Source organism: Mesoplodon densirostris, chromosome 4 (assembly GCF_025265405.1).
Source record: "Mesoplodon densirostris isolate mMesDen1 chromosome 4, mMesDen1 primary haplotype, whole genome shotgun sequence".
In the NCBI taxonomy this organism is placed as follows: Eukaryota; Metazoa; Chordata; class Mammalia; order Artiodactyla; family Ziphiidae; genus Mesoplodon; species Mesoplodon densirostris.
Window position 1 is genome coordinate 119,051,522 of NC_082664.1, and position 144,179 is coordinate 119,195,700.

The following is a 144,179-nucleotide window of genomic DNA, read 5'->3' on the forward strand; positions in this document are numbered from 1 at the left end:
AGCAATTAAGTATCCAAGGTAACCAAACCTGTTTGGTACTCTTTGGCAAGAATTGTACCTTGTTTGCTGGAAAAGGATGGGTGCATTCTTTCAGCAAACATTGATTGAGCACCAGCTACTCTGAACTATATATTGTGCTAGGTTCTGAAGACAGAGCGATGAATAAGACATGGCCTCTGCCCTCAAGGAACTCATGGTCTAGTGGGAGAGACAGACAAATAAGCAAATAATTACAATTCAGAGTGTTAGGTAAACTCTAGACAACAGGAATCAAGTATTGAAGTAACACAGAATAGTGACTGATTAACCTGTGATCTGGGAGTAGTAAGTAGGGGTGTCAGATGAGAAAATTGTTTGTGTGAGGAAGAAGCCAGATCATATTTTAGTTTAGAGAAAAAGAAAAGAATAGAAAAAGCAGAGAATAGCAGTAGGTAAATACCAGGCCCTAAAGTATTGGGTAATGGGGGAAATGTTATCTACAAGGGACAAGATTTTTCACCTTCCTTACATAGCTTACTTCAGCCATCCTAGTGATTATAGCTTTGGCCTATGAGTAAACAAGAAAAAATTTTCACCCTAGACATCGGTTAGTACTATGACCTTACTTATTCTGTATCTGTCTTTTAGACATGTCTTTTTCATAGGCAGTAGGTATTTTGGAGCAATTTCTGAGAGAAGCTTTAGATTTCAGAAGTAAAGGTGTTTTGGGGGAAAGTTTACAAAATTCTAATCACAGCTTTGGAAGTATCTCTATTCCTAGATCCAAACAAATATAAAAAAAGGCAGGAGAGGGACTTCCCTGCTAGCGCAGTTGTTGAGAATCTGCCTGCCAATGCAGGGGAAATGGGTTTGATCCCTGGTCCAGGAAGATCCCACATGCCCCAGAGCAACTAAGCCTGTGTGCCAGGCTGTGTGCCACAACTACTGAGCCTGCGCTCTAGAGCCCACGAGCCACAACTACTGAAGCCTGCGCGCCTAGAGTCCGTGCTCTGCAACGAGAAGCCAACGTGATGAGAAGCCCTCGCGCCTCAATGAAGAGTAGCCCCTGCTTGCTGCAACTAGAGAAAGCCCGCTCCCAGGAACGAAGACCCAATGCAGCCAAAAAGAAAAAAAAAGGCAGACGACAATGGTAAGACAGAGGACTCAGAGTTAAGGTGGCTGTCTTTTTTTTTGTGTGTGTGTAATATTTATTTATTTATTTATTTATTTATTTATTTGGCTGCACTGGGTTGGGGATGAAACCCAGGCCCCCTGCGTTGGGAGCGGGGAGTCTTAACCACTGGACCACCAGGGAAGTCCCAAGGTGGTTGTCTTTTTTTTTTAAGAGAATTTTTAAAAAATTAATTTATTTTTATTTATTTTATTTTTGGCTGTGTTGAGTCTTTGTTGCTGCCCGTGGGCTTTCTCTAGTTGCGGCGAGCGGGGGCTACTCTTCGTTGTAGTGTGCCGGCTTCTCATTGCGGTAGCTTCTCTTGTTGTGGAGCGCGGGCTCTAGGCGTGCAGGCTTCAGTAGTTGTGGCATGCAGGCTTCGTTGCTCTGTGGCATGTGGGATCTTCCTTGACCAGGGCTCGAACCCATGTCCCCTGCATTGGCAGGCGGATTCTTAACCTCTGCGCCGCCAGGAAAGTCTGGTTATCTTCTTAATTCAGTCATTCAGTACATATTTATGAAGGACCTGTGTACTAGGTTCTAGGCTCTAGGCACTGAGGGTACAGGGGCCTACAGATGTGGTTCCCGCCTTCCTGGCTAAGCAGGCAGACACTAGGCCAATGACATGGAAACACATACACAATTACAAATTGTGATCAACTCTCTTTTAAAAAAACAAGATGGTGCCAGGAGAGAGAGTAACAAGGAGCAGTTCAGGGAGTAGTCAAGGAAGATCTTGCTGAGGAAGTGACTTTTGAGCTGAGACCTTAAGGATGAGTCAGATTTGTCTGTTGAAGGAGGTGGGAGGAAGGGGAGGATAAGCTTTCTAGACAGAGACCTGAAACCTATGCTTTAAAAGCAAAAAACGAAAGTACAACCCATAACACCCCTCCCCCAAAGGGTCCCTCTTTGTAACTTATTTTCCACTTTCAGATTTCAGTTCATGTTAATTTAATAAAAATGTGATTGTCTGTCACCTATACTCCCCCAACCCTACCCTAGCCTTCCTTCTGAGGTCCTGCAGCCAAGCACTCAAAAGTCCAGGGCTATGTCAATACATATGGATCTACCTTATATATATGTTTTGAAGATCAAAACTTCAGCTAGCTCATACTGTGATGGAGAGATTAGATGAGTGAAACTCATTTAGAATGGTGTCTGGCACCTGGTAAGGATACAATAAGTGGAACTTATTAGTTCAGTGTATGTGTGTACCATGATTTATTTACTGAGTTTCTTAATGATGGGCCATTATACTGTTTCCAATCTTTTGTATTACAGATTGTTTTACAGTCTCTAAGATCTGATTGAGCAGGATGACAGTATCATTCTTGATTTTGTTAGTTCAAGCCTGCAGTTAAAGGCAAGACTTTGTACTCTGATTCTCCTAAGTTTTGCCACTCAGAGCAAATCCAGGCAGCCGCCTTGGACTTGGTTTTGTTCCCCACGCCTCTGCTCAAAAACTTCCAAACATTGTCCTGTTTGGACTGTGATAGGCAACAGTTCCAGAAAACTGTTCCCTTACACACCCACACGCCCACACACACAGCTGTGCCTCTGAAAACTCCACTGAGTTCTCTCTCCTAGCTAGACAGCATCCCAGATAGCTCTGAGAAACTGCTTCAAAGAGGCAGGGGGGAAGGTCAGTATATATGTGATTTTGGTGAAGGGGGTGTACATGCAATCAAGCACATATTTTTTACAGAAGATTTCTGCTAGTCTCGTACAGGTTACTGCTAGTCACAAGGAGCAGACGTCACCATGAAGGATTTTAGTGCTTTTCTAGATATGAGGAGATACAAGAATTGGGCTCATAAAATTGGCTCTTGAAAATATCTAACTATCTGAAGACCTGTTCTGCCAGTTTTTCCCAGAGCACAGAGTGCCTCATTTCTGCTCTCCACCTGAACTCCTTTCGGGGGTGTTGAAAGTCAGCAGCTGCAGCAGCACATGATTTAATCCTTGTAGAGGTAGATGGCAAGTGCCAATGGAAAATGCCAATTTGTAGTTGACAATGTCAATAAAAAGTTTAAAAAAAACCTTAAAGGGACTTTCCTAGTGGCGCAGTGGTTAAGAATACCCCTGCCAATGCAGGGGACACAGGTTCGATCCCTGGTCCAGGAAGGTCCCACATGCCCCGGAGCAACTAAGCCCATGTGCCACAACAACTGAGCCTATGCTCTAGTGCCCGCGAGCCACAACTGCTAAGTCCACACACCACAACTACTGAAGCCCCCGCACCTAGAGCCCATGCTCCACAACAAGAGAGGCCACCGCAATGAGAAGCCCGCGAACCGCAATGAAGACCCAACGCAGCCAAAAATAAATAAATAAACAAACAGAAATAAAACCCTTAAAATGTATAATTGCCCATATAGGGAAAAGTCTCCCTCTTCCCTTCTGTTCCCTAGAATCCCAGTTCCCCTCCTGGGAGACAACCACTGCTATCTTTCTTGTGTATCCTTTCAAAGCTTTTCTATGTATAAATAAATTTACAAATACACATTCATTTTTTTCTTTATACAAATGACAGCATATTATACACACTATTTGGGTCTTGCTTTTTTTCCCTTAATAACGTAGCTCAGGGATCATTCCATTCCTTACATGTGGAAGAGACCACTGTCTTGTTCATTGTTGTAAACTTAGGGCAGACCCCAGTGCCTGGCATATAAACATACTTGCTAAATAGTCTTCCAGAGGAGCATCTGGTTACAATACTGAAACTGTAACTCCTGTATGGAGTAATGAACTCAACCTAGAGTCAGCCTTATTGGTGCAAAGGATAAAGTAACCCACCTGAGACAGAAACAGTACCAACCACCAGGGGTTTCTTCTCTAACCAAGTGCAGCCTGAAGTTTTTATTGCAATGATGCAGAAATGAGGTGAGGTCAGAGGTTGCTTTTAAAGTCCTAGAAGGAGCATCAGAACTCAGGACATCTTCCTCCGTTGTCTGAAGACCTCTCCTGTGGGCCTAGCTCTGTGCGCTCTCCAGGTTTCAGCCTTTGGCACTAGCTGTGGCACTCACTTGTTAGTTGGGTCCCTTTTAGAGTATTTATTTTTGGTCTGGAATGATGCAAAAACATGCCAGACCCAGCCCTGCCTTCCCAGTGCCCCCTCTACTCCCAAACTGACTCCCAAGACCATACTCCGTAAGACCCCCAAGCTCTTTGCCGCGCTCGCCTTAGTGAAAATCAAAGGCTTGCAAATGCTGCATGATTCCTGAAAGAGGTTCGAAATCTGATGCTGTTTTTCTGAGAGACTAAAATTAGCCATAGGTGATGGATTACAGGATACCTCGGGCAAGGAGAGAGCGAGCTAGGGCCGCGAACAGCTAGCTGACAGGGTCTGCTCCTTCCACCTGCGCATCCTGGACTTAGTAAGCACACTTTTCAGGGTCTTTCAGTCAAGAAGTGACGTGGAAATAGATGAGGATTGCGGGTTCCTCACAAGTTAAGTGGTAGTAGCAAGTAACCCCAGGCCAGGTGCCCGTGAGCAGCTAGTTTTCAAACATATGCATTTTTTCCCTCCTCCAAGGAGCTTAACCTCTTCAAACTCTTCCTTCCTTTTTTTCGCTCCCCGCTCCTCCAGTCGCCGAAGCCCCTGCCCCACCCTGGTCCCTCTGGGTCTCCCCTCCCCCCGCCGGCCTCCCCCGCCCCCTCCTCTTGGCGTCCCCCTCCTCTAGCTCCGCTGCCCCCGCCCCCGGGCTCCTCTCTGTCTCCCCCTCCCGGACGGCGTCCGCGCTCCGCCGGGCCCTCCTCGTCGCCTGTTTGTGAATGAGACGCTCAGTTTCTCAATGGAGCCGCGGGGGGCTCGGGCGGCCGCAGTGCGGCCGCAGCGCTGGCCTTGAGCCGGGAGGGGGGCGCGTTTCCCTCGCTCCCTCCCTCCCTCCCGTCACCGCGGCTTTTGAGGAACGGGGCTGAGAGGCTGCAGCGCAGGTCGCAGGGCCCCGCATCCCCGAGGACTCCTGCAGGAGCCGGAACGCCGCCGAGGAAGCTGGACGCCGAGGAGGCCGGCGGCCTTCCGAAAATTTCCCCCGCGGCCCTTCGTTCTGGGCTTAGAAAGTTCTCGATTTCACGTTTCCTTTTTTTAATCCCGATTAGCTCCTCGCCTGCACTATTTTTTTTTTCCGGGAGAGGTGGGGGAGTGTGAGGAACGGAACGAAGAAAATAAAAAAGGATTTCCGCCCAGAAGAGAGCGACAGTTCTGAGAGCTTTTTCTTAAGGAAACAGAAGCGGCGTTTGCGGCCGCTGCGGGCGCCGGGCCCCGCCGGCCTAGCTATGCGCGAGCCGGCCCCGGGCTGCTGAGGCGCGGGCACGCGGAAGCGGAGGCCCACCGCACCGGGCTCCCCGCGCTCCCGGGCGACTTCTGTCCGCCGGGCGGGAGCGGCGACGGCGACGGCGGTGGCGGGATGGAGCCCACGACCGCGCCCCAGCCCGACATGGCGCCGGAGCTGACCCCGGAGGAGGAGCAGGTAAGCGGGGCTGCGGCCGCGGCGGTGGGTGTGTCCGGACACCTCAGGCCTAGCCCGGCTGTGATCTTCGCGGCCGGGGGTCCGCGGTGGCCTCCAACCCCCCGCCCCCGGCGGCCGCGCCCCAGGTCGTCATCCCCCGAAGCCGGGGGGCGCTGCTGGTCGCTGCTCTCGCTCCCGGCCTCTTCTGTCTGCTGCTTACCGGTCGCATATTGCCCCCTCCCCCTAATCCGGTGATGATTAAAGTTTCTTGAATTGGGGGCCTCCCTTTACCTCTGCCAATATCTCCCCGTCCCCGACGTTTGCAGAACACCTACTTTGCCTCCGGCCCTGCCATCCCTGTACGTGTTTTGCTTCATTCCGTGAGGGTTTGTGGTTTTTTAAGGGCAGGAAAAGCCCCACTTTGGGGGCCGGATTCCTGCGGGGACTGTCTCCCCTCCCCAGGACAGTGATAGGCACTGAGTCCATAGATGCCCTAGATTTTCAGACGAGCCCCTCGGGCTTCTTAGAGGGCTGTGGCCTACTTGGACAGATTCTGGAAGATCCAGGCCTTCTCAGGCTCCCGAAGTCCCTAGCCTTGACCGCCCTATTTAGGTCTCTGCCGCTGGGCGCATCCCTTCACCCCCACTTCCCTGCCCGCGTCTCATCTCACTGTCTCCATCTTTCTGAAGCCTGCATTGAGCTTCATTGTCCCTTAAAGCTTAAGACTTTCAGTTCCCAGAAGGAAGTGGTTTGTCGTGTCATTTGGGGGGCTTGGGTAAGGGAAGAGCTCAGGGCCTTTATAACTTTCCCTCGCCCACATTCCTGTTGGGGAGACATGGACCACTCCTTCTGAGGATGGTAGGAAAGTCTTGTTAGCTGAGATTGGAACCCTAAAGTCTTTTCGCTGTCTCTTCTTGGCACTGCCCACACCCATGCTCAAGTAAATATAGCCATGGTCTGATTTGTTTAAAAACAAAACAAACAAACAAAAAAACCCTAAAATAAGAAAAAGGTGAACTATGCTGGTAACCCATTTCAAGCTTGTCAGCCCTTGCTCCCAAAGGACCACATTTGGTAGTACAGTCTCTAGTGTGGAGACAGTCTGGTTTTACAAACTAATATTGGTTAATGGGCTTAAGACCTGACTTTTAAAGAGCCCTTGACTTTTCTCCTCATTTGTGGAGATGACATTTTTCATATTTGGCTTCAGACCACAGTCTTTTCTTTTGACGCCTAGAGATAAAATCAGCATGGGGAAAAAAAATCTGCTGCTCTGTATAAGCAGTAGTAATATCCTGGTAACTGAAATTAATGTTAATAAAATGCTAGTCAGGGCCTAATGCAAGCAGATGGCCAAGGAGCTCACCTTGCCAAAATTAGGGAAATACTATCAGTACTTCAGCACTAAGGTGTGATGGTGTTCCGTTGATTTTAAAGTGGCAAAACTCTTTCACTTCTTTTCCTAAGGCTAGTCAGATTTGAAGTTTTTATGTTTCTAAGACTTGAGGGCATCAGTATTCCACTATGAAAATGCCATTTGGGTGTGAATTAAAAAATTAAAACTGAGAAAAGTAAATATTAAAGCATTCATAGTGTTGATAAAGTATTAGCTTTACTCTGTATATGTGTATACATATATGCAACTGTGTTTAGTAAAAATCTTTTACATCGAATGAATGTGATGGGAATTAACAAGGACTGGATGGAAGTAGTAAAATATATATATATTAAGATCAAGAAGTTATGTGGGTTTTTTTTAACCGTATGTTTTCCTACAAAATACCAAGTTTTTTACAGACACTTCAAAATGTTGAAACACAAACATAAAAGCATAATTCCAATTGTGGTAATGCCAGATAAAATTTCATATTTTAGTTTAATATCACATGAGAGTACTCTTAACTGTTAAGATTTCTTTAAAATACCTAAATTAAACAGCAGCAAATGCATGTTAGTCTTATCAAAGTAGTTGTCATGGGAAATGACATATTCATTCCATAATGCTGCCTCATTGTTCAAACCAGTTTTAGAACTCATTTGGAGTTGATTTCAAAGCTTGTGGCAGAATCTTTGAAATATCTTCAGTGTTGGAAAAATCTTGTACATTTGAGAGTCAGTTTGATTTTTGGAAATAGAAAAAAAATCTTTTGGAATCCTATTTCATGGGTAAAGTAGGGGATCAAACTGGATAACACAGTTTCAGACCCTTTGTGGGGTGTGTAAATTGCTTTAAAGATGTTTCTGGAGCAGATCCCTCTCAAATGGTACCTCATTCTATACAGTCATGCAAATCATAAACCCAAAAGTTTTCTTGGATACTTTGTTCTCCCTCAGCCTGTGTGTTATACATCATCAGGTTTTCCTGAATATCTCCTGAATTCTTTGACTTCTTCCACCACCACCACCATTATCATCATCCTAGTCCAAGCTACTGTCATATCATGACAGAATTTTTATTTTCTACTTGATCCATCTGCATTCCTTAGCTCTTATTTGAGAAACCAAAGGCAAACTGCAAATCTGATTGCATCTTCCCTTTGGCCTACCTGCCACCAAAATAAGCATTCATAAAACCCTCAGTGGCTTTTCATCGCTCTTGGGATTGACAGCTCTTGAATGATTGTTACAGCTCTTGAATATGGTCTACAATGCCTCAGCCCTTGTGCGGTTTAGATCCCTATCTAATTCTCACACTTCATCTTTGCTCCAGGCACACTGGCCTTTTGGTCCTGCATTATTGCCTGTTTCCTTCTGTTACAGGGTCTTTGCACAAGTTGCTTTCCTCTGTCTGGAAATACCCTCCACTGGTAATTCCCTCTTCATCCTTCAGCTCTCAGCTTTCACTTCCTCGGGAAGGCGTTCCTTGATCTCCCCAGTTAGGTTAGATCTGCTGCTGGCTCTCAGAGTACCATGTACTGTCCTTTATATCACTTATCACAAGTTTACACTATTTGTATGATTGTATGACTGGAAGCTCCGTGGGGCTTGGAACTGTGTCTGCATTTGCTCACCATCATACACACATTGCTAATCATAATGACTGGCACTCAATGGACGTTCAGGAAATACTTGTGGGATGAAAAGTAGTTCTATATGTGATTTGTACATAGCGTCGTCTCCTTTCAGAGTGGCTTATAAAAATAAGGACGGGGGCTTCCCTGGTGGTGCAGTGGTTAAGAATCCGCCTGCCAATGCAGGGGACACGGGTTTGAGCCCTGGCCCGGGAAGATCCCACATGCCGCGGAGCAACTAAGCCCGTGTGCCACAATTACTGAGTCTGCACTCTAGAGCCCATGAGCCTGTGTGCTACAACTACTGAAGCCCGCGCGCCTAGAGCCTGTGCTCCACAAGAGAAGCCACTGCAATGAGAAGCCCGCGCACCGCAACAAAGACTAGCCCCCACTCGCCGCAACTAGAGAAAGCCTGCGCGCAGCAATGAAGACCCAATGCAGCCAAAAATAAATAAATAAAATAATTAATTAAAAAAAATAAGGATGTTTATTTTTATATATGTTTTGAAGGTCATCATTATTACTTCATAGTTTCATTTCCTATCTAGGCATGTGCTGAACTGATATTATACCAAGTCCTTTGTAACTTATGATGTTCCTTGCCTTTAGTTTTTCAGTTCTCAATATTATAAAGCCTACAGTTGAGTTACAAGAAAAAAGTATGCTTTGCCTTTAAGAAGTTTACATGAATAACAACAGAGTAATAATAGTAGTTGTTTCCTGTGCTCCTGCTTTGAGTCAGGCTCTGTGCTGGGCATTTCACATACAGTTAATCCTCATAAGATTGGAATAATTATCTCATTTTGCAAACGAGAAAACTCAGACTGAGAGGAGGAAATTGCCCAAGTTCGCATAGCTAGCAAGTGATGGAGCCAAGATTTCCACCCAGCTCTAGGTTATTCTGCCTCCACTGCAAATGTTCCCTCTATTATACTAACTACCTTACATCTCATGAAGCAATTAACCAGTTTAATAAGATGCCTACATGGGTGTATGATAGCTAATTTTGTGGGTTTTGGTATTGAAATGTGTGTTTGATTTTGATGATGCTTTTTTTAAAAATTTATTTATTTATTTATTTATTTATGGCTGTGTTGGGTCTTCGTTGCTGTGTGCAGCTTTCTCTAGTTGCGGCGAGCAGGGGCTACTCTTCGTTGCAGTGTGCGGGTTTCTTATTGCAGTGGCTTCTCTCGTTGCAGAGCATGGGCTCTAGAGCGCAGGCTCAGTAGTTGTGGCGCACGTGCTTAGTTGCTCCGCGGCATGTGGGATCTACCCAGACCTGGGCTCGAACCTGTGTCCCTTGCATTGGCAGGCAGATTCTTAACCACTGCGCAACCAGGGAAGCCCTGATGATGCTTCTTAAAATATAATTTTAAAAATGCAGACAGGAAAAAATTTGGAAAACCTTTACTCAGACCTGTTTATTGCTAGCAGAAATATATTGTACAGCCTGTGCAAGAAATTATGATGGAAATTACTCTTGGAAAAAATTGGTTCCTTAAGATAGAGTTGGCAACTCTCTGTTTTGAGGTGTGGTCACAATAAAAATTTATTTTTTAAAATGTGCCCTTTTTCTTTTGTATAAGAGAAATAACTATTCTTAGAGCCAAATATGAAGAATATTATTTCTCCAAACTGTAAAAGCCAAGGTGTTTTTGTGTCAGGAATGCATTCTCTTTTTGATATTTTTATGTGTGAATATAAAAGCCTTAATAGGTTGGCAAAATTGTAAGTTTGCCAGTGTGAAGGGTAATTTCTACATTTCAGTACTAATCTTCATTCTTATTATGTTATTGTCTTAATTTTATTTTTCCAAAGCATATACTCACATTTGTAACTTGACCTGAAGTTGGTAATTTTATCAAATTTGCTAAATTATAATTAACTTGACCACCAGGGATAGTTAAGGGTGTCTTATTCATCTGTTCTATGTCCATGTAACCTACAGAAAGTGGGGCACCTTGGGTTACGTCTATTTGGGGTAAGTTGTGAGGAGAACACCCTCTTTGCAATAAACCATAACAGGAAGACTTTTAGCTAGGATTATAAGGCTATTTGATGGAATATCTAAGGAACTACAGCCTTTTAGCGTCTTTTGGGTTTTCATGGATTTCCCAGTAATGACCGATAGGACAGAATAGTAGAGTAGTTTTCTAAAGTAGTTATGCTTTTATTCATATCTTCATTTTAGATGGTTTTAATATCTTACATAGTATTTCTATCACATTAAAAATAATTCATGGGTTTTTAAAAGTTGTTGCAACAAGTAATCTACTAGTATTGATTTTCAAAGCCTCCAAAGAAAATTTTTATTTTAGAGTTCATGTTGTGTAGAGCTTATAGCATTGTTGTAAAGTTTAATAAGCTAGTGCACATAGATAGTAATGCATTACATAGTAAGCACTCAGTTAAGTTAGCCATTATCATGATATTCTCCGTCTTTGAATAGTGAAAGATTTTAGAGCCAAGTTAGCTTAAACCAATCCCAAGGGAGGAAAATGTTCATTCATGCTGGGGACCATCACTTAGCATGGATTTTTATGAATGCCAGAAAACAGTTATCTTGCAACTTCATTGTATAGTTTTCAAAAAACTATTTTAATTCTGTGCCATGGTTTGTGTTCTTATAATGGGATTTTCTAAAGTTAAAAATTTAACTGCCTTGCAGTGGATTTCAGAGATTTTTGGAATTTTTCCCAAGGGCAGGGGTTTTGTCCTGGTTCTTGTGGCCAAGAACTTCCCTTTTCCCACAGCCTCACATGTCCTGTGCTAAATGTCATCTGTCCCCGTGGAAGTAACCATACGTCAAGGACCAAATGATTCATAATGTTGAGGCCTTCCACAGAGGGGAAGGAGAGGAGGGATAGATGAAGAAAACTCATTCTTTTCGTTATTGCCAGTAACTAAAGATATTGTAATTAGCAATTAGGTGAAATCTCATTTGGATGTGAGAATTTTTTTTTTTTTTTTTTTTTTTTTTTTTTTTTTTTTTGCAGTATGCGGGCCTCTCACTGTTGTGGCCTCCCCCGTTGCGGAGCACAGGCTCCGGACGCGCAGGCTCCGGACGCGCAGGCTCAGCGGCCATGGCTCACGGGCCCAGCCGCTCCGCGGCATATGGGATCCTCCCAGACCGGGGCACGAACCCGTATCCCCTGCATCGGCAGGCGGACTCTCAACCACTTGCGCCACCAGGGAGGCCCTGGATGTGAGAATTTTATTCTCTTAAAACTTCTGAGCGTATCAAGGGTCTTGGGCTTTAGGTTTGAATGTTAAAGAGACCTGGAGGTTTTCCCCAAGGAACCTGACCTCTAATACTTACTAATGAATTGAAAAGTAAGACAGACACTCTAAAAAGGAGCTGAACTGTTTTACAGAGGTAAGAGTTAAAACTCATTGTAGATCAGTACATCTGAGTCTCATTTTATGACTTGTATACCTTTTTTGTGTTGGAAAAGATATAGTAATGTTGGAATACTCCAACTTTGATTTCTACATATTAAGACCCATTTTATAGTAGAATGGCTGGTCCACTGCAGTGTCAAGATTAAATGTCATAACCCCTAACTCTGGTTATTTGTTCAGATGCTTGGATGTTCAGTGCAATTTCAGGCATTTCACACCAGTTTTATCATTCTGCCTTGATGTCTCAGACAATTAGGGGTACTTCCTTTTTCCAAATCAATCACTATCCTCCCCCACCACCCCACCCTATGCCTCCACACAAGAGATCCTTGGTTGGCCTTTCTGGACACTGGAATAGTCACTGTTTTTTTTTTTTTTTTATGAAATTAAAAAAAATTTTTTTTGAGTTTATTTTTCGCTGCGTTGGGTCTTTATTGCTGCACGTGGGCTTTCTCTAGTTGCAGCGAGCAGGGGCTACTCTTCGTTGCGGTGTGTGGGCTTCTCATTGCGGTGGCTTCTCTTGTTGAAGAGCACGGGCTCTAGGCACGCGGGCTTCAGTAGTTGCAGCACGCGGGCTCAGTAGTTGTGGCTTGCGGGCTCTGGAGCGCAGGCTCAGTAGTTGTGGCGAACAGGCCTAGTTGCTCCACAGAATGTGGGATCTTCCCGGACGTGGGATCTTCCCGGACCAGGGATCGAATCCACGTCCCCTGCATTGTCAGGTAGATTCTTTTTTTTTTTTTTTTTTTGCGGTACGCGGGCCTCTGTCCTGGCCTCTCCCGTTGCGGAGCACAGGCTCCGGACGCGCAAGCTCAGCAGCCATGGCTCACGGGCCCCGCCGCTCCGTGGCATGTGGGATCTTCCCGGACCGGGGCACGAACCCGTGTCCCCTGCATCGGCAGGCGGACTCTCAACCACTGCGCCACCAGGGAAGCCCTGTCAGGTAGATTCTTAACCACTGCACCACCAGGGAAGTCCCCTAATCACTGTTTTCTATTCCTCTTCCTCTGGAGTAGGGGCAGATATTCCTAGAACAGGTAGTTTAGCCTGCACTGTTTAGTGCTGAAGGGCCTGTACTTACTGGAATGAGCCCTTTCATATATGATTTTGAAAAGGCTCATTAGAACCTAACTGAGATGGCCTGGGGATGCGGGCTGGGAGTGGGAGGCTGGGAAGCTTCAGAGCGCATGGGAAGAGTTGTTTGTTTATTAAGGATTGGTTATCTCTTAGGTCCAGACTATAAAGTGATGAAACGAAAACGGTAGATTAGAGGTGACTTTTTCTTTAATTTTTGCTTCTGAGGAAAGTATTCCATTTTTTCTCTGGGAAAGACAGTTTCTGTTATATGTACTGGTTTCCTCTGGAATAATCCATTCAAAACGCACACGCACACTTCTTGTCTTTTTATCCAGCATGGGTGGCACAGATCTGACTAGCCTGATAGAATTATTATGAAACCAGAGTTTATTCTTAGAATTGATGGGTAGATTCTAAAGAGAGCCATCCATGACTTTATTACTGAAGTGTTTGGGGACATTAATCCATTAATTACTTTTTCATTGCTTGAACAACTGGCTAATCTTTACCTTTGCATTTGCTTTTCTATACCTCATTATTACACAATAGACATCATTACTGAAATCAGTCTTTTTTAAAATAAGTTTTTTATATCCTCTACAATGACCATATGTTTCTTTTATAATTATAAAACGAGTAACTTTTTGTGAAAAGTGCTGCATGCTCTATACAGGTTTGGTATTATACTATTAACTGGTGAGATCACAGTATTTAAGATTAATGCAAATCTGGCTTCTTTCTAAACAGAGCTATTTACAAGTGAAATCTGGGCCTTTGGGGAGATGATGGCAATAAGTCTTAGGTAAACTTCAGGAATCCCCGGCTTGCTTTGTGGCTCCAGGCATTTTAATTAATATTTTTGAGTCTGCTTTGTGTTCTTTCCTTAAGGAGCTTTTAGGAGACCTGCTGAATTTAAGTAAAATCTCTTATGGTTACGAAATGCTCAGTAGATATCTGCGATAATAGTATTCTTGCCCTCTATGCTACAGGAGACAATTTTTTTCAGATAAGAATAGGAGGAAAGGGCTTCCCTGGTGGCGCAGTGGTTGAGAGTCCGCCTGCCGATGCAGGGGACACGGGTTCGTGCCCCGGTCCGGGAAGATCCCACATGCCGCGGAGCGGCTGGGCCCGTGAGCCATGGCCGCGGAGCCTGTGCGTCCGGAGCCTGTGCTCCGCAACGGGGGAGGCCACAGCAGTCAGAGGCCCGCGTACCACAAAAAAAAAAAAAAAAAAAAAAAGAATAGGAGGAAAAATTAAGAATCCTACTTTGTAGCAGTGAAATAGAAGATTTCTAGGTAGTCTAAGACTTCTGACAGTTGCCATGCACGAATACTGTATCTAGAAGGTGGTAGTGAGGCTACCTGTGCTCATTTTTTTGTTTGTTTTTAATTTATTTTATTTATTTATTTTTGGCTGTGTTGGGTCCTCGTTGTGGTACACGGGCTTCTCATTGCAGTGGCTTCTCTTGTTGCAGAGCACGGGCTCTAGGCGCGTGGGCTTCAGTAGTTGTGGCACGCAGGCTCAGTAGTTGTGGTGCACCGGCTTAGTTGCTCCGTGGCATGTGGGATCTTCCTGGACTAGGGCTCGAACCCGTGTCCCCTGCATTGGTAGGCGGATTCTTAACCACTGCGCCACCAGGGAAGTCCCTACCTGTGCTCATTTTATGCTGTTAACACTTAATGAACTATCCATTGGTTCATTTGTTTATTTATTCTTCTAGGTTATAGATTTCTTCTTTAGGTCCACTGATTATCATCTTTTTTTTTTTCAGATAAAACTTCAAATAGTCATCTGATGATCTAAAAATGACTCATATTTAGAGTGCAAAGAGTGACAGTTTATATCCTCTTCCATATCTTATTTGAACAGCCTTTGTGAAAAAAATTCTCACTCCACTGTTTATCTCAGTGGTTCTCAACCAGGGTGATTTTAAAACACACCCCCACCCAACATTTGTCAATGACTAGAGATACATTTGATTGTCACAGTTGGGGGGTGCTACTGGGATCTAGTGGGTAGAGGCCAATAATGCTGCCACACATCTTATAATGGTGGGCATACAGCCTACCACAACCAAAAGTTAACTGGCCCAAAATGTCAATAGTGCCAAGATTGAAAAACCCTAGTTTATAACTGAAGAGTTTTTTTGTAGTTCTTAGGGACAGAGTTACAAATTCTTACTTTTTTTTTTTTTTTTTTTTTTTTTTGTGGTACGCGGGCCTCTCACTGTTATGGCCTCTCCCGTTATGGAGCACAGGCTCCAGACGCACAGGCTCAGCGACCATGGCTCATGGGCCCAGCCACTCCGTGGCATGTGGGATCTTCCCAGACTGGGGCTTGAACCCGTGTCCCCTCCATCCGCAGGCGGACTCTCAACCACTGCGCCACCAGGGAAGCCCAAATTCTTACTTTTTAATTCAAGATAAGTCTTTGGTTCACACATTAACTATTCAAATTCTGTGTCCCCAAATACTGGTTTCTGCAATTGACTTCACATACTGAAAAACTCCAGTCTAAAACATAATTATTTTGCAGCATAACCATCACAGAAGATAAAATGAGACATTTCCACAGCCTTTGCAGGGGTTTTCAGAGATGGGGAGATTTTGTATGACAAGCAGAACACTACTGAGTTCTGCCATGGAATGATGATAATGGGAACTGTAATTTTTGCTTTCCCTTCCAAATATTTCTGTGTTGCTACCAAGTGTCTCTGTTCCTCCAAGTGAGTGAGGTGATTATTATGTATCAATCTCTTTTCCTTTTCATATTAACGTCTACTAAGAGGAAGGTTTAACAGATCATAAACAGAAATACAATTTGTTCCTTCAGCAGTCATTTATTGTCTGTTGCTGTGTGCTAGGTTCTTGTTCAGCACGGATTGAGGGCTCTCTGTCCTTAAGGAATTGCCCTCCAGTTCTCTGTAGGCAGTTCTTGAATTGTGGGGTACCCACCAAGGAGGAGGACCTCTTATCTACAGTGAGGGCAGGGACTCAATCTTATACATCCTTAGTGTACATTGTGAGAGTTCAAAATATTTTTGCTGAAGAATGAGTGAAACTGTATACACTGAAATTATTTATTCCTCACACACCCATGAAGTATTATTTTGTTTAGGCTGATTATCTTCCTGACATAGGAATGATGTTCAGAGGCTTTCAGTAATCCACCGAGGAGGCAACACTGGAACTCAAACTCTTCTGATTAAAGGTAGTGCTCTCTCTAGTAAACTTCATCTCTCTTAACTACGTGTTTCTATGTATGACACGCCTATACACATATACACCAGAAACGGCTCTTTCTTGGCGTTTGTGGGTTAAAAGTTCCTGGTTTCAGCCATTCACAAGTTTCTCTACAGAGATGTGCCTAAATTGTTCCTAGCTGCTTATTGTACATTTATGAAAAATTATATGCTTTAATGGGGTCAGTGAACTCGAAGTTTCATATAGGTCTCTGGTTGTACCTCTCAGAATGTTGTAGGTCTGCTCTTTGCCTTTATAAAACCAGTCTTTAGTTTTCTATAGGTAGAGTTTAATCTTTCAGATATTATTATCAGCATAATGGGGAAGTATATATGGTATATTTGCCTACTGGTAGTTAGGATTAGACTACAGCTCTTTAAATTGTTTTGTCCATGACACCTTCAGTTTACCCATGTTTTTGTCTGTACTTAAGCTACTACTAGATTTCCCTTCTTAACTCTCGCCAAGTATAAAAGTTGAGGATGAAAATTTTTCCAAAAAAATGATTTTTTTCTCCTTTTTACTTTCTATACTTACAAATTTTCTCTTTCTTAGATTTGTAAAGGAAGAAAAAGAGTTACTAAGAGAGAGACCTGAAACCTTGAACATGAACATGAGCAAAAGAAAACAGATTTATTTGGGAATGGCCGTTTGTCTCATTGACTTTAGCTCTCTGTCCCAGGAAACTCCAGAAGTGAAGAGAAAATGATATTTCTGGCTAGGTCAGGGATATAGCTAGTAAGATTAAAATATACAGAATTTTCCATCATACTTTTGTTTTCAAAAATAAATCTTTTTAGATTAGGATTCTAAATGTTTTAGAGAAACCATCTGACATTTCTCGTACTGAATGCTGGTATACCATTTTGTTTATAGGAAAAACTCAGCATTGTTATGGAATTAAGTTAACAGAAACATTTTTAAAAAATTGAAAACCATCCATCTTTTTTTTTTTCCTTTAAGCACCCAAAGCATCATTTTCTTTCGTAGTTGGTATCAAGCTAGGGAAATGTTAGCTTTGGAGGTGATTTTGTGAGAAAATTAGAAGCAACTAGAAACTTGTGTTTTGAATGAAATTGCTAAGACCATTTGAACATGGAAACTAGTCAGAACCTCTGATTGTTGTCATGCTGTCCTTACAGTGCTACAAGTAATTGTAAAAGCCCACTTCAAACTTGTGATAATAATAGTGGCTAAGCACTAACTAGGATGGCTATAATTTAAAAAAAGAGAGAGAGAGAGAAAGAAAGAAAATAACAAATGTTGGCATTGCTGGTGGGAATGTAAAGTGGTACAGCCACAGTGGAAAACAGTCTGATGGTTTCTCAAAAGATGAAACATAGAACTACCATATGACGCAGCAATTTCGTTTGTAGGTATATATCCAAAAGAATTAAAAGCAGGGAATTCCCTGGCAGTCCAGTGGTTAGGACTCCACACTTCCACTGTAGGGGGTGCAGGTTCGATCCCTGGTCGGGGAGCTAAGATCCTGCATGCCATGCAGCGCGGCCAAAAACGAACAAAAAACAAAGTTAGAAAAGAATTAAAAGCAGGCACTCAAATAGATACATGTACATGCATGTCATAGCAACCCGAGTGGCCAATGATAGATGAATAGCTAAGCAAAATGTAGTATATACATACAATGGAATATTATTCGGCTTTAAAAAGGAATGAAATTTTGATATATGATACAATATGGATAGACCTCGAAAACATTATGATTACTGAAGTAAGCCAGACACAGAAGACAAATGTATGAGGTACCTAGATAACCAAATTCATGGAGACAGAGAGTAGAATACCAGGGGCTGGGAGGAGATGGAAAGGAGGAGTTATTGTTTGATGGGTACACAGTTTTTGTTGAGGGTGATGGAAGAGTTTTGGATATAGATAGTGGTGATGGTTACCCAACTTTGTGAATGCATTTAATGCCACTGCACTGTATACTTATTAATGGTAAAAATTATAAGTATTTTATATATTTTACCACAGTAAAAAAATAATGGCTAAGCACTATTCAAAGTGCTTTACGGGTTTTAGTTCATTTAGTGAATCATGCGGCTGGTGAGTCAAAGGAAAGAGAATAGGTGTTACTTCCACTTCTCCTTTGGCTGCTGATCTTGAGCCTAGAATCTCTTACATAAGTACCATTTATTGGTTACAGGATGTATCTATGTTAATGATTTGTTAGAATGTGAATTGTCATCTGTTTGAACTCCTGAATATTTCACCTGTGAGATCCAGTTGAGGTTTACTCTGTAGGAGAAAAAGGAGTTTTCTGTGTAGGACAAAGCACTGAGTGTTATGATGCAAACGAACCCATATATGTATAGTGTCCTCATCTCCCCCCGCCACCGCCCCCATTCCCAGTATAGTTCTGGGAATGACTTGAAATATTGTTGATCTAGAGCAGTGGTTCTCAGTGTGTAGTCTCCAGACCAGCAACATGGGCATGTCCTCGGAGCTTGTTAAAAGTGCACGTATTCAAGTGCATCCCAGATCTACTGAATCAGAATCTCTAGGGGTGAGGTCCAACAATATGCATTTTAACAAGTCTCCAAATGCACATTCAAGTTTGAGAACTAGTAGTCCGGAGAATAACTAGGGTGCTGTTGTGCTTGTCGGGAAACGATCCAGAAGTGAGTTTAGACACTTAGGCTCACTTCAGAAAGGGAAGGCCTGGATTTACTGATTGGCTCTGGAACTCTGGGTGTTAGAGCTAGTCTGAACTGGATGAAACCTGCAGGAATCATCTGATTCTGTACTAGAACTGTGCTGTTCCAAGGGAGAGGAACAGTAAGGCAAGGTTCTCAAAGACCAGCATTTACCGTGATTCCTCTGATCCAAAGAAAGAGCAGAGGGCTTCCCTGGTGGTGCAGTGGTTAAGAATCCGCCTGCCAATGTAGGGGACACGGGTGTGAGCCCTGGTCCGGGAAAATCCCACATGCTGTGGAGCAACTAAGCCCGTGCACCACAACTACTGAGCCTGCACTCTAGAGCCTGCGAGTCACAACTACTGAGCTCACGCGCCACAACTACTGAAGCCCGCATGCCTAGAGCCCGTGCTCCGCAACAAGAGAAGCTGCCTCAATGAGAAGCCCGTGCACCGCAATGAAGAGTAGCCCCCACTCACTGCAACTAGAGAAAGCCTGTGCGCAGCAACGAAGACCCAACACAGCCAAAAATAAATAGAATAAATAAGTAAATAAATAAATAAAAACAAAGAGCAGAGCCCTTATCTACTTGAGAAATAGAAATGGAACCAGGATGTCTGCAAAACAAGGCACTGAGACACTTGATGTCCACTGCAGATGGCATTACCTAGAGAGATGCTTGGCTTCCAAGGGAGTATTGAATGAAAGAAGACACAGGCTGTTCTGACTCAGCCAAGAAAACCTGCCAGCTTTGACAAGGCCAGTCCATAGGAAAGCTCGTGTTACTCCAATGTCATTTGCTCTTAGAATCTGGACCTAGGAGTTACCAGATTTTACTGTCTGAGTCCTGCCTGGGAGCTGAGCCCAGTTCTGTTCAGAGTTGAAAATGGGGCACGGCAGTGAGGACAGCCAGATTGTAGGCAGCTTTTCCAGGCTTCATTCTTTGTAGGTTTGCAAATGGCCTCTGAGGTACAGTAAGCTGATCTACTTGTACTATTTTATGAGCATGAATAGGTTTGTCCTTTAGTTTATCTGAGAGGCCTCCTTGGATTTGGAAGTATTGATGCAGTGAGTTTGAGATGGCTGAGGTCTGAAATGACTGACGTTGCCTAATTACAATCTCCCAGCCACCTGTATGCCTTTGAGGGAGTAATGAAGCTCTAGGTCATGGTCCCAGTTTCCTGAATGTGTGGCACTCAGGATTCGGTCACCTGAGGCATAAGTTGGGCTTGGCCTCAGGAAGAAAACAGGAGGGCCAGTTAAATTTGGGGTCAATTAGCAACAGCAGGTCTAATCTGCAGGCCAGGGCCAGATTAGCCTCAGGTCTGACGTGCTGAATCCTAAAGTGTTGGACTAGAAGTCCTCAAGTCACTCCTGTTGGATCCGTTTGACATTGGCAAAATTGAGCTTGATGTGTGGGAGAGGGAGAGGAGAGGGGGAGGGAGGGAAAGAGGGAGATGAAGATGGAGGGGAGGAGGTATGGGGGGTGGTGTGTTATTTATTAGGGAGCGAAGCAGGTGAGAGATAGCTTCATTGTGTGGAGTGGGAGGGAATATAGAACCAGGAAAGAAGGAACTAGCTACCATGTTTTCAAAGCATCTCACCATTCTCATCTTTTCCTGGACTGATTCTGATTTGCCAGTGACCTTCTTAAAGTTTAGCATCAGAACGGAAGACAGTATTACAAATGAAGTCTGATAGGCCCCTTGTTTTGGGCACCATGCTTCTTTAATGTGCTCCAAATTCAAAATAATTTTTGGCAGTTTTAGCAAACTGTTGACGCATAGATTCAAGTCAGCTAAGATTTCTAAGTCTTTTCTTTTCTTTTCTTTCTTTTTTTTTTTTTTTGCGGTACGCGGGCCTCTCACTGTTGTGGCCTCTCCCGTTGCGGAGCACAGGCTCCGGATGCGCAGGCTCAGCGGCCATGGCTCACGGGCCCAGCCCCTCCACGGCATGTGGGATCTTCCCGGACCGGGGCACGAACCTGTGTCCCCTGCATCGGCAGGCGGACTCTCAACCACTGCACCACCAGGGAAGCCCCCTAAGTCTTTTCTTATGTGCTTCTGTTAAATTTCATCTGGTGCCTCTAAAATTAATTTTCTTGCACTTATTCTTAAATATCATTTTGTTAGATTTAATGTTCATTACCATTTGTTGAGCTTTATGAGCCAAAAACTTTACAAATATTACATTTTCTCCCCTCTTACACCAATTCTGTGGCGTTATTACTCCCATTTTAAAGGTGTAGAAATTAAGGCCCAAAGAAGTAACTTGCTTGCATTCTAAACAATAAGTGGTAGAACCTGGTATTCAAACCCTTATCTGTCTGACTCCAAAGCCTCACCTTTGAGTACCATTCTAGCCCATTGTTCTGTCCTGTTTTGATCTTTTAGATCTGTCTTCTCTTTTACAATATATTTGTTCTCTTAGTTTATCTCTCCTCTTACATCGTCATCGTGACCCAGTACCCTTATCTAAGTCATTTATAGCAATGGGACCAGGCCAGGGATGGATGCAGAGCAAATCAAGGGAAAGAGTGTGAGCTTCAGACTTGGTTTTGGAATCTTAGTTGTATCATCACGAGTAGTGTGAGTTGGCAAGGTCCTTAACTTGTCTCGGCCTCCATTTCCTCATATATAAAATGTCTTAATACCTGCTGTTGGAAAGATTGAATAAAACATGGATGCAAAGTGCTTGACTCATGGCCTGGCAAGCATACTGTAGGCTCTCAATAAACATTAGTCTATTTGTCTCCCTCCTTTCAGGGAATTCCTTTAAAATCTTTTTTTTTTTTTTAAATATTCTTTGGGTACGTTTGTTTATTGTTTCCCGCAGGGTATCGTCTGCCCCACTGTGGCAGCACACTTGGCCATAGAAAGGAGTGGTTAAGAACTGTACCATAAATTTCTCTGGGATTATGAGTAAGTAGCTTAATCTCTTTCTGCCTTAGTTTCATCATATATAAAATGTACGTAATACTAGTACCTACCATAAAGAATTGTTATGAGGATTAAATAACAATATATGTGAAATCCTTGGAACAGTGCCTGGCAGATAGTGCTGTTTAATCTTTGCTACTGTGAATATCTGCAAATTACAGATAATAATGCCTACTTTGTAGGGTTATTATGAGAATTAAATGAGGTAAGTAGTCAACTGCTTGACATTTTGACTGGCAAATATACATAAATTAATAGAAGGAAATCTTATTGTCCACAAAGATGCCATGAAATGCTCATCAAATGCCTTGCTGAAAGTAGGTCTGTTCTGTGTTTCAGTGATTTTCAAACTTTAATATGCACAAGAATCATCTGGGATCTTGTTAACATGCAGATTCTGATTAAACAGGTTTGTGATGGGGCCTGTGGTCTGCATTTCTGACTTCCTAGGTTGATGCCACTGCTACTGTAAAGTAAGACTGCTGAAGTAAGACTTCGCTTTGAGTAGCACTGCTGTATAGTACATTCCTTTACTTTTCAGTCTAATGTATCCTTTCTTGAAAGACTTGTTTTCAGTAAATCACTTCTGGTGATCAGTATTCCCCTTCCTAAAAGCTCAAAGCCCATTTTTTTGTTTGTTTGTTTGGTTTTGGGTTTTTTTGGCCGCGCCACTCAGTTTGTGGGACCTTAGTTCCCCGACCAGGGATCGAACCTGGGCCCCAGCAGTGAAAGCACTGAGCCCTAACCACTGGATTGCCAGGGAATTCGCTCAAACTCACCTTTTAAAAAAAAGAATCTATTGGCCAGGGCTAGGTGTATATGTATGTGAAAGAAAGATCAGTTGTGCAGTTTGCCAAGAATTGATGTCAAAATTGTCAGGGACTGGGAACTTTTGTAGCTCTCAGTAGATGCCCCCTCTTGAAGTTAGGACTATGTTTGCTCATCCTCAGGCTTTGACACCTTTCTTGTCTTTTAAGTTCTATAGCAAATGTTCATCAGGCTCCCATGGAGTTCCCAGGATTGTTAGGTTTTGTAGGTCTGGAGGCTTGAACTGATTTGGAATAATTAGGGGCTCTATTATTTTGAGCTTCAGCTCTTGCTTTCCACAAGGCTTGTTCTTCCCCTCTTCAGGTTGAAGGTTGTATCTTTTTTTGTGTGTGTGGTATGCAGGCCTCTCACTGTTGTGGCCTCTCCCGTTGTGGGGCACAGGCTCCGGACGCGCAGGCCCAGCAGCCATGGCTCAAGGGCCTAGCTGCTCTGCGGCATGTGGGATCTTCCCGGACCGGGGCACGAACCCATGTCCCCTGCATCAGCAGGCGGACTCTCAACCACTGCGCCAGCAGGGAAGCCCGAAGGTTGTACTTTTCGATAGAGAAATGAAAGAAGCAGGAGTTGAACTAGTCAGTTCTCACAAAGCTCTTTTTGTTATCTTTAGTTTACGGGCCTTGGCTCATTCTAGGCTGTGACTTTCCCAGCACTTTTCCTTTAGGTCAGAACCACCACTCTATTATTATTATTATTTTTTTTGCTGTGCCCTCTTCCTTTGTACATGTGTGTATGTGTGGGAGTGCTTTTAACATCTGTACTCCTTGGAGAATGCTGTGCAACCATACTACTGGTTTCTTTAGCTTGTTCTCATTTTAAATTTGAATTGGCAGGAGGGGGGTGGGATGAACTGGGAGATTGGGATTGACATATATACACTAATATGTATAAAATAGAGAACTAATGAGGACCTGCTGTCTAGCACAGGGAACCCTACTCCACTTCGGTGTACAGTAGAAAATGACACAACGTTGTAAAACAACTATACCCCAATTTTAACAAAAGCAATAGGTTATATCATATCCAATTTAAGTGTAAGCCAGATTGCTCCCACCCCCCAAAAAGAAAAAATAAATTTGAATTGGTATAATTCATATTTAATTGCACAATTTATTGTCAGAATCTTGCTTTTGAGGATTTCTTTAAAAAAATACCAACAACTGCCTTCTCTTTTAGAGTTTTAGATTATGAGATTTACTTTTGTGAAATCTACATTTTGAAAGCAATATAAAGCACAATGGATAAAAATGTGAGCTTTCTAGAGTCAGAAAACCTGGATTCTGAGTCAGGTTCCACCAATTTTTTTGTTTGGGGGCCTTGGGCATGTTACCTAACAGTTGGAAATCTTAGTTTCCTCAACTGTCATATGGGGATAATGAGAGTATCCACCTCCTAGGGCCACTGAGAGGACTTGACAATCCCTGTAAAACTAAGTATCTGACTGGTGGTTAGAGCTCAATACCCAATAAATATTTTCTGTTGTTAATAGCTAATTTTGTTAATGGTCTGGTGTTATTTACTGATGTGTAGTAAGGTTCACATAATGCCTTCCCAGATAGCCAGTTATTGGATCCTGTGAAGTAGGCGGGTATTATCCTTTTTTGGATGAGGAAATTATGGTGTGAAAAGTTTTGACTGACTTGAGGGCACATAGCTGTGGCAGAACTAGGTCTTTAATACAGGATTACTGGTGCCACATCTAGGACTTGCTCTCTTTACTGCATCCTTCTGACAGCACTCAGCTGTTGGCTATCAACCTTTTCTCTCTCTTTTTTTTCTTTTTCCTTTTTATTGAAGTATAATTGATATACAATATTATATTATTTTCAGGGGTACAGCACAGTGATTTGACATTTATATACATTACAAAAACTGAGGAACAGCCAGATGGAAGAGATGCATAGGGCAAGGTATGTGGGAAGAGGTGCAGAACTTCCATGTCCTCTCCGGGCACTCTCCCCAAATCTCTGTGTGTTCACCAACCCAGAAGCTCCTTGGTTATCACACTTTCAAAGATTACATGGTTACTTTCCCTTTGAGACCCTTTCAGTTTTTCAACTAGTTTATGTTCTTGGTCTGGATTAAGCCCAGTATAGTAGTTCCCCCATCCTTTAATTTTTTTAGATTTATTATTTATTTATTTATTTATTTACTTATTTAATTTATTTTTGACTGCATCAGGTCTTAGTTGGGGCATGCAGGATCTTCGTTGAGGCATGCAGGATTTTTCGTTGTGGTGCGTGGGCTTCTCTCTAGTTGTGGCGTGCAGGTTTTCTCTTCTCTAAGTTGTGGTGTGCAAGCTCCAGGGCATGTGGGCTCTGTAGTTGCGGCGCGGGTTCCAGAGCGCATGGGCTCTGTAGTTTGCGGCATGTGGGCTCTAGTTGAGGTGTGCGAGCTCAGTAGTTGTGGTGCGCAGGCTTTAGTTGCCCTGCGGCATGTGGGATCTTAGTTCCCTGACCAGGGATCGAACCTGCATCCCCCGCATTGTAAGATGGATTCTTTACCACTGGACCACCAGGGAAGTCCCCCCTCATCCTTTTAGAATGAAACTGTCAGCAAGACTTTATCAGATTTTCAATCCCTACCCAATTTTAAGATAAATTTGATATCCAACTAATGATGAGGTACCTGAAGTTTCCTATCTCTAACATCATCATTACCAGTCCAATTTGGGGATCTGAACCAAGAAACTAATCTATATTCTCCATTATTGAGCAGGCTGAAGTGTACTCCAGCAGCTGTATCATGTCCATTACTCTCTTTTATCCTCATTCAGAAATTCTTTAGTGTGGTTTATGGATTTCTACTGGGAATATCATTTTGAGACACACTGCCATCCCACTTCCCCCTTTAAGATTTGAATGAGATTTGCCCATCATTGGCATACTGCATTCACAAATTCATTAAACTCAGATTTTCGTGAATAGGGACCATGTCTTATTTATTTCATAAAATTCATAAACTTTAACTGATTTTGGATATCTCTATTATAGATCTTTTTTTAAAAAATAATAAACTTCCTTTATTCCTTTGCCTTTTCTCTTTCCTTCAGTCCTTTTTATTTTATCTTACTTATTTATTTTTTGGCTGCGCTGTGTGGCTTGCAGGATCTTAGTTCCCCAACCAGGGATCGAACCCGTGTGTGCCCACCTGCAATGGAAGTGCAGAGACCTAACCACTGGACCACCAGGGAATTCCCTAGATGTCTTCAGTTAAGATATTGGCAACTTAATTTTCAGATATTTTCTTTTGTGGCTTAATAGTTACCTCTCCCATTGCTTTTCTTATGTTGTTCCCGATGTTCTTTCCCAGTTTTATCCGGGAATTTTTCTCTCTTTATTTTCAGTTTTAAGCTCTCATAATCAGATTGGCAAGTATTCAGACAAACATGTTCTTCCTACTCCCTGTCAACAACACTTTTTTAGCAGGCTGAGAGCCCATCATCATTCATGTATTTACTCAGCAGAATGGCACCATATGCTATGCTTGGTGCTGAGTATGCGTTTGTGAGCATGGAAGACTTGGCCCTTGCACCTCCCTAAACTTATAGACTAATGGGAACAGGTAGACAGTAACATAAGCTTTTATAACACTGTGTGCCTGGGTGGAAGACAGTAAAAACTTCCAGATGAAGAAGTGGGATTTAGACTGACATCTAAAGGGTGAATAGGAGTAAGCCAGGGTTGGGAGGAAGGGAAGGAGAAGAATGTTCCAGCAGGATCTGGAAGGTCAACTCCAATTTATTGACAGTCATAAACATTCCTCCTTTCTTTCTGAAGTCTCAGCCATCAATTGGAAGAAGAGAGAAAAATTGTTACTAAAGGCCTCCCCTACCCCAGGTTCTCCAAATCCTTTAGATTTTTTTTTCCCTAGAAAGACTTTTCAGGGTTCTTCTGGTTGTGTGGTTCACCCCCTTATTAACCAGCTGGAATGGGTAGCAGCTGGCAAGCTGCCTTTGGGTTCTTCCTTATAGGGAGTGACCAATTAGGCACCCTCCCCCCCACCACTCCCTCCAACCCCTGTCTCCTTCTGGGAAGCTGGATGACTTTGCACTTGCTGATGGTGAGGAGCTTCCTGTTTATTCTCCAGATTTCTGTTTTTTTCTATGTTTCTATTCTGTGTTATATTCTTCTGCCCCTCAACCTCTTGACATGAATTTTCTCCTGTGACAATTTAGAAATGTTTACTTCCTTATTTTCTTGTTGAATTATTTCTTCCATTGTCTCTGGGAGTTCTTCATCCTCTTTGATAACCTTTGTCTGGAGAGTGGTGTTTAAGCCTGAGAATAGAGATGCCAGCTTATGTTTAGTAAATATGCTGTTGGCAAAAAACCTCCAGCAGGAAAGCGAGTGTGGCACAATTCCTGCAATGCCTTGGAGCATCCCCTGTTTAGTGCTAAAGCTCCTAAAAGCAGCTATAATCCTTTACCCCTTTGTAGAGCTCCCTAACTCATTATCTTTGGCCTTGATAGGAAGACTATAGAGTATCAACAAACTCATCATTTGGTGGCATAGTTTAAAGTACCCCGCCACCCCCGCCACGTGGCTTGTGGGATCTTAGTTCCCCGATCAGGGATTGAACCTGGGCCCCAGCAGTGAAAACACTGAGTCCTAACCACTGGACTGCCAGGGAATTCCCTAAAGTACTTTTTTAAACATTATGTTCAGATATCCTTATTATGTATATATTTTAGTTAAAGACTATATAAAATTGATACATTTTATTTTGGGGGTGGATAATATAGTCACATGATTTAAACTTAAAAAGGTACAGAGGAGAATTTGGTAAATATTCTCCTTCTTGCCATGTCTCTCAGCCACCTAGTTCTCTGAGACAACCAACGTTACCAGTTTCTTTTATATCCTTCCAGAGTAATTTTGTGCATAGACAAAGACATGACTTAGTATATATGTCATAATATATATGTCAGATAACATATCTGCTGGTGAGATGAATGATGTGTATCCTGTATTTCTCAAGGCCACTTAGTGAGTGGAAAGACTGGAATTTGAAAAGTTTTGAATTCAAACCTCAAAACCTCAGCTATGCCATTTATTAGTTGAGTGACCTTGGGCAGTTTGCTTAGGCTCTGTATTCTTTGATTTCTTTATGTGGTTAATAATACTCAGTGTGCCAAGGCTGTTGAGTATGATGTATGTACAGTTCCTCCTCTGGTGCATGTTAAAATGCTTCACAAATGGTTGCTACCTTTGCTGTTTCTTGCTGGACCACACTCTTTGGCCTATGTGAACTGGGAGGGGCAAAGTCTTGCTCTAAAAAATGAATGGATTGAATTGCCTTTACTGTAATATGTGATCAGTGCTCTCTACTTATGAAGGGAACCATGAGCCAAGGGAGATAGAAATAGCACTTTGAAAAGAATAGAACATTTTTTGTTCCTCAGGTATTGGAGAACAGCTGTTCCTGGTCTGGGGCCTTCACACTTGGCTGGTGGAGTGCTGATAAGCCCTAGGACTTCACTTCCCCTGGTAGGAAGTTATTAACACTGAGGAGCTTTTCATGTTTAATAGCTCAATTAGCTCCGGCCCTTCAGTATTGCTTGAAGCTTTGGACTCTTATGGGAAGCTTCACTTGGTCAGCCCTATTTTGGGTTTCCTGCTATTCAGCTCCCATTGTGATGTTAATCCTTTAATAGCAGTTAGCTATCATTCTTTTTGGTTCTTGCACAATGCTTGATGTAATAGATGGAAGAGTCTCGAATTTCAGAACCAGTCCCATGTGGTTTCATCAGGAGGATGGTGTTAAGCCTTCCTTCATGGTTATCTGGACTCAGCATTCTTTTAAAAATTATTATTTATGCTTTTTTATTTTTGGCTGCGTTGGGTTTTCCTTGCTGTGCGCGGGCTATTCTCTAGTTGCAGCCAGCAGACGCAACTCTTCCTTGAGGTGCAACTCTTCCTTGAGGGCTTCTCATTGCTGTGGCTTCTCTTGTTGTGGAGCACAGGCTCTAGGTGCGCGGGCTTCAGTAGTTGTGGCACGTGGGCTCAGTAGTTGTGGTTTGTAGGCTCTAGAGCACAGGCTCAGTAGTTGTGGTGCATGGGCCCAGTTGTTCCACAGCACGTGGGATCTTCCCGGACCAGGGATTGAACCCGTGTCCCCTGCATTGGCAGGCAGATTCTTAAACACTGCACCACCAGGGAAGGTCCCTAGTTTGCTCATTTTTAAACAAAATCATAATGGGTGTTGAATTTTATTCAGTGCATTTTCAGCATCTGTTGAGAAGGTTATTATATACGTTTTCTCCTTTAGTATCTGGTAACATAGAAAATTGTGTTGGTAGATGTCCCTAGGTTAAACTGTCTTTTCATTCCTGGGATAAGCCCTCTTTGGTTATGATGTATTTGTCCTCTGTTATACTACTCTTTCTACAACATCAGAGTTATCTGGACCATGAAGGTTTAATAGAATATGGCATAAAAACCATCTGAACCTGTAGGTATTTTTTGTATGTGTGTGTAGGGGATATTTGACAACTCTTGTTTTTTCATTCACATTTCTTTGATGCTCAGTGGTCACTAGTACTTCTAAAAGTGAATCTTAAAAGTTCCTTGGGGGCTTCCCTGGTGGCGCAGTGGTTGAGAGTCCGCCTGCCGATGCAGGGGACACGGCTTCATGCCCCAGTCTGGGAAGATCCCACATGCCGCAGAGCGGCTAGGCCCGTGAGCCATGGCCGCTGAGCCTGTGCGTCCAGAGCCTGTGCTCCGCAACGGGAGAGACCACAACAGTGAGAGGCCCGCGTACCGCAAAAAAAAAAAAAAAACTTCCTTGATTTTTCCTCCTCTGCCCTCTAAATGGTAATGTTCTTTAGAGTTCTGTTGTTCATTATTCATTCATACATATTTATTAGATATTATTAGAGATATTTATTTATGCCAGGCACAGTGCTAGGAACTTATCTCCCTGCTGCTAGATTTTTTCCTTCTGGTCTGACTTCCCCACTGCTGGCAGAGTCATTTTTAGCTGGGAGAGGAAGACTAAATGTATTTCATACCTTCTCTTAAAAATCTCTGTTAAGGGACTTCCCTGGTGGCGCAGTGGTTAAGAATCTGCCTGCCAGTGCAGGGGACATGGGTTTGAGCCCTGGTCTGGGAAGATCCCACATGCTGCGGAGCATCTAAACCTGTGTGCCACAACTGCTGAGCCCATGCACCTAGAGCCTGTGCTCCGCGACAAAGGGATGCCACTGCAATGAGAAGACCCTGTACCGCAACGAAGAGTAGCCCCTGCTCGTTGCAACTAGAGAAAGCCTGCGTGCAGAAAAGAAGACCCAACACAGCCAGAAAAAAAAAAAAAGTCTCTGTTGAGTCCTTCATGTGTATAGGATCATGGGCTTTTCCTGTGTGGCTCAGCCTCCGTGTCAGCTCATCTCCTGCCATTCTCTGTCATATACACTGGACACACTGGCTACACTGTATCCCCCAGTAATCCCTGTTCTTTCATGACTCTGCCTTTACACATTTTGTTTTCTCTAAAGAGAATACTTGTCTCTTCCTGGCAAATTTCTATTCATCCTTCAAGGCACTCTTTTAAAAAGATTTGTCGTTGGCCAGAACATGCTGAGCAGAGTGTGCGGCTGGCTCGCCTCAGCGCTGTGGGGGACACGTATACAGCCGTCCGCAGTCACCCAGAGGTATCTGCACATGTTGGTGTCGTGGCCGTCCATAGACAAGAACGAGAGGATGAGGAAACGTCCCCGCGCCTTCGACCCAGCGCTGCTGGAGTTCCTGGTGTGCCTGCTCTCCAAGAAGCTGCTCAGATATGAAGCATCGACAAATGAATTGATTAACGAAGAGTTAGGAATAGCCTATCCAATTATTGATGGGATTCCTAATATGATACCACAGGCAGCTAGGATGACACATCAAAATAAGAAGCAAGAAGAAATGGAGCAGCATTAGATCATACTTAAAAATAACAACAGGGCTTCCCTGGTGGCGCAGTGGTTGAGAGTCTGCCTGCTAATGCAGGGGACACGGGTTCGAGCCCTGGTCTGGGAAGATCCCACATGCCACGGAGCAACTAGGCCCGTGAGCCACAACTACTGAGCCTGCGCGTCTGGAGCCTGTGCTCCACAAGACAGGCCGCAATAGTGAGAGGCCCGCTCACCGTGATGAAGAGTGGCCGCCGCTTGCCACAACTAGAGAAAGCCCTTGCACAGAAACGAAGACCCAACACAGCAAAAATAAATAAATTAATTAAAAAAAAATAACAACAGACACAACTAAATTTTCTAAATACCATCCACCTTTTAAAAAGTCAGAGTGACAGGTAATAAGTGGAGGAAAAGAACGTTTCTGTCTCTTCCTACGTTGACTGTCCTTATTCCATTGGTCTCTTTAGCAGGGCTGTCATACTCGTCCTCTGTGGAAGAAGACTTCCCACAGGGCTGCACTAGCACAACCAGCCTGTGCTTTTAGTCTGCTCTTGCCGATTACCATACCCGTTTATGTATTCTTCCACCTTTGGACTTGGATGGGTATTAAACTCTTCAGGCATAATTAATACAACCAGAGCCAGGATGGTATATCCTAATGATATGCTGAGTGTCTGTCTCTGAAAGCTCAGCTACATGGAAATACTGGAAACCCACTTAATTTTCAAGAAAGATGCTTTGCCTAGCTTCTGTCAGAGGTTTAGGACTATAGGAGGCTTAAGCCGCAGAGGCTTCTTTATTGTACTTTGGGCCTCCCTTGTTTTTGTTTTGTTTTGTTTTGTTTTGTTTTTTGGTACGCAGGCCTCTCACTGCTGTGGCCTCTCCCGCCGCGGAGCACAGGCTCCGGACGCGCAGGCTCAGTGGCCATGGCTCACGGGCCCAGCCGCTCCGGGGCATGTGGGATCCTCCCAGACCGGGGCACGAACCCGCGTCCCCTGCATCGGCAGGCGGACTCTCAACCACTGCGCCACCAGGGAAGCCCCCTTCCCTTGTTTTTTGAAGGTTCTCATTTATACCTGGGGTATCAGAAGAAACATTTCAACAAAGTGTCTTGTTGGAAGTTAATAGCCCCAGACATCATCTGATGGCTTTATTTCTTATCCCATTCATAATTAAAATTTACTAATTTGAAATTTTATATGTTTATTTTACATTCAAAGTCTGGTAAAGTCACATGTTAAGGATGACTGAAGTAATTCCAGAGGAGCTCTGTTGGAGTAGTTGTAGAGAAATGCATTTGAACTAATGTGGTATAAAACTGTAATAAAATGGAAATTTCATGTATTTGCCAAAAAAAAGACTTTTTTTTTTTTTTTTTTTTTTTTGCGGTATGCGGGCCTCTCACTGTTGTGGCCTCCCCCGTTGCGGAGCACAGGCTCCGGACGCGCAGGCTCAGCGGCCATGGCTCACGGGCCCAGCCGCTCCGCGGCATATGGGATCCTCCCAGACCGGGGCACGAACCCGTATCCCCTGCATCGGCAGGCGGACTCTCAACCACTTGCGCCACCAGGGAGGCCCAAAAAGACTTGTTTTTAATTCTCTTAGAGAGTTTGAATCCCATAGTACTCTGTTCATAGATCTGTCTTAGAACTTATCAAATTATATGATGCTGATCCATTTATACATGTCTCCATGTTTAAATGACTGTAACCTGCTCAGAATGGGTCTTTATCTCTCTAAATTATGTCTCCTCGACAGCTACTGTACTGCTTAGCATAGAGTAGGCCCTCAGCAAATACTTGTGAATGCTTGACTGACTACAGGAGTGGATGCCTGAAAGAGCTCTGCTGTGCTCTTGCCTTGAAGGGGGATACTACTGCTACTAGTCATGGAAGGTTGCCAGAGAGGAAACAAGTCTCTGCACTAAAACAATGTATACTTGAATAGTCCCTCTTTCTTCTTCCCTTCCCCCAAGATGTGTGTGTGTGTGTGTGTGTGGTGGTGGTGGTGGTTGTGGGGACATAAACTTAGAAAAGTATATATCTATTAGTATTTTTCTGTTGACTTTAACTTTTAAATTATTAATATTTAAAAATTTTTATTTATTTATTTTTGGCTGTGTTGGGTCTTCGTTGCTGCGCGTGGGCTTTCTGTAGTTGGGGCGAGCGGGGGCTACTCTTCATTGCGGTGCATGGGCTTCTCATTGCAGTGGCTTCTCCTGTTGTGGAGCACGGGCTCTAGGTGCGCCGGCTTCAGTAGTTGTGGCTCGTGGGCTCTAGAGCGCAGGCTTAGTAGTTGTGGCGCGTTGGCTTAGGTGCTCTGAGACATGTGGGATCTTTCCAGATCAGGGCTTGAACCTGTGTCCCCTGCATTGGCAGGAGGATTCTTAACTACTGCGCCACCAGGGAAGTCCACTTTTAAATGATTAAAACATGAAAATAGCTGTAGGGTGATGGGATTTTGATTGACCTTTTCCTTTTTCTTTTTTAATTAAACAAACATTTTAAAATATAGTAATAAGTCAGTAAGGGAACTGAACCAGATTCAGGATTGAAATAACGCAGTCTTTTTTTAAAAACATTTATTTATTTATTTATTTATTTATTTATTTGGCTGCGTCAGGTCTTAGTTGCAGCACGTGGGATCTTCATTGCGGCATACAGGATGTTTCGTTGTGGCATGTGGGCTTCTCTCTAGTTGTGGCACGTGGGCTTAGTACTTGCAGTGTGTTGGATTAGTTGCCCCAAGGCATGTGGGATCTTAGTTCCCCAACCAGGGATCGAACCCACATCCCCTGTATGGGAAGGCGGATTCTTAATCACTGGACCACCAGGGAAGTCCCGAAATAATGCAGTCTTCCATGAAGATACCAAAGCCATATTTTTCACCTCAACCTCCAACATTTCACATAGGTTAAGGATGTCCCTCAAGCATCTCTAAGCCCTCCGTCCCCCAGCTTCTAACTCATGGCGTTCTGCATGGCGCCCTGTGCAGGACCACCAATGCTTATACACAGTGGACCACCTTAGACTCTTAGGAGGCCTGACCCGGCCTGCAGAGACTGACGGCAGCCCACCCTCAGCCATTCAGTCCTAGAGGCACCTGCTGGCTGACCTCTTCCTTTTTTTTTTTTTTACCGATTTTCTTAAATTATTTCATAACATGATAAAATCAGAAGTTTTTCTTAAAACTTTTTCCTTCTAAGATGCAGTAAAACCCAATTTAAGAAAGCACTGGGGACTTCCCTGGTGGCGCAGTGGTTAAGAATCCACCTGCCAATGCAGGGGACGTGAGTTCGAGCCCCGGTCCGGAAAGATCCCACATGTCGCAGAGCAACTAAGTCTGTGTGTCATGACTACTGAGCCTGCGCTCTAGAGCCTGCAAGCCACAACTGCTGAAGCCCACACGCCTAGAGCCTGTGCGCCATGACTACTGAGCCTGTGCTCTAGAGCCTGCAAGCCACAACTACTGAAACCCACATGCCTAGAGCCCGTGCTCTGCAACAAGAGAAGCCACCGCAATGAGAAGCCTGCACACCTCAACGAAGAGTAGCCCCTGCTCGCTGCAACTAGAGAAAGTCCACACGCAGCAACGAAGACCCAACACGGCCATAAATAAATAAATTAATTAATTAAAAAAAAAAAAAAGAAAGCACTGGCTCTTACATGTAAGGCTGACGTATGTTGGGTTCTATTATAAATGAAACATTAATTCAACGTTCCTATGAGCAGGGTACTCATCACTTTTAACAGATAAGGAAACAGCACAGAGCTAGTAAGTTGTAGAGCTGAGATCGAGCAGAGTGGTTACTCCAGCAGTTAGAAGTGCTGAATTTAATATTCCTCCACCTCTAGCTTCATTTAAAGTTTGGGTGCCCAAACAGCACCACTGTTATAGTGATTTGAATTAGTAGCAGAGTTACTAAGGTTACTAAGTTACTAAGGTTTAAGGGTGGCAGTCTTGGGGGAGAATACTTTGCTAGGGACTCAGTACTTCAAAATTGATTTGTCAAATTTACTCCCAAACCTTACCCTCCCCTTTTTTCTGACTACAAAGGTAACGCATGTTTATTGTAAGGAAAGACTGGGGAAATACAGGAAAATACAGGAAAACACCAAGATTTCAGAGTGTTCATCTTAACACTTAGTGGTGGTAATAACTACTGCAAACATTTTCATATTTTTATGTATTCAGACTTGAAGAAATGAAAATGAGATTCTATTGTTACCTATTTGTTAATGATCTGTGTTAATGTTTAATGAGCATTTTTTCATCTTAATGTTACATTCTGTGTACTACCACTGTTTCACCAATTTATATTTGAGGTGATTAGTACTGTTTTGTTATTGTTAATTATCCTTATTGATGAAAATGTTCACAGATCTAGGTTTTTTTTCTGGGAGTGGAATTGCGGGGTCAAAGAATATGCTGTTTTTTATGGTCTTTTAGTGACTGCTTGAGTGCCTTTGCTGAACCCTCACCAACACTAGGTAGTAGCGTTGAGCGGGGTGGGGGGGAACCTTGGCTGGTTTTGGTTACATTTCCATGATTACTAATGAGGTTGAATATTTTCTGTAACTTTATTGGCCAGTTGAGTTTGAAGAATTGCTTATCCATCCTTTACTTGTTATTAATTATTCATTCAAGTATTTTTGCTGAGTGCCAAGCACTGTTGTAAGCCTCAGATATAAGGCAATAAAATAATAATAATAATAAAAGAAAAAGAAAGCATGCACTGGCTCATTTATTTTATTTATTTGCTTTTAAAGATTTATTTATTATTTATTTTAGGCTGCATCAAGTCTTAGTTGTGGCATGCGGGATCTTCTTTGAGGCACCCGTGTGCCGTTTTTCGTTGCGGTGCTTGGGCTCTTCGTTGTGGTGCGTGGGCTTCTCTCTAGTTGTGGCCTATGGGTTTTCTTTTCTCTAGTTGTGGCCCACAGGTTCCAGAGCACGAGGGCTCTGTAGTTTGCAGCACGTGGGCTCTAGTTGAGGCGCGCGAGTTCCGTAGTTGTGGTATGTGGGCTTTCGTTGTCCCCCTGGTGTGTGGGATCTTAGTTCCCTAACCAGGGATTGAACCCGTGTCCCCTGCATTGGAAGGTGGATTCTTTACCACTGGACCACCAGGAAAGTCCCAGCACTGGCTTTTTTTTTTTTTTGGCTGCGTTGGATCCTTGTTGCTGTGTATGGGCTTTCTCCAGTTGCGGCGAGCGGGGGCTACTCTTCGTTGCGGTGTGCGGGCTTCTCATTGTGGTGGCTTCTCTTGTTGTGGAGCACGGGCTCTAGGCACGCAGGCTCAGTAGTTGTGGCGCACGGGCTTAGTTGCTCTGCGGCATGTGGGATCTTCCCAGACCAGGGCTTGAACCCGTGTCCCCTGCATTGGCAGGCAGATTCTTAACCACTGCGCCACCAGGGAAGCCCCTGGCTCTTTTTAAAATTAATTAATTTAAAAATAATATTTATTTATTTATTTTTGGCTGTGTTGGGTCTTCATTGCTGCGTGCGGGCTTTCTCTAGTTGTGGGGAGCGGGGTCTACTCTTCATGGCAGTGCGCGGGCTTCTCATTGTGGTGGCTTCTCTTGTTGCAGAGCATGGGCTCTAGGCACGCAGGCTTCAGTGGTTGCAGCACTGGGGCTCAGTAGTTGTGGCTCACGGGCTCTAGAGCACAGGCTCAGTAGTTGTGGTGCACGGGCTTAGTTGCTCCGAGGCATGTGGGATCTTCCCGGACCAGGGCTCGGACCCCTGTCCCCTGCATTGGCAGGTGGATTCTTAGCCACTGCGCCTCCAGGGAAGCCCAGCACTGGCTCTTTTAAAATCACATTTTAAGAAAAGGCAAAATTTTCCTGATAAAATGAAATTATTTGAGATTAACCAGTAAATATTAATTCAAAGAGACTAGTTTTATTTCTGTGTTTGGCACAATAACAGAGGGCCAAAGGAAAGGGTGTAGTGTTTTTTTTTAATTAATTAATTTTGGGGCTGCATTGGGTCTTCGTTGCTGTGTGTGGGCTTTCTCTAGTTCTGGAGGGCGGGGGCTACTCTTCATTGCGGTGCGTGGGCTTCTCATTTCTCATTGTGGTGGCTTCTCTTGTTGCAGAGCATGGGCTCTAGGCACGCAGGCTTCAGTAGTTGCGGCACACGCGGGCTCAGTAGTTGTGGCTCGCGGGCTCTAGAGCGCAGGCTCAGTAGTTGTGGCACACGGGCTTAGTTGCTCCGCAGCATGTGAGATTCTCCCGGACCAGGGATCGAACCTGTGTCCCCTGCATTGGCAGCCAGATTCTTAACCACTGCAACCACCAGGGAAGTCCCAAGAGCGTAGTTTTTAGGTTGAAAATTAAGCAAACTTCACCTTGCTGCATTATAGCAAGCTAGTGTATTTTAGCTCAGATTCTGTTTCCTGGCAGATTAATGTGGACTAAAGGAATTACTAGACATTACAAGAAAATTCACAATGAAGGAAAGGTGGGAAAACAGGCATAAGAGGAAGGTAATTTACTAATGTATCTGTCACTGAAATTAATGGGGAAATGGCTTATTTGCTGAAATACGGAGGTAACCTCACATTTGGTAAAAGGCAGACACTGAGTCTTATATTGAATCACTTTCCTTATTTAGGTATTCAGTGCAGGGTGACTGATTGCATTTTTTGCATGGTGTTTGTCCTGCACAAAATTGTTCCTGTATTATGATGAGAAATACTCTCAAGTCAGTTTGATGCTGTTAAAAAGGATTAGTGCTCAGGATGGCAGTGTTAATCTCCAGAGCTGCCAGTGTAGGGACAAAAGCATTGAGAGATGGGAGCAGGGGTATAAATACTTCTGGACCTAGCTTTTCCTATGTTGCCACAGAGCAGCCCTGAATGAGGATAAGTTGCTCCTTTAGAGACTTTTGTATTACAGTTGAACACATATTGGAGGTTTCTAATTTAAATTTATGCTTTTGGATAAAATGGATTAGAGAGATTGAATTGCTACAAGCTAAAGAGAAACAACAAAGGTCACTTGATTTTGAGGAACTCTCTGTTGAAAGAAGTTTTAGTGTGAAATGACTGGAGTTAAGAAAAAAAGAGAGTGGGCTTCCCTGGTGGCACAGTGGTTAAGAATCCACCTGCCAATGCAGGGGACATGGGTTCGAGCCCTGGCCCAGGAAGATCCCACATGCTGTGGAGCAACAAAGCCTGTGCGCCACACTGAGCCTGCACTCTGGAGCCCGTGAGCCACAACTACTGAAGCCCATGCGCCTAGAGCCCGTGCTCTGCAACAAGAGAAGCCACTGCAATGAGAAGCCCGCACACCTCAACAAAGAGTAGCCGCCTCTCGCTGCAGCTAGAGAAAGCCCGCGAACAGCAACGAAGACCCAACGCAGCCAAAAATAAATAAATAAAATAAATTTTAAAAAAAAAAGAAGAAAGAATGAACATCCCTTCAGAGACTGCCTACCAAGTGCCAGGTAGTGTGGTGAATGCTTCTTATCTGTTGTCTTGTTCAAGCCTTATCTTTTCCTGAAGAAATAGAGGCTCAGAGAGATTAAGTGACTTGCCCAAATCATACAGGAGTGAGTGAGAGAATGGGTTCTTTCTGACTCCCAAACCCACTAGACTACTAGACTTGTTTCTTGGTGGCTAGATGGCTGACATCCCAGGACTTTATTTCAAGAGTAGGTTTCACTCTTTCCCACATTGTCTTGGAATACAGGATTTTAGGTACTAACTGTGGAACCAAGGGTGCCAGCCCATTTTTCTGGACCTTTTGGGTTGCTAGCCCCTTGCCTAGAGCTCATCTGAAAATTATAGCTGATCTTGGGAGCTTAATATAACATGAAGACTATGTTGTTGGTTTTATTCTCTCCTATACCATACAACACCAGTAGATAGTGTCCAGGGTGTAATCACTTAACTGAGATTTCTCAGCCATTTTATAGTGGTTCTCTGGTTTCTTAGTCAAGAAACTTGTTTTTATCAATTTAAACATGATTGTGGGAGAAGTATGTAATTACAGTAAGCTTTGACTATGCTGTAACAAATCTTACCCATACCTAACAAGCTGGTTGAGGAGGGTTGTAAGTGATAATGTTAGTTTTTCTGTACGTCAGTTCAGACCTTTTCCCAAAGGAAGACCAAAGCTGTTTGAACTGTGACCACTCCTTTGTTGCCAGGTGTGAACAACTTGTGATTACTCATAAGCCTAGATAGCTTCAAATCATTCACCTTGATCTGAAGTATTTTGTAAGCTGTGACTTAACCTTTTGGCTCATTCTTTCTTTCACCAGGAAATACACTGAATATTAATTTCAGGAATTTCAGTGATCCCTTCTGAAGAGTGTATTGCTCATTAAAATATCTGGAGCTTGTTTTTCTGGTAACAAACAGAACCACAAATTGGTCTGTACTTCGTGGCTGTGCCAAACCCTTGTGTAGACAGAGGGAGGGACCTGATGAACTGTTTAGAGAGGGGCTGTGGAAGATGAGACCATCTTTCTAGCTTGTCTAAGAGGTTCATCTCTTTGACCAGAGGAATGGACATGCAGGAGAGAGAGAATGAGGCTGAACATAGGCGGTGTATGAGTGTATTTGTATCCGTAAATATCACATCACTGTTTATAGTACACTGGGCTCTCTTCATGCAAGGCCTAGTCCTGCCAAATCTGGAAGAATTGTTCCCATGCTTAAAGCCAAGAACAACATCCTGACCAGCGGGGGACAGAGGTCAGCTCAAGGCAGCAGCTCTTGGGAGCTACAGGACATTAAGAACCTTGAAGGAACTGAGTTTAATAAGAAGGAAGCCAATATGTACCTGGAAGGAAGTGTGTGAAACCTGTGTGTCTCTTATTGGGGTGTGGCTTATTTATGAGAAATGAAAAATCATCTTAATAGTTGGATTTCAAATCACCTCCTGGTCATTTAACTATATTTCCCCCTCCCACCTGCATATTGTTTTGTCTTTTGATTGTTTTTATTAGAAAAAGGGGAAAAAGATATTCTGTTATTCTGGTGTTTTACTCTACAGGCAGCTTCAGAGATGACCAGGAGAGAGCTGGCTTGAGAAGATGATATGTTAATTAAACAAATAGCCTTTACAAAATCTCCTGGGACCTTCCGGACTTGCCACAGTTTTGTTTCTGGGATCTTTCTGTGCCGGCTTCTTTTCCCTTCCGTCTTTCCTCATTCTGATGCTGGCCACTCACCCCACAGAGGCAACTCCAACAGTTTTCTGGTGGAGCATTCTAAGTTTGTCCTGTTGTCTTCTCTGGGACTCATTTCTCTGGTCTGACTGTAACTGGTTCTGGGCCAAAGTGATCGTCTGAAAGCTTTTCTTCATAGCCTTTATTTCTTGGCTCCCTTTATGCACTTTGCCTGATTAGTTTTGCTGGTTCTCTCCTTTTCCAGTTGATGTGAGGTATATTGCCTCAGTTGGAGGGTTCTAATGCTCAGGTGCAGCCCCAGGCCTCTTAGATTTTACCCTAGTTTGTAAAGTGCCTTTATCCTTTCCTAGAAATTGGGGGAATGAATCAGGTCCTCTGTTATATGAGGTATTGCTGACTCTCCTGGGACTCTAGTTTGCTAGTTATTTAAACACGTATGTAGCAATTTGGATTGTATTTGCAAGGTAGGACTTGTTGCCAAGACTCTGAAGTAGGTCATTCCTGTTACCCTTTCTCTCCTGTTTTTTTTTTTTTTTTTTGGCCACACCGTGTGGCATGTGGAACTTCCCCGACCAGGGATCAAACCCGTGCCCCCTGCAGTGGAAGCGTGGAGTCTTAACCAGTGGACCACCAGGGAAGTCCTCTCCCCTGTTTTTGAATTGAAAAATTAGAGACCGGGACTTCCCTGGTGGTTCAGTGGGTAAGACTCCCCGCTCCCAATGCAGGGGGCCTGGGTTCAATCCCTGGTCAGGGAACTAGATCCCGCATGCATGCCGCAACTAAGAGTTCGCATACCACAACTAAGAGTTTGCATGCTGCAACTAAGAAGCCCGCATGCCACAACTAAGAAGATCCCACATACCGCAATGAGAAAAGATCCCGCGTACAGCAACTAAGACCCGGTGCAGCAAAAATAAATAAATAAACAAATATTTTTAAAAAGTAAAGAAAAATTAGAGACCACGGTCACATAGTAGGTTGGTCTTACACCTCTTGAAACAAACCTCATTTTTGAATTCTTTATATGTAGCACAGATATTAACAAATAGTTAAATACACAATAGTTTATTTTTTAAAAATATTTATTTATTTATTTTGGCTGCGCCATATCTTCATTGTGACAGGCGGGATCTTCATTGCAGCACGTGGACTCTTAGTTGTGGCATGCACGTGGGATCTAGTTCTCTGACCAGGGATCGAACCCAGGCCCTCTGCATTGGGAACACAGAGTCTTACTGACTGGACCACCAGAGAAGTCCCTGCAATAGTTGAATAAATACATCTTAACTGAGGGGTTGGTTGGTTGATCAATTAAATTTCAGAATTCTCATCAAGTTGATCACATTTTGGACCAATATGTGAGAAACGTTTCTGATTGGAAGGGAAAAAATAGCCATGCAGAAAACGTTTAGCAATTTAGAAAATGCATGCAAAAAAAAAATCCTAATGTATGGGGCTGCCCTGGTGGCACAGTGGTTGAGAGTCCGCCTGCCGATGCAGGGGACACGGGTTCGTGCCCCGGTCCGGGAAGATCCCACATGCCGCGGAGCGGCTGGGCCCGTGAGCCATGGCCGCTGAATCTGCGCGTCTGGAGCCTGTGCTCCACAACGGGAGAGGCCACAACAGTGAGAGGCCCGCATACCACAAAAAAGGAAAAAAAAAAAAAAGAATAGGATTTACATTAGGATTTTTTTTTCCGGAAAAAAAAAAAAAAGAATAGGATTTACATTAGGATTTTTTTTTCCGGAAAAAAAAAAAAAAAGAATAGGATTTACATTAGGATTTTTTTTTCCGGAAAAAAAAAAAAAAAGAATAGGATTTACATTAGGATTTTTTTTTCCGGAAAAAAAAAAAAAAGAATAGGATTTACATTAGGATTTTTTTTTCCTTTTTTGTGGTATGCGGGCCTCTCACTGTTGTGGCCTCTCCCGTTGTGGAGCACAGGCTCCAGACGCGCAGGCTCAGCGGCCATGGCTCACGGGCCCAGCCGCTCCGCGGCATGTGGGATCTTCCCGGACCGGGGCACGAACCCGTGTCCCCTGCATCGGCAGGCGGACTCTCAACCACTGCGCCACTAGGGAAGCCCGTAAATCCTGTTCTAAAATGAAGAAACAGAAGGGTGGTTTGCCTAGAGCGGAGACTGGTTAAAATGTAAGGAGAAATAGGGTGAGAGAGGATAAAAGAGCATGGATTAATCAAGAGATAGGAATAATTATGGAAATAGGCATCTTGTCAGTTTGGGATTAAACAGTGAAAATGAAAATTCCCACTCCTTCCCCAATAGTAGGTTCTCTACCCTCACACCCCTCTCCCAAACCACTATCCAGAGGAGCTGTTAAAGACCCTCTGGGCACTAGTGTCCAGTTTTGGGGGCTGCCATATGAAGCACAAAGAGGTCCTGTGGGGTCAGTCAGTGCAAAGAGCAGTTGGCCTTTACATTTGTTAAATTATTCTAATCATTTTGCTGCTCTCAACAGCATTGCTAATTCCAAAACTAAAACCATTTTCTGATTGTTTTACTTTGTGTGACTGGCTTACGGGACCAAAACAGCAGCTGAGACTGCTATACTACACTGTGCGTTATGCAATAACTCTTCAGAGGGCCCATCCACTTTTTTTTTTAGCCTTAAAAAAAAGCAACAACAAAAAACAAACTCTGCTGGGTTTTTGTTTTTGTTTTTTTTTTGCTTTGGGGCCAGTAATTTGCATCATATTTGGGAGCCTTGATCTTCCCCTCATTATTTCTTCATACATTCCTGTGCTAAGCCCTGCTCTCTGGACCTGACTCTGGCTTCTGCCCTCATTGAGTTGTATGAAATTTAACAATTTCTGGTTTCAGATCTGTTTCCAACTTTTGTTTTCCCTTCTCCCTCTAGTAAACTTTGGGTTCAAACTTGCTTGGGGAAAGTTTATTTTTTATTTTTTGCTTATTTTTTTGTTTCTGTAAATATATTCTCTAATAACTATCTTTACTTTCTTTGTCAAACAGGCCACCAAGCAGTTTCTTGAAGAGATTAACAAGTGGACAGTTCAGTACAACGTTTCCCCCCTCTCTTGGAATGTGGCCGTCAAGTTCCTCATGGCCCGGAAGTTTGATGTGCTCCGTGCCATAGAGTTGTTTCACTCCTACAGAGTATGTACCTCAGGGATGGACCTGCCATGTGGCACCTGGGTTCTTTATGTTGCTGTTGTCCCTGCCACAGTCTACACAAATAGTGGTTCTCCCCACTCCCATTAAAAAAAAGTGGATTGGCATCTAAGAGCCCTACCTTGGAGTGAGAAAATCCTTCTGAAGATATTCAGAAGCTCTCTAAATAAATTAAAAAAAAAAAAAAAGAGTGAGATAAGAGGCACTAGGATTAGTTTAAGAGTTTAAAACTAAAGCTCACTTACACCCATTTGGTGGGTCATCTTGTTCAATATTCATTCATTTATTCAACAGATATTTATTGTATATATACTATGTTCCCGGTGCAGAGATTACTATTTAGAAAGAGAGTAAATAAACAATTATAGAAATGTTATGATAGGACAGTACTGGGTTCTGTGGAAAGCACATTTCATTAAGAGGGTCAAGGAAGCTTTCCTGAAGGAAATGACTTCTAAATTAAGAGTAGAAGAATGAGTAGGAATCAGACAGTAGGGGAGTATGGCGGAGAGAACAGCAAGTTCAGATACCTAGTGGCAAGAGACAAATTGAGCTGAGCAGAAATGCTGAGTGCGAGAGGGGGCATGGCAAGAGATTGAGCAGCAGGTAAACAAGGCCAGATCAGAGAGTATCTGCTTTTTCTTAAGGGCAGAGAAATTCATTGAAGGTATAAACAACAGAATGCCTTGATCAGATTTGCTTTCTGAAAGATTATTTTCACTGTGATTTAGAGGATGGACCAGAAGGGCTATACTGGAGACAGACCAATTAGAAGGCTGTTGTACTTACTAGGAGAGAGATGATTGTGGTGTCATGAAACATAGTGTCAGGAGAGATAGAGAAAAAGTGGGCAGATTCTAGAAGTAAAATTGATAGGACGGAGTTGCTTATTAAACTAGTGTGAGGAAAGGGAAGTGGAGAATTCCAGGTCTCTGACTTGGGTGGCAGGGTGGTAGATGGTGGTGGCATTCACTAATTAAGAGACACTGAATGGGTACAGGTACATGGAGAGAGTAGGTCATGAGTTCAGTTTGGCCATGTTAAGGTTGAAGTGCCAATGGGATATCCAAATAGACATGTCCTCTAAGCAGCTGGCATGTGAGTCTAGGGTTTGGAAAAGAAGGCTGGACTGGAAGTAGTGATTTCAGAGTGACCAAGTAGAATATTGGAGGTAAATATTGGAGCCATGAGAATGAGTGAGGTCATCCTGGGAGAGTGTGAGGAATAGGGAGATGTGTAGGGCAGAACCTCATTTCAGACTTTTTGCTTTCTTTGGTCCAGTGTTGTTTTTTAAAGTTAAGTTTGAATGCTTTATGTAAGGCATGCACTCTCCTGTGATTCCAGCACTCATACTGTCTTCACTTGCTGCCTTGCCTTTGAAGGCGTTTGAATTTGATTTTAGGGATGAATTGGGGAAGAATATAAACAAAGACCTGGTTTGTTTTATTCACCAGAGTGTTCTTAGCACTTAGCTGAGTGCCTGGCACATAGTAGTTGCTCAACAAATACTGACAGAATGAATGAATGAGTCAGTGAGTGAAATGAGTGAACAAATGAATGAAAAAAGGCCCACAAGAGAATTAGAAGGAGTAGCTGAAGAAATAGAAAAACCAAGAGAGTATTTTTTTTTTTTTTTAGTCAAAAATAAAGAATGTCTCAGGAAAAAGAGAATGTGAGTAGTCAACCTTGTCATGTCGAGGGATGACTGAAAATGCCCATTGGATTGAGCAGGAGCTCTGGATGGTATAGTTAGATTGGGAGGAAACGAGAGTGCAGTGGAATGAGTGTGAGGGAACTGAGGATGAGTTTAAAGAATCTGGCTGTGAAGATGAATTAAAATGAGGTCATGGTAGCTGTTGTTGGAGAGTATATTGAGGGGAGGGATGGCTCCTATTTAAGACAGGAGAGGCCTAAGCCTGGAGGATGTGTTAGGATATCTGTTTCCAGACAGTTTTGGGTGCATATTTTAATATCAGTGCTGCTGCATGTTTAAGAACTTTGACCTTGCACTGTAATGATTGATATATAGTGGTTGGTCTTCAGGGTTAGGATTCTCACTGATTCAAAGAAAAAATCCTAAGCCCGAAGTGGCTGATAAGCTGGCATTGGACAAGAATTCTGACAACACTCAGTTGGCCTAGAGGGGGGTTAGAAAGGAATTCATGATTCAGTAAGCTGATTTCTAAAATCCCTTATCTCTGAGATTTGGTGGTTACATAAAGCTGTCATGGGTGTACAGTATTTTTATATTAATTCATCTTGCTTTTTTTATTTTCAGGAAACACGAAGGAAGGAGGGCATTGTGAAGCTGAAACCTCATGAGGAACCTCTCCGTTCTGAGATCCTTAGTGGAAAATTCACCATCTTAGTGAGTATTAATGAACCCCTCTTGTAGTATCTTGTTATTTCCTTCTGTAGCTGTTCTCTTTGGACTTTGTTCCTAGATATCTTATCCTGAATCAGAGTCTCAACAGTGGAGAGCAGATGTGAAATTTGGCATAAAATTATTCTAGTAATAATTGAAATAATTGAAAATCAATTGTACAGTACATTTAGAAAAGTTTCTTCACTGGTCCATTAAGGTTAGTCAAGGCCTTTGGGATGGGTATACAATGTGTCAGAGGCCCATCCTTCCTTATTTAATGCAAGCCCTCTCAACTTAGAGACCACAGCCTTTCCAGTAAGTATCCAGCAGTACTTTTAAGGCAGAGTATAGAAACCATGGTGGTATTCTGTGGATTTCTCCTGTTGCTTATTTCTTTGCTATCCTGCCTGGGAAAATTAGCTAGGCAGCCAGTGTAGACCATTGTTTAATTTCTCTGTAATTGAAGAGTTAAGAGAATGTGGTTTTTTCCTATCACAGGAATATGATCCAGGGGGTGCTGAGAATCAGACATGGGATGATAAAAAGCTTTCTTCCTTTTCTGGAGCAATTGATGCAAGTCAGAGAAGTATTATCAGCATCTGTTCTCTTCATAACAAACCTTTGTGCAGGATATAAGAGGACTTCGTGATTTCTGTGATTTTCTATTTGATTTCTAAATATTTCTTGTTTTGTTTGCTCTAGAATGTTCGGGACCCAACAGGAGCCTCCATTGCCCTCTTCACTGCCAGATTACATCATCCCCACAAGTCAGTCCAACATGTGGTACTTCAGGCTCTGTTTTACTTGCTAGACAGAGCTGTGGATAGGTGAGCATGGAAATTATCTTTTGGGTGTTCTACATCCAGATGGGAAAGTGACACTGTTTGATTTGATTAAACTCAGCAGTGCATTCACTATGCTCCTAGGATGTGCCCTGGGCAGTTCTATGAATGGAAAACATTCCATGTCTTTAGGGCTTGGCATGTTTCCAGGTACTATGCAGATGATGGGTATTCTGCATCTTGACCTGCTTGGCTGTATTACAGGGTAACAGAAGCTAAGAAAGCTAGTTAACTAGCAATTCTTAGTGTATTGAGAATGACATTATTGAAAGGGAGTGAAGGTGAGATGACCTGTGCTGGTTCTTTCTGATCATTCTCCCCTGATGTTGAAGACCCTGTGGGGCCTCAGTTTCTTTGTCTGTAAAATAGGAATAATGCAGAGGATTTTGAGACTCAACATTCAGGAGATAGGAGTCCAAGAGTATAAGTTAAGCAAAATCATTTTTATAAATAGGTGCATAAGCCAAAAGAACCAGCTCAGGTCATGTCTCCCTCCCTGCTCTTAGGTAAGTAGTATTATCACTGTTCTATAGACAAAGAAACTGAAGCCCCAAGAAGTTTTATGGCTCTTTTATAGTCATCACATATTGATCCAGCTAGGTCTAAGATCTTGGTTTCTTCACTCTTGGTCAGAGCTATTTGTACCCTACTATGTTGTCTTTCTCTTTTACTTTCTTTTTTCCCTGGTGCTTGCCATTTACAGTTTGTTATTGCTCTGAATGTCATTGGCTGGTCCTCTGGGTTAGATGTGATATATCGAGGGCTAAGACCAGAGATAATGAGAGACAACTGTGCACTTCAGTCATACTTCTGGACTTAGAGGATGGGAATAGCCAAAGGATTGTCTGAAGCGGGGCTCTCTGTCTAGTTCACTTGTTGCTGCCTTGTTAATGTTAATACTTTCATATTCTTAGCTTCTGCTGGTGGTGTTCAGTGAGAGATACATCCAGACCACACACACAGCATTATTCTAAAAAAGAGAAGTTACTAAGGAGAGAGGACCAGGGGTCAGCAGCCAGTCAGAAATGTGGAATTTCTCAGTTCTTCTTTCTTATGCTTGGTCTTCAGGCATAATTTCTAGAGTATGGTTCCCTTTGAAATGTTTCTTTAGCTCAGAGGAATGAATGGAAGGCTCTTTTACCAGAAAATTTAGCATTGGCTTCCTCTTTGAGCAGCTTAGAGAGTCGGAGCTCTCGTGTAGGCATGACAGTGGCCAAAGCTTGCTTTTTCCAGTGTGAGTATTGAATCCCGTAGGAATACCACACAGGTAAATGTAATTAAAACTTTGTTCTTGTGATGTCCATCCTTTCTTAAAAACCCTCAGTGACTTCTCATTATTCAGAGGGTGCATGTAAGGTAAGTAAATGTGAACCCTTTTTTTTTTTTTTTTTGCAATACGCGGGCCTCTCACTGTTGTGGTCTCTCCTGTTGCGGAGCACAGGCTCCGGACACGCAGGCTCAGCGGCCATGGCTCACGGGCCCAGCCGCTCTGCGGCATGTGGGATCTTCCTGGACTGGGACACGAACCCATGTCCCCTGCATCGGCAGGCGGACTCTCAACCACTGCGCCACCAGGGAAGCCCAGTGTGAACCCTTTTTTTTCCAAATGAAATATTCTCACTAGTGAGTAGAAATTCTTGTTTTCCTTTGTTACCGTGAACCAGAATGGAAGAGGAGGAAACCCTTCCTCTTCACTAAATCTTCCCCTTTCTTTAAGGCCCAACTTCTGTGACTGGTTCCCTCACCACTCCAACTTGTCATAAAATTCTTTTTACTCTGACTTTAATCGCAGTTATTATTAATACCAATCATTTTGTATTTAATTATACATGGCCTTATGATGTCATTTGTCTTATACTGATGTTTTTTTCATCTACCGCTAGATGGTAAGCTCCAGGAGGGCAGGGAACCTTTTTTTCAACATGATATAATGGGAAATTCCCAAATCTCCGTGGTGGAGAGGAAGTGGTGTCATCAACTTTCACATGCCTTTCATTCATCTTCTTCAAAGTGATCTGTAACCAATCTTGTTTTATTTAAAGCCCCTCACCCACCCCTTTACCCTAGATTATTTTAAAACAAACGTCAGGGACTGTGGTAATCTTGGTGTTCCCAGTAACATCCTAGCTTGGGAATCAAACTCAATAGGGTAGGGAAGCAATTATTCTTAGTAGGGAACTAGCGCTATTATTGTAAACCTCATCTTCTGTACCCAGAAAAGTGAAAATGCTATTGCATTTGTATTTATTTCATGTGCCTTCAAAGGATGAGCAATTTCAGGTCTAGGAATATAGAACCTGCATCATTATGCACCATAGCTTCTTTTTATTAAATTCTATTTCCCCTGGCACTGACTTCTCTTTGTTTTAGTGTCCTGCCGCAGGTTGGAGCTGTGAGGGGAAAACCTGTAATTCTTTGAGTTTGGCCCCTGTTGAGCTTGTGGAGAAAAGGGAAGTCTCTAGATCTGGATAGTGTACTCAATGACTGTGCCACTCATTGAACAGAATATTTGATCTTGGTGAATCAGTCTCTCTGGGGTCATGAAAAAAGGAGACAAGATTTAGCACTCACTTTATCATGTTAAGGGCCATTTGAAATTAAGTCTGCTGGAGAAACTTGGGTCTATCTACTTCAGAGATTTTTTAAATTAATTAATTAATTAATTAAATTTATTTTTGGCTGCGTTGGGTCTTCCTTGCTGCGTGCGTGCTTTCTCTAGTTGCGGAGAGCAGTGGCTACTCTTCGTTGCGGTGTGTGGGCTTCTCATTGCGTGGGCTTCTCTTGTTGCGGAGCACAGACTCTAGGCACGCGGGCGTCCGTAGTTGTGACTCGCAGGCTCTAGAGCGCAGACTCAGTAGTTGTGGTGCACGGGCTTCATTGCTCCGCGGCATGTGGGAACTTCCCGGACCAGGGCTTGAACCCTTGTCCCCTGCATTGACAGGCAGATTCTTAACCACTGCGCCACCAGGGAAGCCCTACTTAAGAGATTTTTGAAATGGTGCTTCATGGGTAGGTGCTTCTGCCTTGTATTCTGTTGAAAGGATCAAGATACAGAGGCTTCCAGGAGGTGATGCAAAAAAAAATATGGATACAAAATAACATTGAGACTTCCGATTTCAAGAATGTGTTTTGTGTCAAAAAGTTTTCTCAATTGTAAATAAATGTGAAAACTGTTGGTATCATCAGTAAGTAGTCCAATCAGATAATTTATTCTGAACAACCATTTAGGTGTGCAGATCAGAAGCAGGTAAGGATCGGGCTTGGTGGAAGAGTGCAGCTTTGAGAAATCTTTAGGAATTAAGGAGATGGGACTGAGTAATACTTTTTGGATCTTCACATGTTCCTAACCTCAATGTGGGAATAGGCTTACCACCTCTTAATCTACTTTTTAACATGCCTTCCAAAGGCCATTTGTGGGTTTATTCTCTTCCTCCATTAAAGTCATAAGAGACAAATACACCATCATTGAGCTTAGAATTTTGCTTTACAGTTCTCTATGGGCCTAAAGTATTTTTTTAGTGATGGACTTCTAGCCCACTGAATTACAAATCTGTGACCATTTATTATGTATCTGTTTGCAAGGACTGTGCTGCGGACTGTTGAGGGTTATGAGGTAAACTTTTGTTTTGGCTCTCTAGGAGAGACTCAGATGGCTACACAAAGTGGGAGTACATTAAGAGCCACAAGAAAAATCCACAGAAAGATTTATGGGGCTTCAAGGGGGTGAAGGATGGTAGTACATTTGGTGACAATTATCAGGGACACCTTCATGGAAGAGGAAACTTTTGAGTTGAACATAGAATGGTATAGAATTTGGATAGGCAGATTCAGAGATATAGGAGGAAACAGTTCAAATTTTGATAACCTAGATGCTCTGGAACATTCTCAGCCTGTGAGTTTGGTACTTGATGAATCTGGATAAATATGCATCAATAGGTATAATTCCAATTCCAACATGTGGGGTATTCCCTCCATACCACCAAGCAATTCACCCCCATGAACTGGGTGTTCTGCAGTTTATTTCAACTCTGACACTATGTACCTGGAGATAGCCTCAGATCACACAGGTTAAGCGTTCAGTCCTAAAAGACTGTCCACTGCCCCTTTTAGATGCCAGTGGCAAGTCCATGTTGTCACCTCTGCTTCTGACCATAGATCAGAGGTTCCAACGTCCCCTCCTTGGGTTCGATTAATTTGCTAGAACGGTTCACAGACTCAAATGTTATACTTAATAGATTACCAATTTATTATAAGAGGGTATAACTCAGGAACAGCCAGATGGAAGAGATGCATAGAGGGCAAGGTGTGAGGAAAGGGGCATGGAGCTCCCATTCCCTCTCTGAGAGAGCTACACTCCCTGCACCTGCATGTGTTCATCAACTTGGAAATTCTCCAAATCTCATCCTTTTGGCATTTTGTGGAGGCTTCATTCATTACAAGGCATGATTGATTAAATCATTGGCCATTGGTGACTGAGCTCAATCTCTAGCCCCACAACCCTTCCTGAGTGTGTGTGGGGGGATGGGACTGGAAGTCCCAACCCTTTCTAGTCACATGGTTGGTTCCTCTGGCAACCAGCCCCCATCCTTAGATGATCTAAGGGCATTCTAAAAGTCACCTCATTAATATAGCAATGGATGCCTTCCTCGCTGTCCTGGAAATTCTAAGTTTTAGGAAGTTTGCCAGGAAACAGGGTCAAAGACCAAATATATATTTCTTATTATAAATTCTTTTTGTAAGGCCAGTTACAAAAGTTCAGGCCAGTTCAGGAAGGCAATTATTTCAGTCCCAGATGTGTCCCACACTCTCTGTGTCTTTGTTTTTGACCCAGGTTTTCAATTTGCCTCTTCCATCTTATTACTTATAAATGTTTTCATTCAATGGTTGCTTTACAGCTTTGAAACTCAGAGGAATGGACTGGTGTTTATCTATGACATGTGCGGTTCTAATTATGCCAACTTTGAGCTGGATCTTGGCAAGAAAGTCCTAAACTTGCTGAAGGTAAGGCTGTGAAATGGCCCTTTCAACCCCCCTTCAATGGTTAGGGTGATTTTTTTCTATTCTTTATGAAATTTAGGAATGATATAAACTTCAGACATTATGTTCAGTTTAAAGGTCACCTGTAAATGATGACTAATACCTGCTTCCTCAGAATAAGAAACAATCTTAAAAGTAAAGTGGGAGGAATTAAAATAAAATACACAGGAACACTGAGTCATGAAGGTGGGATGTCTCTTTCCGGGAGTTTTCATTCTGTTTTGTTTTGTTTTTTTTTGTGGTATGCGGGCCTCTCACTGTTGTGGCCTCTCCCGTTGTGGAGCACAGGCTCCGGATGCACAGGCTCAGTGGCCGTGGCTCATGGGCCTAGCCGCTCCGTGGCATGTGGGATCCTCCCGGACTGGGACACGAACCTGTGTCCCCTGCATTGGCAGGCGGACTTTCAACCACTGCGCCACCAGGGAAGCTCTCTTTCCGGGAGTTTTGTAGAATAAGAATTAATGAAGCCTAGGTATGGCCATTGTCTATGAAAAAATGTCACCTAACCAGTAACTTGCAAATTTTTTGTCTCAACCTAGTCAGAAATAAGTTTTACATTGCAACTTAGTATACAATAGTATCAATATATGTACACTAACAATACATATACATGTAAAGTTATATACATAGATAGGTTCTTAATCTCTTACCTCAAACTCTTAGGTCCAGAGATGTTATTTAATATTTTGAACTTTAAAAGATAATATGGTCTGTATGTCACTTTAATATCAAATATTTCTGCAATGAAATGTATTATTCATATCATAACCTTTGGAGAAGAACAAAGGTTATAAATAGCTTATGGGATTTCAGGTCAGATTTTGCTGTCCCATGAATTTTTGCACCAAACTTACAAAAGAAACTAGTGGCTTTCAGAGCTGTTTAGATTTCAGAATTTGAGCATACAGGTGTATGTATGTGTGTGTACATATTTATAAAACAAAAAGTTTCACAAAACAAGCTTTACTTTTACTCTGTACAATCATTTTTTTTTCTTTTCTTTTTTTTTTTTTGCGGTACGCGGGCCTCTCACTGCTGTGGCCACTCCCGTTGTGGAGCACAGGCTCCGGATGCACAGGCTCAGTGGCCATGGCTCACGGGCCCAGCCGCTCCATGGCATGTGGGATCTTCCTGGACCGGGGCACGAAGCCGTGTCCCCTGCATCGGCAGGCGGACTCTCAACCACTGCGCCACCAGGGAAGCCCTGGTGTACTGAATGTATTAATGTATATATCTTGATGTACTGAATGTATATCTATGCTTTATGCACAAAAAGAGTGTGTATGTTTGGGTTGTTTTTCCCATTCCCCACTCTCCTCAGAACTAATTTCACCCCCTTGGGCGTGATATCACCTCTATTGAAAATGCATGCTCTAGGGGAATTCCCTGGTGGTCCAGTGGTTAGGACTCCGCACTTCCACTGCTGGGGGCCCGAGTTTGATCCCTGGTTGGGGAACTAGATCCTGCATACATACCGCAACTAAGAGTGCACATGCTGCAACTAAGAAGCCCGCATGCCACAACTATGAACCCACATGCCGCAACAAAGGATCCTGCATGCCAAAACGAAGACCTGGTGCAGCCAAAATAAATAAATAAATATTAAGAAAAGAAAAGAAAAGAAAAAACAATGCATGCTCTAGAGTATACATCTAGGAGTAGAATTACTGGGTCATAAGGTCTGGGAAGATTCAGTTTTAAAAGATAGTGTTTAATTGTTTTCCTAAGTGGTTGTACCCACCTGCCATGTGTAAAATTTCCGCATCCTCTCCAATACATGATAATGTCACACTTCTTAATTTTTCCCAATCGAGTGGGTATAAAATGGTATCTTGTGGTATAACTTACCTCTCTCTTATTAGTGACATTAAGTATCTCTTCATATATTTATTGGCCATATATATTTTCTTCTGCTGCAAAATGCCTGTTTATGGCTTTTACCCATTTTCCTATCATCCATTTATGTAGTTTTTTTTTTTTTTTTTGCGGTACGCGGGCCTCTCACTGTTGTGGCCTCTCCTGTTGCGGAGCACAGGCTCCGGCCGTGCAGGCTCAGCGGCCACGGCTCACGGGCCCAGCCGCTCCCCGGCATGTGGGACCCTCCCGGACCGGGGCACGAACCCGTGTCCCCTGCATCAGCAGGCGGACTCTCAACCACTGCGCCACCAGGGAAGCCCCATTTATGTAGTTTTGTACTAATCTATTTCTCCGTGTGTGTGTATATATACATACATATACTGTCTCAGTTTATAGCTTGTTTTTTCACTTTTTATACAGTCCTTTTGACTAACAGAAGTTCTTAGTTTTAGTATGGTAAATGAGTCTATATTTTATCTTCTGCTTAATATGTTTTGCATTGTAAATCCTTCCCTATTCCAAAGTCAGAAAAAATATATTAGCTATTTTATTTTATTTTACTGCTGTACCACTGATTCCACCATGTGTATTAATGTTTTTAGTGATTTTTTTTATTGTGGTAAAATATACATAACAAAATTTACCATTTTAACCATTTTAAGTGTACAATTCAGTAGCATTAAGTACATTCACAATGCAACCCATCACCACTATCCATTTTCAAAACTATTCATCATCCCAAACAGAAACTCTGTGCCCATTAATCTATATATCCCCACCCTGCCCCACAGCCCCTGGTAACCTTTATTCTACTTTCTGTCACTATGAATTTGCCTATTCTAGGTCCTCATATAAGTGGAATCATGCAGCATTTGTCCTTTGTGTCTGATCACTTAGCATAATATTTTTAAGATGCATCCATATTGTAGCATGTATCAGAATTTCATTCCTTTTTAAGGCTGAATAATATTTTATTGTATGTATATACCATGTGTTGTTAATCCATTCATCTGTCAAACAGTTGGGTTGTTTCCACTTTTTGGCTATTGTGAATAATGGTGCTATGAACATTGGTGTTACAGCATCTGTTTCAGTCCTTGCTTTCAGTTCTTTTGTGTATATGCCTAGAAGTGGAATTGTTGGATCACGTGGTAGTTCTACGTTAAACTTTTTGAGATGCTATTTTCTTTTAAAAATTTTAAATTTTGTTTTTGTCATTTAAGACCTTAATCCATCTGGAGTTGATTTTTGAGTATGGTATGAGATGTAGGAATCTGACATTTTTTTTTCATATGGATAGCTATTTTTTTCCCAGTTTTGCATACTAAATAGTCCCTCCTTTCCACAACATAGGCTTTCTACTTGTCAGTTTTAATAGAGACAGAATAACCTGGTAAGTTAATATATCATAGACAGTTTAATCATCTAACCATCTTTCTGTATAATTCAGATTGTTTTCAGGTTTAAATAATACTATTATGATCATTTAAGCTTTTTCTTTTAAATTATTTTAAGAAGGTATTTCTAAGACATGGATTATTTGGCTAAAGATTATGAATATTCTTAATCTCTCTTATACATTACTAGATTACCCTCCATAAAAGTGGAAAAAATTTACATTGTCACCAGGAAATACAAGTATCTATTTCCTTCAGCCATCCCAGTACTGCATTCCATACATTTTCTCTTTTTTTCTTTTTTTAACATCTTTATCGGAGTATAACTGCTTTACAATAGTGTGTTAGTTTCTGCTTTATAGCAAAGTGAATCAGCTATACACATACATATATCCTCATATCTCCTCCCTCTTGCATCTCCCTCCCACCCTCACTATCCCACCCCTCTAGGTGGTCACAAGGCACGAGCTGATCTCCCTGTGCTATGCAGCTGCTCTCACTAGCTATCTATTTTACATTTGTTAGTGTATATATGTCCATGCCACTCTCTCACTTTGTCCCTGCTTACCCTTCCCCCTCCCCATGTCCTCAAGTCCATTCTTTATGTCTGCATCTTTATTCCTATCCTGCCCTTAGGTTTTTCAGAACCATTTTTTGGGGGGGGTGGTTCCATATATATATGTGTTAGCATACGGTATTTATTTTTCTTTTTCTGACTTACTTCACTCTGTATGACAGACTCTAGGTCCATCCACCTCACTACAAATAACTCAATTTTGTTTCTTTTTATGGCTGAGTAATATTCCATTGTATATATGTGCCACATCTTCTTTATCCATTCATCTGTCGATGGACACTTAGGTTGCTTCCATGTTCTGGCTATTGTAACTAGAGCTGCAATGAACATTGTGCTACGTGACTCTTTGAATTATGGTTTTCTCAGGATATATGCCCAGTAATGGGATTGCTGGGTCGTATGGTAGTTCTATTTTTAGTTTCTTAGGGAACCTCCATACTGTTCTCCATAGTGGCTGTACCAAGTTACATTCCCACCAACAGTGCAAGAGGGTTCCCTTTTCTCCATACCCTCTCCAGCATTTATTGTTTGTAGATTTTTTGATGGCCATTCTGACTGGTGTGAGGTGATACCTCATTGTAGTTTTGATTTGCATTTCTCTAAAGATAAGTGATGTTGAACATCCTTTCATGTGTTTGTTGGCAATCTGTATATCTTCTTTGGAGAAATGTCGATTTAGGTCTTCTGCCCATTTTTGGATTGGGTTGTTTGTTTTTTTGATAACTGAGCTACATGAGCTGCTTATAAATTTTGGAGATTAATCCTTTGTCAGTTGCTTCCTTTGCAAATATTTTCTCCCACTCTGAGGGTTGTCTTTTCGTTTTGTTTATGTTTTCCTTTGCTATGCAAAAGCTTTGAAGTTTCATTAGGTCCCATTTGTTTATTTTTGTTTTTATTTCCATTTCTCTAGAGGTGGGTCAAAAAGGATCTTGCTGTGATTTATGTCATAGAGTGTTCTGCTTATGTTTTCCTCTAAGAGTTTTATAGTGTTTGGTCTTACATTTAGGTCTTTACTCCATTTGGAGTTTATTTTTGTGTATGGTGTTAGAGAGTGTTCTAATTTCACTCTTTTACATGCAGCTGTCCAGTTTTCCCAGCACCACTTATTGAAGAGGCTGGCTTTTCTCTATTGTATATTCTTGCCTCCTTTATCAAAAATAAGGTGACTATATGTGCATGGGTTTATCTCTGGGCTTTCTATCCTGTTCCATTGATCTGTATTTCTTGTTTTTGTGCCAGTACCATATTGTCTTGATTACTGTAGCTTTGTAGTATAGTCTGAAGTCAGGGAGCCTGATTCCTCTAGCTCTATTTTTCTTTCTCCAGATTGCATTGGCTATTCTGGGTCTTTTGTGTTTCCATACAAATTGTGAAATTTTATGTTCTACTTCTGTGAAAAATGCCATTGGTAGTTTGACAGGGATTGCATTGAATCTGTAGATTGATTTGGGTAGTATAGTTATTTTCACAATGTTGATTCTTCCAATCCAAGAACATGGTACATCTCTCCATCTGTTTGTATCATTTTAAAGTTCTTTCATCAGTGTCTTATAGTTTTCTGCATACAGGTCTTTTGTCTCCTTAGGTAGGTTTATTCCTCGGCATTTTATTCTTTTTGTTGCAGTGGTAAATGGGAGTGTTTCCTTAATTTCTGTTTCTGATCTTTCATTCTTAGTGTATAGGAATGCAAGAGATTTCTGTGCATTAATTTTGTATCCTGCTACTTTACCAAATTCATTGATTAGCTCCAGTAGTTTTCTGGTATCATGTTTAGGATTCTCTATGTACAGTATCATGTCATCTGCAAACAGTGACAGCTTTACTTCTTCTTTTCCCATTTGGATTCTTTTTATCTCTTTTTCTTCTCTGATTGCTGTGGCTAAAACTTCCAAGACTATGTTGAATAATAGTGGTGAGAGTGGACAACCTTGTCTTATTCCTGATCTTAGAGGAAGTGGTTTCAGTTTTTCACCATTGAGAACAATGTTGGCTGTGGGTTTGTCATATATAGCCTTTATTATGTTGAGGTAAGTTCCCTCTGTGCCTACTTTCTGCAGGGTTTTTATCATAAATGGGTGTTGAATTTTGTTGAAAGCTTTTTCTGCATCTGTTGAGACGATCATATGGTTTTTCTTCAATTTGTTGATATGGTTTATCACACTGATTGATTTGCGTATATTGAAGAATCCTTGCATTCCTGGGGTAAAACCCACTTGATCATGGTGTATGATCCTTTTACTGTGCTGTTGGATTCTGTTTGCTAGTATTTTGTTGAGGATTTTTGCCTCTGTGTTCATCAGTGATATTGGCCTGTAGTTTTCTTTCTTTGTGACATCTTTGTCTGGTTTTGGTATCAGGGTAATGGTGGTCTCGTAGAATGAGTTTGGGAGTGTTTCTCCCCCCACTATTTGGAAGAGTTTGAGAAGGATAGGTGTTAGCTCTTCTCTAAGTGTTTGATAGAATTCGCCTGTGAAGCCATCTGGTCTTGGGCTTTTGTTTGTTGGAAGTTTTTTTGTGTGTGTGTGTGGTATGTGGGCCTCTCACTGTTGTGGCCTCTCCCGTTGCAGAGCACAGGCTCCGGACATGCAGGCCCAGTGGCCATGGCTCACGGGCCCAGCCGCTCTGCAGCATGTGGGATCTTCCCGGACCTGGGCACGAACCCGTGTCCCCTGCATCGGCAGGCAGACTCTCAACCACTGCGCCACCAGGAAAGCCCTGTTGGAAGATTTTTAATCACAGTTTCAGTTTCAGTGCTTGTGATTGGTCTGTTTATATTTTCTACTTCTTCCTCATTCAGTCTCAGAAGGTTGTGCATTTCTAAGAATTTGTCCATTTCTTCCAGGTTCTCCATTTTATTGGTATATAGTTGCTTGTAGTAATCTCTCATGATCCTTTGTATGTCTGCAGTGTCGGTGGTTACTTCTCCTTTTTCATTGCTAATTCTATTGATTTGAGTCTTCTCCCTTTTTTCTTGATGAGTCTGGCTAATGGTTTATCAATTTTGTTTATCTTCTCAAAGAACCAGCTTTTAGTTATTTTGATCTTTGCTATTGTTTCCTTCATGTCTTTTTCATTTATTTCTTCTCTGATCTTTATGATTTCTTTCCTTTGGCTAACTGTGGGGTTTTTTTTGTTGTTGTTCTTCTTTCTTTAATTGCTTTAGGTGTAAGGTTAGTTTATTTGAGATGTTTCTTGTTTCTTGTATTGCTATAAACTTCCCTCTTAGATCTGCTTTTTCTACATCCAGTAGGTTTTGGGTCGTCGTGTTTTTACTGTCATTTGTTTCTAGGTATTTTTTAATTTCTTCTTTGATTTCTTCAGTGATCTCCTGGTTATTTTGTAGTGTACTGTGTAGCCTCCATGTGTCTGTATTTTTTACAGATTTTTTTCCTGTAATTGATATCCAGTCTCATAGAGTTGTGGTTGGAAAAGATACTTGATACGATTTCAGTTTTCTTAAAATTTGTGACCCAAAATATGATCTATCCTGGAGAATGTTCCATGAGCACTTGAGAAGAAAGTGTATTGTGTTGTTTTTGGATGGAATGTCCTATATATATCAATTAAGTCCATCCTGTTTAATGTATCATTTAAAGCTTGTTTTTCCTTATTTATTTTCATTTTGGATGATCTGTCCATTGGTGAAAGTGGGGTCTTAAAGTCCCCTACTATGATTGTGTTACTGTTGATTTCCCCTTTTATGACTGTTAGCATTTGCCTTACGTATTGAGGTGCTTCTATGTTGGGTGTATAAATATTTACAATTGTTATGTCTTCTTGGATTGATCCCTTGATCATTATGTAGTGTCCTTCTTTGTCTCTTGTAATAGTCTTTATTTTAAAGTCTCTTTTGTATGATATGAGAATTGCTACTCCAGCTTTCTTTTGATTTCCATTTGCATGGAATATCTTTTTCCATCCCCTCACTTTTAGTCTGTATGTGTCCCTAGGTCTGAAGTGGGTCTCTTGTTGACAGCATATATATGGGTCTTGTTTTTGTATCCATTTAGCCAGTCTGTGTGTTTTTTTTTTTTTTTTTTTTTTTTTGCATTACGCGGGCCTCTCACTGTTGTGGCCTCTCCCGTTGCGGAGCACAGGCTCCGGATGCGCAGGCGCAGCAGCCATGGCTCACGGGCCCAGTCGCTCCGCAGCATATGGGATCTTCCCAGACCGGGGCACAAACCCGTGTCCCCTGCATCGGCAGGCCACTGCGCCACCAGGGAGGCCCAGTCTGTGTCTTTTGGTTGGAGAATTTAATCCATTTACATTTAAGGTAGTTATCAATATGTATGTTCCTATTACCATTTTCTTAATTGTTTTGGGTTTGTTATTGTAGGTCTTGTGTTTCCTGCCTTTTGAAGTTCCTTTAGCATTTATTGTAAAGCTGGTTTGGTGGTGCTGAATTCTCTTAGCTTTTGCTTGTCTGTAAAGGTTTTAATTTCTCTGTCGAATCTGAATGAGATCCTTGCTGGGTAGAGTAATCTTGGTTGTAGTTTTTTCCTTTCATCACTTTAAATATGTCCTGCCACTCCCTTCTGGCTTGCAGAGTTCCTGCTGAAAGAGCAGCTGTTAACCTAATGGGGATTCTTGTGTGTTATTTGTTGTTTTTCCCTTGCTGCTTTTAATATTTTTTCTTTGTATTTAATTTTTGATAGTTTGATTAATATGTGTCTTGGCGTGTTTCTCCTTGGATTTATCCTGTATGGGACTCTCTGTGCTTCCTGGGCTTGATTAACTATTTCCTTTCCCATATTAGGGAAGTTTTCAACTATAATCTCTTCAAATATTTTCTCAGTCCCTTTCTTTTTCTCCTCTTCTGGGATCCCTATAATTCGAACGTTGGTCCGTTTAATGTTGTCCCAGAGGTCTCTGAGACTGTCCTCAATTCTTTTCATTCTTTTTTCTTTATTCTGCTCTGCAGTAGTTATTTCCACTATTTTATCTTCCAGGTCACTTATCCGTTCTTCTGCCTCTGTTATTCTGCTATTGATTCCTTCTAGAGAGTTTTTAATTTCATTTATTGTGTTGTTCATCATTGTTTGTTTGCTCTTTAGTTCTTTTAGGTCCTTGTTAAACATTTCTTGTATATTCTCCATTCTGTTTCCAGGATTTTGGATTATCTTTACTATCATTACTGTGAATTCTTTTTCACGTAGACTGCCTATTTCCTCTTCATTTGTTTGGTCTGTTGGGTTTTTAACTTGCTCCTTCCTCTGCTGTGTGTTTCTCTGTCTTCTCATTTTGCTTAACTTACTATGTTTGGGATCTCCTTTTAGCAGCCTGCAGGTTCATAGTTCCCATTGTTTTTGGTGTCTGTCCCCAGTGGCTAAGGTTGGTTCAGTGAGTTGTGTAGGCTTCCTGGTGGAGGGGACTGGTACCTGTGTTCTGGTGGGTGAGGCTGGATCTTGTCTTTCTGTTTGCAGGACTGCATCCAGTGGTGTGTTTTGCGGTGTCTATGACCTTATTATGATTTTAGGCAGCCTCTCTGCTAATGGGTTGGGTTGTGTTCCTGTCTTGTTAGTTGTTTCGCATAGGGGTCCAGCACTGTAGCTTGCTGGTCGTTGAGTGGAGCTGGGCCTTAGCGTTTAGGTGGAGATCTCTGGGAGAGCTTTGGCCATTCGATATTAGGTGGAGCCAGGAGGTCTCTGGTGGACCAGTTTCCTGAACTTGGCTCTCCTACCTCAGAGGCACAGGCCTGATACCGGGCCCCAGAGCACCAGGACCTGGTCAGGGCGCATGGGACGGCCTCATCCAGGGGCACCTGCGGGCAGGTAGGACACACCCGATTGGTGCAGTCACCGAGAGGGCGAGCCCGCCTGCCCGCCGGTCCCGTCCCCTTCCCTCTGACTGCCTGAGCGGGTGCAGTCTCGCTTCCTCTAGCTGGAGTCTGGGAATCCCACCTCCCTTTGCTCTTTTTTTGAATTTAGAAGTTCTAAAATAATAACATCCTTTTTTTTTGTTGTTTGAACTCCTTTAAATAATAACATTGTAGTATCTTTTTTTTCAAATGTTCTTTTGCTGTTTATGTGTCCTCCTTTATCTGGTTCAAAATAATGAAAGTACTACAGATGTTTTGTTGTTGTTTTGCTATATAAATTCAAAGAGAATGAAATAAAAGTTTGGTTGCCTTAAAATCTATATCATATTTTCCTTAGTGACTTATTGCTCTGTCATTGGGAGCAGATAAAATTTTAAATATAGTCCCCTACCATCCTCATTCTCATGAAAGTTGTAAGTAGAAGTTTAATGCACAGTCTCACACTTCAGATTTTTAAAAATTAATTAATTAATTAATTAATTAATTAAATTAAAATTTGTTTTTAATTTTAAACTTTTTGGCCACCCTGTGGGATCATAGTTCCCAGACCAAGGATAGAACCTGTGCCCCCTGCAGTGGAAGCGTGGAATGTTAACTGCTGGACCACCAGGAAAGTCCCCCAGATTTCTATTTAGTATGAATTAATTTCCAGTAGTTACTGTGGTGAGGATTTGGATCAAAATGTGAAAAAGTGTAAATAATCTTTGACTTCTTAAGTTGCTCTGAATAGATTTTCCCCATGTTAGTAATTTCTTTCTTTTTTTTTTTAATTTAATTTTATTTTTGGCTGCGTTGGGTCTTCATGGCTGCACGTGGGCTTTCTCTAGTTGCAGTGAACGGGGGGCTACTCTTCCTTGCAGAGCGTAGGCTTCTCATTGTGGTGGCTTCTCTCTTTTTTTTAAAAAATATTATTTTTTTTTATACAGCACGTTCTTATTTGTTATCTATTTTATACATATTAGTATATATATGTCAATTCCAATCTCCCATGGTGGCTTCTCTTGTTTCGTAGCACAGGCTCTAGGCTTGCGGGCTTCGGTAGTTGTGGCATGTGGGCTCTAGAGTGCAGGCTCAGCAGTTGTGGCGCATGGGCTTAGTTGCTCTGCGGCATGTGGGATCTTCCTGGACCAGGGATTGAACCCATGTCCCCTGCCATTTTTTGTGTGTTGTTACAAAAAGGCTTCAATGAACATCATTTTACATACATTTTTGTATATTTGACCCATTATTTCTTCAGGATAAATTGCTATAAGCATATTTTTAGGGTCAAAATGTAGGCATATTTAAAGTTTTGATAAATATTGCCAAATAGTCCATTAAAAATTTAGTTCAAATTTATACTCTCATCAACATCCTGTTCACCAGAGTCTCATCATCACTGATAATTTGGATTTTGATCAACTCATGTTTTTATTTGGTGTTTTCTTATTAGTGATTAACTTTAGCATATTTTCATGTTTTTTTTTTTTTTTTTTTTTTTGCGGTACGCGGGCCTCTCACTGTTGTGGTCCCTCCCGTTGCGGAGCACAGGCTCCGGACGCGCAGGCTCAGCGGCCATGGCTCACGGGCCCAGCCGCTCCACGGCATGTGGGATCTTCCCGGACCAGGGCATGAACCCGTGTCCCCTGCATCCCTGCATCGGCAGGCGGACTCTCAACCACTGCGCCACCAGGGAAGCCCTATTTTCATGTTTAACATCAATAAGTATTGCTTAAAAATTTTTTTTCTTCTCATATATTCTACCCATTTTTTTTCTTTTCTTTTAAAATAAATTTATTTATTTATTTTTGGCTGTGTTGGGTCTTTGTTGCTGTGCGTGGGCTTTCTCTAGTTGCGGCGAGTGGGGGCTACTCTTTGTTGTGGTGTGCGGGCTGCTCATTGCGGTGGCTTCTCTTGTTGCGGAACATGGGCTGTAGGCATACGGGCTTCAGTAGTTCTGGCACACGGGCTCTAAAGTGCATGCTCAGTAGTTGTGGCGCACAGGCTTAGTTGCTCCGCAGCGTGTGGGATCTTCCTGGAGCAGGGCTCGAACCCATGTCCCCTGCATTGGCAGGTGGATTCTTAACCACTCTGCCACCAGGGAAGTCCTTACCCATTTTTCTATTGAAGTGTTTGTCTCATCGATTTATAAGACTTGTTGTTAAGAATATTAAGAGTATTGTTAAGTACGTGTTACCAGCATTTTTACAGTTTATAATTTATTCAACTTTATGGTGTCTTTTGTGATACTAATTTTTCATTATCGTTTTAATATACTATATTACATGTAGTATATTTAATAATATATCATATTATATATGGTACATTATATTATGGACAAAATAATTTGTTTTCAAATAGCTGTCCTGGCAACATTTGTTAACTAATACATTTATCTCCCTACTCATTTGGGATGACACCTTTATCTTATACTTAATTTCCATATGGTAAGTATGTCTATTTCTGGACTCCCTGTTCTATTGATCTAGGCATCTAGACCAACATATTCACTTTTTAATTTATTGTAGCCTTATAATAAAGTTAAATACCTTATACAACAAGCTTCCCTGTATTCTTTTATTTCTAAAAGTTGTTTTGACCTTTTTGTACTTTATTCTTTTACATGCACTTTCGTGTGCTTTTATTTAAATTTTTACTGATATATAACATGCATACTAAAAACAAACTTTATAACTAGCTTTTATAAATTATAAAAGCAATTAAAAAGTAATTCAAGGAAAAGTCTCTGACCACTCCCTCACATACCCCAGTGCCATTCCCCAGAGATAACCACTTATTCAAAATTATAAATCTGTTGAGAAAATATTTTAAAAAATCATCTTTTTTTTTTTTTTTTTTTTTTTTGTTGTGGTACGCGGGCCTCTCACTGTTGTGGCCTCTCCCGTTGCTGAGCACAGTCCCCGGACGCGCAGGCTCAGCAGCCATGGCTCACGGGTCCAGCCGCTCCGCGGCATGTGGGATCTTCCCGGACTGGGGCACGAACCCGTGTCCCCTGCATCGGCAGGCGGACTCTCAACCACTGCGCCACCAGGGAAGCCCAATCATCATCTTTTGATTAGATGAATGTTAGAGTCATTCAGTCAAGTTCTGGAAGATAAAACACTTTGGGATTTAATTTGGATATAATGAATTAATTGGAGAATTGACATCTTTACAGCATCATCTTCTCCTGTCCAGGAATGCTGTGTTTTGTTTTATGGATTTTTTTAAAGTCTTTTGTTATATCTTTCAATAAGATTTTAAAATTATGTGTCTTGCATGTTTCTTATGACGTATATTCCTAGGCTAAAAAAAACGTATACCTATATACGTATGTGTAAACGTAGCAGACACCAAGGATAAATCATCTTTTTTGTATGACCAGTGACTTACAGGGGGAGAGAGACAGGGAAAGAGATGGTGCTTGTGTGCACAAGTGCTATTATAAACCAGAGGCTTTTTACCATTATACTTTTATGCTGATTATTATTTATAGGGTAGCTAATTTTTTCATATTTACCTTTTATACTTTAAAATACTATTATAATTTGTATTTATCTTTTGTACTTTAAAATGCTATTATAATACTTTAAAATACTATTATAGGGACTTCCCTGGTGGCGCAGTGGTTAAGAATCCGCCTGCCAATGAAGGGGACATGGGTTTGAGCCCTGGTCTGGGAAGATCCCACATGCCGCAGAGCTACTGGGCCTGTGTGCCGTGGCTGCTGGGCCTGCACTCTGGAGCCCGCGAGCCACAACTACTAAGCCCATGTGCCACAACTACTGAAGCCTGCGCGCCTAGAGCCTGTGCTCCACAACAAGAGAAGCCACTGCAATGATAAGCCTGTGCACCACAATGAAGAGTAGCCCCCGCTCACTGCAACTAGAGAATGCCCCCACGCAGCAACAAAGACCCAACACAGCCAAAAAAAAATACTATTATGGGGGGACTCCCCTGGTGGTCCAGTGGTTAAGGATCTGACTTCCGCTGCAGAGGACGTGAGTTCGATCCCTGGTCGGAGAGCTAAGATCCCATGTGCTGCAGGGCAACTAAACCTGCACGCCACAACTAGAGAGCCCACATGCCACAACTAGAGAGCCTACGTGCCACAACTACTGAGCCTGTGCGCCCTGGAGCCTGCACACCACAACTAGAGAAGGCTGCGTGCCACAGTGAAGACACAACGCAGCCAAAAATAAATAAATAAAAATATTTAAAAAAATACTATTATAATCTAACTGGGAATAATTTCTTCCCAGTTAGAATACCAGTATTATTCAGTATCCCTGCCTATGAGAAGTGCTGAAATATTGAGAAACCAAATGAAACCAAGAGCTATGGATTAAGAAGGAATAATTTTTCATTCTTATGCCTTGTGAAGATCAGGGTGTCTCTTTTCTTTTAGACCTCATTTGCCCTTGTGCCCGCTAGATCATATTGATTGATTGAATGAATGAATACATAAATAGATGAAGAGATGAGTGGAAAATCAATGATTATAAACACACAGATATCAGAATAAAGGAAAGATTATGAGAAATGTTTCATGTTCATTTTATTTGTGATCTACTTGTTCCTTAAAGTTTTAATAATCAGAACTTAAGGGTGCACACCTGTATGCTGACAAGAAAAATCAGAGTAGTTTTGATCCATAAAGCTTATATTGACAACATAACATTGTTACTTTTATTTTTTATTTTATTTATTTGTTTCACAAATAAGAGTTTCTTTGAAAATGCAGCATTGTGCTGATAATAAAAATCATAGAGAACCCACGTGATCAGGGAAATATAATCACGGGAAAAAATGGTAAGGAGATATCCATCTGTTATCAAAATTTCCTTTGAGATTCCTCTTTCAGATCTGCAGGAAGACTTGAGAATCTTTAGGGCATCTCTTACTAATGTAACCAAAAGTCCTGAAGTCTTTCTCTGTCATTAAATGGGTCCAGATCAAATAACTCAAAGCCCATGCATTTAAATGTGCAGATTCCAGCACACTCACCTATAATTCTGAGGTGTCCCAGGCCAAACTTTTGTTCCTCTCTGTTTCTCCATAACATGATTACTTTTAAAGGTAAATCAGCTTTTAATTTCCTTCTTTCTTTTTTTAAAATTTTTATTGGAGTTTAGTTGATTTACAATGTTGTGTTAGTTTCAGGTGTACAAATCAGTTATATTGATATATCTAAATATGTCCACTCTTTTTTTTTTTTTGATTCTTTTCCCATATAGGACATTACAGAGTATAGAGTTCCCTGTGCTATACAGCAGGTTCTTATTATCTATCTTCTGTATAGTAGTGTGTATATATCAATCCCAGTCTCCCAATTTATCCCTCTCCCCACTTCATCCCCTGGTAACCATAAGTTTGTTTTCTACATCCGTGACTCTACTTCTGTTTTGTAAATAAGTTCATTTGTACACTTTTTGTAGATTCCACATATAAGTGATATATGATATTTGTCTTTTTGTGTCTGACTTACTTCACTCAGTATGACAATCTCTAGGTTCATCCATGTTGCTGCAAATGGCATTATTTTGTTTTTTTTATGGCTGAGTAATATTCCATTATATATATATATATATGTACCACATCTTCTTTATCCATTCCTCTGTTGATGGGCATTTAGGTTGCTTCCATTTCTTTCTTTTTAACCACTTTTTCTCTAGCTACTAAGTGAAACCTGAATTAAGCTATAGACTCCCCCTGCTGGGTAAGAATGGTGAGAAGAGCAAAAAACCTAAACTTTGTACTTGAACAGTCAAAGGTCCCATTAGGCACTGTTGCAGTGCCCTAATTGGTATTTTTAAATCCTTGTATTGTTCTCCGCAGGGAGCTTTTCCAGCTCGTTTGAAGAAAGTGCTGATTGTGGGAGCACCCATATGGTTCCGAGTGCCCTATTCCATCATCAGCCTCCTTCTGAAGGACAAAGTCCGGGAGAGGGTAAAGGAAGCTAAATTAATTTTATTTGGAGGTGGGATAGATACATTTCCATCTCTACTGCTGAAATCTGCCAATTAATTTTCTACCTTCAAAAAACCTTCCTGGCTTTTTTCTCTTTCTGCTTCTGTTAGTGTGTTCTCTTATATTCTCTGCTTTATTCTTTACTCAGCCCAATATAGGCTGCCTTTCTTACTGTGCAAGTTCCTTGAAGTTAGGACCTGGACATAGTTTGGGCACTTCCCCTGTATGTAGCACCTTGCATGCAGATAACATTGAAGGAATGTGTCCCATGAGTGACTTAGAGATAGCTGCTACTTCCAAAATTTAGTCCTGTGGCTCTACAGGCTTTTAATATTTAGCAACTTCTAATATAATTACATCAGTTGAACTGGTGATTGAATTTGTTCAACTGGAAATATTCAGTCCCCTTGACCACCACGGTGCTGGAGGAGACTCTCAATCTCTCTTTTACTTTTATTCCTGGCATTTTCTCTTAAAACAGCTTGTTGCTTCCCAACTTCAGAAGCATTGTCTAAAATTATCTTGATTCTATTATCATCCCCTAAGTATTCCAGGATGGAAAGATTATGGTTTCAGTCATTTACTCATTCATTTCTCACCCTTGAAAGAAAGGGTATATGAAACATTGGTATAATAGAATAAGATAATAATGTTGTAAAATAGTATCAGAGGGTTTTTTTTTTTAGTATGAGATTATATGAATAATAACAATACAGATCTTTGTAGCTGAGGCGACTTGGGTTGGAGAGGGGAAACTAAAGATGTTTGGTTCTGCAGATGCTACTTAGTGACCTAGTGACCCCAGAGTAGGAGATGTCTTTCCTAAGATAACTCTTTGAGAGGGCTCCTTAGGCAAGTTCTTAACACTTGAATTATATACAAGTATATACATGCATGTATGAACTCAAAATATATTGAGCACCTTTACAGTCCAGGCTCTGGGCCCTGGGAATTAAAAGTTGAGTGAGATAGCCCTTATTCCTGAGGAGCTTATGGTCCTGAAAGGGGACACAGACATGTTCAGAGGACTGTGGCTCTGAGAAACATAGAGGAGAATGTTATCTCAGACTGTCAGGGAGGGCTTCACAGAAGAGGTTGAGCTATAAGCTCGTCTTTGACGAGGCCAAAGAGGAAAAGAGGGCATTCCAAGAAGCAGCATTCCAGGAAGAGGCAACAGCAAGCAAGGCAAACATTCCCATTCCACACAGATTCCAAAAAGAACCAACTAGGCTAATTTGGTCCAGTATGGCTGTGTCCAAGCAGAGAGAGGAATTAAGTATTACAATTACTTCTCTAGCATTTTTCCTGGGCTACCCAGCCTCTGGGAGGCTGGTCTTGTCTTGCTTTCACAGAAACCTGTCTTTGAGAATGTCCATACCAAGCTGTGAGTAAAACACAAGCCAACAGGCTTAGAATTGTTTGCCTTAGTATGGGGTTGACAAAAATAACCACGTCCCATGCATTCTTAGTAGTCAAAAAGGCGAATACCCACATGAGATGGTACTGGAAAGGCTTGTAAATAGTATAAAGCCTTGGTTCACTATACCTACGTTTATAACAGGGCCCCTAATTCCAGGAATGAATTTGCTATACATTGTGGGAAGTCAAACCTTTTCTGGGAAATTCGTAGGACTTCATTCCCAAGCAGATGAAATTCAGTCTACTCCTTTTCTAAGTTTACCAGGTATTTCAAGCAAATCTCATATCATTCTCCAAAGCACTTTTGTTCTTTATCTGTTTGTTCCCCTCCCTCCCCACATACTCACGTGGTTCTTTCTGACCTTCCAGATTCAGATATTAAAGACATCTGAAGTCACCCAGCACCTGCCCAGGGAGTGCCTTCCAGAAAACCTGGGTGGGTACGTCAAAATTGACCTCGCCACTTGGAATTTCCAGTTTCTATCCCAGATGAATGGCCACCCAGATCCCTTCGATGAGATCATCCTGTTCTCCCTCCCTCCGACCTTAGACTGGGACTCAGTGCATGTCCCAGGTCCCCATGCCATGACCATCCAAGAGTTGATGGACTATGTTAGCACCAGGCAAAAGCGGGGGATATATGAGGAGTATGAAGACATCCGTCGTGAGAACCCTGTTGGCACTTTCCACTGTTCCATGTAAGTAGGAAAGGTTTGGGCCAGCGATTGATCACTTTCCAAGATGCTGTGGCACACGTTGGTAGCCCTCCTTCCACACCTCACTTCCTTAACATAGGCTCTTCCTTGTGTTAGGAGCCTCACTCTCACTTAGATGATAGTTTCTTTCATCCAGAAAGAGGCACCTCTTGGTGCTTGTTGCCAACAGCGTATGCTGTGAAATTTCTGAAGGTCTTTGGTCCCAGTGGAGGAACTGTGTACTAATGGATACATTTTTTTGATATTTCCCTGATATGCAAGTGTTTTTAGGAAAAAAACAAAAATGTAGGCTCAAAATGTAGGCTGTTGATTTGATCTCTGGTCCTTTCATTTGGGCAGTTTCTCCCTACAGCATTTATAGTATTACATTACTTTCTGAGGAGGGGTACTGGTCCATTTAAGATAATCCACAGTCAGTAAGAGAGAAGAGTTGCCTCTTACGAATTCAGCCTTGTGGGATTTTCCTTCTACCTGAATTCTGTAACTGGTTTATAACCACTTGATAACTATTGTTGGCGATAGAGCATGGATCATTTCTCTTACTGCTGCTGTCATTTATCTTACCATGTTTTCGTTGGCTGTTGCAAAAGCTTCTTTTTCTCCAAGTTTTGAGACTGTTTGTTGAAAATTAAGGAAGCTCAGGGACTTCCTTGGCGGTCCAGTGGTTAGGACTTTGCCTTCCAATGCAGGGGGTGCGGGTTCGTTCCCTGGTCAGGGGGCTAAGATCCCATATGCCTCGTGGCCAAAAAACCAAATGTAAAACAGAAGCAATATTGTAACAAATTCAATAAAGACTTTAAAAGTGGTCCGCATCCAAAAAAAAAAAAACTTTAAAAAAAAAAAAGGAAAATTAAGGAAGCTCTCCCCAGTGGGTCCCAGGCTCAAGTTCCAGCTTAGCCAAAAATACCCTCTGTAACTTACCCAAGTTATTTCTCTTCTTTGCACCTCAGTTTTCCTGTGTGTAGTATTTGATATTAGACTCACCCGATATCTACGTACTCTTTTGTAGCTTAAATGTTTTAGGAATCCGTGATTCTAGGAGTACCTCTTTCCCCTTTTAATTCCTGTCCAGCTTAGTGTGCTGTAAAGAAGGTATGCAGGGAGTGAGGTAAGTGGGAAAAGGAAAAAAAAAAGAGGGAAAATAATGAGTTAGGAAACAGATAAGGGAAGTAAGAGAGAAGAAGCAACTGAGAAAAAAATCAATAAGCAGAATAAGAATGCAAAGGAAAATAAGAAATAAAAAAGAGAGAGAGAAAGCAGAGTATATATCATGTGGGGAGAGTATTCTTCTCTCCCACACAGCTCTGTTTCATCCCTACCAGCTCAAGACCCCTGTATGTATCCAGTCTTTTTCCCAGCCAGAGCAGAGGATGCACACTTGTCCTGGGTATTTCTGACCATGCTCTGGGTGCTTCTACTTGAGGGGTCCTTGAGGTGTCATTTCTACAATGGTTCCCCTTCCCCACATTAAAATAGTGGGTTTGGATTGTGCTCCTTGCATCACCCAAGCCAGCTGTCATGTTATAATCAGAGAATATATCCTAGTCCTATGGAAGGACTTCCCAATCTTGCCTCTTTATTTATTGAATCAATGAAAACGTCCCACTTCAGGAACTAGAAACCAGAATCCTCAACATCTTCAGGCCCCTGTCTTACACCAAGTTCCAGTAGAACTACTTACACAGAACAAACTGTTTCCCATGGAATTCTAGATTAAGAAGTAGATATCAGAGTATTCACTGCTGTCCAGGATGCCCGTGGACCAAGAGACTTTCTTTCCCTTTTTTTTTCCTCCCCTATACCATCCTTTCAAAGGATTTTTAAAAATTTAACTTTAAATTTTAACTTTATTATGAGATGATTGTAGATTCACATGTATTTGTAAGAAATAGAGATCATGTGTACCCTTTCCACAGCTATCCCATGGTAACATCTCCCAGAAGTTTAATATAGTATCACAACCAGGATATTGATACAATCCACCAATCTTATTCAGATTTCCCCAGTTTCAGTGTGTGTGTATGTATTTAGTTCTTTACAATTTTTATCACACAGGTAAGTTTGTGTATACAGAACTGCAGTCAAGATACAGAATTCCATAACCACATACCTCCATTCCACCCTTCCCCATCCCTAACCCCTGCAACCACTAATCAATTCTCCATTACTATAATTTTATCATTTTAAGAATGTTATTATATAAATGGAATGTGTAAACTTTTGGGATTGCCTTTTTTCACTCAGTATAATTCTTGGGAGATTCACCCAAGTTGTTATTTGTACCAAGTTTGTTCCTTTTTATTGCTGAGTAATATTCCATGGTATGGATGAACCACAGTACAAACTGTTAACCAATCAACCATTTACCTGTTGAAGGACATCTGGGTTGTTTCCAGTTTCTTTTACAAGTAAAGTTGCTCTGAACATTTGTGTCTAGGTTTTGTGTGAAAATAAGTTTCTATTTCTCTGGGATAAATGTCCAAGAGTGGGATTGATAGGTCATATGGTAACTATGTGTTTAGTTTTATGAAAAACTGCCCAGCTCTTTTCCAGAGTGGCTGTACCCTTCTGCATTCCTCCCAGCAATATATGAATGATCCATTTTCTTTGCATCCTCACCAGCGTTCAGTGTTGTCACTATTTTTTATTTTAGCTGTTCTGATAGGTGTATGATGAGATCCCTAAATTAAAATTAGAATTGTGGTTTTAATTTACATTTTCCTACTATCTAATGATATTGAGCATCTTTTCATGTGCTTCTTTGCCGTCTGTATATTCTCTTTGTAAAATGTCTTTTGCCCATTTTCTATTTGGATTTTTTTTAAAACTGTTGGGATTTGAGAGTTCTTTATATTCTAGGTACTGGTTCTTTGTTGGATACGTGGTTTGCGAATATTTTCTTCCAGTCTGTAGCTTTTTTTTTTCATCCTCTTCTGGGTCTCTTGTGAAGCAGAAGTTTATTTTGATGAAGTTCCTTTAACAGTTATTCCTTGTGCGGATCATGCTCTTGGTGTCAAGTCTAAGAACACATTGCCTAGCCCTAGAATCCAAAGATTTTTCTACGTTTTTTTTCCTAAAATTTTTATAGGTTTATGTTTTACATTTAATTTAAGTCTGTGATCCATTTTGAATTAACTTTTGTGTAAGGTGTAAGGTTTAGGTTAATGTTCAAATTTTTTTCCCTATAGGTATCTAATTACTCCAGCACTGTTGGTCGAAAAGAGTATTCCCTTTATTGAATTGTTCTTGGAACTTTGTAAAATATCAGCTGGGCTTATTTGTGTGGGAAGAAGGATTTTTTTTTTTTAAATCCACAGAGTACTCAAACTGTGTTTAATAAATTTATTTATTTATTTTTGGCTGCGTTGGGTCTTCATTGCGGCACGCAGGCTTTCTCTAGTTGCGGCGAGCGGGGGCTATTCTTCGTTGTGGTGCACAGGCTTCTCATTGTGGTGGCTTCTCTTGTTGTAGAGCATGGGCTCTGGGTGCGTGGACTTCAGTAGTTGTGGCATGCGGGCTCAGTAGTTGTGGCTTGCGGGCTCTAGAGTGCAGGCTCAGTAGTTGTGGTGCACAGGCTTAGTTTCTCCGTGGTATGTGGGATCTTCCTGGACCAGGGCTCGAACCCGTGTCCCCTGCATTGGCAGGTGGATTTTTTTTTTTTTTTTTTTTTGCGATACGCGGGCCTCTCACTGTTGTGGCCTCTCCCGTTGCGGAGCACAGGCTCCGGATGCGCAGGCTCAGCGGCCATGGCTCACGGGCCTAGCCGCTCCACGGCATGTGAGATCTTCCCGGACCAGGGCACGAACCCATGTCCCCTGCATCGGCAGGCGGACTCTCAACCACTGCGCCACCAGGGAAGCCCGGCAGGTGGATTCTTAACCGTGGTGCCACCAAGGAAGTCCGGGGATTTTTTTTTTAAATATGAAAAAGAACAGAGCATGACGTGACAAACAACTATTTCCTATCACAGGCATTAGTACTGACAGTTTTTAGCATTTTGTTGGATTTGCTTCATCTTTTTTATTGTATAAAAGAATTAATTGTAAAGTTGAAATCCTTCTAATCCTCACCATCAGTTCTCCTCATTCCCCAGAAGCAGTCACTAGTATGAATGTGGTATGTTTCCTACCAGATGATTTTGTTTATACTGTTACATATACATTCATACCTATGAACAATATAGAGTATTACTTTATATGTGTGGTCTTTATAATTTTTTTTTGCTTTTAATCAATATGTATGCAAGTGATTTTTTCAAAACCAAATAGTACCAAAAAAAAAAAAAGTAATGAATGACAACAATCTCCTGACTTGGGCTCAGTTCCACTTCCATTGTCATCCATTTTCAACTCTTGTAGCTGTTTTTTTTTTTTTTCTTTATTTTAGTTTGTTTCATTTCCTTCAGGTCTCCAGGAAACCTAGAGAAGAACCGCTATGGGGATGTACCCTGCCTGGACCAAACTAGAGTGAAGCTGACAAAACGAAGCGGCCACGCTCAGGTAGAAAGATAAATGCCATCCTTTTAGGAACACTGAGGGAAATTTAAGCCTCTTCCAAAGTGAAGCTTACTAATACTGTAGTAGAAAGAACATGGACTCTAAGCCAGAGAGAGAAGGTTTGAGTTTTATTTTATTTTTTTTCTTTTTTCTTTTTTTTCTTTTTTTTTGAGTTTTATTTTTTATTTTTTAAGCTATATATATATATATATATTTTAAATTTATTTATTTATTTTTGGCTACGTTGGGTCTTCGTTGCTGCGTGAGGGCTTTCTCTAGTTGCTGCAAGCAGGGGCTACTCTGTTGCGGTGCATGGCCTTCTCATTGCGGTGGCTTATCTTCTTGCAGAGCAGGGGCTCTAGGTGCGCAGGCTTCAGTAGTTGTGGCACGAGGGCTCAGTAGTTGTGGCTCGTGGGCTTAGTTGCTGTGCGGCATGTGGGATCTTTCTGGACCAGGGCTGGAACCCGTGTCCCCTGCATTGGCAGGCGGATTCTTAACCACTGCGCCACCAGAGAAGCCCCAAGGTTTGAGTTTTAGACTACATACTAGTTATTAACATATGCAAGTCCCTATGTGCCCATCTCACAGTACTAAGTAGAAATTAAATGAAATACTTTATGTACATGTTGATAGCACAAAGTTTGTCATATTACTGTAGGTGCTCAATAAATGTTCAATTATTTTGCCTTTTACTCCTAATAAAGTCATAGTCATGTCATCCACCATACTGGTGAGTGTATATGTGTCAATACCAGGCGACTCTCGTTATAAGTGACCTCTAGGACTTCCCTGGTGGTCCAGTGATTAAGACTCCATGCTCCCAATGCAGGGGGCCTGGGTTCGATTCCTGGTGGGGGAACTAGATCCTGCATGCCGCAACTAAGACCCAGGGCAGCCAAATAAATAAATATTAAAAAGAAATCCAACTCTTAAAAAAAAAAAAAGTGACCTCTGATTTTTCCATCTAGAAGATCTGACAAAAATTTTGGACGACTAGTGTATACATAAATATATAGGGATAGAGATGAATTGGTCAGATGCCTCTATTATTTAATGTATTAATTTGATCATATCTGTGCATATTAAAAATCACATGTACTTAGTAGAGATATTTAGTGAAAAGTTATTCAGACTTTTCACATACACCTTTAACATCAGTTTCTTTGTCCTCATTTGAGCTACTTTTGAGTCAATCGAACACAGTTTTACAGAATACATCATTTTTATTTCCTTTTTTAAGTGCCTGGTATTGTCACTGGAAAGTTTATTCTAAGTCAGAAAAGTCTATTAGCATAACATTAGCACAGTTTTTTCTTTTCATTCATCCTGTATCTCATGCATCCTCTGTAGCATTATCATTTACTTATTCCTTTTTAAAGTCCTCTTTATTATAACTTGTTTACAGTAGCATCCAACACTTAAGAATTTTGAGGTCAACAATTAGATAGGTGTTACATTTCTTCTTTTTCCTTCTGATACAACAGTTCTGTCTGATGACCTCTGTACACATCAAAAAACAGCATTGATTGAGGTTGCTGTTCACTATTTAAAAGGAGTTTAAATAGTGCCCCTTAACATGACACAGTATAGGGACTTGTTATATCCCCCCTCTTTTTTCTGGAGGATAATTCTTAAGAACATCATTGCCTTATATTTGGGTATGTATGGTACATGAGTCAGTACCCTAGGATCATGGTTTTAATCTCTTTTGACCCTAGTGTTTCAAGTACATAAACTGAATTCATAATCCTGTCTAGGATCCTTACAGAGGGTTTTCCTGCAGTGGCATTAGCTAAGAGTCTGTCTGACTGAAGGCAAATTCACCAATATTATTAAGATCATCTTAGTTGAGTTGGGGCTCTGGAGTCAGAGATAATCTGAATGTATGTCTTGTTGACTACTCTGTCTCCAAGACCTAGAACAGTGCCTGGCATGTATCAGACATTCAGTAAATTATTTGTGAATGAATGAGTGAATCCCGGTGTACCAGGAGACTATTCTAGTCATCCTGTAATTAATCTGAAGTTCATCGCTTGAGTTATAGTCCCTCTCATTACTACAAATATTGGTATAGCCTTTATTTCCACAATAAGTGGAGGATTCAGGTTTATTAGTGAATTGTTCAACAGATTTCAGCTGGAATTACAAAGCCGTTAGTCCAGTTTCAGTTGAACCTGGCCCATAACATAATGTGCATGCTGTGTTTCTTCCTGCTATTTCAGTTTGCCCCTAAGTCTATACTTTATCTCTGAGGTCATTTTCAGTTTTTAATATGTAATGATTCTTCTGAAATTGCTGATTTTAATTCCCAGTGCTCTCAGAGACAAGAATGCTAAGAGCTGGTATCCTTAGTTATAAAGAAATAAGTCTCCTTTAAATAGGTGGCATTTCTTTTCAAAGCATGAAGTTAGCTCCAAGAGTAACAGCTCATATATTACTTATATAATATGTTGATTGGCATGTACCAGGTAAATCCTTTGTACTTTTCTATGCCTTCTCACATGGGTCCTGCAGTGTATACCATTTGAATGTGCCAGGCTGAACAGAGGATGGGCTTTGGCTGACTATGGGTGGGCCCTGGATTGAGAAGCCTGGTTGGGGTGAGTGAGACTTTTAGCTTTCTGGGTCTGCTGCAGATGATCCATTAGCTCAGTGAAGGTGTCCAAGTCAGGGTAGAACACGAGTAGTATGAGGTCAATACCAGTTGCTGTGGGAGAAGAACAGAGGAGGAAACTCTTGAATAAATAATTAGTGGGAGGATAAGTGTTAAGTTGGTAGACTGACTATCTAATGGACATATATCCAAATAACATGGGTTTGACCATGAGATGGAGATTTTTTTTTTTTTTTTGGCCGAGCCGTGTAGCTTGCAGGATCTTAGTTCCCCGACCAGGGATTGAACCCGGGCCTACGGCAGTGAAAGCACCAAGTCCTAACCACTGGACCACCAGGGAACTCCCTGGAGATGTTTTATTAGGGTGGCTGTGTGGTACTGACAGTTCAGACTGTCCTCCAAGTGTTGGAACCCAGTGGAGAAAGGGTTGATGGGGAGTCATTCCCATCTCTCTAGAGTGGAATGGAGTATGGATTTTCCCTAGTTTGCTGTTGAAACTTCTTTACTTTTGTCCTCCTGTAACCCTCCATATCCTATTCAATTTCCCTGATGGCTAATGATGTAAATAAGACCGAGGACATTTGGAGGTGGGAGAAGGCCCGCAGAAGAGAGTGAGTCAGGAGCTATTCATTGAGGCTCTTCTGAATGTGTGTGGCTTTTGCTTTGTGTTAATTTAGGCAGTAATGGAGCCCGTTTGGCCCATGCTGTTGATGGTCCTAGCTGTGAGGCATATCTTTCTTCCTTCTCCAGTCACACTTTGCCTTTTGTGTGTCACAGCATGGACAGGTGTTCCTGCTTAGGTTGCTTGGCTTGCCTGCCTTTTGGTTTTGGTTCTGAGCTGTAGTGCTACAGGTCCTATTGGACTCCTTTTTTGTAAATAACAGCTTTACTGAGATATAATTCACATACCATACAGTTTACTCATTAAAAGTGTACAAGTCATTGGTTTTTAATATATTCTCAGAGTCATGCAATTATCACCACAATCAACTTTAGAACATTTTTATCACCTAAAAAAGAAACTTGCCTTGGTAGTCACTCCCCATTTCCCCCAAACCCACCTACTTTTTCTCTACTTTTTTTGCCTATTGTGGACATTTCACATAGATAGAATCATACAGTATATGGCCCTTTGTGTCTGGTTTCTCTCAGTGTGTTTTCAAGGTTCATACGTGTTATAGCATGTATCAGTATTTCACTAATTTTTATTGCTAAATAATATTCCGTTGTATGGATATATGCCACATTTTATTTACCCATTCATTAGTTGATAAACAATTGAGTTGTTTCCATTGTATGGCTATTATGAATGATGCTGCTGTGAATATTTGTTTATGAGGTTTTTTTGTTTACATCTGTGTCTTCATTTCCCTTGGGAGTGGACTTGCTGGGTCATATGGTAGCTCTGTGTTTAACCTTTTGAGGAAGTGCCAGATGGTTTTCCAAAGTGACTGCACCATTTTACATTACCATTAGCAGTGTATGAGGGTTCCAATTTCTCTACATCTTTGCCAGTATTTGTTATTATTTTTTACCTGTAGCCATTCTAGTGAGTGTGAAGTGGTATCTCAGTGTGGTTTTGATTTGCATTTCCCTGATGACTAATGATGTTGAGCAACTTTTCAGGTACTTATTGGCCATTTATATATCATCTTGGAAAAATGGCTATTCTGATTCTTTGCCCATTTTAAAACTGAGTTGTCTTTTTACTGTTTATTTGTGAGAGATCTTTATATAGTCTAGATACAAATCCCTTATCAAATGTGTGCATTCTGTGGGTGGGTTTTTCGGGAAAAAATATATTTATTTATTTATTTTGGCTGCACTGGGTCTTAGTTGTGACATGCAGGATCTTTAGTTGCTGCATGCATATGGGATCTAGTTCCCTGACCAGGGGTCGAACCCAGGCTCCCTGCATTGGGAGCGCGGAGTCTCAGCCACTGGACCACCTGGGAAATCCCCTGTTTTTTCACTTTCTTGATGGTGTCCTCTGAAGCACAAAAGTTTTCAGTTTTAATGTAGTTCAATTTATGTTTTTTCTTTTGTTGCTTGTGCTTTTGGTGTCATATCTAAGGAGGCTTTGCCTAACCCAAGGTCACAAATATTTAATCCTATGTTTTCTTCTAAGAGTTTTATAGTTTTAGCTCTTACATGAGGTCTGTGACCCATTTGGAGTTAGGTTTTTTGTTTGTTTGTTTGTTTTTGTTTTTTGGGGGGTTTTTTTGGCCTCGCTGTGCGGCTTGCAGAATCTTAGTTCCATTACCAGGGATTGAACACGGACCATAGCAGTGAAAGCACTGAGTCCTAACCACTGGACTGCCAGGGAATTTCCTGGAGTTAGTTTTTGTATATGATGTGAGAAAGGAATAAGCTTCATTTTTTCTGCATGTGGATATCCACTTGTCCCAGTAACATTTGTGGAAGTGAGGTTTTGAATTGGTCCTTTCACTCCTCGTTTTCTGCCTGACAAAAAGAGAAAATTCACACCTTGAGTTTTATTTACTTAGTACATCATTTTCCTACCCAAATGGTATATCCCACACAGCTGCAATGATATTTCCTTTTTATCATTAGACAGATTACATCAATGCCAGTTTCATGGATGGCTACAAACAGAAGAATGCTTACATTGGGACACAAGGTAAGTAGTCTGCCCCTCACAAATTGGTTTTGTGTCATCTACCTGTGATTGTTGGCATCAGATGATAGCATAATTTTTAAAGGAAATGGTAACTTGAAGTGATGTTGCAGCCACTAGATCTTGGCCTTTCATAAAGATTGAGGGTTATTGAGGAAGGCAGATGAGAGGTGTAGAGTTTCTGTACCAGATGTGCCTGGAAACTCACTGCATAGAGATAAACTAGAGATTTGAACACACAACATTACTACAAGTTTTTGGCCTGTGTCTTAGTGTTGCCAACCCAGGGGAATGGGACATCAGAGTTCACTGGCCAATGAGATGCTCCTTATGTTGAGTAGGACATAAAGGAATGGCAATGGGACTTCCCAGAGATTGAGTTCAGTCTATGAATGGGTGTTGCTGGCTTAAGAGGCTTTTGCTGGTCCCTGTACCATCACAGAGCACGCCAGCAGTCTCTGACATGGATAGTCTTTGCTAGGTCTGACAGTGGAGTATTGGGCACTCTAGGAGGATTTCAGATGGAGCCTCTGTTAATATTCTTGTGGGCCCTAGTACTACTCCTGACCTGTTCTTTGCCATCTCAAGGAGAATACTAGGTTTCCTTCAAAGAGAGTGGTGAGAAATCACAACATAGGAGGACATGACAGGCCATCATATGGAATTAAGGCCCTTTGACCATTGTGGAATATGGCCAGCAAGAGATCTGGCGGATACCTCCTTAACCAAGTGATCACACTTAATATCACCAGTAATGGACAAATAGATATTATATGCCTCCTGTTGTGGTATAGTGAGAACTACACAACATAACCTATGTTGTATGTTGCCAGTTTTTGTTTGCTCTTTTTAAAAATTTTTATTTATTTATTTTTAAAAATTTTGGCTGCGTTGGGTCTTCGTTGCTGCGTGCAGGCTTTGTCTAGTTGCCGCTAGTGGGGGATGCTCTTCGTTGTGGAGCACGGGCTCTACACACACAGGCTTTAGTTGTGGCACGTGGGCTCAGTAGCTGTGGCTCGTGGGCTGTAGAGCGCAGGCTCCATAGCTGTGGCGCCTGGGCTTAGTTGCTCCACAGCATGTGGGTTCTTCCCAGACCAGGGCTTGAACCCATGTCCCCTGCATTGGCAGGCGGATTTTTAACCACTGCGCCACCAGGGAAGTCCTGTTGCCAGTTTTTAAGTCTGAATCTAATAATGAGAAACAAAACTGACAAATCCAGATTGTGGAACGTACTAGAGACCTGGCTTAGACTTTTCAAAGTTAATGCCATGGGGGAAAAAAAGACAGGGAACTGTTCTGGATTAAAGGAGACTAAAGAGACATTGATAACGAAAGGCAGTGTGTCATCTTGCAAACTCAATTTGGAAAAAAATTTGTTAAGGACAAACTATTGGGACAGTTGGATACTGTGTATTAGATAATATTATTGTATTAATGTTTAGTTGCTGCAGTGTGATAATGGTATTGTTCTACAGGAGAATGTTCTTGTTCTTCTAAATACGTGTTCAAGTATTTAGGAGTGAAATGTCATAATGTCTGAAACTTAAATAGTTCAGTAAAAGAGAAAATATGTGTGGTGTATATATAGAGAAGCAGGCTTTGCAAAACGATAGCTTTCGAGCTAAAGAATGTATGAGTACATTGTACCCTTCTTTCAACTTTTTCTCTTTTTTTGATTTATTTTTGGCTGTGTTGGGTCTTCGTTGCTGCGCACGGGCTTTCTCTAGTTGAGGTGAGCGAGGGCTACTCTTCGTGGCGGAGTGCAGGCTTCTCATTGCGGTGGCTTCTCTTGTTGTGGAGCATGGGCTCTAGGCGCGCGAGCTTCAGTAGTTGTGGCACGTGGGCTCAGTAGTTGTGGCTCGCGGGCTCTAGAGCACAGGCTCAGTAGCTGTGGTGCACAGGCTTAGTTGCTCCGTGGCCTGTGGGATCTTCCCGGACCAGGGATCGAACCCATGTCCCTTGCATTGGCAGGCAGATTCTTAACCACTGCGCCACCAGGGAAGTCCCTCAACTTTTTGTAGGTTTAAAATTTTTCAAAATAGAAGTTGAGGGAAAAGAAAAGGGAAAAGGGCCTTTGGATTCTTGGTATATCGTAATTGGTCTGATGGTTACAGATTTATTGTTTTTCCCTTAGGAGGGACTACTCTCTCCAAGAGTCCTTTCAAGACCCTAGGAACAAATAAGAGAACTATCAGGAAAGATTTTTGGCAGGTGTAGATTAGGATGTGATCTGCCTGAGAGTAGGACTTTGTTGAGGAGGATGACCGTGGCATGGATGGGCTTATGGAGGGTAAGGATTGACTCTAGGGGTCTCAGAATGCTCCTCTCTCCAGGTTTAGAAGGCAAGGGCACTTCTTAGAGTTGCTAGTTCTTCAGGGATTGGATCCTTTAGGCTGGCTCTGAAGGCCGTGTGCAGGAGAAGAAGCTCATCCAGGAGTATGAGAGAGAGGATTTCTTGAGTTGAACACTGACCATCTTTAGAAGGCATCAGCACTCTGTTAGGACTGGAAAATGGGATCCTGTGATGTTGAGAAGGCTGGTTTGGTTTGTCTGGTTAACATTCTTGGCTGTGTTCAGTATTCTGATTTTTATTCATAATATTTCTAATAATACCTGTCATTTATTGAAAGTATCTATTATATATTAGATATACAATCACCATCTAATTATTGTAGACACTCTGCAAGGAAGGTTTGTTAATCCATGAACAAACTGAAGCCCAAAGAGGTTAGGTGACCTTGGGTCACACAGCTAGTAAGCGACACAGACAGGATTGGGCACATGTCTGTTTGATTCAAAAGTCCTTGCAAGCCAGGTTAGTGGATTGTTTCATCCATGTCGGCATAAACTGCTGACTTTATTTCTTCACAGAAGTCTACTGTTAAGGAGTCTAATCTGGGAAGTGTAACTTTCCCTTCTAAATCTCTCTTTTATGCCTTTGAGGAAATTATGACCCTTCTCTGTCTAGCCTTGAGTCTAAGTGGTATTATCAGGTGCTCTGATTGGCAACGCCAATTTTGCCAGTGGTTTGAATGTGGAAAATAAAGTATATGAGAGCTGCTGTGATGCAGTATAGTGCGATGTGAACAAGGCTAAGAGTCAGAGGTGGGGAAAGGGTGTTTTTATTATCTTCTTGACATGCATGCTATGGTAATGCCATGTCCATTGTAGAAAATGAAGATGAAAATCACTCATAACCCAGAGACCAGAGAAAATGTTAACATTTTGCAGCATCTCCTTCTAAACCTCATTCTGTGCATACAAATAGATACGGACATATAAACTATCTAACAAAATGGGATTTTTCTATACATTATCTCTTTTTTCTGTTGATGGTTGTCTTGTGGGTACCTTTCCATAGCAAAAATACAGATCTTATAATATCACCTTTATGGACTGCTTAAATTTGGGGGTATGCCATAATTTAACATCCTCTCTTGTTAGACATTTAGCTTATTTCCAAGACTTCACATGCTCCTGGCAGTGTCCACTTCTGCAAAGACTGAATTCTAGTATCATAAAATGTTAGTGCTTCCTAAGAGACTTTAGCAAAAATGGTAGTGCAATTAGCAGATTTCCACGACAAAATCATCCCTTGGAACTGCCCTGCTTCCCTGAAAGCAAAGGAGGAAAAAGCACTGGGGAAGTACAAGGAATTATCCTCAGTTGTTACTCACTTGATTGAAAGGGAGTTATTGGCTCACAGGCATCTTCAACGTTCCTGCTGAGTGCCCAGCCCTGTACAGATTCTAACTCTAAAAGGAGTAGTTGGTGACATAGCCCTTGCCCTCGGCACCATGTTTGGCTGAGATATGATTGCTTCTCACAAAGTAAAATGACTGATGTAAGACCATATACATTAAATGGTTAAGATGTTTTGATCCAGATGTGCCATCAAGAGCTGGGATGAGAGGAAGCCCTACAAGGAATGTAGTGTTGGGGCTTCCCTGGTGGCACAGTGGTTAAGAATCCGCCTGCCAACACAGGGGACATGGGTTTGAGCCCTGGTCCGGGAAGATCCCACATGCCACGGAGCAGCTAAGCCCATGAGCCACAACTACTGAGCCCGTGCACCACAATTACTGAAGCCTGCGCACCTAGAGCCCGTGCTCTGCAACAAGAGAAGCCACCGCAGTGAGAAGCCCACGCACTACAATGAAGAGTAGCCCCCACTTGCCACAACTAGAAGAAAGCCCGCGTGCAGCAATGAAGACCCAACACAGCCATAAATAAATAAATAAATAAATAAATAAATTTTTAAGAAAAGGAATGTGGTGTTAAGAGAAAGCTTTAAGGAAGAGGCAGCACTTGAAAATGGGTAAAATGTTGATCATTTTGCAGTGTATAGAAATATCAAACAACATATAAATCCCTGTATGTTGTACACTGGGAACTAACATAGTGTTGTAGGCCAATTATACTTCGAAAACAAACTCATAGAAAAAGAGATCATATTTATGGTTACCAGGGGTTGGGGGAAGGGGGAAATTGGATGAAGGCAGTCAGAATGTACAAATTTATTGATATAAGCTGAATAAATACTAGGGATGTAATGTGCAATGTGATAAATATAATTAACACTGCTGTGTGTTATACATGAAAGCTGTTAAGAAAGTAGAACCTAAGAGTTCTCATCACAAGGAAAAACGGTTTTTTTTCCTTTTAAATTTTGTATCTATATGAGATGATGGATGTTCACTAAACTTATTGTGGTAATCATTTCATGATATAAATAAGTCAAATCATTATGCTCTGTATACCTTAAACTTACGCAGTGCTGTTTGCCAATTATAGCTCAATAAAACTGGAAGAAAAAAAAAGAAAGTGGGTAGAAAGTCCAATGGCAATGGAGGTGAGAGAATGTGAACAAAGGAATAGAGGCAGCAGTGAGCTGTGTGTCTATATTGTGATGAAGCAATTTTTTAGAAAGATTAAACTGGCAAGCGTATCCAGAATAGACTGGAAGAAAAATTCCTATTCAGAAAAGGAAACCAAGATGGTGTTACAGGAACTCAGACAAAAGATGATATGGTCTTTGTGCCAGTGAATTTCGGCAGGAAGACCAGGATAGGGACAAGAGGGTAAAAACCAAAAACATTCCAAAGGCAAAAAAAATCTAGGACTTGGTGTCTGTTTCTGGGAGATGAAAGAAATGGGTAAGTCAGAGTTGACTCTAACTTTTTGAGACTAAGTCATTTAAGAATGCCAGTACTGTTAACAGAGTTGAGAAAGTAGAGAGAGAAAGCTAATTTTGAAGGAGGAGACTGAATTGCAAACATGAGGGGTCTGAGGAGGTGGATGAGGGGACGTGGAAGGGGAATGGTTTAGTAGGCAACTGGTGATTATAAGGCTTAGGTGAGGTGAAAGCAGCTAGAGACATGTGCACAGTTGACACTCTCAGTCTGGATGTGATAGCTGAAGCCCTGTTGATGAGGCTCTAAGAGGATATGTAGCAATGCTTCTCAAACTGTAGCCTACCTACAATTTTACCTGGGAATCTTGTTAAAATGCAGATTGTGCATTTCTAATACTCTCCCATACGATGCTGGTGCTGCTTGCCCAAGGACCACCCTGAATATCTGGGATATAGTCAAAAAGGCAGGGAGCCAGCGTATGTGCTTTGGAATTAGTAGTTGGGAAAAAACAGAAGAGCTTCCCAGGGTCACGTTCCTTGTCTTCTACTTTCATTGTAGGCCCTTTGGAGAATACCTATCGTGATTTCTGGCTCATGGTATGGGAGCAAAAAGTCTTGGTGATTGTCATGACCACCCGGTGAGTTCATCCTTTTTCTACCCATTGCACTTCCCCCCTCCCCCATCCCCAAGCATGGGTGATTCTAGAGGGGAGTTTAGCTCTTAGAAACAATGAGGATTAGGAAAGCCATGGCAAAGAGTTTGAGATGTCTTAGCTTTTTTCTTAGCTGACCCAGAGTTAACAGAGCCAGGGTATGGTGGAGATTGATAGATCTAACTTGTCAAAGCTTTAATCCATGGCTCTGGTGACCCTGTGCCGGTTACAGCCTGTCCTGAGGTCCTGGCCTTAACTACTAGAGGAAGCATTGGGAAACATGGAGCAATTTACTTTTAGCCTGCTCCCTACTTCCAAAGGTCAGCCGTCTTCCTGGCTTCTGAATTACCAGTTCCCCTTAGTTCTCCCTTTCCCTGCTACTTTTGACCATTTTTCTTCTTACTCATATTTCCACCTGTAGGAGAACTTGAAAAAAAGAGATGTGAAACATAATAGGTCAGGCAGGAAGCTCTTGACGAAAGGAATATTTTTGAAATTTTGGTGTACGTATCTGCCAAAACTTTAGGAATTAATATTTCATGAGTATCATCATTATCATTATGATAATTATAACCCATTTCAGATGAGGAGAAAAAAATTAATGAGAATGTTTGCTAAGGTCGCTTCCTCATGGCACTGTTACAAGCCACCTTTGATTTGGAGGGGAGGTAGTGGAAGAAGTACTACCTTGGAGTACTTTGGAGCCACTGAAGAGTAGTGAGGTGGACTTTAGGCCTTTACATAAACCTCCTGTTGGCATCCTAGGAACTGTGCCTTTCCCACTCCTCTATCAGCCATGGGTTCTCACTGGGGAAGAGAATGAACAGTAACTGAGATATAGGGCAGAGAGTTCGACCTGGCCCACCATATTTTCTCTACTGTCCTTTGTCCACCCATTATTTATGGCAGATACGTGAGGATTACCAAGAGGTATCAGGAAACGGACCAAATGGATGTAGTTGGTGCTCAATAAATGTCCACTAAATGAGTACATGCAGAAAATTTAGCTGTTGTTACATCTGTTTAGAATGAAGTTTTCCTTTTTCTGCCAAGAAGCAAGGGGATAGATTAGACAGAAGCAATGCAAGAGATGACATTTCTGCCTAAGGGTACAGCAGGTCATGGGTAGAGCAGAGTTATTGCTGTGGAGAAGAAGGATGGAAGGCTTATCTTTCTCTGTGTGTCTTCAGCTTTGAGGAGGGCGGCAGGAGAAAGTGTGGCCAATACTGGCCTTTAGAAAAAGACTCTCGGATCCGATTTGGCTTCCTCACAGTGACCAATCTAGGCGTGGAGAATATGAACCATTATAAGAAAACAACGCTAGAAATTCACAACACAGAGGTAAATTTTATTTTCTCACTCTTTTGAAGCTGGGGGAAAACCTTTACTGTAAAGAAAATCTCCAAAGGGAGGCAGGATTCCAAGGAGCTTATAAGTTACTTCCATTCTTCTGGAAACAGGATCAGGATATTCGACTCAGAGCCAGAATAGCCATATTGTCTCAACACAGCAGTGGCATTACTTAGGAATGAAACTTTTTATAACATAAGAAATCTGGATCATATAATATAGGAATTCTGCCCTCTCCAGACATTTAATCTTTCCTTTGCGTTCGTAGAGAAGCAATTGTGGAGAAAGTTGAGGGTGATAGGAACCTTGGTGATAGCAATTCCAGAGGGTTGAGAATCTGGAAAAGCCAAAGGTAGTCAGAGGCAAGGAGAAATGACCTCATTAACTTTTGCTTCTTTTTTTGTCCAAGGAACGGCAGAAACGCCACGTGACCCACTTTCAGTTCCTGAGCTGGCCAGATTATGGTGTCCCTTCCTCGGCAGCTTCCCTTATTGATTTCTTGAGAGCCGTCAGGAACCAGCAGAGGCTGGCTGTCAGCAGCATGGGAGCACGCTCCAAAGGGCAGTGCCCTGAGCCACCCATCGTGGTCCATTGCAGTGCAGGCATTGGCAGGACAGGTAATGCACCTGATGCAGCTCTTGGAGCATCCAGAGGCACTAAGGGTGGGGGAGGAATAACAAAGCTCCTAGTTGCCAGAATGTGAGTATTTGATCCATTGGTGGTGAATTACCATGAAAAATTCCTCTTTAATGTCCTTTTAGTATCCCTAGTGTTAGGTGTACTGGCCAGAATATATACTTCACAAGCCAAGTCCTCTAGGGGTTTGATGCTTTATACATCCCATCAGCATGATTATCTTCTGATCCCATCACTGTCACCTGGATGTCCCAGAGAGCTTCAGCTGGGCTGTTGCTTTCTTCCCATACCCTTCCCTGGGGAGCTTTCCACCCTGGACCGTGCTCTCCATTCTGGAACCAGTTAGCAGCTTTTGCCTTAAGGGGATGTACATTGCAGGGACTGTTGGCCTTCTAGTTCAGAGGTCCCTTTGGGAGAAAGGAAGAATAGGTTTGTGTTAGGTCTCTGTAGAGAAGTTGTGGAATCTGAAAATTAGGGCCCAGGTTTGGGAGTGCTGTCATTCTATCTGTCTGGGATTGAAGCAAGAAGTCCCTCTGTCACCTTCCCACCTACTCTCCCTGTTACCCCCATATATGTCCTGAGCGACAAGAGGCCTTCTCATTTCTCTGGCCTTCAACACTCCCTGTGACCTCCTCCTTGAGCCCTTTCAGGCCTAAGGCCAACTGGCCTCCTGCCATGAGGCACCTTGCCATTGAATTCATTCATCCAATCCTGCCTGGGTTATTTGGTAGAGGGAGGGAAAGAGGAGAGGTAGATCAGGTATGACCACTTCCTTCCTTCCTTCAGGTACCTTCTGTTCATTGGACATCTGCCTGGCACAGCTGGAGGAGCTTGGCACCCTAAATGTGTTCCAGACGGTGTCCCGCATGAGGACCCAGAGGGCCTTCAGCATCCAGACCCCTGAGCAGTACTATTTCTGCTACAAGGCAATCCTGGAGTTTGCAGAGAGGGAGGGCATGGTGCCCTCCAGCCACAACCTCCTGACCATGGAGGGTCAGTAACTGTCCCACGAGCCTCCTATCTGCTGCCCAGACTTCCTTAAACTACCCTGGACACCGCTGAGCCTATAGGTTGCCATCAGTTACACTGAAGCCATGGACCAACCTCTTTCTCGTGTCTCCCGGCGCACGCGTGCACGCAAGGCAGCCTTTCCCTTTGGCTAGGTAGATGTGGTGAAATTGCCACTAGAAAGGGCCAGCAGCAATGTGTTCTTAATTCCTAGCACCTGCTATTGAACTGTGCCTTATTAAAACCAAATTGTGGCTATCGATTTTTGCCAGGGGCCCCGAGGTAAGTGGGGAAGGAACCTCCCTCCCCCCTTTCCCAATGCCATTCTCCTTCTCAAGGTCTCTTTCCATTCCTTCCCTTTGCTAGGATTTCATGGGGAGGTTTGGTGAGCATCCACCTCCTTCCCAGAGAGCTTGACCAAGTTACATATTCTAGAGAACGTCCTGAGTGCCAAGCACGTTTATACCTAGGGCGTGTATTCCAGTCTTTTCTGTCATTCTCTGTGTGTGCGTGTGTGTATGTGTACTTATGTGTATGAGTCCATACGTACGTGTGTATATAATATATACTGTATGTGATAATATGGTCGTATTCTATAAATACATATACACAGAGATACTCCTTTGTAGAAGTTCCTGGGGCTTCTTGTTGCAGTTCAGGACTCCTCGCTTTTTGGATCCTACTGTTTATCCTGGACGAGCTGGGGTTGGGGATCATGTTGCCTGTTGTCAGACCGCAGAGTGGTGGAAGAGGACACACACACATCCACTCTCCATGCTCCTGCCACAGGCCCTCATCCTTATATAATGACTTATCTCTCTCCAGGATGCTGCCTGTTGGAGCCAAGAATACTGGTTTGTGGTGACACTGGTTTAATTCAGCATGGATTGCCCTTATCTAATGGTTTTTCCTCTGTTTACTTTGCCAATTTTGGGAATAGACCGCCACTGTGATTCCAGACTCTCTCTCCCCTCTCCCTATCCCTTGGGGATTGGGACTGGGGCAGAGATGAATTCACTGAGCAGCCAGAGCCAAAAGCAACCGGTACGAAGTCTTAGAAGGAAAGAGAGGGAGCCCACGTGTGAGAGAGAAGAAACTACATACTATGAGACTCCCTCCCTGAGAGAATGAGCTGGGGCCCCTTTTTCTTTTGCTAGAACGTTCTTTTTCTTATGCAGCTTGGCCTTGTCCACTCATATGCCCATCTCTTTCTTGCCTCTAGCCTGCCAGACCCTGGAGCTCAAGCTGGGTGGGTTCTGTGTCAATAAAAAGCTTAACCCCTGTCTGGGTGAAGCAGTCCCCTGCAATCACTGTTTTCCCCCTATTCATTCAACCTGTCCCTGTCTGCTCCCGGCCTACCTAGCCTGATATGCCAGGGATGGAATCAAGAGTCCCAGCATTCCACATTCCCAAGAAAATCCCAGGAACCCCTAAAACTTCTTCCCCTATCACAGATGAGGTTGGCAGCTGATCAGACCTCAATAATTTTATACTGTAATAAGCTTTTTGAATGTATATATTCTTATTTTTACAATCTTTTCGTTTTGTATTTAACGTCAATGGACTGAGTCAGATTCAGAAAATAATTGTAATGTTCATATTCGATATCTTACAGCGATACAGTTTTGTATTTACATATAAATATACCGACATGATCAAATCCTTTTAGCTTCATCAATTTAGTAGCAGTCTGGGGCTGGGAAGGTGAGGAGGGGCTCCAAGAGCTGGTCTGGGAGGGATGGGGAGGCAGGGAGGAACCCAAGGCCTCATAGCCTTTCAGTTCTGAGAGCTGCCCATCTTGCGCAGGGAGACAAAGGGAACCAGCACCAGTTGACTGCTTGCCAAGTGCCAATCGCTGTGGTTGGTGCTTTCCCCCCCATTACCTCATTTAAACCTCACAACAATCCAGTGAGATGTTATTCTCCCTCCCTTCTGTTTCTGTGTAGATGAGAAAGGTAAGGTACAGAGGGTTACAGTGAGGGTTACAGTGAAGGTAAGGTTTAGCAGGCCCAGCTCTAGAACTGGAGCTCAAGTTGGTCTGCTTACAAAGCTTTGGCCTCTTTACTGCGTTGCTATCTCAAAGATCGAGATAGTGTTTTGTCTTCGGAAATGAGTTTTTTTAATGTTCTGTTCAAGGTGTAGACAGTTCTTAAGTTCCAGATAGTTGATCTTGACTAGATCTGTATATAATAGACAAGAAGGGTTTCTGACAGAGTTGGTGACTGATTCTCCCAGATAGGACCTCCTGGTACAGGTCCTCAAGTCTGCAGGGTACCAGAGGGGTCATTCTCCCAGGGAAACCCCATACATTTGGTTACACTGGTACCTTTGTGGGAAGATCTTGAGTCATTTGCATCTCTCTCTTAGAGTAGAACCAGAAGCTTTGTCCACGTAGGACCACTCCCCATGCTGTGTAGCTCCTCCCTGTTGACCAGTGACATCTGTGCAGTTGAAGCAGTTCTGGCATGGGGTGTTCTTAATAAAAGTGACAGCAGCCGACATTTACTGGTTGCTTAACTCTATTCCAGGTACTGTTCAAAGTGCTTTCTCGGTATTATCTCATTCACCCTCAAACCAAACTTTCGAGGTAGGTATTGACAGAAGAGAAAAACTGAGGCACAGGAAAATTAATTTGCCACAGCAAGAACTCGGACCATCTGACTCAGACCTCTAAGGATCCATCTCCTGATCTTCTAACAAAACATTCTTGAGTTTCTTACCTTAATCAAGAGCTGACGTATAGTGCAAAAATTAAGCCAGACCTTTCTTTGGATGTTCCCTTGGGGACAAGCAAGCATAATAGGTAAACCGAGATACCTGAAATCTGGGAAATCAGAGAGGTTAGGGGTTTGGGGAAGTATGAAGGAAACAAGATTAATGATAAAAGATTTGGAGGAGGTGGACTTGAACTGTCATTTATTTGAAGAGACTGTAGCCCAACTGCTGTGTAAATTCAGAAGTTATGCATGAGTTCTTCATTGCACATCTAAGGATTGGTGAGGTTATCACTTGTGAGGGCTCCATAAAAATGCAGTTTCCTGAGTCCTGCCCAATAGGTGGTTGAGTGAGTGGCAGGATGAGCCAGGTGTTTTTTTTTTTTTTTGCAGTATGTGGGCCTCCCACTGTTGTGGCCTCTCCCGTTGCGGAGCACAGGCTCCGGACACCCAGGCTCAGCGGCCATGGCCCACGGGCCCAGCCGCTCCGCGGCATGTGGTATCCTCCCAGACCGGGGCACAAACCCGTATCCCCTGCACCGGCAGGCGGACTCTCAACCACTGTGCCACCAGGGAAGCCCCTGTGAGCCAGGTTTTTGAACCATTGTTTTAGTCCATGCCCCTGACTCTAGGGAAGGTTAGCAAATTGATGTCTCCTAAATCTGAGAGAAAGAGATTAATAGCTTCCCCCCCATTGCTGTAGTCTGCTTGTAGCTTTTACCCTTGGGAAGATAATTAATACTCAGTGTGAGCCTACCTGTGTTGAGTGTTAAAGGAGATAAAGGGGAAGAGAGAGAAGGAGCCCTGAATCTGTCCAGGAAGTCAAGGCTGTCACATAGGAGATTTGGTGAACAAAGCAAGAGAACCCACAATGGATTGCTGGATTGCGCAATTGAGAATGTAAGATGAAGAAAGTGTTCAGGGGAGAGAGAATATTGTGGGTAACTTAGGCTTCTGCTTCTGATTTGACTGCTATTTTTTCATTTAATTTACTCCCTCTAGGCTTAGTCCCTTCATTCTGCCCATCCCTGTTAGCTAGGATGGAACTTCTGAGGTGAAGGGTACCCTAGCATCCTCAGCCTGGGAGGTTCACCATTGTCAATCTCCATGTCACAATGTGCAGGTAAATGACAGAATGCGACTGGTTCTTGGGAGACTGGACTATTTAGCATCATACCTTGAGGAAGATGGGACTCCTGCCCTTATTGTCTTCCCAACTCTAGAGACAACCAGACATATATGGAAACTCACAAATCAGACACCTGCAGGTAGGTGGGTCAGGAGGTATGGCCAGGTAGAAAAGCCTTCTTAGAGTGACTGAGCTCTTTGGTAGTTTTTTTTTTTTTTTTTTTTTTTTTTTTTTGCGGTACGCGGGCCTCTCACTGCTGTGGCCTCTCCCCGTTGCGGAGCACAGGCTCCGGACGCGCAGGCCCAGCGGCCATGGCTCACGGGCCCAGCCGCCCCGCGGCATGTGGGATCCCCCCGGACCGGGGCACGAACCCGTGTCCCCTGCATTGGCAGGTGGACTCCCAACCACTGCGCCACCAGGGAAGCCCCTCTTTGGTAGTTTTGAGATCTCACCACTCAACTCAAGCCAGGTCCTAGCTTTTGTAAAAGAATGTGCTGTATTAGATGATCCTACTGCAGGCCCTTCAACTCTGAGGGTCTAGTTCTTTGCTGGATGGTGCAAATGCCTATAGAGGAACCATCAGACCCTTCTCTGGTTGGGTCAGCTCCCACTTGAAATCCCCAGTTTTAGCTTGTTTTCAAAGTCTCCTCTTTCAAGGTGCAGCCACCTCCCTATTCCCTCAGTTCCCTTCCCACTTGGCCCCCAACTTGGTAAGCAGCAAGTCTCCCCTATAATCCCCAGGCCATCCCATAGACCTTTAAGGTTTCTGTGCTGTTACATGTGGGGCAGACAGAATGACTCGGAGCGGAGGAATGAACTAATCAAGCTACCAGAGCTCCCAACCGAGGTCTTAGGTTTGTCTCCAGCCTTGGTTACTACCAAGGTTACTACCCCCAGACCATCATTAGCTAACCAAGGACAGGAGCTAAAAGCTCCACCAGTTTGGGAACTATATTTCCTCTTGGGAGATATTCACCCTATAGTTAACCATCACACAAACAGTTGTGAATATTAAGTGTTTTGGACTGCACTGCTCTTAACTGACCACAGAGAAGACTGGGTCTTTTCCACATATAGAAATCTAGCACTCAGAAACCTGTTGCAGTGCTTAGCCTTCCTTCACCCCTCACCATAGCTTTCACAAAATCCTTCTTTTTGTTTAAGCTAAATCTGGTATCCTGCAGTCTTAAATGCTCTCATTTTTTTCTGGCTAAGGCCAACATGGACATAACTAACTAAACCGGAAACCTAGAGTGTTGGATGGAGATGGGGAGCAGTGATCCCTTTTCGACAACTTAGGGTAATACGTTCCTGACATGGAAATATGTTTCTGATACAGTTTTTAGGACTAAGATGAAGGTGAAAGTAGGAAAGCAAGACAGTGAGTTGTATAGAGAAGATAGTCAAGAAAGGTACAGCGCCCTCTTCCCCACTCTAGGCTCACTTCTTTCTACCCCTCCCCCTGCATCAGCACCTGGCTACTTCTCTAAGCTAATATAGTTATCTTAGCCTCAAGACTGGCCAGATGCACAGCTGAGTCTAGGTCACCCACTTTATCTTGTGAAGTCTGTTTTACCTCCTTGACCTTTAATGAATACCTATTCTGTGGCCAGCAGCCAGTGGATGTATGGAGTATGATGTTCAGAACAGATGCTAGGCTGGAGATATCAGTTGGGGACTTAGTTTAGATAGAAGCTAGGAGCCTTGGAAGTGGGTGAGAACAAAGACGAATGAAGAGAGCAAGAAGAGAGGAGAGACCCTTGGGAGCCACCAATATTTAGGGGAAGATGGAGGAAGAAAAACCTGGGAAAGATTCTGATTAATAGGCAGAGGTAACCAAGGTCAAGACTAGGCTGTGTTCTCACAGACTGGTGAGAGGTGGGGAGTAGCTGGGATGAATGAACAGGATTAATAAATGGAGGTTCACTAGTGATCTTGGGGCAGGGGCTGACAAGGAGGAGGCATGAGTGGGGGGTGAAGGAATAGAGACTGCAGTGCTTGGGGTTCACTTCAACCAAAGCAAGGCCCACCTTTATCTCTTACGTGTTAGACCTCTGAATAAGATTTCATTTGAACAAAGGAACCTGCTGCCTTAAAAAAACAATCATCAAACAACTGATATGCAGAAGAAAACACTTTGAAAGCATAAAGCTGGGTAAACTGGGAACATACTGTTACATCTGTTTTCTAGATTTGGGCTGAAGTGACCTAGAGGGGTAAATAATGCTAGGTGAGAGCAAAACATTTCAAGGCAATGAATAGCAGCCTTAAAACCCAATAAAAAAATTCCAAGCCTCCAGTCACCTAGAAATCAGAAATATGGCATTGTACAACATATAAACCAGTTGGTTGCCAGAGAAATGCAGTTTCTAATTTACACAGTGGAATTTTGGGGTTCTTTAAACCTGTCCTGGTCTCTCAAACTGGAACACCAGGGACTTTGCATTTGAAAGACCAGGAGAAGAGGGAGTGTCAACAAGATAAAGGAAGAAAGGGTCCTACAGCATTTGAGTGCTAGGCATACTTTATTTTTAATCTCAGAACAACCCACTGCGGTAGGTATTCTTATTCTTAGTTTACAGATAAGGGAATTGAAAAGATAAATGACTTGCCAGAGACATCCAGCTAGGAAGTGGCTAAACTGGGATTCTGACCAATAGCTTGAGCTTTTCCCCTTAAACATATAGATGCCCCTCACCTGGATATTCCCAAACTGGCAATAGTCTTCTTTAGCTGGCAGAGTTTCTGTCATCAGGGCACTGGCACTGACATCTTTTTGGCAGAGCCACTGAAGTGCAGGCCCTAAATATCTCTCAATCACCACCTACCATAAGCACCCTAAAGAACTGTGAGGGTGTTTGTGTGTGATGCCTAGGAGGCAGGGTGTCAGAAGGTGTGATAGTTTTGAGTATATGTGGTTGTGAGTTGAGGATGCATGTATGTGACTGGGAGACAAATTGCTTCTTTGAGGATAATTTTTTTGGAAAGGGCCAGAAATCATTTAAAACTATCTGGGGACAAACTGCTCTCGGAGTCAGGGAGGGAAGGCGTGTGGAGCAAGAGGGGATGCTGTTTTTCTCCGGAAGCCCCAACTTGGATCATGGATCTTAATGTGTATAGAGACAGCATGTGGTGGAATGGGCAAAGCTCAGGCCAACTCGCCTTGGCAACTTGGCTTGGGCAAGTCACTCTACTACTCTGAGCCTCAGTTTGCTCAACTACAAATAAGATAATCCCTAACTCACACGAAAGAGGACTCCTGGGAATCAGAACCTGGCTTCCCCATGTGACTTCTCCAAGGAAGGCCTTCACCCAGATCTATTCACTCTTTTGTCCTCACTGATAGGGTAGGGGAGAAGTGGAGTGGATGCAACCTTCAGTGAAGCTGGAAAGCCAATGTCTCCAAATCAAATTCTTAAATTTCCCAGAGTCTGGGAGTGGCTGTGCTACGCAGGCATCAATGTACTGAGTCAGAAACAATCACTGGATGCCTTCTGAGGGGCTTTCTTGCCTGACCGCTGGGGGCACTGGGGGCTCAGAGGTGAATTAGATGGAGTTGCTTCCCTCAAGGAGCTCAGTCTAGGGAGCATTCAAGAGGGGATTTCCATCAGCGTGGTGCACTTAGGAGGGTCAGAAGTGTCAGCGAAGTCTGGTTCTCTGAGCAGGAGTAACTGTTCTGGTTGCAAATGCTCCATAAGTAACTTCCTTCAGTATATACCCCCTGCAATCCAGGCTTAGTCAGATGCTTGGGCCTTTGGCCTCCACAGAAGTTCAGAGCCTCACTAGGTGTATTAAAGCACATTTTTATCATCACATGTGATCTTCGTAACAGGGTAAGGACTGCCATGTTAACTTGTACAGGACAGGAGGCTGAACCACAGGTAATAAGAAGACTAAGTGGAAACCATAGGACTTAACTTCCAGACTAATGTTCTTTCTGCTCCACCCACTCTGCCTCATCTTACATCCACACAGTATCTGTTATGCCTTCATTTAGGGCAGAGCCTCTTGGGAAATAGAGCACAAATCTGAGATAGGGCTCCAGACATCAGAAGGTGTCTGTTCTGATATAGAAAAACTTGGTCTTCCCTCTAGGGAGCCCCCAGTCTGAGAATGAACCTAATCTTCCATGGCCCTGCCAGGTGCTGGGCCTCCCACTGAACACACACTCTTTACCTTCTGGTCTTTCCCCCTTTACACCCTTCAGTGATTCCACCAACCAAGCTGCCACCCAAATTCTAGTCCCTACTTCACCTGAGATGACCTACTTCCCTTCCCAAATCAGTATTTCTTCCCAACTGCCATCTCCCCTTAGTAGCAAGCTTCCCTCCGCATCAGAGTCCCTCCCACCCCTGTGGACTCTGAGGGAGGGAAGGATCCTTAGAGCCTGTCTTTCTACCCCCGTTTTCACCCTTATTTCACAGGAGAGAAACAGGCCCATAGGGAGGAAGGGACTTGCCTAAGGATATAGTACCAAGTCACTGGCCACACTAAATCTGGAAGCCAGCTTACCAGACCACTAGCCTCAAGGCTCTTCTACCTCTTCACACACCAGGCCACTGACTCCTCCTTTCCCTCCATTACCCACACTGCATCAGTCACCCAGTCCTCTGGAGTCTTTCTCAAACACATCTCTCTGTTTTTATTCTTGCTTATCCATTGCCACTGCCCTAGTCAAGTTTTCATTACATCTCACCTGAACTGTTAGGACAGCCTAACTGGCAGCAGGCTCCCATTCTGCCCACAGGCCTTTAAGGCCCTTCACATTCTGCACACCCCACCTCATCCACACTAGCTTCCTTTACTGGATACCTCAATCAACAGGTCTTTCCCACTCACTCATCTTGTATTCTGGCCCCAGGCTCAGCTCTGTTGAGCACAGACATGTGGGGTAGCCTCCCCCACCCCTCCAAAACACTACAAATGATTCAGGGAAGCATCTGAGTCAGAGTTTTGACTTGAGGGCTGCTGAAGGTAGAGAAGGGTTTCTGGATTGGGGGGCTGGGAGAAAGAGAAACCTCTTGGCTCCCTCCATCTACCCCTCCCACCAGAAGATGTACCTCTGTAGTCTCCAAACCCACTATTACAACAGCCTTTCTGCCTCACCTTGCTGCCTATAGGCACCCCTCATCTAATCCACCCTCAGAATCCATCCAGCTGCTGGGATGTTGAGCATCTTAAACCATAGTTCTGGGCCTGTGGTCCTGTGACCGGCCATGCTGCTTGCACATTCTGCTGTGCAAGTCTAAGAATGTTAACAAGGTAGTAAAGTCTTCTGCTCTTTGACTGCATCTTTCCAACCCTGAGTTTCATTACTACAGCCACACTTGAAATGGTTCTTAATGTTTCTTTGCATTTACCTCTTTGTGTCCTTTGCTGAGAATAACTTGCCCCTCCGTTTCTACCTGAGTGCCACCTTCTCCATGAAGGCTTCACCCAGTTTTCCTCAGCTAGAAAGAATCTCCCTGTTCTGAGCTTCTGTGGATGTCGAATTACATATACATTTTCCACCTTGCCTTAGCTCTTTCTGTAGCATCTCCTCAGCTAGGTCTGATGCCCTTGGAGGGTACATAGTGAGCATCTCATTCAGTCTCTGTAATCGCACCCAAGCAGCAGGTACAGTATGAATGTGTCTGCCTCACCCCAGTAGGTGCTTAGGCAAATGCCTGTTGCCCCAACACAGGACTTCCAGCTTATACCGCTCATTTTTAGGCCGGCACTTAACAGAATGGGCCGGACACGGGTTAGACAGGGGGGGTCGGGACATTCCAGCCAGTTGCTAGGGTATCCTTACCCGCCTCCCTCTGCTCAGCTCCAAATGGGGTGTGTGTATGAAGGAAGTGGGGGCCAGGTAGCCCCACTAGCTCCTCCTCCGGATCCACCCAGCGGATCTTTGAGTCCCAGGAGGTCTCCTAGTCCAAGGGCCTCAAGAAACTCGAAGCGGCGGTGCGGCAGAGATAGGGACCTCTGCCGGAGATGCGCCTCCCACTCACGACTAGTTTAATTAATTTGTTTATATTTTTTGGAGGGAGGGGGCGTTCAATGAAGGGGAAGAGGTGGAGCGAGGGGAGGAGGCGGGCCCAGTATGACTGACGTGAGCACCGGGGAGCCAATGGCCCGTGGGGGGCGTTCCCCCCATTCAGTACTCCTCGCCTGGCTCGGAAGGTATGTTAAACAGCTGCTTTTAATTTGGTCTCCCCAATCTCGAGGGTTTGGGGGGCTTGTTTGCCGGCCGGTCGCTTTGGCCAGTCCGCCATGGTGTAGGCGCCGCGGGCCCTGGGACGGAACTAGGGGAGGCTCGGAGTCCGGCGGCCGAGGGAGCCGAGCGAGGGGCAGGCCAGGAAGGAGAGCTCTTGGCGCCGCCCGCTCGCCAGTGTGTGTTTCCAAGCCGGGCCGGATCCGTGGGGAGGGGGTCGGCCCGGCCCGGGGTCGCCAGTGCGCTGGTCGTGCTGCCTAGTTTATTTCACCGAGCGGTCGGTTTCGGTAGGTTTGGGCGACGGACTGGGTAAGGGGCCGGCAGGAGGAGATCCCCCTCGCTCCTGCAATGCCTTAAAAAATTATTGTAGAGAAGAAAAAAGGGGAGATTCCATACACCAACTGGAACCGGGCCCGGGCTGCGGCGCGCGGGCTCGGCAGGGGGCGGCGGCCTGAGCCAAGCCGGCCGGGCTCACTGAGCCCGCGGCGCCGGGAGTTGGTCGAGAGCTGGAGTTAACGAGCGAGTCCGGGCCGGCGGCTTTCCCCGCTAACCACGCCGGGCGAGGGCGGCAGCCGCCCGAGGGTTTTGTTTCTGTCCGCAAACTTGTCGGAGGGGGCGGTGGGCGCGCTCCGAAGAGGCGCGGGCGCCTAGGGCCCGCGGTTGTTATGGACTCTGGGGGCGGGGGCAACGCCGGACTTGCGGGAGGGGCGGCCGGGGGCGGGGGAGGCCACCGGAAAGAGCACCAGCGCCTCGGCACTAGACCCATGCGCCGGTCTGGGCTCTCCCAACTCCCGAGCCGTGGCAGTAGAGCCAGCATTCGGCGCTGGAACCCGGCCTGGGGGTGTGGAAAGCCTCCACGAACTCGGCGGCTGCGATCCGCGGCCCCAGCTGATCCTCTTGCAAACATGGAGCTGCCTCCTTCCCCGCCCACCCCAAGGCAGCGACGGTGGCTCCCTTCCCCTCCCCCGGCCGTGCTGTTTGCCCGCGGATGGGGCGGGGGTGGGGGCACGGACGTGTGAGCGCGCCCACGAGGGGGTGGCCTGAAAGGGGCAGTGAAGGTCGGAAACTGGGAAAACAGTCTCCACGCTCGGAATCGGGAAAAGGAAATGCATCAGCCGGCGGGAGGGGCGCGGGGGGCGCGCCTGTCAGCCGGGATGGCGGCCGTGGGCTGGGAGGCGGGGCGCCGGCGCGAACCGCCGAGGTCGGGCGGGGCGACGCCGGGAGAAGAGGCGCAGGGGCCCGGGCTCATGGGGCGCCGAGCTGCCCCTGCCTCCACTCCTTGGCCTAGCCTGTTTACTATCTACTCCAGCGACGGCTTGTGCAACCGGCCCGGAGAGGAGCTGAGGGGCGGGGCCTTTCCCTCTCTCTTCCACCCATCTCGGGCTCCTCCAGAGGGCCCGCCTTCTCTTGTCTTCCACTGGCTGAGCGAAGCTCCCTTTTTTCCTTCTCGGTTGTTGATTGGATGACATTCTCCCGAGCTCCGCCTATCGGAGGCCGGGCTGGAGTTTAAGTTGCTAAGATTTTTTTCCGTGAAGGGCGGAGGGAGGATTCCTGCGGCTTACGTGAGGCGCAAGGGTCCCGCCCCTACTTCTGATTGGTGGGGTGGGTAGTCCCGCCTCCTCAGGCGCAGAGAGCTTGGAGGGGGAAGTCCACCCCTGTTCCCCGCCCCCTCCCCTAGCGTGTGTGCGCGCTCAGCACATGTGTGAGGCCCGCCTAAGCTCCTTCGAACAGTCCTCCCGCCCGGAAGTCCCGGGCTTGGAGCCCTTGTCAAGGGGGGCGGGGAGAGCCAAGAGGCACACAATGATTTCTCCAAGTCTCGAGATCTGGTAGCCTTTGCGATGAAGTTAGGGGTTGACGGTGTACGGTGGCTTTGGGGGGCTTAGCTCTCGGGGTTCTGCAAGGGTTGGGAGGAGGGTGTGGGGTCTATCCTTCCTCGCCAAATACTAAAGTTGTGACCCTGCGGCCTGGCTTTTCCCGCGACTCTCGACTTCCTGGAAATCGCCCTAGGCTTAAGCTTGAGAATGCTGCGGACGCTGGCAGTGTGTTTTCTTCCCAGCACAAGGCAGCCGCTGTCCTTACTTGGCTTTATCAAAAACTCTAAGCAACTTAGGATTGGCCTGGATGCCTTAGGCAAGACCCAGGGCAGCTCATCCCTTGTTGACAGAAAAGTCGAGGGCGGCCCAATTATGCTTGGGTTCCAAGTGGTTCTTGGTGTCCAGGTGGGAGCGCCGTGTGGCACCCAGTCCAGGGAGCGGAGGACGGCCCAGACTTAAAATAGCCCTCGGTCAGTTCTGCACAATTACCTCTTCTTCGTAACCTCCTAGAGGTTTGGCCTGGGGGTCTCGTTTGTTTCGCTGGTGTGACTTATTTTTTGAGCTCCGTCCTGGGGCAGGGCTTAGCTCCCGGCGAGGCTGCTCCCATCTGTCGGCTATTCACGGAGTTCACAGTTCGCTGCCTTGTCCTTGCGGCTTGGAGTCAGGCCCACCTGTTGCCAGCGCTCACTTGTGGTCTCCGGCAGATTGCAGGAGGACAAGGTAGGACCTAGGAGTGAGTTACCTGGGGCCTGCCTCTTGGATACTGACTCAGCTCTCTTGGGGGAGTAGCCTTTTTGCGGAAGAGAGCGGGAAAACTCTAGTCCCGCCCCCTCCCCTCCTGGCGCTCCGTGAGCGCCCCCCAAAGCAAGGCCAGCGTCAGCTCGCCCTATTTAGTGAATAAATAAAAGCCACCTAGGTATCGCAAGCACTTTGTCTCTCTGTTCAAGGCCATATTACCTACACAGAGAGGGCCTAGGGACTGTCATTAACACTCGTTGGCCAAGGAGGAGGGAACAGCTGTTCTTATTATTGTCCCCAACTCTGGAATTTTTATCATTTCTCTTTAAGTGTGGCGTAGGATTCATTTATGCCGTGGCCTGTTGGTCTCCTTCCTCAGTTCTTCAAGTCTGATGCCTCCAGTTCTACTCTGGAGATCGCTAGTGCCTTACGCTTTACGCTCCGCCTTCCGGAGGCTTGCCAGGGCGTTGGCTCTTGGGGCCCTGCCCTCATTTTGGTTATCTCCGCCCTCTTAAGACTGCATATTCAGGTTTAGGGAGTGTCGGCGATTGAAGTATGCAGCCACCACTAGCTGCGGGCTGAACAACCCCTGGGGCTATTCCTCGACTTTGGTCTCCAGCCCTTAATTCTGTATTCTGTACTTACTGAAAGGAGCTGTCGGCTGCTCCGTATATTTGTGTTTACAAGGAGGCAGTGTGCGGAAATGTAAATTGTAGAGAACTGGATGGGAATGATGAGGTTCTCTTTATCATTTTTTGTAAGGGGGTCCTGCAGGGTGGCAATGCCGCTGCCTCTCCCTTTCAAATCCCAGGGCATCGAATTCCCGCTGCTGAGCTCCGCACCACCTCCTGTTTCAGGCCCTGGAACTCTCTCCGCTTCAGTCTCTAGTGTAAACATTCCACAAAAGGACTGCTAAGGTTCAGCCTCCTCGCGCAGGGCGGAGTCAGCTTCTTCCTAGACGGGCATCCTAGCCAATAGAGGCTCCTACCGGCGTCGAGATACCCAATCCGATGGTTGGGGGAGGGGCCTGGCCCGGCAGTGCGGTAGGAGGAGACTGTCGCACGGACATTTTTACCCCACATCGGTTACTTACCTTCCTGGGGCAGCCAGAGAGCTAGGGGTAGCCTTCCAATGCAATGACTGGCGAGGGCGGGAGCGGAGTTGTTGGGCCTGTAGCTGAGAGGGCAAGGGGAGGGACATGTGGAGTCCTCCAATGAGACGTGAAGAGCTTCCCGGCTTCCTCCAATAGTATTGCGGCTTGGGGGTGGGATTCAGCAATTCGTCTCCAATAGGCGGGGTTGAGTTAGGGAAGCTCCCCGCCAATAAGGGCGTGGAGAAGGTGAGCGGCTTTCCCCCCTCCCCTCCCAGCCGGGGGGGAAGGGGCGGGCAGTCGGCAGCCGGGGCACAGCGATTGGCTAAACCTTTGACAGGCGGATAGTACGGCCTGTGCGGAGCGAAGTTGAGTCTTCCCTCTGCGGGGCGGGCCGGGTGAGTGGGCGGGATTTCCCGGGTAACAGAGAAGCGGCCGCGGCGGTAGAGGCGGCGGAGACGGTTTCTCCATCTTCCCCCCCTCCCCTTCCCCCCTTGGAGTTTCCCTCCCTCCCTCCCTCCCTCCTTCCCAGTCTGGGCACTGGGGCCTGTGACCGCTTCGTTAGCGGAGAGGAGGCTGCCAGTCCGCTTTGGCGGGCCTGTGCCCCGCGCGTTTCTCGGGGCCTCCGTGCTGAGCCTGAGGCTCATGCTGAGAGGGACACGCAGTGAGAGCGGCCGAAGCAGCTTTGCGGTGAGAGCACGCCGGGCCGGGGTCGGGGCAGGGAGCCTGGTGGCGGGTAACGCCGGACTCGAGGGTGTGTAGTTTTTGGGGGGACTGACCTCCTCGGCTTCCCGTAGAGCAGGCGGGCGGGAGGCGTGTGGATGTGTGAGGGGGGTGGGGGGCGGAGCGGGCCAGCTCTCGGTGCGGGAGGGGGAGGAGAGCGTAGTCCCGGTGCGCGCGGAGGGGGCGGGCTCTCGCGCCGCCGCTCAGGGGCGGGGCCGGCGCGCGCGTGCGATTGTGGAGAAAGGGGCGGGGCTGGGCCCTGTGCTAAGTGCTTTTTGCGGTCGACCACCCCTCCGGTCTTCCCGGGTTGGGCGGGGCCTCGGCTGGGCGGCCTTGCACTGGCCTGCTGGGGTGAGGGGACGGCCTGGGGGGTCTCCCGCTTGTGGCTTCGGGGCGCGGCAGGGAGGGGGCGTGAAGTCCGCCTTCCTCCGCCTTCCCGGGATCCGGTTGGCCGGAGGGGCAGTTGGAGCGGCGATGCCACTCCCCCTGGCCGTCCTCCCCCTTCCGCGGGTTTCCGCCTCCTTGGCAAGTGAGGCGGGGCTCGGGAAAGCCCGCTGTCCGGTCTGGCTGGGAGTCGCGGCGCCTAGATCTGCCCCGCCCTACGTCTCTTTTGGGTGGGAGGGGCCCCCAGACTGCAAACTGTGGAGATGTCAGGGCTTTCTCTTGTGGCTCAGCCATGCCTTTTGCCTGGGGCACGAGGGTCAGGTGCCAGAGCTGTTGTCTCTGCTTTGCTTGGTGCAGCATGGATGGCACCATGCAGCCTGGACAGTGGGATCGTGGTCCCCGCCCCTCCCCTCTCGGTTGTAATTATTGGGGCGAGGTGCTCAAGGTCCTTTCGTTGCAGTCTGCGGTCGAGTGCTGCTCGTGCTGAGACCGTGCTTCTGCAGCGGTGATGGTGGGGGGAGGGGCAGACTCATCAGAGACTAGAAATGTGGCTGGGGACAACCTTTCCTGGAGTTCCCTCGATGTTGGGTTACCGTGGCTGTACGGGGCGGGGTTTCCTCTGAGCCAATGGGATGGTGGGTAGTTAGACTTCACCACTATTTCGGTGCCTTAGAACTTCAAACCCAGTTAGCCAAGAAAAGGATGTGGAAACTCCTCTTCCCAAGGCTGAAATTTAGAAAAGGAAGGGTTGGACTTACATTATATTAAAAAAAAATGAACTTTTATAGAAGATGGTGATTTGTTTTAAAAACTCAGACTTTGAATGAAATACTCCAATTTCCTCAGCTTCTGCATTTTTGAATGCTTTAATTGTACTGGTGGTTCTGTTATTTAATTTCTCAAATAAATAAGTTGCAATTTAGGTAGCTTCAGGTGTTCTTGAAAAGTCTGCTTGTTTTATGTAATTCTGTTAGAACATCTAGACCACTTTCTATTTATATTCTATAAAACACTGTTCTTGCCCTATTTTTTTTTACAGAGAGTAGGGTGAAATCGAGGACTAGCGTAGCCTTGTGTCTGTGACTTGTTGCCCTCCAACCTGTATTGGGAAATTGCCTTAGGACATTTCAAGTTTAATGAACCAGTTTAATTGAGAGTTTTGCTCTGAGTTGAGACATTATCTTTTCTTAAGAGAAATTACTTGTGTTTTCGATATTTTTCATGAGAAATTAAACAAGGAACAAATATGTTTATTTATGCACTAATATCTGAGCAAGCCCTCTGGCTAAATAGCTGAACTGAAGTTAAATTCTAGATTTGTGCTTTGCTCAGTTGGGACTGAGAGCGTGGTGCCATGTGCTATACTCATGTGAAGAGATTAAGTCTCACCTTCTTAGCTAAAGAAGTAGCAATGGCAACAGTAGCTTTTTAGTTTGGTTAATGGTGGCTGTGGTAGAACTGGTGTGGAGACAGAAAACCTGGGTGTTTTTCCTGATGCTATAAACTGACAAAGTTTGTGAAAATAGTGGAGAATTTACCATTGAGGAAAGTTTGGTCAACACATAGTTGTTCCTACCATTTGCAGTGCTGTGTGCTGGGAAACATAAAAGACCTAATTCATACCCTTAAAGAATATATTGGGACTTCCCTGGTGGTGCAGTGGTTAAGAATCCGCCTGCCAATGCAGGGAACACAGGTTCGATCCCTGGTCCGGGAAGATCCCACATGCTGTGGAGCAACTAAGCCCGTGCGCCACAACTACTGAAGCCCGCGTGCCACAACTACTGAAACCTGCGAGCCACAACTACTGAGCCCGCATGCCACAACTACTGAAGCCTGCGTGTCTAGAGCCCGTGCTCCGCAACAAGAGAAGTCACCGCAATGAGAAGCCCGCGCACCACAACTAGAGAAAGCCTGCAAGTAGCAACAAAGGCCCAACGCAACCAAAAATAAATAAATAAATACATTTATTTATTTAAAAAAAAAAAAAGAATATGGTGTCTGTTGGCGAACCAGGGTCAGAAGTCCCACGTAGGCTTTAAGAATTCAAGTAAGAGCCTGGATATGCTGTATTAGGAAAGTTTTCATAAATGCTTTTTCTCTCTCCAGATATCAGTATCATATACTATAGGTTTGTCAGAGTCAGAGACCCTAGAGAGATTTGCATTTTGTAATTAAGAAGTTTTCACCTAAAGAGTAAAAAAAAATTTTTTTTTTTTAAGGAAGGTGGTGTGTAGTAATTTGATAAAATTCCTGGCAAAGCATAGTCCTGTTTACATCTTAAATGTAAACAGACAAGATATACTGGAGAGCTATGCAAGGCAGATATTAATGGCTGTGAATTTTAGTTGGAATTAAAAGATTATGTCCATGGCATTCAGTAATCTAGTGCAGTGCTTTCAAAGGCTTTCTTACTCTTCTGGATAACTCCATCAACCAAAAGTTTGTTAAACTTTATTTTCTGTAGATTCTTATATAGATGATGTTAAATGCTTTTTCAAACTACATCCTCTGTCTCATTGAATAATAATAAGAGAACTTACATTTATCGAGCCCTTTACTACCCCCCAGGCACTGAGTTAAGTATTATACATTTATTAATCTCTTTAATCTTCACTGCAACCCTATGTAGTGGGTACTATGAAATCTGTGTTTTAAAGGTGAGGAAACAGTGGGAAAGAGAAGTTAGACATATGCTAAGTGACTAATCCAGAATTCGAACCCAGACGTTCTGGTTCCAGAGTCCACGCTCTTAATGCTATACTTCAGCTGCCTCTGGTCTAAGGGTATAGTAAATGGAGAACGAGCAGCGTGGGTTTTTTTTTTTGTTCCACTTGTGGTAAAACATATATAACGTAAAATTTATGATTTTATCTATTTTTTAAATGTACAATTCAGTGACATTAAGTACATACACATTGTTGTGCAGTCATCACCGTCATCCACATTTTGTTTATCTATTCATGTGTCGATAGACATTTGGGTCGTTTCCACTTCTTGGCTATTGTGAGTAATGCGGCTGTGAACATGGGTGTATAAATGTCTCTTCAAGTACTTGCTTTGAATTCTTTTGGGTATATACCCAGAAGTGGAATTGCTAGGTAATTTTGCTAGGTAATCATATGGTAATTTTATGTTTAATTTTTGGAGGAAGCAGCAATGTGCTTTTTTTTTTTTAATATTTATTTGGTTGCATTGGGTCTTAGTCGTGGCACGCAGGATCTTTGTTGCCGCATGAGGGATCTTAAGTTGCGGAATGCAAACTCTTAGTTGCGGCATGTGGGATATAGTTCCCTGACCAGGGATCAAACCCAGGCCCCCTGAATTGGGAGTGTGGAGTCTTAGCCACTGGACCACCAGGGAAGTCCCCAGCAATGTGCTTCTGAAAGCACATTGGGGGAAAAGATTGGGATTCAGATTCTAAAGGTAAATTGAGTCAACATGCATTCTTTTTTCTTTCTTTTTTTAAATTTATTTATTTGGCTGTGTTGGGTCTTAGTTGCAGCACGTGGGATCTTTCATTGTGGTGCTTAGGCTTCTCTCTAGTTGTGGTGCTTAGGCTTCTCTCTAGTTTTGGTGCGCAGGCTCCAGAGCACGTGGGCTCAGTAGTTGCAGCATGAGGGCTTATTTGCCCAGTGGCATGTGGGATTTTAGTTCCCTGACCAGGGATTGGATCTGCATCTCCTGCATTGGAAGGTGGATTCTTAACCACTTGACCACCAGCGAAGTCACTCAGCATGCATTCTTTTTTTAAAAAATTTATTTAATTAATTTATTTATTTTGGGCTGCATTGGGTCTTCGTTGCTGTGCACGGGCTTTCTCTAGGTGCGGCGAGCGGGGGGGCTACTCTTCGTTGCGGTGTGCGGGCTTCTCATTGCAGTGGCTTTTCTTTGTTGTGGAGCACAGGCTCTTGGCGCTGGGCTTCAGTAGTTGTGGCTCGCGGGCTCTAGAGCACAGGCTCAGTAGTTGTGGTGCGTGGACTTAGTTGCCCTACGGCATGTGGGATCTTCCCCGACCAGGGCTTGAACCCGTGTCCCCTGTATTGGCAGGCGGATTCCTAACCATTGCGCCACCAGGGAAGCCCTGAACATGCATTCTTGACTACCTTTTTTTTTAATTGAAGTATAGTTGATGTACAATATTATGTAAGTTTCAGGTGTACAACAGAGTGATTCACAATTTTAAAGGTTATTGAGCATCTAAAATAGCTCTGGACTGACACAGGAAGAGTCTCTGTTCCCAAGAAGTTTACATTCTTAGAAGGAAAGGTAAATACACATATAATATGAATTTACTACACATCAGTGTAGGTTGAGTGCATAAGAGTCAAGTACAAAGAGCTGTAAGGAATTCAGAGGAGAGCCTACCTTTTGGTGGGAAGAAGAAGAGGGGACACTGAATGAGAAACAGGAGGGAGGAATCTGAAATCATACATCTAGTTTAAGGGAGTTGTTAGGCTCAAAATACCCCCAGAGAGTGCTTTGGAATGTTAGAAGAGGTGGCATTGTATTGAAAATGGCACATGAATTGTCTGTCTTCCAGAGTTTGTGCATCCTTTTCTCTTCAGTTTGCAGATGTGATTGCTCCTACTGCTTTGGAAGGTAGTTAAGAATCACAGTGAAGAAATTATGGACTTGGCATAACTTGTTGCTGTTACTCTGTCAAGCTGAAGATATATTATTAATATGGTCAACTGTTGTTTCCTAATACTTCTTTTCTTTCACATGCTTTCCTGTTTCTGCTACTTTAATAAGTGAGTAGTAGAGGTAATATCTTAGGATTTTAATCTTTTTCTTGTTACAGTTTAAGTAATTAATTCTGGGTGTTTGTTTTTTGTTGAGGTTAAGGTCAAATAATGAAATTCATCTAGCAGCATACTTGGGTAGTCTGAATCAGGGTTCTGCCATTATTACATTATATTCTTTCCAAATATTTCAAGGAGTTTTGTTTTTCTGACAGACAGCTTTCTTTTTAAATATGAATTTTAATTATCTTTATACAGTTATCTGTTCGATTGTCTTTTAACAACACATTAAAAAAAACTTTGACTTTCTTTAGTTTTGTAACTTTCTTTTGGGGTCTTTCTTCAAAAGACATGCCCCCCCCAAAAAAAACAAAAACAAAAAATCACACGAAAGACATGCCCAGTGGGATTTGTTGTCAGTTATAACGAAATGCAGATTTTTTTTTTTTTTTTTTGTCCTTGTATATTTGCAGGTCAACAACCTGATACTGGTTTTCATCAGGGGAGAGCTATACAGTGGCTCACAGTTCATCTAGATTGGGACTTTACTTTCTTGATAGCCTCAGTGCCTAGGACAATGCTGGCACACAGGTGATAGATAAGTAGTTTACAACCTGAACTCTAATGGCATTTTAAAGTTTGCTAACTAGAGGATACCTCTGTTTAATTGGCAGTTGGCTTCAAAATTAGTTAGGCATTTATTGGTAGCAATTTCTAACTGATACATCTCTTTTTTGCCCCTCCCTTCTTTTGCTTTTGTACTCCTCACCCGCTTTTCTGTGTGTGCGCCTGCATGTTACTTGTATTTATGAGCTTCGTGGCAATGGATGTTTCCTCAGTCCTGCTGGTATCCTCCAGGTGCCAGGCTTATTGACTTGCAGGCTGTTGAAGGATATACGGAGCCACAGTCTCTTATCTGCAACTCTGAAATGCAAGAATTTTTGTTTGTTTTTTGGTAAGTTTGGTTCCACAACTAATTTAGGGGGACAACCTGTTCTACGCTGTCCCACTTGGTGCAGAAATGTGAATGTGCTTGATTATAGAGAGCTACACTATGCGCCGTATTAGCTTTCCAAAATCTAAACAATACTGATAACTCTCAAATTTCTGTCTCTCCCTGGGGACCTCTCCTTTTTACTGTAGATGAACAAATCCAGTGGCCCACTTCATATTTCCTCTTGGATATCTAACAGGCATCTTTGACTTCTCTCTTTTTCACACGTGGTCTATCAGCAAATAAATACTATTTGCTCTATATTCAAAGTACTATCCAGAATTTGACCAACTTGATACCACCCCCTAGCCCCCAACTACAGCAGTGAGTGCCACTAAGATCTCTAGCTTGGGTTATATCAGTAGCACCTTAACTGTTCTCTCTGCTTTGTTATTGCCCCTCTTCAGTCTGTTCTTAACATATTGATAGCAACCCAAGTGATTCTCTGCTTAAAACCCTCCAACGGCTTCCCATTTCAGTCTGAGTTCTTATTATGACCTATGAGAACAAACATGGTATGCTCCCTACCTACTACCCTGAACTCCATTACCTCTCTGACTTCATTTCCTACTAGTCTCTCTTTCCTCCATTCTGCTCCAACTACATGGCCTTTTTGCTTTTCTCGGAAAATACCAAGCATATATGTATATCAGAGTCTTCGTGTTTGCTGTCCCCTCAGCCTATAATGGTTCTTCTACTGATTTCCACATGGGTAACTCCTTACTTCATTTACTCAAAAGTTACTTTATATTAGTGAGGTACTCTTTGGTCACCCTTATCTAAACTTTCAAAAATTCTCTGCTTTTTCTTCTTAGCACTTGTCACTGTCTGATATTCTGAACACTGTTTATTATCTTGTTGTCTATTTCTCCCACTAAAATGTAAACTTCCTGAGGGAGGAGAGTTTTGTTTTATTTACATCTATATCCCTAGCTCCCAGAACAATTCCTGGCACATAGTATGTGCTCAATAAATACTAGAGGATGCATGCATGTGTGAATGAATGATTTGGTTTCCATCACAGCAAAGCACTATGCTAAGCACGGTGGAGGATACAAAGATGGTTAAAGGTTTGTGTGCCTATGTCTGTGTAGGGGCAGAAATACAGCTAATAGGATAGAGGCAGTATGAGGTGAGTGACACATCTACCTATCATCTTAAGAACTACCTTGGGTTCTATTCTTTATAATGCTTTCTTTATAGCTTCAGCTAGTGTATCTTCTGTTACACTTAGTCTTGTTGTTTTATACCATTCCTAGTTAGTTTATAGAAAACTTGTCACACAAACTAAATGTTAATGTCCTTGAGAATAGGTATACACAATGATTTCCTTCTTTTATATTCCCCTACTATTAATACTTAATTTTTTTAAAACTTCAAAAATTATTTATTTATTTATTTATTTGGCTGCGCCAGTTCTTAGTTGCAGCACATGAGATTTTTAGTTGTGGCATGCAGGATCTTTAGTTGTGGCATGCGGGATCTAGTTCCCTGACCAGGGATCGAACCCGGGCCCCCTGCATTGGGAGTGTGGAGTCTTAACCACTGGACCACCAGGGAAGTCCCTAAACTTTACATTTTGAAATAATTTCAGGCTTAAAAAATGTTGCAAAAAATAATACAAGAATTGCCATAGTACAGTGATCAGATCAGAATGTGAACATTGATATAATTATTAATATCTTTTGAATTGAACCAAATATTTTCTTGTCCATATTCTACCTATAACATCAGTGTCAGTTAGATGCAATTTTAGTTTTTGAGTTTCTTTTTGAGCAGTATTAACTACTTGTAAAGATTTATATTTAATGAGTTTATTCTTTATGAGATGTCTTCAGAAGAACGAAGAGAAAATTTACTTATTTTCTTTTTAATGGAATAAACTCATTTTAGCTATAACCGCTTATACATCTGATCTGTATTGTAGGATATTGATGATCTTAGTTATCCTATATCTTGAAACGTTTTGGTCTTTTATCATCTTAGGAATTACTTTAGCATTACTCATCAATTATTCCCAACTATGCTAAAAAAAACCCTAAAATAATAAGAAAATGGAAGAATGATGAATTGCCTTAGAAGGATGATGCAGTAGTAAAATAAGTCATCACTACTTCAGTTTTCTTACTGCTTTGCCCAAAGCATTACAGCATCTTTCAAGAAAGTGTACAGAAAGTTGGGGGATGCCATCTTTAACATTATGTAAGATGTTACCATTTGGGGTGAAAGGGGTATGAAAGTTCTTTATACTACTATTTTTACAGTTTTTTTAAGTTTTCATTCAACATGTTTGATAACCCGTAATCTTTCGTTTTCCTCCAATGATGGCAAAGACAAGAAAACTAACAGAGGAATACATTTCACAGTGATTAGAGGAACTAATAGATGAAAGCAGTGCAACAGATAGCAACACTGTAGGCTGTAATGATGATGGTAGAATTGATTGTATAAGCCAAGCTGCAGACTTTGAGTCTTCAGATGACAGTATCCTAGATGAATTTTCTCAAACTGAAGAATTTATGAGTGGACAATATACTTCTGAGGGCGGGGTGTGGGCGAGGAGTATGATGTCCTCATCGAGGAATCATTCAACAGGAAGGACTTCAGAATGCAATATTTTCTTTCTTTCTTTGGCTGTGCCGGGTCTTAGTTGCAGCACACGGGAATCTTCGTTGTGGCATGCAGGATCTTCGTTGTGGCATGTGGGATCTCGTTCCCTGACCAGGGATCGAACCTGGGCCCCCTGCACTGGGAGTGTGGAGTCTTAGCCACTGGACCACCAGGGAACTCCCCAGAGTGCAATATTTTCAACAAGAATCCAATCCAAACCATTCCAATTTGCTAAAAGCATGTACAATGGTGTTCTCTAATCTTTAATCTTTTATGATGTTTTTATACCAAAACTTAATTGATGTGGTTTGTAAGTGGACAGATGCCAAAGACAGGTGTGTGTACGGAGGTGACTGGAAGGAAACATGTAGAAATGAAAAAGAAAAATCATTGGATTGATAGTTTAATTGGTATTTATTAGTCTCAAACTGAGAACGCTTGCATTTGTGGAGTGTAGAAGATGATTGTTCTCTCTTCAGCAAAATTAAGAAGTAAGTTTTCAAAGTTGTGTTTGATCATGTGAGGGGGAAAAAAAACCCCAAAAGTGACAGTAAGCTAGAACTTTACTTGAGATTTACCTGAAATCTAGAATCAAAGTTTATAGAATGGCTATGTTCCAAGTTCATCCATGACAGTTGATGACTAGTCAGTTGCATTGTAAAGAATAGTGCCTGTTTTGGGTATTTATATCTTCAAAACCAGGAAAACACGGAATAAAAATTTGGATTTGCTGTTTAAATTCTTTTTTTAAATTAACTAATTAATTTATTTTAAAATTAATTTATTTTTGACTGTGTTGGGTCTTCATTGCTGTGCACAGGCTTTCTCTAGTTGTGGCGAGGGGGGCTACTCTTTGCGGTGCACCAGCTTCTCATTGTGTTGGCTTCTCTTGTTGCGGAGCACTGGCTCTAGGTGTGTGGGCTTCGGTAGTTGTGGTGCATGGGCTTAGTTGCTCCACGGCATGTGGGATCTTCCTGGACTAGGGATCAAACCCGTGTCCCCTGCATTGGCAGGCAGATTCTTAAACACTGCGCCACCAGGCAAGTCCTAAATTCTTACTAAAATTTCTAATAAAGGTATTTTTAGCCCAAATGATAAATGATAATGTAATGATAAGTTTTTGTGGTACACTGAGGGTTAAAGGTGAATCACATGTCGTAAAGAAAGCAGTGTTATTGTCTGCATATACAAAATAATTATCCTGAGTCACCTTGTTAAAAATTGTTGTCACACTGTAGTATGACATAACTCCACCAAAGCTCACAAAACGTATATGTCAAATGGGATTGTCATTATATTACATCGTTTCTCAACCTTGGCACTATTGATATTTTGGGCTGAATAATTCTTTGTTGTGGGGGGCTATCCTGTACACTGTAGGATGTTTGGCAACATCCCTGGCCTCTATTCATGAGAAGCCAGTAGCACCCCTCTCCCGGAATTGTGACAACCAAAAATGTCTTCCAACATTGCCAAATGCGTCCTGGGGGCAAAATCTCCCCAGGTTGGGGGACTACCTCATCAGAAGAATGTGAAACTACTTTCAGGGGAGGCTTGGGTATCATATTATGGTGTTTTGAGAAGAATGGGTTGTTAATTTTGTTGAGTGATTATTCTGAGTAGTATGGGAAATATAAATAGATTGACTTTTTCATTCTGGAACACGTTTTTCATTTTCTAGCAGATTTAAATCCAGAAGTGGATCTTTGGACAGATTTTGAAGTAGACGATGGCAGGCAGTTTTACTGGGTTGAAGTAATTACATTCACTTAATGCTTTGATAAAAGCTTCTTTGCTTTTGAAGAGAAGCCTTCCATTTTTTCAAGAGTATTGATTGAAATAAACTGACCAGGGCACAATTTTATGTGATTTCATGTGATGTTGACCACCAGGAAGAGAATAATTTCAGATTTTTTTCTTATATAAATAAAAGAACTTTAAAGTGTGCCTAATTCAAGATAATATCAACACAAAATCAAGAGGCACTAAAGGGTCAACCATAAATTAAATGCATTTCAAAAAGAAAGCATGTAGACTTAAAACCCTCCATGATAAGGTGGTTTGTTCCATACACACTGTTACTTTGAGCTTATCTTGACTGAAATAATTCTATTGTTTCCATTTAAGCCAATTTGTGAAATTTAATTTAATGAAAAGATTCTTTAAAGTTGGATTTTCCATTTGGATTCTAATAATTATGGAGAGATGTCTGGATTTCTAGGAGGCCAACTCTTTATTGTGATTAAAGACATTTAGGTTGTAAAACTAGAAAGTTAGTTTTTATTTTTCTGGTTCTGAAGGGATTAGCTTTTACCTCTGCCCTTCTAACATTTGTCCGAAACATGTCACATTTGTTCGTCAGTTGTCTTGCTGTACTCCAGAATACTCCCCTGCAATATCAGAATTATCCTGCTCTACTTACTTTATTTGGGAATTATGATTTCCTTGCATGATGATTTGGAGCTATTCCCACTTTTTATTATAACACATGGCCAGATGACTATGTAGTGTTCTGTGCCATTGTTTGTTCACATTAGTCTCTCTTTACTAGTTTCTATCCCTCAAAGTGCCTTTTTTTTTTTTGGCTTTTTAAATTCCATCTTCTTAGACTAGTGTTTTGATAACAGGGTAAGCTTCAAATCTGAAACAGTTGGGGACCGTAGTGGCAGGCGAAAATCATGTCAGCTGAAGCAGGGTTTGAAAGTAGTTTTCTGTCCTGTGGCTCCATCATTTGGCATTCAAATACTTATATTTCTACTCCAGATTGATCATGTATTCCAAGGAGAAAGGGTCTGTCTACCGTCTTGTTCCTTTAACCATCTATGTGACCTTGAAAACGTCACTTAATTTCTTTGAGTATTAGTTTGCCTCTAAATAGGAGGCTTCTGGGTGTGCTCGTGTGACAGGACTGTTGTGAGGAGCACATCAACTGATAGCAGTTAGATATGGAAGACTTGGTTGTTGTGGATCAGGAAATATCCTATTCAGTGCTGGAGCCCCAACACTAAGTACAGAGCCTGGCACTCGGGAATTATTTGTGGGGTGAATGAATTGGCAAAGATTTTAAATAGCTGTTTATTGCCTGTAAGTCCAAAGTTACTGTAATATTTTAATTTCATCCTGTATCCCCCATGCCCTAATTCATCCCTAATTTTCAAGAGATAACTAAACATTTACCTTCTCCGTAGACTCTTTCTCACTGTACACACTTCTTCTCCCTTCCAAGTTTCTAGTGCTTATTAGTACCACTTGTGAACTAGTTTGTATTGTTAGCTTTTCCTCCCAAGATTTGATGTAATTTTATAGTTGACACCCATATATACACACTACCTGGATTTTACCATTACCATTTTTACAGTACTTCCCTTATCATATATCCATCTATCCATTCTTCCATCTATTAGTCCAAACTGATTTCTTGATGGTATTCTAAGTACATTTCAGACATTAGTACACTTCCTTTTTTTCAGGCCCTTGAAAGTGAAAGCGTGGTGTCCTGACCACTGGACCGCCAGGGAATTCCTTACACTTTTGTCTGAGTACCTGAGCATGCATTTCCTTATCTAGAGTTCAATGCTTGTTTCTAGCCTTTTCCTTTTGATGCAGATTTATATACAGTGAAATGCACAAATCTTAAGAGTACATGGTGTATGTGTTGAGATCACCCTGTATATATTCTATAGCTTATTCTTTTCACTTATTATGTCCAGGACAGCTTTCCTTGTAGATGAACCCTAATCTTTCTAATTGCTACATAGTTTTCCTAATATGGATGGATCAAGTTTATTTAGCTATTGATAGACATTTAAATTTTTTATACTTTGCTGCAGTAAATATACTTGGCAGATGTATAGGATAGAGACCTAGAAGTGGAGTTACTAGGTGATTGAAGGGTATGCAGATTTTCAATTTAATTTAAAAATTTAATAAAAACCTGCAAGTTACCAACCAAATAGTCTATAACAATTAAAACTTACACCAGGAGCGTCTCCCTGCATTCTCACCTACGCTGAATATCATCATTCTCTTAATTTTTGGCAGTTCCTTTGGGAAATCATTTTACTTTATATTTCTTTGAATACCAGTGAGGCTGTATATGGTCTTTCCAACTAGTTTTTAAGCTTTTCTAGGGCAAGGGCTGAGATCATCTACCACCTTCTTATCTGCTCCCTAAGTATTTGCTAACTGAATGGATGAGTGCTGCCAAAGCATTCCTGCTGTTGGTTTGAGGCTGAAGAAAGGATGAATGAGCTAAGTGTGTGAGACGTTAAAGGTGAAGTTGCTCAATGCATGTGTGTGTTAAATAAATAAAGGAACTCTTCTTTCCTCCTTGTTTTCTCCTCTTCTGTGTGAGGCAGGATAGTGAGGTAGTTAAGAATCCAGGCTCTGGGGACTTACCTGGTGGTCCAGTGATTAAGACTCCACGCACCCAATGCAGGGGGCCTGGGTTCGATCCCTGATCAGGGAACTAAGATCCCACATACTGCAACTAAGCCCACATGCGCTGCAGCTACTGAGCCTGTACGCTCTAGGGCCCTCGTACTGCAACTAGGGAAGCCCGCACGCCAAAACTAGAGAGCCCAAATACCACAACGAAGAGCCAGTGCAGCCTAAATAAATAAATAAATAATTTTTTTAAAAAGGACATACTTCTGTATTCAATTAAAAAAAAAAAAAAAGAATCCAGGCTCTGGAGACAGATTTTGTGGATTCATATCCCAGCTTTGCCTTTTAACTGTGCAACCTTGGGCAATTTTAATCTTTGTGTTTCAGTTTTCTCATTTATAAAATAGAGAATAGTAGTACCTTGCGTATAGGGTTGTTGTAGGGATTAAATTATTATTGGTAAATTGTATAGAATGGTGCTTGGCATTCAATATATGCTGTTACTCTGTTGACTATGTTATCTTTCCCTTCTGCATGTACAGTGTTTAAGCATCTGTGATGAGGCTAAGTTAAGGAATTTAGGTTGTTATTGTTGTTTTGTTTTTTGGGGGATTTTGTTTGTTTGTTTTTGTTTTTTGGGTTTTTTTGGCCGTGCTGCGCGGCTTGTGAGATCTTAGTTCCCCGACCAGGGATTGAACCCAGACCCTCAGCAGTGAGAGTGCCGAACCCTAACCACTGGACCACCAGGGAATTCCTGGATTGTTTTCTTAAGTGATGGGAAGCCATCACTTAAGATGATGGATTTACAGCTGGATTGGATTTGCATTTGAGACCAACCTTTTTTAAAAAAATATTTATTTATTATTTGTTTATTTTGGCTGCACTGGGTCTTAGTTGCAGCTTGCGGGATCTTCACTGTGACATGCAGGATCCATAGTTGCAGCACGCAGACTTCTTAGTTGCAGCATGCAGACTCTTAGTTGCGGCACGCATGCGGGATCTAGTTCCCCAACCAGGGATCAAACCCAGGCCCCCTGCATTGGGAGTGCAGAGTCTTACCCACTGGACTACCAGGGAAGTCCTGAGGCTGACCATTTTGAAAGCAGTGTAGAGGGTAGACTAGATGGGAGAGAGGCTGGAGGGTGTTGGTAACAATTGAGGTAAGGGATGATAAGGTCTCGAAATGAGGGTGTATCTGTATGGCTAGAGAAGAAGCAATTGATTTGAGAACCACTTAGGGAATAGAATTAAGGTGGTTATTGTTAAAGAAGTAAAGTACAGTTCAGAGAAATTGCAGACCCTGGGCGGCCTCTATGGTGTCATAGAGATGGTCTGGAAGGCAAACTCTGTAGAGGCAAATGAAGTTAAATACTTTATAGAATCACAGTCACTTTATAAAAGAAATGATATTTTAATAGCTAAAAGATAGGACATGATCTCAGAATAAAGCATAGTTCTTTAATACTTAACCTATGAAAAACTCACTGCAATCCCCTCTCCCCCCACCCTTTTCATTTTCCTATAGACTTGTCCACAGACCAGCATTTGGCAATCACTAGAGTAGTCTAGTTACATCCTTTTGCAAATAAGGAAGCAGGACCAAAGTTATACAGCTTCGAGTCAGAGTTTGGACTAGAATCCAGGTCTTGACAGGTACTTTAGTTTTTTTCCATAGTCCTATGCTGTGCTCTTCTGATCTAAATTTGGTTTTCCATTTATGAGGTATTGACTGGCTTTTGGTTCCAGAGATTAATCTCAGATGTGTTTAAGCATCTAAGTTTCAAGCCAGTGGAACCCAAAAACAAACTGTGATCTAGATCATGGGTATACATAGAAGTAGCAGCCAAAAAGTCTTTAAGACTTTTCAGTCTTGTCCATTTATTAGACTTATCCCCAAGTAGGTTGAGATTGAGTGTTCATAGAAATTTGGGAGACTTAGTCCTTTGATCTAAAGTTATAGTCAACAGGGACTTCCCTGGTGGTCCAGTGGTTAAGACTTCACGCTTCCAATGCAGGTGGTGTGGGTTCGATCCCTTGTAGGGGAACTAAGATCCCACATGCCGCACAGCGTGGCTAAATAAATAAATAAGTAAATAAATAAGTTATAGTCAACAGGAAGGATATTTATAGCTTGCGATTTACAGAAAAATAATATTGAAAATGGCTGGCTTGCAAATGAAACAGTTGTGCTCCTGTGTCAGAGTCTAACTTAGGTTTGTAAGGTGTGAGAAAAACCCAAGACACTATTTCAAGGCTGAGCATTCGAGTGGCAGGCAGGTTGAGGATGATGGCGAGGATGATGGTGAGGATGGAGAAGGGGTGAAGCAGCCTTGAGGAGTCCTTGTGAGGACTGCTTCCCCTCAGAGCATGCACGGTCCCAGGGAATGAAGAAAAAAGGTATGGGTGGATGTAGAAAGTAGGTAAAAGCCCCCCACCCCCAGTCTTAAAAAGAGCCTTACTTTAGGTGGAGAGGGAGTGGCTTGGAGATCTGTTACTGTATTTTTAATCTTACCACAGCCGTGGTGTCTTTTTAAAGATTTTTTTGTGACCAAAAATTGGTAGGCCTTGGCCCTATTTTGTCTTTGGATGACTGGAGCATTCTTTCTTATTGATATGCTTATATTAATGATACCGATGTTGGAAAAGCTCTGAAAAGACCCATCTGGATTCCTGGCCATAGTGTTTATTAGACTTTTTGTGTGCTGCAGGAAAGGAAGTGTTCCCCTACAGGGGGATTATTAAACTAAGGGATTCTGGAATCACTTTAGGATTAAAGAATGTTAGAGTCAGGAGAAACCTTAGCAACGGTCTATTTCAACCTTATTTTATTTTCGGAGAAACAAGCTCACACGGAAGGAGGAACTTGTTGAGGTGTACATCGTTTCTTAAATTGCCAAGTCTAGAACTATTGTCTTCTTACTCCTGACCTAGTGTTCTTACCATGATACCATTTAATTGTTGAAACAATTCATATTTTAAAAAGTAGACGGGAATTATAGTACTAGCTTTTGAGAGGAGTTAGGAAGAAACACTTGAATGTTTTTATAGCATGTGAATAATATAATTAATGTTAGGGATGATGACACTTGACAAAACTAGAGAATGAAGAAAGGTGTATCTTTGTGTTTTTAAATTGGAGGTTATTTTTCAACTCTGTAGTACCAGAGTAATTCAAACTATGTTAGTATTTAAATTTTGTCTTTCAGTTATGATAATCTTTCCACTGTTGGGAGTGTGTGCACCAGCATGCACAAAACTACCCAGTGATTATCTCTAGGATGAAGTAGATAATCATTGATTCTGGGAGTTGAGCTTATACCAGTTTGGGTGACTGGTTGTACACATTGTATTGGAGTGCGAATTGGTTTGCATGTGATTGCTTTTCATTTCTGCAGGTTTTGTAGTGCATCCCTGAGCATGAGTGCAGAATGAAGCGACGTTTGGATGACCAGGAGTCACCGGTGTATGCGGCCCAGCAGCGTCGGATCCCTGGTAGCACAGAGGCTTTTCCTCACCAGCACCGGGTGCTTGCCCCTGCCCCTCCTGTGTATGAAGCGGTGTCTGAGACCATGCAGTCAGCCACAGGAATTCAGTACTCTGTGACACCCAGTTACCAGGTAAACTAGAGCCCATCAAGGGACTAGGGGTGAAAGAGGAACACTGGTGATTTTACCCAATTAAAAAATTTTTATTAAACATTCAGATATTAAAAAACTTATTTATGAGATATATGTAAGGTATAAAAAATAATGTAAACAATGTACACTTGTGTATTTACCATGCACTTTTTAAAAAAAAATGTTATCATGACCTTTGAAGTTCACTGTCTCTCCCTGATCCCTTTTCCTTTTCCCTCCCTTTAGAGGTAGCCACTAATCTGGGTTTATAATTCCCTTGACTTTATTTAGTTTTTTAAAATCATTTATTTATTTTTGATTGATTGGAGTATAGTTGATTTATAATGTTGTGTTAGTTTCAGGTGTACAGCAAAGTGAATCAGTTATACATATACATATATCCACTCTTTTTTAGATTCTTTTCCCATCTAGGCCATTACAGATTATTGAGTAGAACTCCTTGTGCTATATAAAATCATTTTGTTTATACCTCTAGACAATAAAGTTGTTTAGTTTGGGTATTTTTGAACTTGTATATAAATGAAAACTTATATTTTCTTCTTTGACTCACTTTTTTTCACTCAGCGTGGTTCCTAAGACTTATCCATATTTAGTATGTGACCAATTGAGTCATTCTCACTTAGTTATGAATTATATTAATATATCCAATTAATTTATCCATTCTTCTGTTGATGGACTATCAAGCTGTTTCCAGACTTTTCCTGTTAGACAGGAACTGTGGTGAACGTTCTTAGGTTCTCCTAGTGCAGTGGTACTGACAGTGGCAATAAACAGTGACAAGACAAGCTTGCAACAGAATGTAAGTCAATGCACTACGTTTTTTTTTTTTTTTTTTGCGGTATGCGGGCCTCTCACTGTTGTGGCCTCCCCCGTTGCGGAGCACAGGCTCCGGACGTGCAGGCTCCGGACGCGCAGGCTCAGCGGCCATGGCTCACGGGCCCAGCCGCTCCGCGGCATATGGGATCCTCCCAGACCGGGGCACGAACCCGTATCCCCTGCATCGGCAGGCGGACTCTCAACCACTTGCGCCACCAGGGAGGCCCTGCACTACGTTTTTTATCAAGAGGGTTTTGCTATAGGAATTTTAAAAGGCAGTGGAATTAAACAGTGTGCTTAGTTGTGAAGCACAACTGTGTGAAGTAGTTGGTTTACATCCTGGTGCAAGCTCTTTGTTTTTGCAGACCACACAGCAGGTCTGAGGGCACAGTAGGAAGTTTCTTGAGTGTCTAGGAGAGAGATTACTGGGTCATAGGGTGTGCACATCTTCACCCTTAGCAGGTAATGTCAAATTGTTTTTCAAAGCTGTACCAGTTTGTTGTTGTTGTTGTTGTTGTTGTTGTTTGGCTGCATTGGGTCTTTGTTGCTGCACACGGGCTTTCTCTAGTTGTGGCGATCAGGGGCTACTCTTTGTGGTGGTGCGCAGGCTTCTCATTGTGGTGGCTTCTCTTGTTGCGGAGCATGGGCTCCAGGTGCGCAGCCTTCAGTAGTTGTGGCACGTGGGCTCAGTAGTTGAGGCCTGCGGGTGCTAGAGCATGCGGGCTTCAGTAGTTGTGGCATGTGGGCTCAGTAGCTGTGGCGCTCGGGCTCTAGAGCGCAGGCTCAGTAGTTGTGGTGCACGGGCTTAGTTGCTCCGCAGCATGTAGTATCTTCTTGGACCAGGGATTGAACCCGTGTCCCCCTGCATTGGCAGGCAGATTCTCAACCACTGCACCACCAGAAAGTCCCAAAGGTGTACCAATTTATTTATATTTACATAGCACTCTATATTCCTATCATTACATATCCTGATCAACAACTGATCATTCATCTCTTGTCTGTTCACTCTGTTCTGTACAAATGGAAGAAATTTGTGTTTTGCCCTTTTTAATTATATGAAAGTAAATATCACCATTTAAAGAAAAATGATATAATGTGACTTCTGACCCCTCAGACTTTATCCCACTGGTGCATTTCTCGGGTATCCAAAATTTTGTATGCATATACAAGCATATGTTTATTTACCTGCCTAATTATTTAGATACACTTCTCTCTTCACATAATTTGGACCATACAGTGTATACTGTTCTACTGTTTGTTCTTTTCACTTAATATATAGTGGACAACTTTCCACTTGAATATATGTATAGATCCAAGTAAGTTTTTAAAAAATCATTGCATTTATAATATTCCATTCCAGGTCAGTTTGAACCATAATTTATTTAACTAGTCTGGAGAGGCCTTCTTCTACCTAAGTTATTAGTGACTTTTAAAAAGGTTTGGCTGGCACGGGAGTTCCCTGGTGGCCTAGTGGTTAGGATTCGGGGCTTTCACTGCTGTGGTCTGGGTTCAGTCCCTGGTCAGGGAACTGAGATCCCGCAAGCCATGTGGTGTGGCCAGAAAAAATAAAGTAAAAATTAAAAAAATAAAAATAAAAAGGTTTGGCTGGTACTGGGAACATAAATTGACATAATCTTCCTTGCTCTCAATTTGACAGTTTGTGTCAGACTCTTTAGTTATTTTTTTACCTAGCAATTCCATTTCTAGGAATTTATTATAAGAAAACAATCAAGGAAGAGGGAAACCCAGGTGAAATAGGAAATGGTAGTTCCTTAGGTGTCACTCCTCCTTTGGAGTCCCCCTTGAAGCAGTATAGTGCCTTCATATGGGGCTGGGTGCAGCAGTCGGAGGACTGCTACAGATCAAATCGTTAGGTTAGGACTTAGAGGAAAGAAAAGTTGTGTGTTTTCCTTGGGTGATTACTTTTTTTTTTTTTAAGATTTATTTATTATTTATTTATTTATTTTTTTTGGCTGCTTGTGGTACGCTGGATCTTTCGTTGCGGCACACGGGCTCTTCATTGCAGCGTGCAGGTTTTCTCTGTCTAGGTGAGGTGCATGAGCTGAGTAGTTGTGGCACACGGGTTTAGTTGCCCCGAAGCATGTGGGATCTTAGTTTCCTGACGAGGGATCAAACCTGCGTCCCCTGCATTGTAAGGTGGATTCTTTACCACTGGACCACCAGGGAAGTCCCTGGGTGATTACTTATATCTGAACTAGTTCAGGACTTTTTCCTACACTGGGGATAGTTACATTTATTCCTATACTAGAAACTATAATGTGCTCTTATAAAACCAGCCATCTCAAATATTTATAAACTCCAATTAAGTCTTGTAAAAACCTGTCCAGCACATGCATGTTGGAATATAGAAGCTCAGAATAATAACTCTTCTTGCGAGAGATATATTAGAGCTTTTAGAATTGTCTAAGTAGTTTCTTTTTACTCCTAATGTTTATTGTTTCTGTGGATTTGTAAATAGTTGCTCTATTTCCCACCCTCTGCTCTGCCCAGGGTAATCTTTATAAATCTGTGGGGACTTGGGGAAAAAAACATTCTCTCTTAAGTTGTAGTACACAGCTTACATTGTTTTAAGGTGTCATGTTATCTGGTCTCCTTATTTTGGAGATGTGGCAAATCAGGTATATTGTCCTTAGTTGTCTTCTGCAGTGATTAACAGTTCTGAAATAGGAAAAATTTAAAAGCTTTGGAAATTTTATATAGCATTTCTTGCAACAGAAATAGAAGGAAAGGGGCTTGTGCTTTTATTTTACTCTTAAACTTATAAGAGGACAAGAGAGAATAGAAAAGAAATATGTTTGAGGCCAAACCACCAACAATTTGGAAGAAATTTTAAAATTTTAATTTTAGAAGTAGCAAATAAGGGAGTTCCCTGGTGGTCCAGTGGTTAGGACTCAGCACTTTCACTGCCAGAGCCCGGATTCAATCCCTGGTAGGGGTACTAAGATCCAGCAAGCCGTGCAGTGTGGCAAAAAAAAAAAAAAAAAAAAAAAAAAAAGTAGTAGCAGGTAAGGATAAGCAGCATAAATAAAACAAAATAAAAACCTTCTCTAATCCTACTACCGGAAGATAAAATGCTAACATTTTACTATATACTTGTTGTCTAGGATTTAAAATCTTAATTGTATTTTTTTTCTGAGTGTTGACTAAGAATTTTTTTATTCTAGTATAGTTGATTTACAGTGTTGTGTTAGTTTCAGGTGTACAACAAAGTGATACAGGAAAAGAATATATATATATATATATATTATATATATAATATATATATATAATATATATATATTCTTTTTAAAATTCTTTTCCATTACAGGTTATTAAAAGATACTGAGTATGGTTCCCTGTGCCATACTGTAGGTCCTTGTTGGTTATCTGTTTTATATATAGTATGTATACATATTAATTCCAAGCTCCTAATTTATCCTTAGTGTATTATATATACTGCTTTGTAATGTGCTTTTTAAAAAATTAGTTAAAAGTTTAAATCCATATGCAACACATGAATACATTCAATTTATGGATTGTGAACATTTTTAAATGTTAAATGATATATATGCATCTATATCAGTGCTGTTCAAACTGTGGTCCACAGATGGCTGATGTGAATACTTTCATCCTAGTCTGTAATGAGATAAGTACAGAAATGGAGCATGTTTAGAAACTTTTATAGCAATTGGACATTGTAATTTTATATTCGTAAAACCTAGTAATGAAAATTATGGGCTTATGTATTTTTTATCTCACTTTTCTAGTAATTCATTTTTATTGTATTTTGTAAAAGTACTGGTCCATGATGGATTGGAATTTAAGAAAAAAGAAAAACTTGTCCTTTACCACAGATAGTTTGAGATGTGCTGAGCTATATAATTTTTACTAGCTGCAGAATTCTGTTGTAATCTGGGTGGGCTATAATTTATTTCACCAGTTCCCTTTTGTGGGAAATTTGAGTTTCTGATTATCTTTGTGTATGCAAAGATATGTGTGCATGTTCTTTAGAGGCATCTGGGGAAGAATGCATAAAGCTTGAAGCTTCGTATCTGTATTTTGTCCATTCCAGGTTTCAGCCGTTCCACAGAGCTCCGGCAGTCATGGGCCCACCATAGCAGCAGTTCATAGCAGCCATCATCACCCAACAGCTGTGCAGCCCCATGGAGGCCAGGTGGTCCAGAGTCATGCTCATCCAGCTCCACCAGTTGCACCAGTGCAGGGACAGCAGCAGTTTCAGAGGCTCAAGGTGGTATTCAACTCCTTCCATTTCTCTCTTAGCAAGCAACATTGGCTTCAGCCTATATTGGTAGTGGTGTAACAACTTTTAACAGTAGACTGGGGGGGTTGAATCACAAGAAGTTTTACTTTGTTTTTGTTTTGAAACCTACTTAGATTTCCTGTCTTAGCACCAGTGCCTGATCCAGAAAATACATTCAAGAAAAGTTTTTGGAATGTATGAATGCATGGTATTCAAACGTTCCAGGACTGAGGGGCTACTTTCATATGAAATAAAGTCCATTTTTTGGATGCCTCCTTTTGAACTCTTAGTTCTTAGTGTGGAATAAGGTTTTATTAACATACACATAGTTGGCTACAGTCCTGTATAGTTAATGGGCCCGGTATTATGGTTTAATCTTTTTATTCTTGTTTATGACTAGCTAAATTGGCTGGGATCATCAAGTCCATCCTTAGTAAAACACATGCTCCTTTGGGGGAAGCTTTATGAAATTTGGGAAAGCCTGTTATTGTGAATGAAGTGTCAGTGTTTTCATCTGATCTGCTGAGTATATGCTGTAGGTTTTCACCACTTCGAAATTCATGAGGCATCTGTGGAGAAGTGAAGCTTGTACTCCCAGCTAACCTTCTCTCTCTGTTGAGTGTTACTTTTCAAAATGTGTGATTGTGGTAACAAGTTTTCCAGATTTCATTTTCTTCTAGTTTTACATTTGTATAAAATTTAGAATCTAGTGCAAGAAATATAAAATTAAAGAACTATAAAGAGATAAGATGTTGGATCTTTATTTGGTCATACCAGACTAATTATATCAAGTAGCTTGTAAGTAGGAATGAACAGTATATCCTTGAAGTATATATTTGTGTAGCAAATATTTCGGCCCTCTTTTTTCCATGATACTTAATCTAGTTCTCCCTGACTCCTGCCCTCATTGGTTTGGGTTCTCGGGGACTTTAATAATATTGGCCTAAGGAAATTAAATGTTACATAAATAAAAAGCACACCAAAGCTAAGCTATATAGAGGGATTTTGTAAAATTTACTCTGTCTATATTAGCTTAAGTAATTAAGAGTTGATTATACATAAGCATAGTTCTTAAAGAGAGTACAAATTATTTGGGCCTGTAACTTTACTCTGGGCTCTGTCTTTGGGAAAATATTTGTAAGCTATATTGATGTTTTCCTTAAAACATTTTTACCCTCTGCTTGTAGAGTGATGGTTATGTACCAAAATGTATTATTGCTATGCACTTAGCACTTCACCAAGTCCTGAAAATATTTTTTTTAAAGTTGGTTTGGTGTGACTTAATTCCATATTAATACTGTATTCAGCAGTTAATACCTTAATGTTGCAAAAGAGCTTATAAACTTACTGTTAAACTAACAAAAACATATATTTATTTCGATATCCCTTTTCCAGTCAGTCCTATCAAAGGTATAACACCTATTTTATTCTCTTTCGTCACTTGGGTATAAGTATATAGAGTGTGCCTTTTATCTTTTACAGAAGCTGTCAAGGAAGCGTGAAAGGGCTTTAGAGTTGGGGTTATAGAGTGAGTCAGGTAGAGTTAGGTCTTTTTGCTCTGTTCTTTTAGTTACAAGCTCTTGAATGTGATTCCTGGGCATAATAACTTGTTGAATTTCCTTTCTAATGAGGAGAGGTAAAATGCTTTTTTGTGCCTCCGTGTAATTTCATTCAGTATTCTCACATTGCTTGCCATTTTTGGATCAGTCTTAAAATGCTTTATAAGCATTTGAATCAACTTCAATAAATCATTTATATTCTATAATAAGGAAGTGTTCGGTGAGAATACTTAGGTTATTTCAAGCGTCAACATTGTCTATACTTTCTTTTCTGTCTTTGGCAGATTGATGACAAGGAAGATTTGAATAATTTGAGGCATGTTTGGTGTGATTTAGTTACTTGTTGAATGCCAGTAGCATACATATTTGGCACATATTTAGCAAGTTCTCTTTACAGTTGTTTGTGTTTGTCTCCCCAACAAGATTGTGGACTTTAGGAGGTTAGGGACCTTACTAATAAACGCCTGTTGAAGTGAGCCAGGAAAATTCATCAGCAGAATCTTAAGAGCCTCCCCAAGTGCCTCCTTAAACTTGCAGCTTTCAAATGACTAGTTCCAACTTGTTTTTTTCTAAGCTGTGATTCCTAGAACGCATATGTGTTTTTTTTTGTTTTTTGTTTTTTTTTTTTTTTTTTTTGCGGTATGCGGGCCTCTCACTGTTGTGGCCTCCCCCGTTGCGGAGCACAGGCTCCGGACGCGCAGGCTCCGGACGCGCAGGCTCAGCGGCCATGGCTCACGGGCCCAGCCGCTCCGCGGCATATGGGATCCTCCCAGACCGGGGCACGAACCCGTATCCCCTGCATCAGCAGGCGGACTCTCAACCACTTGCGCCACCAGGGAGGCCCGCATATGTGTTTTTATAGAGAGTTGTACTACACTTCAGGTAACTAGAGGATTTCCTCACTATTCTTATATGCAGGTTTCTATTTATAATGTAGGTGTCATGCTGGCTTTTTTAAGTGTAGTGTTATTTTATAACTAATATTTAAACAGTGGTTCATTATGACCTGTACCTTTTTCTTCCAAACACACACACATCACATATAATTTCCTTCCTTCAGGTTTCAGCACTTTTTCCCTCTGTGTATTAATTATGTTACACCATAGAGTGCTTTTTTTTGTTTTTAATTTTTTGTGTATTTGTTTATTTTTGATAACTCCTCTGTTGTGACTGTGAATGCTATTCTTAAATATCTTCCGTAGTCTTTGTTTCTTCTGCAAACTTAGTGAGTTTTAAGTTCCATCAATTTGGTCATTAATGAACCATTTCAATATGGAAAATTCTGAATATGAATTAAATAGAAATAGTCCATTGAATTTCAACAAAAATTGTCAAGTTATTTCTAAACTACCAAAAGACCAACCATAAAATGAGTGGGTATTGACCAAGTATACACTCTGTTCTCTAGCAACACTGAAATGCTCTGATTAACCATGGCCATAGTGGAAGTTTGGGCAACTCTTGGAATACTGTTTAATGGCTTATTTGAACATAAGTGTTCTATTTCACAATATATCACAAGAGTAGTGCTTATCAAATCAGATGTTTACTTGTGAAACTTTCCTAAACTTGATGTTTTATGTAATTAAAAATAATCCCAGGGCTTCCCTGGTGGTGCAGTGGTTGAGAGTCCGCCTGCCGATGCAGGGGACACGGGTTTGTGCCCCGGTCCGGGAAGATCCCACATGCTGCGGAGTGGCTGGGCCCCTGAGCCATGGCCGCTGAGCCTGCGCGTCCGGAGCCTGTGCTCCGCAACGGGAGAGGCCACAACAGTGAGAGGCCCGTGTACGGCAAAAAAATAAAAAATAAAAAAATAATCCCAGAGTATGTAAGGTACACCTAGTAGGCAGTTCCCTTGGATATCTCCTGAGTAACTAAAACTTAAGCTGTCCTAAATCACATTCATAACGTTTTAGCCTTTCGAACTTGTTCCGCTTTGTGAACGTGCAAATAATTTATAATTTAGTGAATGCTCCCTCTCCCTTATCTCCCATGTCCAATCAGTCAGTCCCCAAACCCTGTTACTTTTATCTCCTAAAAAGCTTTTGAATCTGTCCATTTCTTTCTTTTCCTTTGGTCAGTACTATAATTTACACCACTCGTGTTCACACATGAGTTAGCCTTATACAATGACTGGTTTTACCTCCTTTTAATCTATTCTGCCTTGCACCAACTCGTTCTCAACACTGTAACCAAATTGAGTACACTAAAGTGCAGATGATAAAAATCTAAATTACTTTTTAAAAATTATTTATTTATTTTTGGCTGCATTGGGTCTTCTTTGCTGCACGCAGGCTTTTTCTAGTTGTGGCGAGCAGGGGCTACTCTTCGTTGTGTGGCCTTCTCATTGCGGTGGCTTCTCTTGTTGCAGAGCATGCACTCTGGGCGCACGGGCTTCAGTAGTTGTGGCATGCGGGCTTCAGTAGTTGTGACTCGCTGGCTCTAGAGCACAGGCTCAGTAGCTGTGGCGCACGGGCTTAGTTGCTCCACAGCCTGTGGGATCTTCCCAGACCAGGGCTCAGACCCGTGTCCTCTGCATTGGCAGGCAGATTCTTAACCACTGTGCCACCAGGGAAGACCTAAATTGCTTTTTAACAAGATTTACAAGGACCTTTCAGGGTCTAGGTCCTGCATCCTCTCCTGTGTTATCTCTTGTCACTCTTCATACCACCATTTCTCCTTTTCACCACAGATCCTCTAGCCAAACTGAACTGTTTTCAGTTTTCCAAATGTACCAGATGGTGTCCGGTCTGGGATGCTGCTTCCTCTGACTTTCTTCATGGGTCTTCACTTTTGCTAACTAGTACTCATCCTTAGGACTCGGTTTAGACACCACTTCTGGGGGAAGCCCTCCCTTATGTCCCCATAGGGTTTTTTTTTTTTAATGTGTGGAAGGGTGCCCTTCCCATGTGTTCTCTGGGCATTCGGTGATTGCCCACTTGCCCCACTGTGTTATGATTCCCAACTGGATGTGAAATGAATTTCTGTAGAGCAGGGACCGTGGCTTATTTGTCAGACTCCTTAGTACCTCACATTGGGCCTGGCCTGGCATGTTGTTGCTGCTTAGTAGATATTTGTGAAATGAATAAATGAACGAATAAGTGAATGATGTATTAATGTGACTGTTCTTCACTAACAATGCTATGCACAATTATCCAAAGCAAGGCTTGAGTTTTATTACTGGTAACATACTAATTTTTAATATTTTTATTATGTTTACTATATATTCCTATTTCATTTACTATGCTGATTTTATTTAGGCATAAAACATTTTTAAAAAAATAATTCTTGACTTTCTTTTTATAACCTTGAGATTTATCCCTGCCTCAGGTGGAGGATGCACTATCCTATCTTGACCAAGTGAAGCTGCAATTCGGTAGTCAGCCTCAGGTCTACAATGATTTCCTTGACATCATGAAGGAATTTAAATCTCAGAGGTAAAAGATATACGCGGTTGTACTCAAGCTTTGTGCTTGTTATGTTGATTTTGGAAGGAGGGTGTAGCTTATTCTAATCTGCTGAAAGATAAAGGATGCTCTTTTGGGGGGGTTTATGCTTTTATTTTCATGGGTCGTGCTTTTATATACTGCTTTATGAAAATTGCAGGCCCTAGACCTTTGTTTTCTGCATACAGGTAAATTTTTCTTAAGTAAAATTTTTCTTAGTACTTCATCTCAATCAGGGAAGTAAACTGGTAATGATTAGGCTACTTGCTTTTTGGATTGATTTAAGATACACTAATATTGTGGCATGGATCACTATTATAAAAGAGTAACTCGTCTGAACAATGTAGATAGATACATTATGATTTAAACTGGTGGATCAGAGGTTGTATCTTCCATGGGAATTGAAGTTTTAGACTTACTGCCTGAGTATCTGCTTGATAGGACTGTTACCATGCATGAATGTATATTCTGTTTAAATTGTGACCAAGCCTCTTTGATTATGAAGCTAAATGGCTTTGGAATTTCAGAGTTCTTTGTGTGTCATTAATTTTGTAATATTCAGGTTGATTTTTAGTTTCCTGTGTAGAGAACCTAGTGGAATGCGATTTTTTTCTTGCTAGGATGCTTGTTAAGCTTGCCACTTTAATATTTGTTTTTCTGTCAGCATCGACACTCCAGGAGTGATTAGTCGTGTGTCCCAGCTGTTCAAAGGCCACCCTGACTTGATCATGGGCTTCAATACCTTCTTGCCCCCTGGCTACAAGATTGAGGTGCAAACCAATGACATGGTGAATGTGACAACTCCTGGCCAGGTTCATCAGATTCCAACCCATGGCATCCAGCCCCAGCCTCAACCACCACCCCAACATCCTTCCCAGCCTTCAGCCCAGTCAGCCCCAGCTCCCGCCCAGCCAGCTCCTCAGCCCCCACCTGCCAAAGTCAGCAAGGTGAGCACTTGGAAAACTCTGCACCGTGTGAAATCCATCCCTAGAAAGCACCCTCCTTTGACATTTTCCCTTAGTATAAGACTTAGATAGATAACGCAAGTTACAATTTCATCGGAGGAGAGGCAGTAGTCGCGTCCCTATAAAGTGGTTCACATTTACATACCACATATTTATGTATCTGTTGGAATCAACACATCAGCAATCTACAAGGACTCTTCTGCCCCCAACTTCTGCTTTTTGAACCCATGAGCGTCCCAACAGATGGCAGCTTTGTGTAGTAGTACTTGGATAGCACAGGCAGAAATGGTCATCTTATGATCAGATTACACTGTTTTCCGCACAGTCATCATTTTACAAAAGTTACTCCATTTACCAGATTAGGTCATATCAAGCTAAACAGAAGATCTTGTTGATGACGATGATGATGGGGTGTTCTTAGTCTAGAACTGTATTGATGCAGTAATCACTAGTCACATATGTCTATATTTAAATTTAAATTAATTAAAATAAATTTTGTTTTTCAGTTGCACCAGCTACATTTCAAGTGCTCAGTAGCCTTACGTGGCTAGTGGCTATTGTGCAGGATAGTGCAAATAAGGAACATTTCCATCACCCAGAGTTTTCTATTGGGCAGAGCTGGTTTAGAAGACTTTTTTTTAATGTGAAGTTAACTGCAACAATTGAATTGTCTTTTTTGATATTAAAGATCTATGTAGAATGAGGGTTTTTTTCCTATTCTATTTGCACCTGTTCAGCAAGTGAGCTTAAAAATTGCATATGAAAATTCTTCCTTGTAGTTGGAGACATAGCCCACTTTTAAGGTTGTGTTTAGAAAACTGGAGACTGGAAGTTTTGTATTAGAATGTGTGAACCCTCTATACTTCCCACCCTTACCCAGTGTGATTTGAGTTGGGCTAAAGTGGCCTGGCCAGAGTGAATAAAGTATTATATATGCTGATCAGACACCTTGTTTCTCTTTACTTTGACCTTTCTTTCATATGTTAAACCATCTGTGTTCCTGAGGAGAATAACGACTTTTTCCTTTTAGCCTTCTCAACTACAAGCACATACTCCAGCCAGTCAGCAGACTCCCCCACTCCCACCATATGCATCCCCACGTTCTCCACCTGTCCAGCCTCATACACCAGTGACAATCTCGTTGGGAACAGCCCCGCCCTTGCAGAACAATCAACCTGTGGAGTTTAACCATGCCATCAACTATGTCAATAAGATCAAGAACAGGTTCCAGGGCCAACCAGACATCTACAAAGCGTTCCTGGAGATTTTGCACACATATCAGGTAAGACAGTTGCCCTTTCAACCTGTCTTAACCAGGTTGCCCTCCGGGGACGGCTGGTCCAAGAAGACTTGAATAACCATTATTGTGTCCACTAATTCTTACTGGAAATTAACCAGTTAGAAATTGTGATGTGTGTTTATAAAGCCAGTGTGATTTACCTGACTTTAATTGCCTTGTAGCAGCCGGTCAGGATTTTTAAAGTCACTGCTCTGTGAAATGAATGCTTATTTATCTGGAAAGTTTAAAGAATGATTTGGGTAATATAGTTAATCTACGATAGAAGGAGGAATTTCTCTAATATTTTGTGTTTTATCAGTTGGTAGTGGTCCCCTGAGCATTCACATATACTGCCCTGGTTTTCAAAAGGAATTGTCAGCCACCATCTTCCACTCCTTTCTCAACTTCAAAATTTGAAGCCAAAACAGGTGCTGAGAACATAGACTTTAATCTTAAGTGCAGCCCAAATAGATAACATACAAAGCCCCTACCAGACATCTCAGAAAGTGTGCAAAAGTGAGTCACTCAAAACAGTGGCCTTCTAATATGATCTCTTCCCATTTGCAATTTCCTATCAGAAAGAGCAGCGGAATGCCAAGGAAGCTGGAGGAAACTACACTCCAGCATTGACTGAGCAGGAGGTGTATGCCCAGGTGGCTCGTCTTTTTAAAAATCAGGAAGATCTGTTGTCAGAGTTTGGACAGTTCCTACCAGATGCCAACAGCTCTGTGGTAAGTTTTATTTAGAGCTACACTGTTGAGAATGGTTATCTTAGATAAGTTAGGAAGCTGGAATCAGAAGGAGACTTTTTCTAAACGAAACTTACTTGCTTTAATGAGGGCATTCATCTCTTTCATGTGTCTTAATTAGCTTTTAAGTAAAACAACTGCTGAGAAGGTCGATTCTGTGAGAAATGACCATGGAGGCACTGTGAAGAAACCTCAACTGAACAACAAGCCACAGAGGCCCAGCCAGAATGGCTGCCAGATCCGCAGGCACTCTGGAACGGGAGCCACCCCTCCAGTGAAGGTAAGAAGGGCGCAGCTGCTCATTTTGACTTTCCGGAGCAATACTAGTGGACAGTGCTCAAGGGTTGACAGTTGGATCCTGGGTATTGGGAGTTAGTTGGTGTATGTCACAGAAACTCAATGCAAAGCTTTTTATCTGGCTTGTGAAGGAATGTTAGGATAGTGCTAATTGCTCAGATTACTGTACTTTTGAGTTCTTACTGGTTTTCTTTATATTTTCCCTCTTCTTTGCTGGTAGCTCGAAACTGTTTTTTTTGTTTCCTGCCAAGGGTTTCTGAGACTTAATTATTTTTCCTGCCTTGTGCTAAGAAAGAAGATTTTTAAGTTTGATAATTGTTTCCTAAACAAGTCAGTGGTCTCTGAGGTCCTCTTGTGAGTAAAGCACATATGCTTTGTGGGATCTCTTTGGTTTAGGGGCTTGTCCTGTCCATGGTTCTTTGTTGGGTTGCCAGATGTTATCTGTATCATCTTAATCTCCAAGGAAGGACCTTTGGGCTGTAGCAGAGGGCAGGAGTCTTCAACTCCTGTTAGTGACCTATCACGTGATGTTTCTTGTTAGAGTAAACAACTGATGGAAAGCTGAGCCCACTCCCTTCCTCTTTGACGTGGGGCAGCTGTGCTAGGGAGCGGGCTAGGTGTATATATTGAATGTTGCTTCAGTGAATCCTAAAGCTGTATATAACACTGAAGAGATAGACGTGTTGGCAGAATTTAGTTAAAAAATAGCAAAAGCTAGTGGAATTTCTTATGGTAAGAAGTGTCTGGTAAATAAGCAAATAACCACAAAGACTGATCTGTTAGGTGTTGTTGACACTTTTGAAGTACTATTGAAGAACTACTTTTCAGTGTTTATAATGGTTTCTCCTTTTGAAAGCAAGTTGAACATAATAATAGGTTATATTTCTTCACTTTAGTAAGGAGTGTTATAGGAGTAGCAGGAATCAGGTCAGCAGATACAGGCCAATGTTAGTCTCCTCCCACACTGGATTACCCACAGGTGGAAACCCTATATTGGGAGATTAGGATTCCCTATCTACCTTCTCCGGCAGTGTAAGCAGAGGCTATGGCTCCTAAGAGAGTGTACTCCACCGTGGCAAAGGTAAACGTGCTGCTTCTCCAAACATTTGTGCATTTCTTCACAGGTAGTTGAGAGGTGGCTTTTTTAAAGTAAAATTTTTGTGTGTGTGTGGTACGCGGGCCTCTCACTGCTGTGGCCTCTCCTGTTGCGGAGCACAGGCTCCGGACGCGCAGGCTCAGCGGCCATGGCTCACGGGCCCAGCCGCTCCGCAGCATGTGGGATCTTCCCGGACCGGGGCACAAAGCCGTGTCCCCTGCATCGGCAGGCAGACTCTCAACCACTGCGCCACCAGGGAAGCCCTAAAGTAAAATTTTTGCCTGGTAGTTACGTATGGCCCATTCATTTGCTTTGAAAGAGCAATCTTAAGTTGGTCTGAGTAGATATTGCTCACGAGGCGGTTATTCCTCCTGTTAGGAAAATAAACTGTTTGTTTTTTTTTTTCATGAATTTTTAAATTGAACGATTAAAAGGTAAAGGTTAAAGATGGATTTCTGTGTATTCCAGATACTTTTACAGCCTCTTCTGCCTCCATAGCTAGGAAGACAAGGCAGTGGCATTAGGTTCCAAATAAAGTTACTTTTGGCCCGTGGAAAAAAGTGAGGATATTAATTCTAACGTCAGAGTAATGCTGTGACCATTTATAGAGAGAGTATTCGGGAAGTACAATGATCTGTGAAACTCTGGGAAAAAAACTGACAAGCAATCTAAAATAGAGAATCTAAAATAGAGAAGAGGAGTGGAAATTTTTTAGGATGTAAAGCAAATCAGTGGCTTGAATTCTCTCATTTGTTGCAAATTAGTAATCAGTGGTGGTCAGTGATGGAACCTTAGAACAGAGACGAAAATAAAATTCAGAGAGGGAATTCCCTGGTGGTCCAGTGGTTAGGACTCGGCTCTCTCACTGCCGGGGGCCCAGGTTCAATCCCTGGTTGGGGAACTAAGATCCCAAAAGCCAAGAGGCTTGGCCAAAAAAAAAACAAAAAGAAGGAAATAAAACCCAGAGAAACCCATTCTTTGAATCTTACATGTTTGTGTTTTTCCTTTTTTGCAGAAGAAACCCAAACTGCTCAGCCTCAAGGATTCTTCTATGGCAGATGCCAGCAAACATGGTGTAGGAACAGAATCATTATTTTTTGATAAGGTGAGTAATGAATGAATTGGATTTAAAATAAGCTACTAATGCCGAAAGAAAATCACCCTGTCCCCAGGAAGATTTTGTTTTAGAGGCATCAAGCTGATTACAACTTTCTACTTTTTAATATAGTTTTCAAATTGTAGGTCCTTTCAGTCTATGAGAACTATTAGCACAGCTGGAGAAATGGTAGCATTGTTTGCTTCAGTTTTGTGAAGTAGATGCAGCAAAATACAGCATTTGCCATGGTGGAAGGAAGCTTTAAAAAAATGCATGCTATTACTCTCAAAAGATATCTGGAACTCCCTGTTGTAGCTCTCCAGATCTGTATAGTGGGGAGTGTCAGTGCACCAATTGTTGAGGACTTAAGATGACTTTTAACCTTCTGATTGCTTGTGATACTTATTTGTGGTATCATGGGAATTCTGATTTAACTGTATGTTTTCAGAGCTCCCCAGGTGATTCTAATGAGCAGCCAGAGTTGAGATTACTGGTCTGAATGGTGTTGTGTTGTATGGTATGTGCCTGACTTCCTCCTTGGAGTCAACTTGATTAGCAGGCTACTTTCATCATGGTAGCTGGCAAACATCAGACTTCTCACTGGCAGGAACCAGCCTGGATTGATCTGGTGGTGACTTAACCTGTCTTGCACCTCTGGGGTTTTTTGTTTGTTTGTTTGTTTGTTTTTTTTTTTTTGCAGTATGCGGGCCTCTCACTGTTGTGGCCTCTCCTGTTGTGGAGCACAGGCTCTGGACGTGCAGGCTCAGCAGCCATGGCTCACGGGCCCAGCCACTCCATGGCATGTGGGATCTTCCCAGACCGGGGCACGAACCCGTGTCCCCTGCATCGGCAGGCAGACTCTCAACCACTGCGCCACCAGGGAAGCCCCTCACTTCTGGGTTTTTGCAAAAGGGCAAATGATTTAGCATCTCCATGATTGGTGCCTCCCGATTGCTCTCTGCCTGTGTGAGCTGTGTTGCAAAACAGTTAAGCATCCCTGGCTCTGACTTGAACCATTTTTGAGGGCAGCCCAGGCACTTGGTGCTTTTGAGGCAAATGTAGAAGTCCAGGTCACAAACAACAAATGGTAAGGAAAGGGTGAGGGACGGGGGACCGAGTAAGTTAATTTTTAAAAGAGTGGTGGTATTTTTTTTGGTCATTTTTGAAGTACTTATTTCTTAGAGATACATACTGAAGTGTGTGTAGATGAAAAGTCGGGAGTTTGCTTTAAAATTCGGTGGTGGGGGAAATGGGCATGGATGAAACAAAATTTACTATGTATTGATCATTGCGGCTGGGTGAGTACAAGAGGTTCGTTAGACTATTCTGTCTGCTTTTGTATATGTTTAGAAGTTAATAAAAATTAAAAGTGAATATTCGTCATTTGCTCTGAAGGTACACATTCGGTATAGTGTCTACTTATTGATTGTTATGAAGAGTATATGGGAGCCTGGAGAAGGGGTTTTTGATAAACCACTTGGCTTGGTGTGAGGGTCTCCACCCCCCACAATACTAAGTACATATCTATATATGAAATTAAAAGTCCAGATTGCTCATCTAGCCAGGCTAGTATTACTTTGTCTATGCCATTTTTTTTTTAGCATTTTGGATATTAAAATTCTCAATATTATAAATGGAGAAAGGAAAAGAATCAGGTCAGAGGACAAAAGTACCTTATTTTAAAAGGTCATTATTCAAGATTACCAGAGTTCGAAAAGAGTGTTGTCAAAGATTCTTGCTGTACATACCTGTTAGGAGAGGCAATAAAAGCTTGGGTAACTCTGATATGGTCCAGAGAATCAGGCATGTGAGACGGTGAATGTCTTCTTTACTCCAGGATCTCTTTTTCAGAATTTTTATTATGGAAAACTTTAAACATGTGAGATTAAAGTGAACAGTAAAATGACTCCTCATGCCACTGCCATCCAACCTCAGCGGTTCTCAACTCCTAGCTGGTGTACTTGTTTCATGTGTACTCTTACTCTTATTTGGGGACAAATCTCAGATAATGTATTATTTCATCCATAAGTATTTTACTAAGTTTCCTTTTTAAATGATACCTTTTTTCAAACATAAGCATTAACACATCTAAGAAGACCAACATTGATTCCTTAATATTGTCAAATACAGTTCAAATTTCCCCAGTCTTTTTTTTTTTTTTTTTTTTTTTGCGGTACGTGGGCCTCTCACCGTTGTGGCCTCTCCCGTTGGGGAGCGCAGGCTCAGCGGCCGTGGCTCACGGGCCCAGCAGCTCCGCTGCATGTGGGATCCTCCCGGACCAGGGCACGAACCTGCGTCCCCTGCATTGGCAGGCGGACTCTCAACCACTGTGCCACCAGGGAAGCCCCTCCCCAGTCTTTTAAAAGCAATCCAGGATCTCTTGATTCCTTGCTTAATTATTTTTCTTTCGGCTGTCTCCATAAGGTCCGAAAGGCTCTGCGGAGTGCAGAGGCCTATGAAAATTTCCTGCGCTGTCTTGTTATCTTTAACCAGGAGGTGATCTCTCGGGCGGAGCTTGTGCAGTTAGTCTCTCCGTTCCTGGGGTAAGTGGAGTCAGGAGCTTAGCCCTGATGTGTGATATGGAGGTGAAATAAAACTTAGTTTGTGGGAGTATGTGATAGGCAAAATTAATTTGATTGTGGTGGGTCAGTTGACTCATAAAATGTCGGTGTCAAGAGACTCCTCTGGGAAGTCTTCTAGTTCAACTTTGGAGGTGAAAAAATAGGCAGAGAGGGCATTGGCCAAGACTAGTAGTCTCCTGATCCCCTGACCAATGTTGGAGGTTTTATAGAGACCAATCTCTTCCAGGGTTCTAGAATCTTGACTTTGACAACCTAAGAATTATCTGAACATGGAAGCAATATTTCTGATTAGAAAATGGCTCGTTATTGCCTGGTACAATTCTTCCATCACCACCTTAACTGGTCTTAGAGCACTCTGTAAGAAAAGGAGAAGCCAAGTATTCAGAAGCACTGCTGCTTAGGCAGGAAATAATAATCGTCATTGGAATTTGTCCAGTGGTAGTAGAGTTCTGAGCCAACACCAGATAGTGGTAGTCACACCTCAGGATTACTGCATCATGCTTCTAATTGCTCACCAATTTTTGGTTTGATTCTTCAGGAAATTCCCAGAATTGTTTAACTGGTTTAAAAACTTTCTGGGCTATAAGGAGTCTGTACATCTGGAAACCTTTCCAAAGGAACGAGCCACAGAGGGCATTGCCATGGAGATAGATTATGCCTCTTGTAAACGGTTGGGCTCCAGCTATCGAGCCCTGCCGAAGAGTTACCAGCAGCCCAAGTGTACAGGACGGACTCCTCTCTGTAAAGAGGTAAGGCCTTCCTGAGAAAGGATCAGCCCTGAATCCGCAGCTTCCTCCAGAAGGGAGTGGTACCTGGGATGGAGAATTTACATGAATGAGGAAATCAAAATGCTTTTCTGTCTTTTTTCAAAAGAAAATGTTTTATACCTTTATTGAGAGCCTTTTTCTTACTATCTTTTAAAACTTGCTAAAGGTGAAACTTGTAATGTTAACTGTTTCTTCCCTCCCCTAAAGTTTTGTCTTTTTTATTGAGAACGCTGAATCACCCGAAAACTTTGCTACACTTTTGTTTCAATTTCTCTTCTTTTACCCAAAGGTTTTAAATGATACCTGGGTTTCCTTCCCCTCCTGGTCTGAGGACTCCACCTTTGTTAGTTCCAAGAAAACTCAGTATGAAGAACATATCTATCGTTGTGAAGATGAACGTTTTGAGGTACAAGCTCCTTTATCATTTGAAATTTGGGGAAATGGGAGATTTGGAACAAGAGGATATCTTAAATACCTACCTGGGAGGGTTGGTTTTTTAAGACAAAGGAGCGAGAGGCTCACGTTCTTCTGTGGTAAATGCTTATTGTATTTACCATGTTTTACGACTTTGTCAAATATATTAGTAATATTTTTATGACAATTGTGACTTACCCTTTGTAACTGAAATTATCCATTGATGGCTGAATAATACTTTGAATTTTCAATAGGGTTTTAAAGGTTATTTTGTCTACATGGTATATAAAATCAGTATCTTAAGACCTAGTGGGCTTTCTTGCAGCTGTTTTAAATTATTTATCTTTAAGTGTGTATTATTTTTAGCAGGTATCTTAAAATGGTTAGCAAACCAGCTCTCCTGTGAGAACTGGAACTCCTCTTTCATATTTCTGATATTGATTTGGCTCCATTTGAAAGAAAGTTGAGTTAGGGACGTTATTTTAAAGTAGTTGGGAAGGGAGGAGCTGGAGTGAAGAAATGAGCTGGTAGAGAGCCCCAAAACCAGGAGTGGGAGTACTGAAAATGGACTCAATTCTCAGTGTGTTTAAGTGTCTAGTTCACTGATAGCAACAAAAATAGAATGTTAACTGTGCCTTGAGAGGTAAAATTACGTGCACCCTATTTAATGTATTTATTATATAAAACTGACTGCCCCTGCTCATTCATATGGATGGGAGATATTTTGCTCCTTTTTTAATCCATACTGATTTAGCTCTCTGCCAGTTATCCCCCTTCACACTTGCTTCATCTGTTTCTGGCATGTTTTGAATGAAGAGACCCATGTTGCTTGGCCACTGGCAGGCGGTTGGCCATCTCTGCCCCAGTGTTTATGAGGAGTTTCAACCATTTGCAGAAAACTCAATCGTGACAGATGTTAACTTCTATAGAAAGTTTTATCAAGCTAAAGAAAGCATTTCTTTTTTACCTATGTTTAGTAAGTTTAGATGATGTGTGAGAAAGCAGAGACTGGCCTCTGTTTTTGAAAGGATATTCCTATTCTCGACTAGTATGCCTGCAAATGAGAGGCAACAGCCTCATTTCCCACTTGTTATTACAGGAGTGAAGGCGCAAGAAATGAGTGTGTGTGCACATGCACGTGCTTAGGATTGGATGGGATGGACTAGTTTGAATCCTTTATACATCAGGATAGGTTAACATTCCTGCAATACAGACAACCCCCAAATCTCAGTGGCTTAAAAAAATAGATTTATTTCTTCATCATACTACATACGCATGATATTTAGCAGGACATTCTGCTCCTCAGAATTACTTGGGGACCTAGGCTGACAGAGTGCCACCATCTTGAACAGTGCCAGTGACTAGAGGGAAAAAGAGCTCAGATGGATCTTGCACCCTTAAATGCTCTAGCTTAGAGGTAATAGACATTACTTGTTTTTTTTTTTGCGGTATGTGGACCTCTCACTGTTGTGGCCTCTCCCATTGCGGAGCACAGGCTCCAGACGCGCAGGCTCAGTGGCCATGGCTCATGGGCCCAGCCGCTCCGTGGCATGTGGGATCTTCCCACACCAGGGCACAAACCCATGTCCCCTGCATTGGCAGGCGGACTCTCAACCACTGCGCCACTAGGGAAGCCCAATAATAGACATTACTTTGACTCACCTGTGCAAAACTCATTTGCCAGAACTAGTTGCATGGCCCTATCTAATCACAAGGGAGCCAGGAAGTTCAATCCATCATTTACCCATAACTGGGGAAAAGCAGGGGGGGACCAGAAATATTTGACAAAATGACTGCCGTAGTCCTGAAACTACAAAAATTAGGAAACACACAGACGTTTGGTCATAGACCCTTGAGACTGCTCATTTACTTCATTTTCTCTTTCTCATCTGGATAATTTTGTGTTAAGCCTTGGAAAAAAGTTAACTCAAAGGTTGCTAGTCATATCCTTAACCAGGTCAGGCTAAGCCCTTGCTAGAAAATAAAATGCCAGAAATTCAGTAAGAATTTAAATGGTTACCCACAGATACGACATTGAAGTCCATAAGGAATGATAGCCACTGCTCTTATTATTACTAGATGTGAAACAAGGCTATTAAATATTTAAACATTTCAAGTTACCCTGAAAAACCTTACTCATGAGACTGATTGGTAATCTTGAATGGTCTTTTTGGGATTTCATTGTAGTGGTTGTCATTGTTTGCAACATCTTAGTAATTCATGAAAGTTCAGGGGAAAGTGTCTGTAAGGTTGCCTCCTATTAGGTTCCTCTGGTGTGGGGGACGGGGGCCAGTAGTCCTAAGTAAAGCACACTGGTGGTGGTACAAGCGTTAACTACCTCTTAGCCATCATTTATTGGATGTTTGTTGCATGCCTGGCATTGTGCTGAATCCTTTACGTGGATTGTACTGTTAAATCCAGAAAACAACCTTATGAGAGTAGGTGGTATTATCCCTGTTTTACCTACAAGGACACAGAGTTTTATATGGCTATGGTATGGCAGAGCTAGGATTCAAATCCAAGGAGTTTGACTTCTCCTACCTTATACTCCTGACAGCTATTCTGTTCTGGTTGGGGTCCTGAGCATACTTTGTCTTTTTCTTTAGCTTGATGTAGTTTTAGAGACCAATCTGGCAACAATCCGGGTTCTGGAAGCAATACAGAAGAAGCTTTCCCGCTTGTCTGCTGAGGAACAAGCCAAATTTCGCTTGGACAACACCCTCGGGGGCACATCAGAAGTCATCCATCGAAAAGCCCTCCAAAGGATATATGCTGATAAAGCAGCTGACATCATTGATGGTCTGAGGAAGAACCCCTCCATTGCCGTCCCAATTGTCCTTAAAAGGTACCTCAGTGAATATGCCCTTCATGCTTCAGTGTGCTTCTTGACAGACGTAGTGTCCCATTAAATAAGATTCTCCTTTTCGACTTGGTTATCCCATGAGACCTCCATTTCTCCCCAACCCTGGTTGTAGGAAATTAGGTGGAGTGTGGGGTAGTGGAGCTTCCCGATGGGGTTCTGTGTAGCCAGCAGTAGAGAACAACCCTTTAAAGTCCATAGTGGAATGCTCTGTGTGTTTGAGGTAATATTTTAAAATAGAGAAAAGAACAAAGAAGAAAACAGCCACCCATGTTCCTGCCACTCAGTACTAACCAATGTTCACATCTTTGTTTTTTAATAAGAAAAATCACGTTGTCTTTGTAAAATTGATATGTGTTATTTAAAAAACTTAGCTTGCCATTTTTACCAAGAATGTCTTCTTTCTCCTAACAAAACTTCAGCCTGAGGTATAGAGGGGCTGTTGAACCCACCTAAGGCTAGGTATCAAGGAGGAGGCCAGGGCTGAGCCCCAGGCTCCTCCAAGCACGTGGCACTCTGTACTACGCTATGAATCCCAGCTAAGATTCATAGGGGCCTCCGTCTGTATCACCTGGTGAAAACTTACCTGCTGCACAATGCACAAGTGCCCAGATTTTATTGTTCCTCCCTAGTCTTCTCCTCAAGAGCTGGCACAAGCTGTTCCTCTCCTTGCCAGTAGCATTTAACTTTTGTCTTTGAGATGGAGGATATTCTTCAGTTCTAGTGCTGGTCTTGATTTTACTCTCCTCTAGAGTATCAGGATCAGTTGTTCTCATTAGAACTTCCAGACTGTGGCCAGAGGAACATTATTGTGCAAGTTCTCTGCTCTTAGACTTTTGCATTTACATTAGCATAATAAACGTTCTCAGAAGTCCTGTAGCAAAGAAACTTGTTTCACTTTGTTATAGCTGGCCAAGGAAGAGAACCTCCTTTTCTAGGGTATTCTGTGGAATGTTGTTTGAGAAATAACTATTCTTGGCAAGATTTCTGACTTTGGGACAAATTAATTCCCCAAAGTAAGTCCTGAATGAGTAATTTTCTCATGTATCAGAGTTCAAGACTGGTTTGAATAAAATTTACCCCAAAGTTGCCAACGGTTTTGACAGATCTGCTATATCTTTTGACCTTCGGAATAAAATAAATCTGACATATTTCTTACTTCTAAACCCTTATGAGATTAGGTGCTGTTACCCCTATTTTACTGATAAAGAGACAGTCTTATATGACTAATATGGCAGAGCCAGGATTCCAATATGACTCCCTACTTTATTTTTTTTTTGCCTCTTTTTTTTTTTATTTTACAAATTTAATCAGTTATACATATACATATGTTCCCATATCCCCTCCCTTTTGCGTCTCCCTCCCACCCTCCCTATCCCACCCCTCCAGGCAGTCACAAAGAACCGAGCTGATCTCCCTGTGCTATGCGGCTGCTTCCCACTAGCTATCTACCTTATGTTTGGTAGTGTATATATGTCCATGCCGCTCTTTCACTTTGTCACAGCTTACCCTTCCCCCTCCCCATATCCTCAAGTCCATGCTCTAGTAGGTCTGTGTCTTTATTCCTGTCTTACTCCTATGTTCTTGATGACATTCTTTTTTCTTAAATTCCATATATATGTGTCAGCATACAGTATTTGTCTTTCTCTTTCTGACTTACTTCACTCTGTATGACAGACTCTAGGTCCATCCACCTCATTACAAATAGCTCAATTTCATTTCTTTTTATGGCTGAGTAATATTCCATTGTATATATGTGCCACATCTTCTTTACCCATTCATCCGATGATGGACACTTAGGTTGTTTCCATCTCCGGGCTATTGTAAATAGGGCTGCTATGAACATTTTGGTACATGTCTCTTTTTGAATTATGGTTTTCTCAGGGTATATGCCCAGTAGTGGGATTGCTGGGTCATATGGTAGTTCTATTTGTAGTTTTTTAAGGAACCTCCCTACTGTTCTCCATAGTGGCTGTACTAATTCACATTCCCACCAGCAGTGCAAGAGTGTTCCCTTTTTTCCACACCCTCTCCAGCATTTATTGTTTCTAGATTTTTTGATGATGGCCATTCTGACTGGTGTGAGATGATATCTCATTGTAGTTTTGATTTGCATTTCTCTAATGAGTAAAGATGTTGAGCATCCTTTCATGTGTTTGTTGGCTGTCTGTATATCTTCTGTGGAGAAATGTCTATTTAGGTCTTCTGCCCATTTTTGGATTGGGTTGTTTGTTTTTTTGCTGTTGAGCTGCATGAGCTGCTTATAAATTTTGGAGATTAACCCTTTGTCAGTTGCTTCATTTGCAAATATTTTCTCCCATTCTGAGGGTTGTCTTTTGGTCTTGTTTATGGTTTCCTTTGCTGTGCAAAAGCTTTGAAGTTTCATTAGGTCCCATGTGTTTATTTTTGTCTTTATTTCCATTTCTCTAGGAGGTGGGTCAAAAAGGATCTTGCTGTGATTTATGTCATAGAGTGTTCTGCCTATGTTTTCCTCTAGGAGTTTGATAGTGTCTGGCCTTACATTTAGGTCTTTAATCCATTTTGAGCTTATTTTTGTGTATGGTGTTAGGGAGTGATCTAATCTCATACTTTTACATGTCCCTGTCCAGTTTTCCCAGCACTACTTATTGAAGAGACTGTCCTTTCTCCACTGTACATTCCTGCCTCCTTTATCAAAGATAAGGTGACCATATGTCCGTGGGTTTATCTCTGGGCTTTCTATCCTGTTCCATTGATCTATCTTTCTGTTTTTGTGCCAGTACCATACTGTCTTGATTACTGTAGCTTTGTAGTATAGTCTGAAGTCAGGGAGCCTGATTCCTCCAGCTCCATTTTACATTCTCAAGATTGCTTTGGCTATTCGGGGTCTTTTGTGTTTCCATACAAATTGTGAAATTTTTTGTTCTAGTTCTGTGAAAAATGCCAGTGGTAGTTTGATAGGGATTGCATTGAATCTGTAGATTGCTTTGGGTAGTAGGGATTCCAATATGACTCCCTACTTTAAAATTCCCTCATCTCGATTCCCATGTCTTGTTTTTCCACCTTCCACTCCACTAGGTTGAAGATGAAAGAGGAAGAATGGCGAGAAGCTCAGAGAGGCTTTAACAAGGTGTGGAGAGAGCAAAATGAGAAGTACTACTTGAAATCTCTGGACCACCAGGGCATCAACTTTAAACAAAATGACACCAAGGTCCTGAGGTCTAAGAGCTTACTCAACGAGATTGAGAGTATCTATGATGAGGTGAGCTGGAGGTCTCTACATGTGTGTGAAGTCCCCAGTCTGTATGTTCAGCATAGCTTTGACTGCTGCAGATTATCTTTGTTATATGAATATGAGACCCTTCAAAACTTGTTGATTCTTGCTTCATAGCATAGACTTCTATTCCCG

General features: G+C 42.5%; 2 protein-coding genes, 1 non-coding gene and 1 pseudogene across 5 annotated transcripts in view; all 4 read left to right on the plus strand.

The window, feature by feature from the left end:
• The first annotated feature begins 5,378 nt into the window (after window positions 1-5,378).
• Window positions 5,379-89,060, plus strand: PTPN9 (protein tyrosine phosphatase non-receptor type 9). The gene is made up of 13 exons (XM_060096974.1): window positions 5,379-5,625; window positions 42,779-42,922; window positions 45,216-45,305; window positions 46,005-46,129; window positions 51,040-51,145; window positions 66,648-66,758; window positions 68,568-68,896; window positions 73,320-73,413; window positions 78,599-78,665; window positions 84,356-84,434; window positions 85,640-85,790; window positions 86,209-86,416; window positions 87,222-89,060. The coding sequence occupies exons 1-13, from the start codon at window positions 5,563-5,565 to the stop codon at window positions 87,434-87,436; spliced, it is 1,782 nt and encodes a 593-aa protein (XP_059952957.1). The 5' UTR covers window positions 5,379-5,562; the 3' UTR covers window positions 87,437-89,060.
• On the plus strand, window positions 30,416-31,277 carry LOC132489212 (phosphatidylinositol N-acetylglucosaminyltransferase subunit Y-like; annotated as a pseudogene).
• Window positions 89,061-97,388: 8,328 nt separating the features above from the next.
• SIN3A (SIN3 transcription regulator family member A) overlaps window positions 97,389-144,179 on the plus strand; it is a 67,794-nt gene continuing 21,003 nt past the window's right edge. The window contains exons 1-14 of one of the 3 annotated variants that reach the window (XM_060096972.1): window positions 97,389-97,451; window positions 118,362-118,583; window positions 123,493-123,669; window positions 128,571-128,677; window positions 129,351-129,633; window positions 130,682-130,933; window positions 131,509-131,661; window positions 131,801-131,959; window positions 134,088-134,177; window positions 136,593-136,711; window positions 137,289-137,499; window positions 137,807-137,923; window positions 140,538-140,776; window positions 143,849-144,032. In XM_060096972.1, the coding sequence (XP_059952955.1) occupies window positions 118,395-118,583; window positions 123,493-123,669; window positions 128,571-128,677; window positions 129,351-129,633; window positions 130,682-130,933; window positions 131,509-131,661; window positions 131,801-131,959; window positions 134,088-134,177; window positions 136,593-136,711; window positions 137,289-137,499; window positions 137,807-137,923; window positions 140,538-140,776; window positions 143,849-144,032 (2,280 nt within the window). In that variant the 5' untranslated portion in view covers window positions 97,389-97,451; window positions 118,362-118,394. Of the gene's footprint in view, window positions 97,452-101,554; window positions 101,815-101,859; window positions 101,879-118,361; window positions 118,584-123,492; window positions 123,670-128,570; window positions 128,678-129,350; window positions 129,634-130,681; window positions 130,934-131,508; window positions 131,662-131,800; window positions 131,960-134,087; window positions 134,178-136,592; window positions 136,712-137,288; window positions 137,500-137,806; window positions 137,924-140,537; window positions 140,777-143,848; window positions 144,033-144,179 lie in introns of those variants that run through there. The other 2 variants (XM_060096971.1, XM_060096973.1) reach the window with 2 other exon arrangements.
• Window positions 133,901-133,973, plus strand: TRNAE-CUC (transfer RNA glutamic acid (anticodon CUC)). Its single transcript has one exon. It is a non-coding gene; the product is annotated as a tRNA-Glu (tRNA).

Coding starts and splice junctions, on each gene's coding strand:
- PTPN9 (XM_060096974.1), top strand. CDS start 5,563: ATGGAGCCCACGACCGCGCCCCAGCCCGACATGGCGCCGGAGCTGACC. Junction 68,897..73,319: donor GGCACTTTCCACTGTTCCAT/GTAAGTAGGAAA, acceptor CATTTCCTTCAG/GTCTCCAGGAAACCTAGAGA. Junction 73,414..78,598: donor AACGAAGCGGCCACGCTCAG/GTAGAAAGATAA, acceptor TTTTATCATTAG/ACAGATTACATCAATGCCAG.